Source organism: Choloepus didactylus, chromosome 6, assembly GCF_015220235.1.
Source record: "Choloepus didactylus isolate mChoDid1 chromosome 6, mChoDid1.pri, whole genome shotgun sequence".
In the NCBI taxonomy this organism is placed as follows: Eukaryota; Metazoa; Chordata; class Mammalia; order Pilosa; family Megalonychidae; genus Choloepus; species Choloepus didactylus.
The window spans coordinates 112,832,153-112,976,331 of NC_051312.1; positions in this window are offsets into that span (position 1 = coordinate 112,832,153).

A 144,179-nucleotide genomic window follows, 5' to 3' on the forward strand; every position below is an offset into this window, starting at 1 on the left:
TCTAAAGTGTGCATAAGAGTGCCCACCAGAGTGACCTCTCGGCTCCTTTTGGAATCTCTCTGCCACTGAAGCTTATTTCATTTCCTTTCACATCCCCCTTTTGGTCAAGAAGATGTTCTCCGTCCCACGGTGCCAGGTCTACATTCCTCCCTGGGAGTCATATTCCACGTTGCCAGGGAGATTCACTTCCCTGGGTGTCTGATCCCACGTAGGGGGGAGGGCAGTGATTTCACCTTTCAAGTTGGCTTAGCCAGAGAGAGAGGGCCACATCTGAGCAACAAAGAGGCATTCAGGAGGAGACTCTTAGGCACAAATACAGGGAGGCCTAGCCTCTCCTTTGCAGCAACCGTCTTCCCAAGGGTAAAACTTATGGTAGAGGGCTCAACCCATCAAACCACCAGTCCCCTATGTCTGTGGTCATGTTAGCAACCATGGAGGTGGGGTAGGCGAATACCCCTGCATTCTCCACAGGCTCCTCAAGGGGGCACTACATCTTTTTTTTTTTTTTTTTTTCCCCTTGTTTGTCTTTTTTCTTTTTTTTTTTTTTTTCTTTTTTTTTTTTTTTTTAACTTTCCCTTCTTTTTTCAAATCACCTGTATGAAAAAAAAAGTTAAAAAGAAAACAAACATACAATAAAAGAGCATTTCAAAGAGACCATAGCAAGGGAGTAAGAAAAAGACAACTAACCTAAGATAACTGCTTAACTTCCAACATGTTCCTACTTTACCCCAAGAAAGTTACATAATATAGCAACATTTCAGTGAACTTGTTCCTACTACAACCATCAGAAATTAACAGACCATAGTCATTTCTGGGCATCCCCAGAACGTTAAATAGCTTATCTGTTCTTCCTGGATTATTGTTCCCCCTTCCTTAATTGCTCTCTACTGCTAGTTCCCCTACATTCTACATTATAAACCATTTGTTTTACATTTTTCAAAGTTCACATTAGTGGTAGCATATAATATTTCTCTTTTTGTGCCTGGCTTATTTCGCTCAGCATTATGTCTTCAAGGTTCATCCATGTTGTCATATGTTTCACCAGATCGTTCCTTCTTACTGCCGCGTAGTATTCCATCGTGTGTATATACCACATTTTATTTATCCACTCATCTGTTGAAGGACATTTGGGTTGTTTCCATCTCTTGGCAATTGTGAATAATGCTGCTATGAACATTGGCGTGCAGATATCTGTTCGTGTCACTGCTTTCCGATCTTCCGGGTATATACCGAGGAGTGCAATCGCTGGATCGAATGGTAGCTCTATATCTAGTTTTCTAAGGAACTGCCAGACTGACTTCCAGAGTGGCTGAACCATTATACAGTCCCACCAACAATGAATAAGAGTTCCAATTTCTCCACATCCCCTCCAGCATTTGTAGTTTCCTGTTTGTTTAATGGCAGCCATTCTAACCGGTGTTAGATGGTATCTCATTGTGGTCTTAATTTGCATCTCTCTAATAGCTAGTGAAGCTGAACATTTTTTCATGTGTTTCTTGGTCATTTGTATTTCCTCTTCAGAGAACTGTCTTTTCATATCTTTTGCCCATTTTATAATTGGGCTGTCTGTACTATTGTCATTGAGTTGTAGGATTTCTTTGTATATGCAAGATATCAGTCTTTTGTCAGATACATGGTTTCCAAAAATTTTTTCCCATTGAGTTGGCTGCCTCTTTACCTTTTTGAGAAATTCCTTTGAGGTGCAGAAACTTCTAAGCTTGAGGAGTTCCCATTTATCTATTTTCTCTTTTGTTGCTTGTGCTTTGGGTGTAAAGTCTAGGAAGTGGCCTCCTAATACAAGGTCTTGAAGATGTTTTCCTACATTATCTTCTAGGAGTTTTATGGTACTTTCTTTTATATTGAGATCTTTGGTCCATTTTGAGTTAATTTTTGTGTAGGGGGTGAGGTAGGGGTCCTCTTTCATTCTTTTGGATATGGATATCCAACTCTCCCAGCCCCATTTGTTGAAAAGACCATTATGGCTCAGTTCGGTGACTTTGGGGGCCTTATCAAAGATCAGTCGGCCATAGATCTGAGGGTCTATCTCTGAATTCTCAATTCGATTCCATTGATCTATATGTCTATCTTTGTGCCAGTACCATGCTGTCTTGGCAACTGTGGCTTTATAATAAGCTTCAAAGTCAGGGAGTGTAAGTCCTCCCACTTCGTTTTTCTTTTTTAGAGTGTCTTTAGCAATTCGAGGCATCTTCCCTTTCCAAATAAATTTGATAACTAGCTTTTCCAAGTCTGCAAAGTAGGTTGTTGGAATTTTGATTGGGATTGCATTGAATCTGTAGATGAGTTTGGGTAGAATTGACATCTTAATGACATTTAGCCTTCCTATCCATGAACATGGAATATTTTTCCATCTTTTAAGGTCCCCTTCTATTTCTTTTAGTAGAGTTATGTAGTTTTCTTTGTATAGGTCTTTTACATCTTTGGTTAAGTTGATTCCTAGGTACTTGATTTTTTAGTTGCTATTGAAAATGGTATCTTTTTCTTGAGTGTCTCTTCAGTTTGTTCATTTCTAGCATATAGAAACATTACTGACTTATGTGCATTAATCTTGTATCCCGCTACTTTGCTAAATTTGTTTATTAGCTCTAGTAGGTGTATCGTTGATTTCTCAGGGTTTTCTAGATATAAGATCATATCATCTGCAAACAATGACAGTTTTACTTCTTCTTTTCCAATTTGGATGCCTTTTATTTCTTTGTCTTGCCGGATTGCCCTGGCTAGCACTTCCAGCACAATGTTGAATAACAGTGGTGACAGCGGGCATCCTTGTCTTGTTCCTGATCTTAGAGGGAAGGCTTTCAGTCTCTCACCATTGAGTACTATGCTGGCTGTGGGTTTTTCATATATGCTCTTTATCATGTTGAGGAAGTTTCCTTCAATTCCTACCTTTTGAAGTGTTTTTATCAAAAAGGGATGTTGGATTTTGTCAAATGCTTTTTCAGCATCTATTGAGATGATCAATTGATTTTTCCCTTTCGAGTTTTTAATGTGTTGTAATACATTGATTGTTTTTCTGATGTTGAACCATCCTTGCATGCCTGCAATGAACCCCACTTGGTCATGGTGTATGATTTTTTTAATGTGTCTTTGGATTCGATTTGCAAGTATTTTGTTGAGGATTTTTGCATCTATATTCATTAGGGAGATTGGCCGGTAGTTTTCCTTTTTTGTAGCATCTTTGCCTGGTTTTGGTATTAGATTGATGTTAGCTTCATAAAATGAGTTAGGTAGTGTTCCATTTTTTTCAATGTTTTGAAAGAGTTTGAGTAAGATTGGTGTCAGTTCTTTCTGGAAAGTTTGGTAGAATTCCCCTGTGAAGCCATCTGGCCCTGGGCATTTATTTGTGGGAAGATTTTTGATGACTGATTGGATCTCTTTGCTTGTGATGGGTTGGTTGAGGTCTTCTGTTTCTTCTCTGGTCAGTCTAGGTTGTTCATATGTTTCCAGGAAATTGTCCATTTCTTCTACATTATCCAGTTTGTTGCCATACAGTTGTTCATAATATCCTCTTATAATTTTTTTAATTTCTTCAGGATCTGCAGTTATGTCACCTTTTTCATTCATTATTTTGTTTATATGGGTCTTCTCTCTTTTTGATTTTGTCAGTCTAGCTAGGGGCTTGTCAATCTTGTTGATCTTCTCAAAGAACCAACTTTTGGTGATATTTATCCTTTCTATTGTTTTTTTGTTCTCTATGTCATTTATTTCTGCTTTAATCCTTGTTATTTCTTTTCTTGTACTTGGTTTAGGATTGGTTTGCTGTTCATTTTCTAGCTTCTTCAGTTGATCCATTAGTTCTTTGATTTTGGCTCTTTCTTCCTTTTTAATATATGCATTTAGTGCTATAAATTTCCCCCTTAGCACTGCTTTTGCTGCATCCCATAGGTTTTGGTATGTTGTGTTCTCATTTTCATTCGTCTCTATATATTTAGCAATTTCTCTTGCTATTTCTTCTTTAACCCACTGATTGTTTAGGAGTGTGTTGTTTAACCTCCAGGTATTTGTGAATTTTCTAAGTCTCTGATGGTTATTGACTTCTAATTGTATTCCATTGTGGTCAGAGAATGTGCTTTGAATAATTTCAATCTTTTTAAATTTATTGAGGCTTGTTTTATGTCCCAGCATATGATCTATTCTGGAGAAAGTTCCGTGAGCACTAGAAAAGTATGTGTATCCTGGTGATTTGGGATGTAATGTCCTGTAGATGTCTGTTAAATCTAATTCATTTATCAGATTGTTTAGGTTTTCAATTTCCTTATTGGTCTTCTGTCTGGTTGATCTATCTATAGGAGAGAGTGATGTGTTGAAGTCTCCCACAATTATTGTGGAAACATCAATTGCTTCCTTTAGTTTTGCCAATGTTTCTCTCATGTATTTTGTGGCACCTTGATTGGGTGCATAGACATTTACGATTGTTATTTCTTCTTGCTGAATTGCCCCTTTTATTAGTATGTAGTGGCCTTCTTTGTCTCTCAAAACATCCCTGCATTTGAAGTCTATTTTATCAGAGATTAATATTGCTACACCTGCTTTCTTTTGGCTGTAGCTTGCATGAAATATTTTTTTCCATCCTTTCACTTTCAATTTCTTTGTGTCCCTGTGTCTAAGATGAGTCTCTTGTATGCAACATATTGATGGTTCATTTTTTTTGATCCATTCTGCGAATCTATATCTTTTAATTGGGGAGTTTAATCCATTTACATTCAACGTTAAAACCGTGAAGGCATTTCTTGAATCGGCCATCTTATCCTTTGGATTATGTTTGCCATATTTTTCCCCTCTCTCTATTAATATCCTTTATTGTACCCATACCGAATCTCTTTAGTACTGAACCTTTCTCCAAGTCTCTCTGTCCTGTCTTTGTTTCTCTGTCTGTAGGGCTCCCTTTAGTATCTCCAGTAGGGCAGGTCTCTTGTTAGCAAATTCTCTCAGCATTTCTTTGTCTGTGAAAAATTTAAGCTCTCCCTCAAATTTGAAGGAGAGCTTTGCTGGATAAAGTATTCTTGGCTGGAAATTCCTCTCTCTCAGAATTTTAAATATATCGTGCCATTGCCTTCTCGCCTCCATGGTGGCTGCTGAGTAGTCACTACTTAGTCTTATGCTGTTTCCTTTGTATGTGGTGAATTGCTTTTCTCTTGCTGCTTTCAGAACTTGCTCCTTCTCTTCTATGTTTGACAGTGTGATCAGTATATGTCTCGGAGTGGGTTTTTTTGGATTTATTCTATTTGGAGTTCGCTGAGCATTTATGATTTGTGTATTTATGTTGTTTAGAAGATTTGGGAAGTTTTCCCCAACAATTTCTTTGAATACTCTTCCTAGACCTTTACCCTTTTCTTCCCCTTCTGGGACACCAATGAGTCTTATATTCGGACGCTTCATATTATCTATCATATCCCTGAGGTCCATTTCGAGTTTTTCAATTTTTTTCCCCATTCTTTCTTTTATGCTTTCATTTTCCATTCTGTCATCTTCCAGGTCACTGATTCGTTGTTCAACTTCCTCTAGTCTTGTACTATGAGTGTCCAGAATCTTTTTAATTTGGTCAACAGTTTCTTTAATTTCCATAAGATCATCCATTTTTTATTTAGTCTTGCAATGTCTTCTTTATGCTCTTCTAGGGTCTTCTTGATTTCCTTCATATCCCGTACTAGGGTCTCATTGTTCATCTTTAGTTCTTTGAGTAGCTGCTCTAGGTGTGTCTCTTCTGGTCTTTTGATTTGGGTGCTTGGGCTTGGGTTATCCATATCGTCTGTTTTTTTCATATGCTTTATAATTTTCTGTTGTTTTTGGCCTCGTGGCATTTGCTGTCCTTGATAGGGTTCTTTTAGGGTTTGTAGACCAGTTGAAGTCCTTATCTCTAATTTATCAGATCTACAGCTTCGTGGAGTACACTTTCTCTAACTAACCAGCAGGTGGCGTCCACGAGCCACCTGTTCTCCACAAGCCAGATCTCCCCTGCTTAGCCTTTTTGGTGAGTGGGGGAGTGAGTCTTGTGGGGCCCAATTGGTGTCCCAAGCTTGCGTGTGTAGTTGGTGTTGCCTGCCCTGTATGTGGGGCGTGTTTCTGGGCAGTCGGGGAGGGGGGGTGGCCCTAACAATCAAATCTCCCTGATGATCCTAGAGTTTTAAAGCTACTGCAATAGTCTAATCCTTCAGTTCAGTCCTGCCACAGTTTGTCTCTGCCACTGACCCACAAGTCTTTGGTATTGGCGTATGGCTCCTGAGACTTGCAAGTGGGCCCCTCTTCCAGGCTGTGCACCCCGGGTCCTCTGTTGAGGGATGACTGTGCTATGTCACAGGTGAGTGCCGTCCCCCCAGGGCAGTTCTGGGCTGCTGGGCTGTGTTGGGAGGCTCCCAGTCTGCTCAAATGATGGCTGAATGGGGCTCTGTTAATTCACACTGCTCCCCCTTCCCAGCTCTGGGACATTCAGCTGAGGTTGCAGGGAAGGCTAATGTCCACGCCCAGTTTTGTGGTGTGTGCCTGTTATTTGAAGCACTTCCGTCACACTGGGTTGTCTGGGGCAGCTCTGGGCTATGGGGCTGGCGATGGGCAGGAGTGTTTCCTGTCCACCAGGATGGTGGCTGTGAGCGGACACCCCCCTTTTCTTGGGAAGTTGTGTTGTTTAGTGAATTTTCTCAGCCACTGGATTATTGCCTTTTGTCTCAGAGCTCTCTTATTTCTGCTCTTGACTCTTGACTTGACGTGCCCAAATTTCAATTCTTTGAAGCTTTCTGTATTGAGCTTCTTAGAGTAATTGTTTTAGAAAAAGCAAAAAGGATTTAAAAAAAAAAAAAAAAAAAAAAAAAAACGGCCCTCCTCAGAGATCTAATGGGTTATTGAAATGCTAATAGACAAAGCAACCAGGGCCATTAAGGAAAGGTGCCCTGGGCAGAGAGATCAGCCTTGCTTCGGGATTTGCATATGCGCCTCAAGGCCTGATCTCCGCCCTTCCCCTTTCTGTGTTCACCAGAACTCCAAAAATCCTCTGCTTTTACTTTGGAGCTTCTCGTGTTGTTTTCCTTCTATGCCCGTCTCCTCTCTGCTGGGCTGGCTGCTCTCAGAGTCTCTGGTGTCTGGCCTCAGTCTATCTATGGTTGGAGTTTGAATCAGTAGAATGAGTTTCCGATGAGAGCAGCCACTGCAATTCTCCCTTCTCCTTCCTGGAGCTGACAGCCCCTCCTCCCCCGGGACTGAGCCTGGCAGGGAGGGGCGCGGGTCCCCTGGCCGCAAAAACTTACAGATTTCGCTGATCTCAGCAGTTCCACGTTTTCATGAGTGTTGTATGAAGTATGCCCAAAGACAGATTGCTCTGTGGTGTCCAGTCCACGCAGTTCCTGGCTTTTTACCTACTTTCCTGGAGGAGTAACTAAAACATACAGCTCACCAGTCTGCCATCTTGCCCCGCCTCTGTAGCTTGTATTTTAATCCTTTCCAGAGAGTCTTTCACAAAGCAATAATTTTACCATTTGATGCCATTCATTTTACCAATTTTCCTTTTTTGGATCATGCTTTTGGTGTCAAATCTAAGAATGTTGATTAGCTCTAGATTCCAAAGATTATTTCATATGTTCTTTTCTCAAAGTGTTATAATTTTATTTTTTACATGTAAATGCAGTATCTATTTTGAGGCAATTTTTGTATAAAGTGTAAGGTTTAGGTCCATATTTTTTTTTCTCTGATGAATGCCCAATTACCTCAGCACCATTTGTTGAAAAGTCTGTCCTTCCTCTATTGATTTGATTTTGCACCTTTGTCAAAAATCAGTTGGGCATATTTCTGGGTTATCTAGTGTGTTTCATTGATCTGTGTGTCTCTCCCTCCACCAGGCAGCACAGTTTTGACTGCTGTAGCTATGTAGTAAGCCTCAAATAAAGTAACATAGTTCCTTATAATTTATTATAATTTTTCAAGGTTATTTTAACTATCCTAGGTCTGATACCTTTTCATACAAGTTTTAGAGTAAGTTTGTGTATGTCTAAAAATAACCTTGGTAGAATTTGGTAGGATTATATTAGCATTAGGGCTCAATTTGGAGTGAATTGGTGTTTTTATGTGAGTTTTCCAAATTATGAACGTGGCATATCTTTCCATTATATAGGTCTTCTTTGATTTCTTTCATTACCATTTGCAATTGTCAGGATACAGATCCTGTATATGGTTAAGTATATAACTAAGTATTTTATATTCTTTAGAGTGATTAGAATTCCTATTGTTAGTTTAATTTTGGTATCCAGAAATGCATTGTTAGTATGTGATGATATTTGTGTTGCGCTTGTGCCCCATGACCTTGCTGAACTCATTTACTAGTTCTAGGAAGTTTTCTTGTTCCTCCTTCCCTCCCTCCCTCCCTCCCTTCCTTCCTTTCTGTATCTTTTTTTCTTTCTTTTCTTTTCTTTGCTGGATTCCAAGATTTTGTAGTATATAATTTATGTCATCTGCAATATGATAGTTTTATTTATTCCTTTTCAATCTCTATTTTTTTTTCTTGCCTTATTGCAGTGACTAGAACATCCAATACCATTTTGTATGAGAATGGTGAGAGCAGACATTCATGTCTTGTTCCTGATCTTAGAAGGAAACCATTCAGATTGATATTAGCTATAAGTTTTATTTTGTGGATGCTCCTTAACAAGTTGAGGAACTTCCTTTCTATTCCTAGTTTGCTGAAGGATATTTCATAAAATGTTTTTTCTGCATCATATGTTTTTCTCTTCTTTAGCCTGTTGATATGGTGGGATACATTGATTGCTTTTTTTTTTTTTAATTTTATTGAGATTGTTCACATACCATACAATTATCCAAAGATCCAAAGTGCACAATCAATTGCCCATGGTACCACTATATAGCTGTGCATACATCACCACAGTTAATTTTTTTTCCCAATTTTTAGAACATTTTCATTACTCCAGAAAAGAATAAAGACAAAAAAGAAAACTCAGTTCTTCCCATACCCCAAACCATCCCCCCTCCATTTTTGACTCATAGTATTGGTATAGTACATTTGTTTCAATTGATGAAAGAAGTTGAGATACTGTTAACTGTAGTACATAGTTTGCAATAGGTATATTTTTCCCTATATACCCCTCTATTATTAGCTTCTAGTTACAGTGTCATACATTTGTTCTAGTTCATGAAAGAGATTTCTAATATTTGTACAGTTAATCATGGACATTGTCCACCACAAGATTCACTGTTTTATACATTCCCATCTTTTAACTTCCAACTTTCCTTCTGGTGACATACATGACTCTAGGCTTCCTTTTCACCACATTCACACACCATTCAGCACTGTTAGTTATTCTCACAATAATGTGCTACCATCACCTCTGTCCACTTCCAAACTCTTAGGTTTAACCTACTTGAACATTCTGCTCAAATAAGCAACCATTCCCATTCTTTAGCCTCATTCTATATCCTGTTAACTTATATTTCTTGTCTATGTGTTTACATATTATAATTAGTTCATATCAGTGAGACCATGCAATATTTGTCCTTACGTGTCTGACTTATTTCACTCATGTAGTACCCTCAAGATTTCTTCATCAACCCGTTTTTTTTTTTTAGATAGTTTTGTTCACCAACCATACTTTCCGTCCTAAGTAAATAATCAATGATTCCCTGTATAGTTACACATTTATATATTCACCACCATCACCACTATCTATATAAGGACATCTCCATTTCTACTACAAAAAAGGAGGAAGTGTCAAAGAAGGTAGAGAGACAAAAGAAAAAGAAATAAAGAAAAAAATAACATGACAGGTAGAAAGCAACAAAAGGAAAGATAGCGTTAAACTAAAGTAGAATAAAGAGTCACACAACATCACCAATGCCAAGAGTCCCATACCCCTTCCTTATGTCCCCCTCTTACAGGCATTTAGCTTTGGTATACTGCCTTTGTTACATTAAAGGAAGCATAATACAAAGTTTCTGTTAACTAGTTTCTACTTTGCATTGATTGTATTTTTCCCCCCAATACCACCCTATTTTTAACACCTGGCAAGATTGACATTCATTTTTTCTCCCTTATGTAAAAACATATTTGTACACTTTATCACAATTGTTGAGCGCTCTAGGTTTCACAGTCCCAGTCTTTATCTTTCCTCTTTCCTTCTGGTGTCCCACATGCTCCTAACCTTCCTCTTTCAAGCATACTCACAGTCATCTTTGTTCAGTGTACTTACATTGCTGTGCTACTGTCACCCAAAATTGTGTTCTAAACCTCTCACTCCTGTCTTTTCCTATCTGTCTGTAGTGCCCTCTTTAGTATTTCCTGTAGGGCAGGTATCTTGTTCACAAACTGTCATTGTCTGTTTGTCAGAGTATATTTTAAACTCTCCCTCATATTTGAAGGACAGTTTTGCTGGCTATAGGATTCTTGGTTGGTGGTTTTCTCTTTCAGTATCTTAAATATGTCACACAACTTCTTCCTTGTCTCCCGGGTTTCTACTGAGAAATGCACACATAGTCTTATCAAACTTCCTTTGTATGTGATAGATCACTTTTCTCTTGCTGCTTTCAAGATTCTCTCTTTGTCTTCAATAGTTGATAATCTGATTATTAAGTGTCTTGGCATAGGTCTATTCAGAAATATTCTGTTTGGGGTTCGCTGTGCTTCTTGGATCTGTAATTTTATCTTTCATAAGAAATGGGAAATTTTCATTAATTATTTCCTCTGTTATTGCTTCTGCCCCTTTTCCCTTCTCTTCTCCTTTTGGAACACCCATGACACGTATATTCTTGCATTTCATGTTGTCATTCAATTCCCTGAGACATCCCTCATATTTTTCCATTCTTTTCCATATCTAGTCTTTTGTGTGTAGGATTTCAGGTGTCTTGTTCTCCAGTTCCTGCATGTTTTCTTCTGCCTCTTGAGATCTGCTGTTGTATGTCTCCATTGTGTTTTTCATCTCTTGTGTTGTGCCTTTCATTTCCAGAGCTTCTGCCAATTGTTTTTTCAAACTTTTGATTTCTACCTTATGTTTGCCCAGTGTTTTCTTTATACCCTTCATCTTTTTTCTTATATCTTCCCTGTACTCATTGATTTGATTTAGCGTATCTCTTTGAAAATCTTTTAATAGATTGTTTCATTAAAATGAAACAATATCTCAACTGTATCTTTATTGAGGTGTAAGTTTGTTGCTTTGACTGGGCCATATCTTCGTTTTTCGTAGTATAGATTGTAGTTTTTTGTTGTCTAGGCATCTGGTTTCCTTGGTTACCCCAGTCAGATTTTCCCAGGCCAGAATGGGTTCAGATCTCAGAATGGGGTTATATTCAGGGTGAATCTTAGAAGAATGACAGACTTTCCTGTGAGGTTTCCAGTTGCTGTGCTTTCCCTAACCTGCCCAGTAGGTGGTGCCTGTCAGCCTGTCCTCCCGACTGGTGTAAGGAGATGTGTTTGGGCTTCAATTTCTCTTTTGACTGTTTTCCCCCAGGGTCTGAGGTCTGGTTCTGGAGGAAAAGCTGGGCCCCCACCTCCTTACCATTAGGGAAGATAAACCCCATAGGGATTTATCATCTGCATTTGAATTATCTCTCTCTCTCTATTATCTCCACTCCTGTTTGGGTCAGAGCGCTGCAAACTGAAAATGGCTGCGGCTCTCTCTTCTGAGCCCCTCAGATTGAGAGAAAAAAAGCCCCCTTTCAGAGCAAGTACACAGCCTCCCAGTTTCACTCATCGGCCAGAGGTAACACCCAGTCTTCTGGGCTCCCCCTCCCGGTACAGATGAGTCTTCTGGTTCTTTAAGGTCATTCATCACTAAAAGCCTCTGTCTGCTTCTTGGGTATTTGTAGCTTGAATTCAGCAGTCTACATCTGTTAATTAAAACCCCGTTGGAGCTCAGCTGAGCTATATTCACTTGCTAAGAGGGTGTTGCTAGTTTCTACCACAGTGAGGTTTTGCAGCAAAGCCTGTCATGGACGGAGGGGACTCTTGGTGTGGTTCTGCAGTTTTTACTTACAGCTTCTATGTTGCAGTCTCAGGCACTCCTCCCAATCCAGGTTGGTGTACGAAGTGTGGACAGTCATGGTTGTACCCCAGCAGTTATTCCAGATTGTTTACTAGTTGTTCCTTGTTGTTTAGTAGTTGTTCCAGGAGACTGACTAAATTCCATTCCTCTCATGCCACCATCTTGCCCCTCTCTCACTGATTGATTTTTGAATATTGGCCAGACATGCATATATGGAATGAATTCATTTACTCATTATAGATTTTATACATTATTAGATTACCCTTTTATACATTATTAGACACAGTTTGCTAATATTCTGTTGAGGAATTTTGTATCTAAGATCATGAGAGATATTGGTCTTTTTGTTTGTTTTTTGGTTTTGAGGGTAATGCTTTGTACAATGAGTCATAAAGTACTACAACTTCTATTTTCTGTAACAGATTGGGTATTTCATATTATCTATACATATTATTTCAAGAGTAAAGATGGAATTTCAAAATATTTTTATTTTCTTAGAAGGACACTTGTTCTGAAACTTTGAGAGACACTTTATTACAAATATAAATATGAGTTTAAATGCTGAAAATTTATTTTGGAGCATTTTATTTGCAGATGATATTGAATGGGATATTTTCATATATTTACTAAAATATAAGTATTATTATCTTATAAAATGTATAGTTATTAGCAATAATATTTTGCTACCATCAGTAATTAAATGTACAATGGCACTACTGACCATGGTTTTGAACAATTTGACCATAAATTAAATCAAATAATATAAATCAAAACTTGGCATTGTTTTTCTCTCCCTCCACCAACAAACTTAAAATGAAATTGTAGCACTAGTTGATGTGTCATTTTATAAACAACGTAGAATAACTGAAAGGGGGACATTTTTCATTGTTGGTAATTATAACCATCACCAAAAGTGCCTGTAAACAGAAGAGAAAAAGACAAGGGCAGGTAATCTGAAGAAGGTTATGAAAAAGGCACAAACCTGGTCCATCTGGGAAAAAGTCAGGTGGAATCAGGTATAATTTACACCTAGAACAGCCCTGAAATTTGTCTAGAGCCACCTCTTGTCAATTAAATATTTTACTCATAATAGTTTTGCTATTTTCTAAGATAACATAAGGAGAAAGTGTGAGTGCAGTGGAGTGAAGAAGTGTTTGAAATCAGTTAATTATCTAACCAGTTTGAACCTCAGTTTTCTCCTAAGTGTTTGAAATCAGTTAATTATCTAACCAGTTTGAACCTCAGTTTTCTCCTACTTAAAAGGACATAATAATAGCTATCTTACTTTTTCCCCATGAGAATACATTGCTAAATTTCATGTAAAATTATAGCTGAATTTTTATCTAGAGAATTCCCTCAGGAATAATATCAGCAAATTGAGTGCCTAGGCTTTCAAGAGAATAGGATCTGCTAGCAAGGAATAAAGATAGATCGCTGAAATCTCTGTAACTTTCTCTAAGTCTACAGAGAGTCTCTGTAGCTATCTCTAAGTCTCTTAATCGCAAAGTTTATTTAAACTTTGAGAAATAAAGTAAAATTAAAAATTTTGGCATGTCTCCTAAAAGGAATGAAATGGGAAAAGACAATAATGCAAGTCAGCATGACCTGCTCACCCTGTGGTTCTCCTTGAGGTGCTCAGGAGAAGAATGTAAGGAAAAGAGAAGGCATTGCATGAATATGTATATGGAGAGGCTATTTTGAAGTGATTGGAGTTATATTTCAATTCTGTATTTAGAAGCTGATGAGAGCCATTTAAATGGAAGTATTAATGCATAGAGTCAAGTTGTGAAGGCTAGTGAGCATATGACTCACAACTTCCTTTGTGTAATAACAGAGTTGACACTTATTTGAACTAGTCTGTGATGTTAATGAAAAAATTGGACCTCTATGCTCATCTGAACTTGCCTGTGAGTTTTAGCATTACAGCTGAAAATACTGCCTGGCCTTTCTGTAAGTGTGAATTCAGGAACAACCATTTGGCCATTGCCAGTTGAGGTTGTGTCAACAGACCATTTTGTAACTGATGGGGAGCTGTGACTATGGCTGTGATGTGCGGATGCATGGGCACGTGAGGTGTTTTCCATCAGCACGGTACATCTGCCACTTGGCTCTGGGAAGGTAAAAATTGATAGGTATGTACATACAGTTCCAGACTGTATAGATTCTCCAAATAGCTTCACTTGCTATGTAACTTGGACATTACTCAATGTCTTTATTCCTCAGTTTCTAAATCTATAAAATGTGGGATAGGGTTTTTTATTTACATTTTATCACAAGGTCATGGTAAGAAAAAAAAAAGTTGAATAAACCTTCTAGCAGAAAACCTACAGAAATACTCATTAGTGCCAGATCAGGAAATCTGTTGGATCTTGTTTCTTTCATTGACTCTTATTTTTACCCCTAAGTCATATAGTGGGTAGGAAAGTTGCTTTAATATCCCTAATATTTTCACAGCTAAGTAGTATTTATTTTTACAATATTATTTTTGGTTGGTTACCAGTAAATCATAATTCTGCAACTCTGCCCTATTTTTAAAGCTGAGAAAGAATACAACTATTACATTGCTGAAGAGTAAATGGTTTACATAGTTACAATCTGCTTTGGCCTATGTTAGCATTTACAATTTTTCAAATATTTGCAATTTATTGAAAGCAGTATGATAAATGTTATGTATGTATTACCTCACTTAATCCTCCTGACAGCTATACGGGAGAGTGTACAGTACTAATTAGGAGCATAGGCTTGAAATTAGACTTATTGGCTTCACTGGTTATGTGACCTTGGACATTTACTCAATGTCTTTATTCCTCAGTTTCTAAATCTATAAATGTGAATAACATATGCATCAATGTAATGGAATCACTGTGTACAGTAAATGAAATTTGACACATATAAAACAGTCAGCATATTGCTTGGCATATAATAAATACTTAGTAAATGTTACTACGTTTTTCATATGACAAATTTTCTTTAGTCTTCCTTTCCTGTAACTCAAGATGTTATTGAATAAATTTTGGTGGCATGTGCTAGTGATAACTCATATTGAAATACAATAGGGTTTGAACCATAGGACAATAGGGTTTGCAACATAAGCAGTATATTTTGCAATACAATATAATGCATGGCAAATACATGCACAAACAAGCATGATTCAGTAATAAATGTTGAATGAGGAAAGGAGAAACCAAGAAGTGTGGTTTCATTTAATTCTCTTTTTTACCACTCTTTTTCTCTGACACCTTATGTATAATCTGTTGGCACATCCTGTAAGTTTTATCTTCAAAATAAATCCAGAATCTGACTTCCGTTATCCACCTCCACTAGTCCCAACCTCCCTAGCCTGGGATATGGCAGTGGGCTCCCAACTGACCTCCTGGCTTCTGCCCTTGATCTTCTCATTGCTCTGTCTCTCAAAATTTGTTCTCAACTCAACAGCCAGAATTTAAAAAGAACATGTTATTTTTCTGTTCAACATTCTCTAATGGATTCTATTCAGACTGTATTTCACAGTTCAGAAAGATTGGACTACTTGCTGTCCCTGAAATTCTCCATTCATGCTCCACATTCAGGGTCCCTGCATTTACTATTCTCTTTTACTGGGCTCTTTCCTAAGAATCTAGCAACATTGCTTGCTTCTTCTCGTCTTCAGATTCCTACTCAAATGTCACTCTGTCAGTGTGGACTTCCCTGATCACCCTGTAGAAGACAATACCCCCAGCACTCCCTAACTCCCTTCATCTTCTTCCTTTATATCCATAACACTTGGCAACATTTAATATATTTTATTTTTTTGAGTTTGTATGACCATTGTCTGTCTCTTTTCAATAGAATATTGAATAGAAAATTCCATGAGAACAAGGGCTTTAATTTGAGCTCCACTATACCTCTATCACCTAAAATTGTGTCTGACTAAATAGGCAAAAATGAAAACCTGGTGAAAAAAATGAATCCATTTTAACCCATCACTGACCACATCTATATAAATTAATTTATTTCTATTTTTCAATTATTGTACATTCTTAGAGTGTTATTTTAATTGGAGCTATAGACAGAAAGGATTTGGTAAGAATGAAAACACACTTATAAAATCCATAAGCATTCGAGTCAACTGGTATTCTATGAAGAAAAGTTATTCTGATTTTAATCTCAAAACCTTCCTATGTAGCACTTTGGTTCACAGTTGATTGTACTAGTGTTTCGGTTTTTTCTTGGTTCTTGTATCTTCAGATTTTCCTTGCAGGAAACTTGCACAAATCCACTTTTTAAATAATTTATTATTTCCGTGTAAAAGCAACTCTGCCCTCTCTGAAAACTGTTGCCTGAGTCTTCCTGCTGCTGCTGCTCCTTTGTCAGTGTTGTCCTCTACAAGGTATTTGCTGAACCCTGCTGATGACCCCTGTGTTTACATTCCTCCCTTTAAACTTTGAACCAATGTGAACTATAGTTCCAGAATCAGCTTTCTCATGTGTTTTCTATTCTGAATGTACTGCCATGTGCCATCATCTTCAATAAGCTGATATTTTTTCAGGGCATACTGTATGTCTGGTACAATAATAGAGAAACTTGTGTAAGATACATTGTGAAGTTTGTATTTCATTTATGTACAAAATCATAGGAATAAATGAATATTTAAACAAGTATGGGAGCACATTAGAGGAGGGATTAATTAATAATACCTGCGTACATTGATGGGAAGAGGTGTTGCACAGTGCAGAGTCACAAAATTCCAAATGATGACATTTGAGGTTTGAATCGTGGGGAACGTGTGTGAGTGAGAGAGTGAAAAGGTGAAACAGATAAAGGAGACAACATGTGCACAGTATGTTTAGAGAGGATGGATAATGGTCTTAACTATCCTAATATACTGCCCCACCCCCACCTACACTGTACTTACTGTTACCATAAACATTATTATTAGCATCCTTTTGCTACTAGAATCTTGATATATTTGGCAAGATCCTAACTGAACCTCGCCTTAATATCTTGGTATAACTGTTTAAAGGCGCTAACTTAGGACTTCATAGAGACAAGAAAAGGATGGGTTGAGAATGGCTGATACCATAAATGACACACTGACTTGGTGACACTATCAAAAATAGGGTTTTTTCCCTGATCCGAGCAACCCAGGCCTGTGCTCTCATTTGGTGGTGTGGCACCATGAGTAATGGAAAGGATATTTCAGTTACTTCTTTTAGGAAACTGTAACTTCCTGTTTGGCCCTGCTTAGTCTCAGAGAATTGAGTCGTTGATAAAGGAGGAAGTTTTGTTTTGTTTTGTTTTGCATGGGACAATTTAATCGGAGACAAGCAAAATTTCAGGTCACAGGTAGGCTTTACTCCTTCAGGACAAATGCAGCAGGGATGTATTGATTGCTTTCCATGGGAGGTGTTCACAGGACAAAATCAAGAAAGACAGCTGATCAGGGAGCTCTTCCAAGGTCTCTAGGTCTGTCGACTCCCGGAAGCTTCCTGGTCATTGAGAGTATCCACTGACATGGAATCTAGGCAGTCTAGCAAAGCTGTCTCCACGCCTAAATATGTGGCCTCTTCAAATTTGGGTTCTGCTGACCTCTCTCCCTTTAAAATTCTCTTATTATCTCCATTCCCCTAGCATACCAAAAATCCAAAATCAAAAGCAGTCATTTTATTAACATATCCAATGTAGCAGCATTAAGTAAGGAAAGGGAGGGAACAATGGCTTATTTTTTAATAGAAGATATATGGGTCTATAATTCTCTTCCCTCTTATTTTAATGGTCTTCAAATTATAATGTAAAATAGTTCATTTGTTTTTATTACCAATATAAATAAAGATCCAGTTAAAATATATATTTTTCTATATGTTATTTAAACAGATTGCTTTTCTTCTTTCTGGTCTCAAAGAATGATGAGGCAACTAAAGGTGAGGATTGGGAGAACAGTTAATATTGATCAGGGAAAATTAATGGAACAGTTATCTTCTGCAAGCCAGGGATGGGAGGGGAAAGAAAGAATAAAGTAAATGCATTTTTTTCTATTGTCCTTTCAGGTATTGTTCACTTATTTGCTTTTTTCCCCCCAATTGCTTTTGCTTTAATTTTGTTTTTATCAAGGAGTAAAATTTACATAGAACATTTTACTAATTCCTGCTCAACACATGTAGCTGTGTGGAGAGCAGTATACTCTGATTTTAAAATGATTATATATAGGAGATTTAGTATGTAAAAAGGGAAAAAAAGTTGAGAAAAGGAAGATAAAATCATTTCAACGAACTTGCTGAGGTACAACTGCACTTTAGTTCAAAGAAAAATAGAATGACAAGTTCTGAAATGCCCCAAATAGGAAAAAATGTAAAGGATTTGGCAGCAAATGAGCAAGAGTTGCAAATAAACGTGGGAGTTACTGTAAAAGTATTCCCCATGGTTTGAAATCCACTACATTTTATACTGAAAGAGGCAAACAGGATTCTGGAGAAATACAGTATAAATCAAAGAGATGATCTTATTGTATATAAAGTGTTAGACTTCACCTGGTGTACCATAAAATACCTCAGGAAAAATGTAATTGTCTGTAAAGGTATAATATAAGGTAGACTGAGAGGGTCCTAAAATGCCTTTGTGAGTATTTATAATGGTCAAGGGAGGAATTTGTGCTGATGCACAGGACATATTTCAATTTTACTTAGAAATTAGTTGAATTGAGTCCATCTAGTCATGTTTCTTTGATCTTGATACAGCAGCTAGTTTCTCAAGAGTTGAGTTTTATTGTTTTTTCTTCCTTCCTTCCTTCCTTCCTTCCTATCTTTCTACCTTCCTACCTTTTTACCTTTCCACCTTCCCACCATCCTACCATCCTTCCTTTCTGTCAGTAATAAAAGTGATTTGGTGGATTCTCCCACCAAGAGTTTTTTAAAAGTGCCTACCTTCATTTGCGTCAACATTTTCAGCTGTTTGGCTGATTTTTGCTGTGCATGCACCTATGCACAAGTCTATGAATCAGCCTATTATCTTGCAGGTCCTTTTGTAATCTGCCCACTTTAATCCAAATCCAATCCAAAACAAGACTCATAAGCATAAAAAATATTTGTGGTGCATTGTAAGGCTGTTAATATTGAACAAATTTTAGTAGATAATAAAAGAGAATGATAATGGAACAGAACACATTGCAATAAATCTTGGCTAGATTTAAGGCACCATCATTTGTCTTGATTTTGTTAAACCACTTTACCTGATGTAAATACAACAAAGTAATTTACATGTTAATTCCCCTCTCTGTCCCTGAATTCTTTCTGATAACTGCAGTTAACTCTGGTCATTAATACTTTTGTGTACAAATATTTCAGGACTGGATAAGACTTTAATATAATTTAATGGTTTGGGGGACTTTCCTGATTGCTTTCATTCACGTAGGTCACACCTCATTCTGTGGACCTACAGTTCTCTTCCAAGGCTGAGGTAGAAGCTTTAAAGGCAACCTTTGATTTCCAAAAGGCTGCATCCTTCTGAGAGAGGCAGTGAACATGTGCAATCTTTCTTCAGAAGTCTTTCTTTAAATTTGGGAATTTTTCTGCTATTATTTCTTTGAATATTCCTGCTGCCCCTTTCTCTTCATTCTCTTGTTGGGATTCCCATACAATGTATATTTGTATGGTTTATGGTGCCCTACAAGTCCCTTAGACTTTTTTTACTTTTCTTAATTATATTTTTATTTCTGCTACTCAGCTTGAGTCATTTCAATTATTTTTTCTTAAAGTTCCCTGATTCTTCCTGCAAGCTCCAACATGTGTTGAAATCCTGTAGGATTGTTTTTGTTTGTTTGTTTGTTTTTTCTTTTAAGTTGTTGTGGTCTTCAACTCCAGTAATTCTGTTTCTTTTTTAATGTCTCTCTTTATTAAGATTCTATTATTTTTATTCATTGTTTTACTGATTTTTAAAAAATATTTGTGTTTTTCTTTATCTCCTTGAACATACTGAGGATCATTTTTTTAATTAAATTTTATTGAGATATATTCATATACCATACAGTCATCCAAAGTGTACAATCAGTTGTTCACATTACCATCACATAGTTGTGCATTCATCACCCCAGTTTATTTTTGAACATTTTCATTGTACCAGAAAAAGTGAAAATAAGAATAAAAAATAAAAGTAAAGAAGAACACCCAAATCACCCCCCCTCCCACCCTATTTTTCATTTAGTTTTTTGTCCCTGTTTTTCTACTCATCCTTCCATACACTGGATAAAAGGAGTGTGATCCATAGGGCTTTCACAATCACACTGTCACCTCTTGTAAGCTACATTGCTTCAAGAGTCTTCAAGAGTCAAGGCTACTGGGTTTCAGTTCAACAATTTCAAGCTATTCCAGTGCATTAAAACCTAAAAAGGATTATCTATGTAGTGCGTAAGAGTGCCCACCAGAGTGACCTCTCAACTCCATTTGGAATCTCTTAGCCACTGAAACTTTATTTCCTGTCATTTCTCATCCCCCCTTTTGGTCAAGAAGATGTTCTCAATCCCATGATGCCAGGTCCAGATTGACCCCTGGGAGTGATATCCCATGTTGTCAGGAAGATAGACACCCCTGGGAGTCAGATCCCACGTAGGGGAGAGGGCATTGAGTTCACCTGCCGAGATGGCTTAGCTAGAGAGAGAGGGCCACATCTAAGCAACAAAGACTCTCAGGGGGAGACTCTTCGGCACAATTATATGCAGGTTTTGCCTCTCCTTTGTAGTAACGAACTTCAAAAGGGCAGGCCCCAAGATAGAGGGCTCGGCACACCAAGCCGTCAGTCCTCCGTGTTTGTGAGAACATCAGCAACAATCCAGGTGAGGAAGCCCAACACTTCCGCATTTTCCCCTAGCTCCTCAGGGGGGCCCTGCATATATATTTTTATTCTCTGCCAAAATTACTTTGGGATATGTCGCTATTTCACACTAACCTATGCAAACCTACCAGGTCTCATTTCCTATTAAAAGTTCCATGTAATTATGGTATTTGAACAAACTGTGTGAGCTAAATTTTTTAGGAAATAAAGATCTTGCACCAACTAAAGATCTCTTCCCTTGGTCTCACATGGAATTTGAAGTTTTAAAATGCAGTCAGTGTTGTCCTTTACCTTTTGGCCCAATTTGCTGTTATCGTAACCACTTCTGCTTCATTCATATCTCTAATTGGAATCTGGATTCTTTTTCACCTTTTTTAACAGTTGCTGTATGTGCTAATAACTGACATTTATATCTGCCAAGCTCTAGCTCTGAGTTTCATGTGTCCCACAGATATCGGTTACAGTTGACAAACATGGCCATTATATACAGATAAAAGGATCAATTCTACAAGATAACATAGCAATTATACACACACACACACACACACACACATTTGCATCTCATAGCAGAGCCCCAAAATGTCTAAAGCAAAAACTGAAAGATTTGAAGGGAGAAATTGATGGTTCTACATTAGTAGCAGGAGAATTTAATTCACCACTTTCAATAATGATAAAATGGGAAATATAGGACTTGAACAATACTCTAAACCAACTAGATCCAACAGACAAATGTAGAACACTTCACCCAACAACACAGAATACACATTCTTCTTGAGTGCACATGGATCATTCTCTGGGATAGACCATATCTTACGTCACAAAACAAGTACTGATAAATTAAAAAATATTGAAATGATACGATACATCATCTCTGATCACAGCAGGATGAATATAGAGATCAATAACAGAGGGAGAAATGGAAATTTCACAAATATATGGAAATTAAACAACATATTCTTAAACATCCAGTGTGTTAAAGATGAAATCAAAAGGGAAATTGGGAAGTATCTTTAGGTGAATGAAAATGAAAATACAACATACCAAACTTTTGGGATGCATCAAAGGCAGTGCTGAGAGTCAAATTTTTAGCTCTAAAGGCTGACACTAAAAAGTAAGAAAGACTTCAAAGAGAACTAACCTCAAAACTGGAACAAATAGAAAAACCTAAACCCAGAATGAGCGGAAGGAAGGAAACAGAAAAGATTGGAGTGGAGATAAATGAAGTAGAGAACAAACAATCCAAAAGACAATAGAGAGAATCAATAAAACCAACAGGTGTTTCTTTGAAAAGACCAATAAAATTTACAAGTTTTTTACTAGACTGACAAAGAAAAATAGAGAGAGGATACAAATAATGAAAATTCAAAATGAAAAGGAAGACATTACTACCGACTCCACTGAAATAAAAAAAATATATAAGAGGATACTATGGATCAACTATATGCCAATAAATTAGATAACCTAGATGAAATGGACAAATTCTTAGAAACATGCAAACTACTCACACTGACTCAAGAAGAAACAGATGTTCTCAACAAACCAATTACTAGTAAAGAGATTGAATCAGTAGTCAAAAACCTCCCAACAAATAAAGCTCAGGACAAAATGGCTTCACAGGGGAATTTTACAAAATATTCCAAGAAGAATTATCTACAATTATGCTCAAACTCTTCTGAAAAATTGAAGAGAGGGGAATATTCCTTAATTCATTCTACATGGCCATCATCACCCTCCTACCATAGCCAGATAAATACATCTCAACAAAAGAAAATCATAGACCAGTATCTCTTATGAGTATAGATGCAGAAGTCCTCAACAACATACTAGTAAACAGAATCCAATAGCACAAGAAAAGAATTATACACCATATTCAAGAGGGATTTATCCTGGGTATGCAAGGGAGGGTCAATATACAACAATTAATGTAATACACCACATTACTATAATGAAAGGAAAACTTGACATGATCATCTCAATTGATGCAGAAAAGCCATTTGACAAAGTCCAGCACCACTTGATAAAAACATTCAGAACACTAGAAATAGAAAGAAACTTCCTCAACATGATAAAGGGCATATATATATATATATAAAACTCACAGTTAACTTCCGACTTAATGCTGAAAGGTTGAAAGCTTTCCCTCTAATATCAGGAATAAGACAAGGATGCCCACTAGAACCACTGTTATTCAACATTGAACTGGAAGTTGTTGTCAGAACAATTAGGCAAGAAAAGGAAATAAAAAGCATCCAAGTTGGAAACGAAGAAGTAAAACTTTCCCTAGTTTCCATTGACTTGATCCTTTATTCAGGTCTTAGAGCTAATAAATGAATTCAGCAAAGTGGCAGGGTGCAAGATCAACATCCAAAAATCAGTAGTGTTTCTATACAGAAGCAATAAACAATCAGAAGAAATCAAGGAAAATTTCCATTTACAATAGTAGCTAAAAGAATCAAATATTTTGAAAAAAAGTATAGCCAAGGATATAACAGACTTGTACACAGAAAACTACAAAACATTGCTAAATGAAATCAAAGAGGACCTAAATAAATGGAAGGACATTCCATGTTCATGGATTGGATAACTAAATATCATTAAGATGCTAATCCTACCCAAAGCAATTATAGATTCAATGCAATACCAATCAAAATTCCAATAACCTTCTTTGCAAAAAATGGTAAAACAAATCATCAAATATTATGTGGACGTGTAAGGGTTCCTGAATAATCAAAGCTGTCTTGAAAAGAAAAATGAAGTTGGAGGACTGACAGTTCACAATATCAAAACTTCTTGCTATCTACAGTAATCAAAACAGCATGATACTGGCACAAGGAGAGACATATATAGACTAATGGAATCAAATTGAGAATTCAAAAGTCAACCCTCTCAATTATGGGCAACTGATTCTTGACAAGTGGGCAAAGACCACTCAGTTGGGAAAGAATGGTCTCTTCAACAAATGGTGCTGGAAAACTGGGTCTCCATTTACAAAAAAAAAAAAAAAAGGAGGATCCCTACCTCCCTCCTTATAAAAAAATCAACTCAAAATGGATCAAAGACCTAAATATGAGAGCCAAAATGATCAAATTCCTGGAAGAAAATGTAGGGAAGCCTCTTTAGGATCTTGTATTAGGGAATGGTTTCTCTTTTTATCTTTCAATTTTATTGAGATATGTAGACATACCAGGTAATCATCCAAAGTGTACAATCAGTGGTTCATGATATCATCATATAATTGTGCATTCACCACCAAGATCAATTTTTGAACATTTTCGTTACTCCATAAAAATAAAAATAAGAACGAACACCCAAAATATCCCATTCTCCTTATCCCTCCCCCATTATTGATTTATTTATTATCTTTATTTTCTTACTCATCTGTCCATACACTGGATAAACAGAGTGTCAGTCACAAGGTTTTTACAACCAAACAGTCACATCATAAAAGCTATATAGTTACACAGTCATCTTCAAGAGTCAAGGCTACTGGATGGCAGTCCAACAGTTTCAGATATTTCCTTCTAGCTATTCTAATACACTAAAAACTAGAGAGGGATATCTATATAATGCATAAGAATAACCTCCAGAATGTCCTCTCGATTCTGTTTGAAATCTCTCAGCCACTGAAACTTTATTTTGTTTCATTTCTCTTCCCCCTTTTGGTCCAAGAAGGCTTTCTCAGTCCCACAATGCCAAGCCCAGGCTCATCCTCGGTAGTCATGTCCCATGTAGCGGTGAGAGGCAGTGGTTTCTTAGACTTTAAATACAAAGCACAAGTGAAAGAAAAAATAGGTAAATGGGACCTCATGAAGATTAAAATTTGTGTACCTCAAAGGATTTTGTCATTAAAGTAAAATGACAGTCTAAAGAATGAGAGAAAATATTTGGAAAACACATATCCAATAAATCTTTAATATCCAGAATATTTAAAGAAATCCTTCAAATTAACTGTTAAAAATGGGCAAAAGATTTGAATAGATGTGTCTCCAAAGAAGGTATTCAAATGGCCAGAAAGGACAGGAAAAGATGCTCAACATCATTAGCCATCAGGAAAATGCAAATCAAAAACACAATGAGAGGGGAGAACCTAAGATAACGACTAGAAGAGACAGGGAAAAAAACCCACCTCTGTGAAAAATACTAGGTAAAAGCCAGAAAGTGACCCAGAACACCAGTTCCAGCGATGCACCAGCTGGACAAGGTCTGCTAAATCCACAGGGACCATGCACTTGGTGAAACCGGGAGTTTGCATTCTGAAATGAGTGAGTAAGCTGCTGAATATCTGGCAGCCATGGTGTGGTGTGGGAAAACTGAGGGTTGGCATTTGGAGGCAGACTAGTTCTTTTTTTAAAAAAACCCCAAAGTGGCTGCCAGTACAGCAGGGAGAACCACACAGTGAAGTGCAGCAGGAACAGGCTGTGTGAACGCCTCAATATCTGGTGTGGAAGATAGCCTTTCGTGCACCTGCTGAAAATTGTCTCAGAGCGAGGAAGGCAGAGGTTAGCCAAAAGGGGAAAAACCATGCCCCTTTCAGCCTTCTTCCCAGCAGTCTTGGAACGCTCTTGTCTGGTGCTGGGGCCACAGCCCAGAGCCGCGCCAAGAAACCCAGTGTGACTGGGGGTGTTTCCAGCAGCACACGCACACGCCACGGTGTTGGGCATGGACAGTAGCCTTTTGCACTCCCTTTCCTCTCCTTGAGCCAGCTCATTTATATGGCTCCACTGATCAAGGCCCACCCCGAACGGGTGGGGCCATGCCTCCATGGAAATATCCCATCAGTTATTGTCCACAGTTGGGTGGAGCGCATCTCCATGCAAACAACCTAATTCAAACGTTCAAACTTAATCCCCACTATTATGTCTGCCCCACGAGATTGCACCAAAGAATATGGCTTTTTCGGGGGGACATAATACATTCAAACCGGCACAACCTGGGAGGTTTGATTATTAAAGCTGCCCTCCCTCCCTAACCTCTCAGACACACACCCCACATTCATGGCAGACAGCACCAACAACACACCCAAACTTGGTGTGCCAATTGGACTCCACAAGAATCAGACCCCCGCACACCACAAAAACAAAGTTGGGGAGAACTGACTTGAGGGGAATAGGTGACTAGCGGACACTATCTGCTGGTTAGTTAGAGAAAGTGTACGCCACCAAGCTGTAGATCTGACAAATTAGAGATTCATCTTTAAATAATCCTACATATCCTAAAAGAACCCTATCAAGTAAAGCAAATGCCAAGAGGCCAAAAACAACAGAAAATTTTAAAGCATGTGATAAAACCAGACAATATGGATAACCCAAACCCCAAAACCCAAATCAAAAGATCAGAGGAGACATAGTGCTTGGAGCAATTAAGCAAAGAACTACAATCAAAGAATGAGAACATGGCACAGGCTATAAAGGACATGAAGAAGACCCTAGAAGATCATAAAGAAGAAATTGCAAGAGTAAATAAAAAAATAGATGATCTTATGGAAATAAAAGAAACTGTTGACCAAATTGAAAAGATTCTGGATACTCATAGTACAAGACTAGTGGAAGCTGAACAATGAATCAGCAACCTCAAGGACCACAGAATGGAAAATGAAGGAACAAAAGAAAGAATGGGGAAAAAATTGAAAAAATCAAAATGGACCTCAGGGATATAAGACTCATTGGTGTCCCAGAAGGGGAAGAGAAGAGTAAAGGTCTAGAAAGTGTATTCAAAGAAGTTGTTGGGGAAAACTTCCCAAACCTTCTACACAATATAAATACAAAAAGCATAAATGCCCAGCGAACTCCAGATAGAATAAATCCAAATAAAACCACTCCAAGACATATTCTGATCAGACTGTCAAATACTGAAGAGAAGGAGCAAGTTCTGAAAGCAGCAAGAGAAAAAAAATTCACCACATACAAAGGAAACAACATAAGACTAAGTAGTAACTACTCACTGGCCACCATGGAGATGAGAAGGCAGTGGCATGACATATTTAAAATTCTGAGAGACAAAAATTTCCAACCAAGAATACTTTATCCAGCAAAACTCTCCTTCAAATTTGAGGGAGAGCTCAAATTCTTCACAAACAAATGCTGAGAGATTTTGCTAATAAAAGACCTGCCCTACTTCAGATACTAAAGGGAGCCCTACCAACAGAGAAACAAAGAAAAGAGAGAGAGAGAGATGGAGAAAGGTTCAGTACTAAAGAGATTCAATATTCATTCAATAAAGGACATTAAGAGAGAGAGGGGAAAAATATATCTGACAAACATAAACCAAAGGATAGGATGGCTGATTCAAGAAATGCCTTCACAGTAATAACATTGAATGTAAATGGATTGAACTCCCCAATTAAAAGATATAGATTGGCAGAATGGATCAAAAAATATGAACCATCAACATGTTGTATACGAGAGACCCATCCTAGACACAGGGACACAAAGAAATTGAAAGTGAAAGAATGGAAAAAATATTTCATGCAAGCTACAGCCAAAAGAAAGCAGGAGTGGCAATGTTAATCTCAGATAAAATAGACTTTAAATGCAAGGATGTTAGGAGAGACAAAGAAGACCACTACATACTAATAAAAGGGGCAATTCAACAAGAAGAAATAACATTCATAAATGTTTATGCACCCAATCATGGTGCCACAAAATACATGAGACAAACACTGGCAAAAGTAAAGGAAGCAATGGATGTTTCCACAATAATTGTGTGAAACTTCAACACATCACTCTCTCCTATAGACAGATCAACCAGACAGAAGATCAATAAGGAAATTGAAAACCTAAACAATCTGATAAATGAATTTGATTTAATAGACATATATAGAACATCACATCCCAAATCACCAGGATACACATTCTTCTCTAGTGATCACAGAACTTTCTCCAGAATAGACCATATGCTGGGACATAAAACAAGCCTCAGTAAATTTAAAAAAATTAAATTATTCAAAGCACATTCTCTGACCACAATGGAATACAATTAGAAGTCAATAAACATCAGAAACTTAGAAAATTCACAAACACCTGGAGGTTAAACAACACCCTCCTAAAATAAATGGTTTATAATGTAGAATGTAGGGGAGCTAGCAATAGAGAGCAATCAATGAAGGGGGAATGATAACCCAGTAAGAACAGATAAGCTATCATGGGTAAATTTAAAGTTCTGGGAATGCCCAGGAATGACTATGGTTTGTTAATTTCTGATGGGTATGGTAGGAACAAATTCACAGAAATGTTGCTATATTAGGTTATTTTCTTGGGGTAGAGTAGGAACATGTTGGAAGTAAAGTAGTTATTTTAGGTTAGTTGTTTTTTTCTTATTCCCTTGTTATGGTTTGTTTGAAATGTTTTTAATTGTATGTCTTTAAAAAAATTGTTTTTGATATAGTTAATTTAAAAAAAGTTAATTAAGAGTTAATGACAATCAGTGCAATATATGATATTGGAGTGGATCTAAGAATGAAGGAGAAAAGCTCAAAGGAGGCATAAGGAAAAATTGGAACATAGAATTTAAGCTTTATATCCATGTTAATTTTCTTGAATTAACTGCAGTTAAGTTAATGACATAAGTGAATATCCTTGTTCACAGGAAATGTACATGCAAGTGTTATGAGTTCAAGGACTATGATATATGCAACCTGCTCTCAAATGTTCAGAAGATGATAAATGGGTAGATAGATAATTGATAGAAAGATAATATAGTTGAAAGAAAGAGAGGGGGGAGGGAGAGAGTTAGGAAGGAAGGGAGGGAGGGAGGGAGGAAGGAAGGAAGGAGAAAGAAAGGTACTGCAAAGGTAGCAAAATGTAAAATTGGTAGATACGGATATCTGGGGGTGGGGGGGTGTTGAAGTTCTCTATATGGGGTTTGTATTGTATTTGCAACTGTCTTATGTGTTTGAAATTATTTCAAAATAAAAATTAAAAAAAAAGGAAAGCTAGAGGAGAAAATATGGGGCTGTATAACAGTGAAAATTAGAGTGGATTATGACAGTGGTTAATTATACCAATATAAAAGTTCTTACATGAACTAGAACAAATGTATATCACTATTACAAGGTGTTAATAACAGGGTGGTATATGGAAATATATAATTGATGCAAACAAAGGTCTATAGTTAACAGAAATATTGTAATATTTTTTCACCAGTTGTAATAAAGACACTATGCCAAAGCTAAGCATCAATAATAGGGGTATATAAAGAGTATGGGATTATTGTTTCAGAAGAAATGAGAATGTTCTTATATTAATTGTGGTGTTGAATGCATAATTATGTTTTTTTACCGACAGCCATTGATTATACACTTAGGATGGATTGTATGGTGTGTGAATAAAACTGTTTTTTAAACAGGAGTGGAATTGCCAGTCCAGCCCTTTTTTACTCCATGTCACTCATCATTGGCTGTGTGCTGCCCCAATGAGGAGATGTGGAACCTCCTGGGTTCTGCTGAAACCAATTCTCTGGAGAAGGGGGTAGCTGGGGAATTGATGCACTGGCTTAATAAAGGAGATTATGATGAGGCACCAAAAATGTCTACCACTGTGTCCTATCCCCATGCCAATCAAATACTAAAAAAGGCTGTTGTATTAACCACTTGGATACTGGTTTGATGCTCATTGCATAGAGATTTTGAACTGCATTAAAACAAAATTTTATTTAAAAAAAAAACAGAGACACACACAATGAGATATCTTTTCACACCATTAGATGGCTGCTGTTAAAAAAATGGAAAATTACCAGTGTTGGAAAGGATGCAGAGAAATAGGAACACTCATTCATTGCTAGTGGTAATGTAAAAAGGTGGGGCTGCGGTGGAAGACAGTTTGGTGGGTTTCTCAGAAAGATAAATATAGAATTATTATATGACCCAGCAATCCCACTAGTAGGTATATTCCTAAATATTTTCAATCAGGGACTTGAACAGATATTTACACACCGATGTTTATAACTGCATTATTCACAATTGTCAAAAGATGGAATCAACCCAGGTGTCCATCAACTGATAAATGGATACACAAAATGTTCTATGTACATTCAGTCATAAAGAGGAATGAAGTCCTGATATATGAGAAAACATGGATGAACCTTGAAGATATCATCTTATTGAGTGAAATAAGCCAGGCACAAAAGGACAAATACTGTATGATCTCACTGTTATAAAATAATTAGAAATGCAAAATCATAGAATCAGAATCAAGAAAATAGTTTACCAGAGGATGGGCTAGGGATAGGGAATGGGAAGTTAGGGCTTAAAATATTTAGTGTTCCTATTTGCAGTGATGGAAGTGTTTTGGTAATGGATGATGTGATGATTGTGCAACATTGTGAATATAATTAAAAACACTGAAATATGTATCTTCATGTAGTTAAAATTTAGTTAGGTTAGTTATATATATGGTAACAGAATAAATTTTTTTTTAATATCTGTGAAACTGCACTATACAAATAGTGAACCCTAAGTTAAACTGTTGACTGTAGTTAATAGTACAATTATTAAAAAGTGCTTTCATAATTACAGTGAATGTTCCACACCAATGTAAGATTTTACTAATAGGGTGGCATATGGGAATCGTGTATTTTATGCATGATTGTTCTGTAAATCCACAACTTCTTTAATAAAGAAAATAAAATGCAATTAAAAAAAAAGATGATTGGCCTTAGACAAATGTAAAGCAAAGGGTCCTCTGTCTTTTCTGAGCCTCTGTCTTGTCTTAAGCTTGTGCTTCTTGCTCTTGGCCTTTAAAATTCCTGGTTTTATGGGAATTTGCATACCCCCTCTACTTCCTAAGAAATAGACTTTCTTCTCCTCCTGAGTGTTTTATTATATTCATCAACTCAGTAATGCTTTGCCCCAGGCCAATTTCACATAATTGTTTCTTATACTGCTTTAACTACTTGGATGCTTCTTCTGCCTGCAGGGCAGTTTCTGGGATGGTGAGTCTGAGGTGAGTTTTTATAGTCTTGCAGGCTGCCTCCTGGTAAATTGTTACCGGCATATTTGTACCCCAGTATGTCCATAGAGGTCACTCTGTTCCTATGATAAGGGCCAACAACCCACATCCGGGGCATAAGCTGGCCTCTCACCATGTCAAAGGAGCTCAAGATGGGGCTGGTAAGGGCACCATGAGTTTCTCCTATCATTTTAAAGCTGTGCTTTCTTCATTTGGCACTTGAACAGTACTGCAACCCTTTCACAGTTTTCTAGAGTTTTGAAGAAGATGGATCTGGCAGCTTTTGCTCGGTATTCAAATATTCTGTGGAGGAATGGCATCCTGGCATGTCTTATGCTGCCATCTTGGTCCTTACATTCTCTGCCTTTCCTCTTAGCTTCTATCCATACTCCCCTCTTCTGGTGGATGATTATATATGAATCTCAATATTGACTGAAAAACATAATTACCTCCTATGGTAGGAAGAATAATAACTCCCTAAGGATGTCTACAACCTAATTAATCCCCAGACCTTGTGAATATGTTAGGCTATATGGAAAAGGGGAATTAAAGTTGCAGTTGGAAATAAGATTGCTAACCAACAGACCTTAACATAGGGACATTATTCCCTGTTATTTAGGAGGGTCCAATGTAATTACAAGGATCATTAAAGGTGGAAGAGGATATCAGAAGAGAGAATCAGAGTGATGGCAGTGTGAGAAGGATTCGATCCAATATTGCTTGCTGGCTTTGAAGAGGAAGGAAGGCCACCATAGGTCAAGGAAAATGGGTGACCTCTAGGAGCAGAAAAAACAAGGAAACCAATTCTTCCCTAGACCCTCCAGAAAGGAACATGCCCTGACAACACTTGATCTTAGCCCAGTGAGATCTGTGTTGAAATTTTAACTTACAGAGATGTAAGATAATAAATTTACATTTTTAAGCCACTAAGTCTGTGGTAAATTGTTACAGCAGCAGTAGGAAACTACTCCATCTCTTTGGTTGCATAACCTCTTTCAGCTGGAATTTAATGGACAGTCATCTTGTTATATAAGTCATCAACCTATTTTCAGCTGGAGGGTCCTTTTGGAATTTTCATTGTTTTCTTCAAAACTTAATCCAAAAGAAATGTCAAATAAGCATAACCTATGGTGGGTTTTAAGGTTAATACTGATTTTTAAAATTTGTTTCGAAGTGCTAGAACTCTACTGTTATGATGATTATATTTTGCCGACATGTGAATAGTTTTCCCTAATTCACTTTATGCAAAGTACTATTCTAAGTCCTTTTACACAGATGAGCTTATTTAATTGATTTAAGTTCTACCTCCATGAAACTTTCTTAGTTTTCTCCATCAAAATTAATTATCTTCTTATTTGTTTATTTTCCTGATATATAGCTTTTCCAATTTGCCCTCATATTTTGGGGATAAACTTGCTCTCCATATATCCACTTATAATATTTATTACAACATAATGCAGAGAAAAAAGATGAATGTATTGATCAAGAGGTGCTTGGTTACACTGTGTAAAATCCTGATCCCAAATCCTAGTAGCTTACAACTGTAAAGGTCTGTTTCTTACTTGTGCTAAATGTCCATTGTGGGAACATTGTCCATAGTTGTGACAGAAGGAAAAGTGAACATGGATAACCACTCCACATGATGGGTCTAAAAATTGCTGCCTTAAAATGATACATTTCACACTGCTAATATTTCATTGGCCTAAGAAAGTCACTTGGTCAAGACCACGATCAACAGGGCAAATAAATATAATTTCCTATTTAGGATGGGAAGAAAATATTTAGAAAAATTAATCTTTCACAATGAACTAGATCTCCCCAGAGGACTGTATAAGGTGTGAATGTCTCTGAGCATGTGTTAGAAGTATGGCATGTCTGGGTAGCCTGACGATTGAAGATAAAGTAGGTGAAAGATCAGTATCACTGAGAGGCATTTGCTGTGTGATGTCACGTGTATGTCAATGGGGAATAGGTTAAGGGATGGGAAAACAAAGAGAGAAAGAATCAGACTGAGAATTTTTAGCAGGTTTGAGTATGTTATTTATGAAGAGATAGTTGTCTACAGGGGAATTTAGGAAGCTGTCCAGTGGGTTGTCTGTGAACTCACAGAAGTTCCCCCTTAAAGAAACAAGCAGTAAAGAGCCACATGATTTTCCAAGGCCTCTGGAGTTAGACTACTGTGGCTTTGAATGTGTACCCTGTGGATACTGGGCCAAAAATGGGACCAACATATTGGTTTATTTACTTTGGCATTAAATTGTGAATACGTGAAGAGTAGGGAAAACAAGAAAGTAATTATAATAATTGTACAATATGAAATAAAAATGGCAGAATAGACCCTAATACAGCAGTAATTATATATGAGATGAGAAACTAGCAGAATAAAAAAATAGGAATTCAGTATTCAAGTGTATTTATGAGCTATACAATAAGAGAAAAGGCACCGAAAAATTGAAAATAAAAGAATGGAAAAGAAATACCAAGCAAATAGGAACCAAATGTGAAGAAAAAGAAAGTGGAAGTACCCATATTCAAAACTAACAGAAGGCATTTGGGGAAACAGCTGGTTGTCTGGAGTACTGGGATGAATCATGTCCCCCCGAAAATTCATGTCTACCCAGAATCTCAGAATGTGACCTAATTTGGAAATAGGGTCTTTGCAGATGTAGTTAAGATAAGGTCTGGAGTCGGGTGGGTCTTAAATCCAACATGACTGGTGCCCTTACAAGAAGAGAGAAATTAGGTCACAGAAATGGAGACACAGAGGGAAGATGGCCCGTGAAGATGGAGCTGGAGACTGGAGCTATGGTGCCACAAGTCGAGGAGCACCTGCGGCTGCCAGAAGCTGGAAGAGGGATCCTGTCCTAGAGGCTTTATGGTGAGCATAGCTCTGCCAACATGTTGATTTTGGACTTCTGGCCTCCAGATTGTGAGAGAAGAAATTTCTGTTGATTTAGGCATGTGTGGTAAGTTATTATCGCAGCCCTTGGAAACCACTGCACCTGAATTTGTTGGAGAATTGAAAGTAAAGCATGGGGAGGAGTATGAATCTCTATTTTACCCTGGATGGATGAACATGTTAACAAGTATTACAATCCCACATACTGAACATACCTGTTTCCCAAAGCCCAGGTCCTTGAGATTGTGCTCTAACATTGATTTTTCACAAATCATGCACATAGTTATTTCATTGTTGTTAGGTTTTTCAATCGAGAAGAGAAGAGATGAAAACTTGATCAAAAGGAGTTTTATTGTCCGGCCGTGCACAGGCGGGCTGAAGCTTAAGAAAACGGCAACAGCCCAGAACCAGGGGAACAATAGGGCTTATAAGGGATGGTTGGCAGAAGTTCTTTATCCAGGGACAGGGAGGCTGGCAGGTATAGCTTGGCAATTCATCAGTGAGTACTTTGGGGAAGGGGATAGCTGGCAAGTTTCCACTAGCCAGTTTGAAAGTGGAAGCTTGGGGAGCAGGGACAGGGAGAGGGGACTTTGGAGTGGGAAGGTTTAACATTTTAATTGTTACAGCAAGCTTGAAGAATTCCTGAGGGTAGGTGCGATGGCTTATTGTGGACATGTAGGGTTCCTAGTGTGGGAAGTGGTGATGGCTTTATCTCAAATTTGCAGAATTCCTAAGGGCAGTGGTGGGTTGAGGGCCCAGGGCCTAAATGTAACAATTGTAATTTCATATTTTACTTCGTTTTAAGAACACATTGTTACAAGTTATGCCATATGGGGAGGTAGAATTTTAATCTATTTTATTTATAATTGCAAAGGGATATTCATAAATGGATCCTTCCAACTTGTCAGAAGCAAGATTAATGTAGCATTAAAAGTTAAGCATGTCTTACAGCAGTTAACTCTATCCCTGAATTGTAATGCCTATCTCTAAACTTTGAGATGCTGATCCCCTAGCATATAACCTGTTTGGTCTCTGGAACAATGCATATCTCTGAGACACCTGAAACTCAGAGCTAGAGCTCGGCAGATATGAATGTCAGTATTAGTGCATACAGCCACTGTCAAAAAAAAAAAAAAAAAGCTGAAAAAGAGCCCAGACTTCAATTAGTGATATGAATGAAGCAGGTCTGGTTAAGACCAGTGCAAGCCAAGCCAAAGGGTAAAGGTTGAAACTGACTGTGTTTTAAAACTTCAACTTCCGTGTGAGACCAAGGGAAGAGATATCTATTTGGTACAGGATCTAAATTTTCTAAACGGTACAACTCTGCAGTCGATTTGTTCAAACACCACAATTGCATGGAACTTGGAATAGGAAGTGAGATGCGGTAGGTTAGTATAGGCTGGAGTGAAATAGTGACACGTCCCAGAGTAATTTGGGCAGATAATAAAAAATATATTTACAGCCTCCCCCTCCCCAGCCCCAAGGATCTGGGAGAAGGTGTGGATGTGTTGGACACAAACATTGGGAATGGCAGTTTGATGTGCTGAGCCCTCGATCATGGGACTTGCCCTTATGAAGCTCGTTACCGCAAAGGAGAGTCTAAAGTTGTATCTAATGGTGCCTAAGAGTCTCCCCCTGAGTACCTCTTTGTTGCTCAGATGTGGCCCTCTCTCTCTCTGTAACTGAGCCATCTCAACAGGTGAACTCGCTGCCCTCCCCCCTACATGGGAACCGACTCCCAGGGTTGTAAATCTCCCTGGCAACGCAGAGTATGACTCCCGGGGATGAATGTGGACCCGGCATCGTGGGACTGAGAGTATCTTCTTGACCAAAAGGGGGATGCAAAATGAGACGAAATAGTTTCAGTGGCTGAGAGATTTCAAATGGAGTCGAGAGGTCACTCTGGTGGACATTCTTATGCACTATATAGATAACACCTCTTAGGTTTTAATGTATTGGAATGGCTAGAAGTAAATATCTGAAACTACCAATCTCCAACCCAGCAGTCTGGACTCCTGAAGACAATTATATAATAATGTAGATTACAAGGGGTGACAGTGTGATTGTGAAGACCTTGTGGATCACACCCCCTTTATCTAGTGTATGGATAAGTAGAAAAATGGGGATAAAAGCTAAATGACAAATGGGGTGGGATGGGGGGATGATTTGGGTGTTCTTTTTTCACTTTTATTTTTTATTCTTGTTCTGGTTCTTTCTGATGTAAGGAAAATGTTCAGAGATAGATTGTGGTGATGAACGCATAACTATGTTATCATACTGTGGACAGTGGATTGTATATCATGGATGATTGTATGGTGTGTGAATGTATTTCAATAAAACTGAATTTAAAAAAAAAAAAAAAAAGTTAAGCATGTAGTCAAAAGGCTGCTGTTGCAGTCAGGAAACCCTAATGTATGTGAATCCAAGGAAATATTCCACAATCAATAATTTGCAAAAGAGTTGCTTCAATCCCATCAAATTGAGAAACCTTTTGGTTCCATATAGGAAATTATTGGCCAAGGTCCATTCATAGGACTTGATTGAATTGAGAGATACCATCTGAAACAAAACATAAGGTTGGCAGATGTCTAAATAATTCAAATTAATAAAGCCTGGTTATATTTCTAGACCTAAATAATAGCATTTGGTTTTGGCCAGTTAATGTTTTTGTTTGTTTGTTAAAAGTTCTGAACAAATTCTATCCTTTATAATCATGAAGGATTAGAGTTAAATGCATCAAATATTTTATCTAAGAAAGAGAGTTTTGAAATGATTTAGATAAAACATTTTGATTACCTAACAAGGTAATAATACCATAATGTGAGAACCGTAATTGTGAGGTTTATAGACCCACTAAAAGCCCTTTGATGGACATTAAAGGATTTTGAACTCTTAAATATTTGTGCAAAATTGTGAATATCTGTTCATATCCACTTTTCAGCGGAGAGGGTTTCTAGATTTCATCCAATTCTCTAAGGGATATGAAAGCGAAAAGAACATTAAGATCAAGTGTTACTTGTAGTGTGAAAGGTAAAGGCCTTGGACGATAAAGGGAATGGGTGAAGCCTGCAGGCTGAGAGTACACACTTCACAAAATCTGGGTTATATTTTGTCTGGAATATTATTAGGGTTGGAAATCCAAAAATAAAATCCTAACAAGTTTAATAGGAAAGCTAGTACACACTGTAGAGTCAGGAAGTCTTCTAAGCAAGGGTATAATATAGGGAAAATGGTGGGAAGGAAAATTATTTTTCTCAATCCTATACAAGAGAAATGGAATATGGAGACAAGAATTTGAATCAATTACTGAGTTCTGTGTGGAAGGCAATAGGAACATGAAGAATGGTATTTGGAAATAGAAATAGAAAGGAAGAGATACATATAGGGAGAAGGCAAAGACTGGAAGTTGTATCAAAAATTAAGAGATGGGGAGTTGAGTCCTGGTATTTGGAAGAAAATGCTTAGAGTCAATAGATTACTACTAGAATATAAAATTAAACAGTGAAGCGCCCAAGTACAAATTTGACACTTACGGACAATGCAATACATTGCTTGGTTTCCAGTACTCCAAAGCAAGTATAGCAGCAACAACAGCAACAAAAACCAACAACCAAAAAAAAAAAAAAAAAAAAAACCTAAAAATTGTGGGACTACCCCAGAAGTATAGACATACTCCATACTTCCAGGTTTTGAGTACTTATTGGTTTGAATACTTATTGGTTTGAAAATCTCATTGGTAAGGAAAATGATTAAATTCTTCCATTTGCCCATCATGTCAAACTTGTATAGCTGAGGGCTCCTTCCCACTAGATCTTCCTAAAATTATCAGGGAGATGCAGGTGTTAAGAAGGTAAATTTAGGAAGGAAATTATCATGATAATAATTGAAAAAGAAACAATAAGTACATGCTCCGTAATTGCATTTTCTCTCTTACATTCTGGATGTTTAAGTTGGAGATTTACTTGTAAAGAAGGTGACTTATAGTAGACATTGAATTGCAGTATTCACATTTGCCATATCCAAATAATGATTTCTTCAAGGTGTTTTCCCATTATTTGCATTTAAGAGAAGCATTGAAAATTATTCTAAGCCTGTTTTGTGAATTTATTCTTTGTTCCTCTAGAGGATGGAATTCTGAGGAGGAATGTATTTTTCTTGAAGTTTAAACCCTTCTGAATAACTATCTCCTTGCATCTCTAAAACACCAAGATCATATTGCAACTTTCCTTACTTATACAAATGTTTTATTTTTATAAAAGCTTGGCTTCTGTCAAATTCATAGGAAACAAAGTAGAAAGACCTTGATGCTTTTCAATTACATTGATTCAAAAACAGCTCTGTGAGAACTGTTGAATGTAACAAAGTTGGTCTGAATTCTATGCTAACAGTTTGCTTTTCATTCTTTGGGGGGGTCTCATCATCACTGCTTGCTCACAAGGACTTAGAATAATACCACGAGTAAAATTCAAAACAGAAATATCCTTGACTTATTCACAAGTGGCAATGAAATAATCTATTCACAGTGAGGAAGTCCAAGGAAAGGACAATAAATAGATGCCCGAGTAGGTGTTGCCTTTTGTCCTTCCAGGGTCTTTTTATTCTGAGCTGCAAGTCTTCACATAACAGAATGTAATAAAAGTAGAAAAGAATTGACTGTGTGTGTAACTGAAGCAAATGGTTTCAGACAGGTTGTCTAATTTAAGAAAAGAGAAGGCTAAGTAGTAATGTGTAAAGTTAAGAAACCTAACTTTATTTAGATTTTTAAATGTGCCAGTAATTTTTATTCAATGTCTCTCTAAACAATTTATGCATGTGTAAAATGGGGATAAAAATAGGGCCTACCTCATAGGGTCATTACGATAATTAAGATAATGTTCTTAAAATATTATGCCTGTCACATAAGTGCTCAGTAGTATTAATTATTGTTTTCTTTTTGTTGTAATTTAATATTTTGAACATTTTTTTGGAAAATATTTCAACCTTTACAGGAAAGGTTCAAAAATAAGTATAGTGGAAACACTCCTCCTTTTATGCAGATTCACCTAATGTTGACATTGTACTCCTTTTGAATAACTTGAGTAAACGATGGCTCTTTACTACCAAATACCCCAGTGTATTTCATAAGCATAGGGATATTATCTCATTATAACCACAGAATAGTTAACTATAGTAAATTTAATATTTATCCAATATTTTTATTTAATCTAATGTCTGTATTTCAGTTTTTTAACTTTAATAATTATCTTCTTTTATAGCATTTTTTTTTTCTTGCACCAGGAAAAAATCTAGGTATTGAATCTAAGGGCTTGTCTGTTTTTACATTTCTAACGTTACCACAGCCTTTCTTTCTCTTTTATGACATTGACATTTTAAAAGAATACAGTTATCTCCTCATTTTTAATAAAACATAATAAATTGTGTTTTCATGATGTTTCCTAATGACTAGATTCATACTATATATTTTTAGTGGGAATAACATATAGGTGATGTTTCCTCGGAAAACCATGCCTGAAATACCCAATGTCCATCTGTCACAATTAGTGATATTAATTTTGAATACCCAGACAAGGTGATATCTGATTTCCCCACTGTATAATATACTATTTTTTTCCTTTGTAACTAATAAAATAATCTGTGGGTAGCACTTTATGATGTGCAAAATATTCTGTTGCTCATCAAAATTTCCCTTTAAACTTATCATACACTGGTGATCTTGATGTAATAGAACTTGACTGTGATGGTTACAAAATGATAAATTCCAGTACTTGCTCCACCTTCACTAGCTGGCACTTGCCCTTCTGTTGTAAGCAAGAGTCCCTCCTCCTATTTATGTATGTGTTCCGGCCCAGGCTGAGTTCATGCAAAGCACAGGCTGGTGCTGCTGCCAGACTGAAAAACATGCCAGGCACAGAAGTAGATATAGATTTATTAGGACTTAGAAATAGGAGAGATTCTCCAGTGCCAGCTGGTCTGGAGAGATAGTACTCTGCAAGGAATAGGAGTGCAGGGGCAGGTAATATGTATATGATTTTAGAACAAAGGCATTCAAGATAGTATGAGGATAGTGGGCCTCTAGTTTTCCATGTAGTATACACTGCATTCCATATACTATATTCCATATAGTCTTCCATATAGTATGAGGATATTGGGCTTAAGACCTGATGTTTTACTAAGATTAATGTTTAAGACTCAGGTACAGTCAATGCCATTTTACATCCATGGTTATAGTCTTCTTCTTCCGGGGAGATTGCTTACTTTCTTGACCCTTGTCCTTGGCTAAAGCAGGCTTGCTACATGCCATTTAAGAAGGGGCCTGGGCCCTGGGCTGCCACAGTATGCATGTATGTTATGTATTTATGTACTTATTTATCTACTAATTAGTTTTATGGAGTATTGGGTCCCTGTTTTTCAATTGTTTATACTTCATTTGTAGACGTAATTATTTTGTTGCTCAGATTATCCCAGATAATCCCAGTGGGCCACCTTCAAGCTAGTGCCTGTGTCCTTGTGAAATGTGCCATCATTTTATTTATTTATTTATTTGGAGGGAGAGATTCCTTGATTATGGCATAGCAGGATGTTTCAGGTTCACCATGCACCTATCCTCCCCGAGGCCTGGAATTTTTTTCTCCTTTTAGTGGGAAATAAGGTCTTAACATATGATTTCTGAGTTCTACTTGTGCTCATTTGTGCTATAATATCTTTGCTTTTCAGTCCTTTCAATGGTCAGAGCAAGGAAATACATGTAAATGTATATATATATATCCAGATATATTACTATATATATACACACACATACATAAATGTGTACATACACACGTATATACACATTAAAATACATATTCAGAAATCATGAGGGAACACCAATACCTTTAAATCTAATCCATCCCTAAAAGGTTCTTTCTTAACTCCCCCTATTTCATGTTTTTATGTCTCTCTTTTAATAGTGAAAACTCAAGTGCCCAACCTCAATATATTTGCTCATCTTCTCAATACTATAATAATTTCAGAATTGCTTTACTAGAAATGAAATATCCTAAAAAGAGTTCAGGATTTGTTTGTAGTTGTTCCTGCCCTTCACCATCTGATACTCCCCAAGACTGAGCATATATAGACAAATAAGGTATTTGTAAGTTACTTGGATTAGATTTTTTGTTTTTTTTTCTTTAGAGTGTTTATAATATTCATTTTAAAAAATAGATTCATTTGTTATAATTTTACTGCAATTTTAGCTCCTTTTATCATTGTTGCAGATTTAATGCTTTTATTTACTATATCTTCATGATTCCCAAAACACACAGTTATACAAAAAAAAGTATATTCATAGAAGTTTCTTTCTCTTCTATATTCCTTCCCACTACGTGGATCATCACCCCTTTGAGGTAATCAAATTCATTGTTTTTTGGTTTATCTTTAATGTATTTTTTTTTTGTAAAGATAAGCACATTTATGTGTGTTTTATTACTTTTTTTACATGAAACATGGCATGATATATATATATATGTATTTTCCCCTTGGCTTTTTAATTTCACAAAACCTTCTGGAATACCCTTATAACTTTTCATAGAACTCATTCTCATTTTATTTCTTTTAACTTTTATAGTATTACATTGTAGTAATACTATATGTAGTCAGTGGGTTGCCTATGCCTGAATATTTAGCTAGTTTTCAATATTTGCAATGATAAAATATGCTGCAGTGAATATCCTTGTGCATACAGGTTTTCTGTTTTTTTTTTTTTTTTTTTAAGTATATTTTCAGGATATATTCTTAGAAGTGGAATTGCTGAGTTGAGTGGTATGTGCATATATAGTTTGACAGATATTGTGAAACACCTATCCTTAGTACTTGTATCGATTTGCAATCCCACCAGCAGTATTTGAGAGTTGATGTTTTCCCATGATTTCACAAACAGTGTAGGGTCAAGGTTTTGAACCATTGCCAGTGGTTTTACAGGAAGCTTGTGAAGTAAGCATTATTATCTTCATAAGAAAAATAAAGAATTACAGGTGTAAAGTGGTTAAGTAACTTCCTAAAATCCGTAAGTAATTGGTGAAGCCTAGATTCAAACCCGTATCAGTTTTCCAAGCCATATTTTAATAAAGAAAACTGAAAATTTTTACTTTTTCAAAATGTCCCTTAAGGAAAGTGGACAACATCAAATTACGTGGTGGTAATTCATGTAACCTGAAAAATAGACACTAGTTGCTAAGAAAATGATAGGGGCTCATTTTCCTTATATAAAAGATTATTAAAAAATCATAATTTGAAAGGGAAGAAGCAGCTGCCTCGGGAGGATAATGGAATCTTAAAAATAATAAAAGTACATTGGATTGACAATATAATTAATAGTTCATACCATGATTCTTTTGAGAATAAAGGAAGGCTAGTATAATATTTAGAAAAATATTTTATAGTTTTAATATTTATTGACCAACAAATTTGTTTTTATTATCAATAGACATATAAAATAAATCTATTCAGCAACTATTTTCAAAAATATATTTCCAAAATATCAAAAATGACATAAATCCTATACATTGTAGCAAATGAAAAAAATCTTTAAATTGATTATTTGAACATTAAAATAACACAAGCACTATGTTCATATATTTTATTAGTATCAGCTTATAAAATGCCTCTAAGACCATGTCACTGGTATTTTTCTAAAGAATGTTGTTCTAACCTGACATTTTTATTTTATATTTTACAAAATTTCTTGCATTATTCTTATTGCATCATATGGTTAATAAATTTGAAATTGTTTGCACCTTCAATTGACCCCTTTCTGTACACCATGGTGTATCTAACTGAGAAAGTTTCTACAGTAAGCTCTGAGCAAATTTTTAGTTATAATTGTTTTTATTGAAACGTATAATTCTTCATGTTGAAAAGTATAATTCTTTGGATTGAAATGTATAATTCTTTATATTGAAATGTATATCATTTACATATGTAAATAATATGGTCAAAATATTTTCACAGGTATTTTCTTTGTCTTCATTTAGAGTAACTTTTTTAATGAACTTTTTATAAAACAAGACAAAACTCATGAAATGTATTGTTACTACCTATGATACTTTGAATATTTTACTCAGTGTAGATGTTTCAAAGTAATAGATACCAATTTCATTACATTCTTGTGCAGAATATAAAGGAAATATTCCAAAGCCTGCTGATGAAATTGAGCTCTCATTGTTTAAATTGTTTAGTTTTGCCCTTGCTTTTATAGAGTGTTGGTTGTAAAGAAAATACACTTGAAATATTGTTTAGCATGCATTAAGTACAAGTAATAATAATTCTATATAAAGCAATTTATAAGAAATGAATTATTGATAGTTAAGTTATGTGATTCCAGCCCTTTATGCTCTAAATGTTTCCCTTATATGCTTTTATAAGATTAGCACAGTTTAGCAAGCTGTTGCAGCATTGGGTGTTGTTAATCTCCAGGGGTCACTTTAGGTATGAATCTAGGTCTTAGTCCATTTGAGTAGTGTGTATCGACACATTCTCCCCAGTTCAGAATCAGACTTACTTGGCTTTTATTGGGGAATATAAATACATACACATCTAAGAGAAAAAATGCCTTGCTATCAAAGGCAAATAAATAAATAATATTATCAAGAGAAAAGTCCATATGACTGGAAAAATTAATAAAAATATAGACCATAGAAATAAATGCACAAGTGATCTAGGTATTTAAGCTATCTGATAAGAATATTAAATAATTATGATTAATATACCCAATGAAATAGAAGAAATTCTGGACAGAATAGATGAAAGTATGAAAAATTTAGACAGAATTGGACTCTGTGATAAAAAAATATAAACTTTACAAATGAAAAAATACAATTAGATATGTACTTAATCCATGAGGGTAATAGATACTAGTAAAAGACAGAAATAGTAAATTATGTGATTGGACAATAGAAAACATCCAAACTGTAACATAAAGAGTAAAAGAATGAAAAGTACAGAAAAAAAGAACCTACATTCTAACATACCAATAACTTGAGTTCCAAAAAGAGAAAAGAAGGGGACAGAAATAATATTTGAGAAGAAAACAGTGGCCAAGAATTTTTCAAAACGATAAAATAAAGCCTTTCCCCACATAGTTAGGAAACCCAAGTAATCCTCAGGAGGGATTAAAATAACAAAAACATGCCTTAGCACATCATTTTAAAATTGCTGAAAATGAAAGTCAAAAGCAAAATATTAAAAAGAGCCAATGGAAAAAAAGAGCAACAAAAATTCTGAGAAATAGATTACCTAAAGAAACAATGGAAACCAGAAACCATTCAAATGGTTTTTTTAAAAAGCTAAAAGAAGAAAATTAAACAAAATGAAATCAAACAAAGAAAAAAGTCAGCTTACAATTCTATATGCAGAGAAAAGTATTATTCAAATTTGAAGGGGGAAAATTCATTTTCAGGTAAGCAAAAAGTGAAAGCTTTATTGCCAGCAGATCACCGCCTTCCCCCCCCAGGAGTGTACCTTTGTTTGAATTACTATTAATTATTGATTAAAACATTTTAATCACTTTTTTATAAGATCACTTTTAAAAGAAACACAAAAGGGAGTTATTCAGATGTAAAGAAACCAAAATTATCACAGTCCAAAACATGGAAATTCAAGAACAATAAAGAACACTTAAAAGGATAAATATTTTCATAACTATACCAATGTTGGTTGTATACAACAATAATAGCTATGTATTGTCAGTTTAAAAATACATGTGGAATTACAATATACAACAATAATGGAAAGGATGGAAGGAGTAAATATAGCTTAAATGTTTTAAATGTTCTAGAAATAAAGTTCTAAGATGAAAGTAATGATTTGTATTGTATAAGTCAACATGATGTGCTGGAATGGATGTGTAGGATGACCACTGTGATACTATTTCTAGAATATATTACAAAAGGAAAATATATTACAAAAGGAAAATAAAATAATAAAATAAAATTTTTGCTGAAAGGAAAGCATTTAGGAAGGAAGAAAAAACTGTCATCATTTATAGTTAATGAAATGTGCATTAAAATCCAAAATAATCTATAAAATAAACTATTAAAATTAATACATTAATTTAGCAAAGTTGCTGGATTCATAACCAACATACCAAAATAAATTGCATTTCTGTATTCCAGTAACAAAAACTTTGAAAGTAATATTTGAAAAAAATTGGTAACATTTACATTAGCATAAAAATATCAAACAGCTAGGATTAAATCCAATGAAAATTTCAAACTGAACAACTGCAAAATATTAATGAGAGAAATTAAAAGTCAAAATAGGAGGGATATACTGTGTTAATGTACAGAAGATAGTTTTTCTCAGATCTATTGTTTCAATTCGATTTGAATTTAAAAGTCTTTCAAGTTGTATTTGTGGGTGTGTGTGCTAATTAGATATTTAGAATGCTAATCTATTCTAAATATTATTTGGAAGTGCAAAAGGTCAAGAAAACCCTTAGGAGGATATACTGGAGGACTTACAATATATAGTATAATATACAGTAATACACAGTATAATATCAGAACCTATTATAAAGCTATACTAATTAATACTGTGGTATTTGTGTAAGATGAAACAAATATACTAACTGAACAAATATTTTAAAGAGTTCAGAAACATAACCATATAGGGTCACCTGATTTATGAAATAAGCTTCACTATTATTCAGCGTGTATTGAAGGTATTTTTAATGAATTGTGCTCAGTCAATAAGATGTCCATATGGAAAATCTAAAAGAATGTTTGCTTTATCTCTCTCGAAAACAAAATAACTTTCTGATGGTTTGTAAACACAAATGTGAAAACAGAAAATAATGATTTTAGAAGAAGGCAAACTTTCTCCATGACATTGGGATAGGCAAATTACTTATTAAAAGAGAAACAGAAGCTTTAAACATAAAAGAGCAAAACTGATAAAATAGTAAATATTAAATGAAACAGATATTTTTAGTAGAAGATATCATTATGAGAATGAAAATGCAAGCCAAAAATGAAGGAATATTTCTAATATACATATCACACACACATATTTCTCAAATGATTGATACACAGACTACATAAACACTCCCACAAGTCTGTAAGAAAATGTCAGACAACCCAATAGAAGAAAAAAAAAAAAAATACAGTGGAACACTTTAAAAACTTTTAATTTTGAAATAATTTTAGACTTTTGAAAAGTTGCAAAAAATAGTATAGAGAGTTCCTATATACCCTGCATCCAGCTTCAAACTAATTTTAACATTTTTGGTGGATCTGGATGCAGCAATTTTTACTGTGGTATTCTACTGGTAATTTTCTATTCCTATCCTTTCTTCTACATGTGCTACTTGAGATATTCTTTCCCTTCCATTAATTACTTATTCAGTTATTTTTTCGTATCAGAAGAGACTCATAGTCGTCTATTTTAGTCTATGGATTATACTTCAGTGCTATCATTATTTGTTTTATTGTTCAAATTGTTCAGCTTTGGACATTAGGAATTCTTTCCTGTTGGGTCCTCTGCCCTTTCTATGTGCACCCATCCTTTTTTGAACACTTCCTTACTTTCTAGCATCACATATGCTCCAGCTTATCTTATATTTTCCTTACCCCAACCCTGGAATCAACCACTTCTTCAAGGAGTGCTGGTTCCTTTTACTGGAGAATGGTACTTAGAAATGAAGATCTGAATGTAAGTGTTGTCAAAATACAGGATACTGAGTTTCAAAGAAAAGTTAGTTTCTTCCCGACCCCATTCAGTGATATTATATCATTCAGTTGTAACAACACAGTTATGCTCATTTGTTCCAGTTGCATTCCATTTTGCATTTTCCCACATCACTCGTATGTGCAACTAATGGATTTTTAAAATTTTACATACGATAAATTTCACTCTGTTGTAGGCTCTTCTATTGATTTTGACAAATGCATGGAATCACATCATTACAGCCTTGGTAAGAAGAGTTTCATACCCCTCAAATTCCTTTGTATTGCCCCTTTGTGGTCAACTTAGAAAAGTGTGTCTAATATTTCTCCGTGTTGTTGCATGATTCGGTAGTTCATTTTATTCTTTTCCTGAATGGTATTCCATTGTATGGATGTGCCATAGTTTGCTTATCATTCCACCAATTGAAGGATTTGTGAGCTGTTCCCGGTTGTGTTTTGCGATTTTGAATGAAGCTTCTATATTTGTGTAAATATAGGTCTTGGGTGAACATAAATTTTCATTTTCCTTGGATTACTTAGGGGTTATTGATGGATGATACTGCAAATGTATGTTTACATTTATAAGGAATTGCCTAACTTTTTCTATTGTACCACTCCCCACCAGTAATGTGTGAGAGCTCCTCAGACTGTATTCTCACCAGCACTTGGTATTGTTAGGGTTTTTGTTTGATTGTTTTAATTGGAAGAGTGTGTGGTAGAATCCCATTGTGTTTTTAATTAGAAATTCTGTAATGATTAAGAATGCTGAGCTTATGCTCATTTGTCATCTTCATATTTTCTTTCATGAATTGTCTGTTTAGATACTTTGTCCATTTTAAACTGTTTTTTCTTTCTTTTTGTTTTGTTTTGAGAATTATTGATATGTATTAGTAAACATCCTTTGACAGAAATGTAATTTGCAAACATTTTGTAGCAGTGTGCAACTTGTCTTCTCATTCTCTTAACAATGTCTCACAGAACAAAATTTTAAATTTTGATAAAGTCCAAGTTATCTATTCTTCTTTTTTGGATTGTGTATTCAATAACTGTCTAAAATTTGTTTGCCTAGCATAAGGTTATGAAGATTTTTCTCCTACATTTTTTTAGAAGTTATGTAGTCTTACCTATAAAGTTTTTCATTTTTCTCTATGATTGATTCTGAGTAAATTATTTTATCAGATATAAGGTACAAGTTGTGTTTCAATTTTTTGCATATGGATGTCCAAGTTTTTCAACATCACTTGTTGAAAGCCCTACTCTTTCTCCATTGAATAGTCTTTGCACCTTTATCAAAAATAAATTGACTATGTGTGTGGTTTTATGTCTGGACGCTATTCTGTTCTATTATCAATAGCATCCCCTTGTCTTGAGACAACAAAATTTTGGGGCCACTGCCACACTTACGTACAATGTTTCTTCTATCTGGAACATTCAAGCTAATCTCTTTTCCTAGCTAAGTCTCACTTTCTTTAGTTTGCAGATTAAATACTATTCCTGCTGCATTGAAGGTGAACATGATTGAAAGGGGTTGTTTAAAGGCATACATTCCACAGATTAGCACCAAAAATATAAATAAGTGCTTGCATGATCTACTTCTAGGTATGACAGTGGTACAAAGAGTTAACAATAGACTGATATATGGGAAAAACTACTTATTGCATATTATAGACTATATTTAATAGGAATACCTTACCAATCTCACACTAATACTAGGGATAAATAATTAAGGGCTGATAAGAGCTTTGGGGTACTTTGGGTTTGATAATTGTTTAAAATTGAGAGTGATGATGATTGTACAACGAAGTGAAGATAATGTGAGATATTCATTGTTTAACTTGTACAGACATATGATATGTGAAATTAGGAACCCCCTACTTAATAAGTCAAGCCCTCGATCTTGAGGCTTGCTCTTGTGAAACTTATGGTTGTAAAGGGGAGGCTAAGCCTTCCTATAATTATGCCTAAGAGTCACCTCCTGGGAACCTCTTTTGTTGCTCAAATGTGGCCTCTCTTTCTCAGCCAACTCTGCAAGTAAACTCACTGCACTCCCCACTATGTGGAACATGACTCCCAGGGGAGTGAATCTCCTTGGTGACATGGGACACAACTCCCAGGAATGAGCCTGGCCTTGGCATGGAGGGATTGAAAATGCCTTCTTGACTAAAAGGGGGGAAAGAAAGGTAACAAATAAGGTTTCAGTGGCTGAGAGATTTCTAATAGAGCCAAGAGGCTATCCTGGAGATTACTCTTATGGAAGCTTCAGCTCGATATTCCAAATGGCCACATATGCCAAGCTCTAATCAACAGTAGTCCTGAAAATACTAAAGAATATCTAGGTCCCTATCTGAGACTCTATAAAAGTTTCACTCACTAAGTTTATTTTTCGGAAACTTAAATCCTCCAGAGTGTTCCTGTGCCAGATAAGACCCAAAACCCAGAAGCAACAGCCTTGTCAAGAAAATCAACCAGATGCATCCCCCTTCCCTGTAATCCAACACCCTTTTTCAATATGAACAAGTCAGGTTGGTCACTGCCCAGATATCCCTGAAGATTGAGAAAGTGATCAAATGAGAGAGAAGCGTAGTGACAGATAAGATAGGATTTAACAAAGGGTTATGAATACTGAATGTTTATATAAATATATATCTTTTTTAGTTCTTAGAGTACTAGACTAGCTAGAAGGTAATAACTGACATAGTGGAACTGTAACCCATAACATCATTTGATGTTTGCTCTATAGCTACTTGTTAAATTGTACTTTGAAAGTTATCACCTTTCTATATATATATATTTCTCAATAAGGAAATAACTGAAAATGTGGACCTGTAGCCCATAACCTTTGAAATTTGATCTATAACTACCTGTTAAATCATACTTAGAAAGTTACTACCTTTCTGTATTTATGTTATCCTTCACAATAAGGAAATAACTGAAATTGTGGAACTGTAGTCCATAACCGTCTTTGAAATTTGATCTATAACTACTTGTTAAATCATACTTAGAAAGCTTTCACTTTTCTGTATATATGCTATATTTTGCAATTAAAAATGTAAAATAGATAAATACATAAATACATACATACTCTTCCTCCCAGTCTGTCTTCTAGCTAGGAGCCTTTCCTATTTACCTTCATACAATAGTTCTAGGATCCAATGGAAAGTCTGATGCATGGTATGGACCTGATGAAACTTTTGAATAAATTAAAAATAATGACTCATCTTTTCTGAGTTTCCAAGTGTCTAGAACATTCTTTGACAGCAATTTTAAAAATTACATACAGCTCAAGTAGACAGAAAAAAAACACATTAGAAAGTAAGACTTTGCAAAGTACACAAAGCATGTTAAATTATTAACTATTAAAGGAACTTTTAGGATGAAAGAAAAGAAGTGAAGAATCTCTTCAGTGAAGGAAGCTAATTTCTAACTTGATATCTTCTGTGTGGATCTCAGAAAATACCATATCTATTCAGGGCACTTAAAAAAATCATGATATAAAAATCAAGAAATTGGAAAAAGACTTCATTCACATCTTACCTGTCTGAAAATTTTAGAATCAAGAAGAGGGCTGAAATGGATTGTGGGGGTTTAGCTTTGTAGTTGTTTTATAGAACCTGGCAATTTTGTAAGGGATTATTTTCTGTCATGAAAGAAAATTCTTAAAATGGGGCACTGCCCAGTGGGGAGACAATTACTAGTTTCAGCTAACAAGTAATATAATTAGTATGCCTACATGTTTTATTTACTTGGGAATTTAATTTTATTAATCAAATATAATCCATAATGGTGGCTACCTGGTGGTTTGTAAATGTACACACCGTGCTGAATAGTAATTTGAAGTCCATTAACTTGTAAAACTGTCAGGCAGAAGTTTCATGATGAGTTTTCAGGAATGCACTCAAAATGGAAACATCAGCTGATTAATGAAAGAGTTTGAAAGTAGTTGGCTTCAACTATGTTGAAGGTCATGGAGAAAGGGTGAAAAGCCCAGCATCGTTATCCCCAAACCACTTTAGTTCACTACTATTAAGAGGAAGTGATCAGTGTCAATTAATCTTGCACAGCCAGGGGAAAACAATCACACATGGCTATCAGAAGAAATGATCTTAAATCTATGTCTGCCTCTTGCTGCACTGGTTCCAAGTGGGAAGTGTCACTGCCTTAAGGATGAGGATAATTTGCATGGACTCTTTCAACTACCAGCAAGATTTTATTTTAAATGATGCTGAAGTTACTTTTAAAGAAACTTTTAGAGTGTGAATACATGAATATTAAATTTCTCATGTTTTTTATTTTTAGAATTCATAAAGCAAAGCCACATCATTTTCTCTTCTCTATTTAGTATCATTCGTGTTGCTAGGGTTTCAAACTGACACCCTCTAGCTTACTTTACTAGGAAGGTCTTTAAGATGAACAACTATGTCACAGGTGATAATAATAACAGCTATTATTTACTGAGCACTTAACCTGTGCCAGGCGTTCTTGTAAGGCTTTTAAATGTATTACATTATGTAAACCCTGAACAACCCTGTAAGTTTTGGTCCTCGGCCAACCTTAAAGCTAGGTGTGGCCTTACAAAAAATTCTTGTCTGTGGAGTATGAGAAAGAGGGGTGTGTGCTACACCTAGGACAAAGACTTTAAGAAGCTGGTATGCATTCTGCTCAATAACTTTCCCTTTTTTCCAACAGAAATTCCAAGGATAAGGCCCTGGGAGATAATACAGCTACATGTTGGAAGGAACAAGCTTCCTGAATCATCATCATAAGGACAGTGATCCATAGCTTCAATCCCTGCCCTGGATTATTATGTGAGTGAAAAATGAGCTCTTACATATTTAGGTCTACTTGGTATGGCATTTTAGACTATACTAATTACTACAAAAAGATATTATGATTATTTCCATTTTACCACAGAGGACTCTGAGTCATAGAGATTTTTAAGTAATTACTCAATTGCTGATTAGTAGAACAAGCTTTTGAATGTATACAATCTTACTTCAAATCCTGCTGTTTTAGTACTTTGCTATGCCACCCCATGTGCATTTATGAGTGGTGTCTGGCTATGTGATTGCAGGGTATAGTGCAACTTCAGCTGATCTAGAGTAGCTGAAAGCAGCACACTAAGCACATTGTATAGAACTGGTGGACTGACCAGTTGTTGCCTTTTGAAGCTCTCCTTGTTGACACAGAAGGGCAATTCATGGATAAGATGTAGCAGTCCATGGACAATGAAATTGCTCACCAAGGGCAGGACGTGAAACTAGACCTGATAAGTAAGGAGTTGTGTTTTATTTTCTTCTCGCCACTCCTCCCTGCTTGATTTACTACAGGAACTAGCCACTAAAAGGGGGAAACAAGAGGTTTGTAGAAAGTCCTCAAATGCGTCTCAATTTCTGGAGCCACACACAGCTCTACTGAAACTGTGGGAAAGGAGCAGAAGAACTTTGAATTAAGTTTGATATTAAGAGTTTTTAATTCTTTTATTTTGATGAATAAGACAATTTTACATGTTGAACTCAGTCTATTTCATTAACCAAACATGAAAGCAAATCTATGAAATATGAAATACCATTAAGAAGAATTTAATATAGTACAGATTACAACAGGGAATGAGAAAACAGCCTCCAAAGCAACTAAACAATTTTTTGTTTAGATTCTAGTTAGAATGACTAACTGACCAGCTCACTTTTTCTGGGTTTGTCCCTATTTTAGCACTGAAATCCTGTGTTTTGGAAGTCTTCCCATTCCAGGCAAGTCAGGATGGCTAGTTACCCTGATTCCAGTGGATTGACTTAGCGAACAATTTATATCTGTTCTCATCTTCAAACTCAACCTCATTTCTCTTTATTTTGCCTCCTTCTCTCCCAACTTCTTGATTTTTTATCATATTTTTTATTGTAGAATATAACGTATATACATGAAAGTGATAACTTTCCAAGTGCAATTTAACAAGTAGTTAGAAAATTTCAAAGAATAGCATAGGTTACAATTCCACAGTTTCAGTTATTTCCTTATTATGAAATATAACATTTATACAAAAAGGTAATATCTTTCCAGGTATGATTTAACAAGTAGATATATAGGAAATTTCCAAAGTTATTATGAGTTATAGTACCATAGTTTCAGTTATTTCCTTATTGTGAAATATAACATATATACAAAAAGGTATAGCTTTCAAATTATAATTTAACAAGTAGCTATAGAACAAATTTCAAAGGATGCTATGGGTTACAGTTCCATCATTTCAGTTCTTTCCTTCTAACTATTCTACTACCCTAGCAACTAAGAAAAAGAAAATTATATAAAGATTCAGTATTCCTAATACTTTGTTAAATTCCCTCTTGTCTGTTGCTACCCCTTCCTCTTGTTTATTCACTGTCCCGATCTTCAGGGATGTCTAGGCAGTGACCACCCTAACCTGTTCATGTTGAAAAGGGGTGTCAACTTTATGAGCAACTCTCCCAAATTCTTCCTTCCTGTTTTCTTGCCCAGAATCTATGATCAGCCAAACAGAAGCATTGAAAGTTCACTGAACATGCTGTTGCAGCTTTATGCCATTGCTGCATTGCTGCTTCCTCTCCCTAGAATGCCCCCGATCCAATATGTTGTTGGTTTACCACTAGTGCTTCATCTTTCAAAATTTAGCCTAAAACTTGTTTTCTCCATGAAACCTTTCCAGGTCTCCTCAACCCATGTAAGACTGACAGGTCTTTCCTTTGCACCTGTTAAGTCATTCATTGCAATATGTGTGACCTGCCTTTGGCCTTTCTGTTTTTACATCTCTAGATCTCCCACATCTAGTGTCTTGCAAGTAGGAATCTGGTATCTGAAAATGATTTTTTGAAATAGTCTTTTTTTTTTTTTTTTTTTTGCAAAATGGTGTGAAAGTATTTTCACCAGTTATAAGAACAAACCTCCCATTTGCTTTGATAATTTGTAATTGAAAGATATTTTCACAGAATAAAAATTTAATGTCTACGTTGAATTTCATAAGTTGTATCTTATGACCTACTTCATTGGTACAGAGGGCTTCTTTTTGTTTTAGAAAGGATCTGTAAGTCACTTACATGAGCTTGAATTCTGAATGTGCTGATCATGGTGTTACTTTCTATGTCTTTGTAAGTTTTCATGGAGCTGACATTTCCTTACTTCTTGCAAGAATTTGCCTTTTAATACTGGAGTATTATTTATCCCTGAGCTATTGCCATCAAATAGAAGAGATACACCCTGAAATAATCTAGTTGTAAGTTGGACAAGTCATTTAAGCTCACGTGATTCAGCTTCATTACCTTTCATTAAAGGTGCTAAGATAGATGGGCTTTAAAGTTCAGTCAAGCTCTAAATAGGTTGCTACAAACAGTGAACCCACAAGCCTACTTGCTTGAGTGGGATTGGGAGTTCACTAGAATAAAGATCTCACCTCTGTTTGTTGCCAAGGAAAAGATTTCATAGATAAGGTTACGGTGGGAATTTAAAATTCTGCAGGAGTGTTTATCTTTGGAATAGGGAGAAGAGAGGAAATTACAAATCTAAATAATTCCAAATAAACTAGCTAAGTAATTACTTGTGAAGAGCATAATAATTATTTACAAATATTTGAATAGTGTACATGCTAGGGGGAATTAGTGGTGTATGGGGACATACATGAAGGAAATAGGTTAAAAATAAGAAACATGATTTTTTAATATTCAGAATCAGTTTTATAAGAAGAATGATAGTTTAATGTGATAGGCAATAGGTATTTCAAGGAAAGATTTATATTAAAAGCAAAAATTATATGTCTTGGATATACTGAGGGAATTGTATGCAGATTCAAAACTTGATTGTTGCATTCAATTTTTAAAGTTGTTGACCATATGCTGAAAGTTAATTGGGAGTTTCCTCCTTGGGTTTTTTTTTTTTTTTTCTTTAACCTTATAGGACCCCTGTGATAACTTTTACAAGATACAGAAAATGAAAACAACCAACCAACCAACATCTTCTAGTGCACATAACAACTATGTGGACAGTCCCGAGCAACACTATTTTCTGGTGATTTATCGTAATACTGAGCAGCAAAACAACATGTCCCTCATAATGCCTGGAAGTCAGTACAAAATGATTCTTTTCCTAAGCCAGTAATTTGTTCTTTATAGATGCTTTTTAAATGACCTTAGTTTCTTTCATCCTTAGAAGCTTACTGTTCATCATTGCCATTCTTTTTCGTATGGCAACTGTCAAGAATTATGAAGAGTCTGAGATTTTACCCTACTTGCTAGCTAATAAGTTAGTGCATCACAATTAAAAGTTTTCTGCCAAAATCCATAAAATTATTTGGATCAAAGAAAGAGGCCTTTATTACTCACAACATAGGATCAGCATGAGATTAAAATTTACTTCTTATTCCCTTGTTTCCCACGTCCCACAGCAGTCAGGTGGAGAAGCCCAGGTGGATGCTGCATTTCAGCCGGCGAATGCCAACCTTAGGAAACCTAAATTTTTTTTAATGCCCTGTCAGCAGACTGCTGAACTTTGCCATTGAGGGTGGCTTTATTCTTATGACTCTGACTGTAAAATGAAAACAGAAACAAACAGACCCCAAACACCTGCCCTCTGCTGTGGAAGGAGATACTATCTTCCAAGGCTGCTCAATACACAGTCTTTAATTGATACCTCTTTTCACATGATGTACAGAAATGTGACAAACCCACTGTCTTAGTTTCCTAGGGCTGCTGTAACAAATACCATAACCTACTTGGCTTAAAACAACAGAAAATTTATTGCCTGACAGTTCTAGAGGCTAGAAATCTAAAATCAAAGTGTTGGCAGGGCTGTGACCTTTTGAAACCTGTAGAGAAGACTCTTCCCTTGCCTCTTCCTAACTTCTGGTGGTTACTGGTGATCCTTGGTATCCTTGGGAACGTGGCAGCATGGCTCCAATTTCTGCCTGTGTGTTTTCATGGTCTTCTCCATGTCTGTCTGCTCCCCCTTTCCTTTCTTATGAGTGCAACCAGTTTTATTGAATTTGGATGTACTATAACCCAGTTTGGCCTTTTTGTAACTAACCATATCTCCAAAGACCCTGTTTCCAACACGGTCACATTCACAGGACAGAGGTTAGTTCTTGAACATTTCGTTTTTTGGGGGGTGGAGGGAGGGGAGGTGGGTTGTGGAGTGCACAACTCAATCCATAACACCCTTGGAGAATTGTTTCCCAATACCAACATAAAAGAGGTAGCTCAACTAAAAAGGGAATGATTGTGTGTTTTTTTGTTTGTTTGTTTGTTTTAGAAAACTACTTTAAAATAATAAGCTATTTAAAACCACCTAAAATTCCATTTGATTGCTCTCCAAGCTCCAGTGAGGATTACTCAGATATTATCTTTTCAAGAAAAAGACCCCTCTTTAAAAGAAGAACTTCTTGTTTTTATTAGAAATAATGAAATCCTTGACACTAGTGGTATTTAAACTTGCTTTGACAAAATCTCTAGCTCATGAATTAGGCAGTAGATTGATGAAGTTATTTCTTTAGCATGTTCTTTCAAAAGCTAAAAATGTAGATTCTTAAAGCTGATAGGTATACATTATGATACATCCATATTATATGATGTGATTACTAAAAGATAAGTTTCCAAATGATGTTTAATGACCCAGAAAATGATCATGAAATATTATATCAATGCAGTATATGTTACAATTCTGTAGTAAATCTAAGTTCATACTTGCAGGCACACAAACAGGGTTAGAAGAATATGCACCAATAATTTAAAGTTAGTAATTTTAAGTGATGGTATTATGCATAGCCTTTATGTCCTTTTTTATATGTGTATTTTCTAAATTATATACAAGGAGTGCCTGTTACCTCTTTTATAAACATAAACAATAAAATTATTTTTAAAATCAAGTTGAAATGGACCACAAATTCTATTCAATCCATCTCTCTCATTTTATAGTTGAGGGAATTAATGTGAAGTGGCATGGCCATGATTGCACAGTGTATTCAGGTCACAGAGTGATTCCAATTCCCAACCCAGGGTTTTTCAATCAGTACTCTTTCACATCCTTTTACTGTACTCTGTTGTGTCTGTGTTCTAGGGACATGTCATCTTTCTCTTGGGAGTTAACTTTTACTCACAGGTTGAAAGCCCTTTCAAATGTGAACATTTATAAGGTTGATGGTAAATCTGTGGAAATGGGAGGATACCTGGTGCTAGACATCTCTGGCAGGTGATGATCAGTATTTGGAACGTCTGTGAATGGGGTTTCCAAGGCACCTGAGGAGGCCAGGGTAGAGAGGACAAAAAGACAGATTTAAAACTGGCTTCACAATAGATAGCAGATGGGAATCTTAAAGGGTGCTGATTCAAGTTTGGAAATTGATAGACTAGAAATAATGGATTTAATTTGGAGTAACATGAAAGTCAGTTTAAATCACAGTGGTGGTGGTGGGGGTGGGAGTGGGTTGACTTTTAAAGAAGAGGTTGTTTTAAGAACCACTGGGAAACAGAATAACTCAAAAGGCTGTAGAAAAAAAAAATTACTTCCACTTTTCATTAAACCAGAGATTAACAGATATGATTTTCAGGTGACTTAGCAGTATATAAATCATTGAAAATCCTGCTGAAAATAGAAAAAAAGAGCCAAATATGGATAGGTTGAACCACAAGCTAATCGGAGACAACTTTTATACCTTCATGAATTATATAGATATCAAATTATTTCCCTGGAAATTTTAGTTTTTTTAAAACAACAAGTAAAGATTTTAAAAAATAAAGGAAACAAAAGCATAGTGCACTTTATGTATATATCCACCAACCAGATTCAACAATTAGAAATATTTTGACATTTACTTGCTTTTTATTTGTTATTTTTAACTATTTGCAATAAGTTTCAGACATCTTGAGACTTCACTTCTAAGTACGTTATCATTCATATCCTAAGAATAAGCACAGCTAAGAAAATTAATAATAATACCACTAACCAAATTCAATCCCTCTGTTTAATTGGTTTTTAGCCAGAAAGTAAAAAGAATATTATAGTGAACAAAGACAGTCTTTGATAAGATTCCCAAGCGTTTACAATTTGTCACATTTGCTTTTCTCTTGACACACACTCATATGTATGTGTACTTACTTTTTGCAAGTTTATTTCAGATATTCTGACCCTTCATAAACTGGACATTTAATAACCCCTCATGACTCCATTATGATTGTAGATACCTTATCTTTTTACATATTTTGAAGGACAATTGTGCAATTGAGAAATAATTTTGATACAGAATTTACTATCTTGAAAGGTGACTTTTCTTGAATTTCTCAAAAGGAATATTTTTGTCTACATTTCACTAAATCTAGAGTAAAGAGTTAATGTTCAAAACTAGCAGGATAGCACATGTCAGAGTACAAGGGTAACATGCATTAGAGTATAAGACAGTACCTACAGCTGATATAATGTCCTTTGTAGCATTATTTCCAAATACGCTTTAAAAATCATACCTAAGATGACATTCCCCAGAACCAAAGCTGGGGCCAACTCATTGGCAGCAGCATAGTTGTTTATCAGGCTCTGACTTGTGAACCACTAATGGCTTCAGAACATTCACTGACCTTGCTTCTGACCCTTCATGTTTATTGATTGTGTTATGGAGTTTCTAGCCCTCTTGGGCCTTCAGGTCTCTTGGAACTAGACCAGCACATCAGATTTACCTCAACCTTATTTTCTCAGGATGGCTTGCAAAAATTTAGTGACTAATTGAAGCTGTTAGCTGTCTTTAAAGGGGACAAAACTGAAATGGGTGCTCCTAGGAAATACGAAGGGTAATTTCATCCTTGTGCTGATGGAGTTTAAAGAAGGACCTAGGGAATGGCAAAATATGGTTGGCAGGAATAGAAAAGAAATGAGAGGATCGTGAGAAACCACTTAGAAAAGATAGCAAAGCTACTGATGAGTTAAAATAAATGAGACACATAAAGAAGACTTGAGTGAAAATGAATTAGTCTAAGTAGGAGAAGGAAGAAGGAGATAAGGAGGAAGCATATGACAATAGTTTTTCTCCAGACGGCAGAGACTGAAGAGCTCAGTATCCATGAATATTGGGCAGTGGTTAGATGGCTGATTGCAAGGAAAAGAACTAAAAATATTTGATTTATATTTAGCATCAAGGGCTTTGCTATGAAATATTGAATGCTTGTGCATGGCTTTACTTCTGTCAGAGCTTGATATGAGCAGATTATAAATAAGGGTTCCAATGAGACTTTTTTTTTTAATTTTGGAATATTTCTCCATATGAAATAGATGTAAGGTAGGGGTGGGAATCTGTTTTGTTGGACTTGGTTAGTTTTTCCAATATTTTATATCTTCTGCTGCCTCTTGGATCTCTCCATGTCCTACAGATATTGGAGGAGTTGAGGGTTGGAAAGCATAGAGTACAGACTGGGTTTATTTGCTCTTGTCTCTGATTTGACATTTGTTTATTATAAACTATCTTGTGCCTAAATTTTCATTCCTGTAAGTCTTATTTTCCCATGTTGACATAAACTCATTGAGGTCAGTAAATAAATTGTGTACATCTTTATCTTTACATGATGCCCAGAATATTTCTTCAAAAAATGTTTCTGAAAGAATGAATTACAGTAGATTAAGGGGCTAAATATTCTCTAGGGAGTAAGGTAGAACCACATACAACTGGCACATTGAAATTTGGTGAATCCCCTGTTGCCTACAAGATGTGGGTCTTCACAACCTCATCTTAACCTATTTTTCTGGCATCACATCCTAGCATTCCCCACCACCATCCCACAATTCACCCTGTATTCTCAAAGACTGAACTATTTGTCATCCCAAAATATGCAATAGACTTTCGTGCTTTCATGAAATCCCCTCTGTCTGTAATATCTGTACTCTGTAATCTTCTGCCACCTGAATCCTACTTATCTATCAAGCCCCCACAAATGTCCAGTCCAATGTATATCCTTCATTGACACTCAACCAGCAAAATTCACTTCTCTCTGATAGATGTACCCAAATGCCTATAGATATTATTGCACTTAGAGTATAGATAAATTAGTTGTTTAATGTGTATTTCATATACTGGATGAAGGATACCATTCATTCTCTATATTTTAGTCATAATTTTATCTTCTGTGCATGCTGTCCCACCTGGCACTTAATAGAGAAGTCAGTCAGAACTTCACCTCTGTCTCACCTTCCTCCAGTTATATCTAGCACTTACTCTAGAAATTAGGGGAGAGGAGGCTGTTTGAGATGTGGAACAGGCATGTGCTTTCTTCAAATTATGCCTCTGATGGCTTTGACCTTGTCATAACTTTTCCCCTAGTTTACAATGGAATATAGCTCCAAAATCATCATTTGCTGTCTTTGGCAATAGGACTGTATATTCTTAATGAATGTCTGAAACTTCATGCAGCCTGAAGAGTCAATACCTTCCTTTAGTTTCAAGATCAGTTTAGGTTAAATACCAGTCTTCATGGAGCGGCACGAAGGAACTTGACTTGTACCAGTGGCAACTGTGACAAGTTTTAATTGATCTTGAAATTGTTATCTAGCTTCAAGGATGTGGATCTTCATATTTTATCTGTAGTTTTACTTTACTTATTCTCATTGATATTTGCCTTTGGCTATTTGAGTTCTTATTTGTATATATTTGTGTAAAATAAATGCAGGTCAGTAAAATTTATATTGAGAAATGTAAATGGCAAGTATTGTAGAATATTTATGTTGTCCTTTCAACACATACTTTTTGCCATTTGCACTGCCTATGTGGAAAAACAAAATTAAAATCAGAAAGTTTGTGATCTAAACTTAAGATTAAATGGATTTGGGTTGTTTCATTAGTACATTAATATTCCAGTGATCTCTTTCCTACTCTAAAGACATTTTATGATATCTTATTGGATTTTTTAACCTTTCATTGCCCAAGATTTGGGATTTCTGGTGGGAATGCTAATGCAAAATAAATTAATCATAATGATGAGTCTTTAGACATACAGGCGCTAAAAGGTTAATCAGGCAGTTTATAGAACTGTACCCATCAGTGTGACAAGGGGGATTGATGATTTACTTCCTTGCTCCTAGGGCCCTGATTTTGATTGATTTTTTTTTTTTTCAAACACAGTCATTATTTTTATGTTAAAGAAGTAAAGCATTGCTATTTGTTGCTTTTAAAGGGAAGGTCTAGTAACACTAAACAATAACATTTCTCTATGGAAGTAGAAGCTACAATTTATCTCTAGAAGAGACCAGCATATCAGTAACACTTTGTTTCATCCTTTAAAATTATTTGCCTATAGTGTGTATAGATAAACAACAACAACACCATTCTAGAATCAAAATCGTATCAGACAAGCTCTTTTCTCTCACCACTGGATTTTATAATCTTCCCTTCCCATATAAAATTACAGCACTATATTTTCTTATATATTTGTCTTACAGTGTTCTAAGTTATATGGGAACAAGCAAGGATATTAATTATTTGTTTAATGAGCACATAAAAGCTTTTGAATTCGATTATATGTTGTCTTGTATCTTGCCATGCCCAGTGGGGCTCTCATGGGTTATAAATGGGACAGGGCAATTATAAAATTCCTAAGGAAACTTATTTTACAATCCATGGAAGTGTGCAACCATAAAATCCATAAAGGCTTTATGCAGGGCTGAGCCTGTAAGGATACACCCCTGTGATGGAACATACCAATTAAAATGAATTTTTATCACTTTTATCTTCCTTCTCATCATCTAAAACATAATCCTACAATCTTCACCTTAGACTTGGAGGGTTGTTAATAATTATTATTCCTTTGTCTCATTTTACTGGTGAGGACTGAGGCAATGAAGCAAACTGGCTTTCCAAAACTCATATAGCTTTCTGGAGTATCTAGGAATATACTTCATTTCTCGTAACTCAACTGAGTCTTTTTCAAACATCACTCCACTTCAGTCTCCTTCTTGGAGGTTATGACTTGGAACCTTCTCACTAACTCCTGTCCATATTTAAAGCATCTAGGGATAGAAAGACAGTATACATAGAGCCTGAGAGCAAGGATTCCATCCAGACTACCTGGGTTTGAATATTGGCTCTTGGAAAATGCTATGATACTATGTTCCTCTCTGTAAAATAGAGATGGTGATAATTTTAAATATCTCATAGCATTTTCATTAGGATTAAATGAATTAATATTTGTAAAGCATTTGAAACAGCCTGGAACTTATTAAGCATTATATAATTACATAATATTAGGAATACATGAGTTTATTGAACATCCATTTGTGTCATATTGAAGATATTTTACTTAAGTGGTTCTGGAACTCTGTCTAATCCACCCCAGCCAGTGACTACTTGGACTCGTCAATTTTTGCATACTTCATTCAGAAGTCCACTTCTTTTTGTAGTTTTCACTTCATTTTTGACCTTTCAAAGGTAACCATCTTCAAACTCTTAATCATGCAGAAAACATGCTTAGTTCTTTAACTATTATGGCTCTAGTTTTGGTACAAATGTCCTCCAGGTCTGATTCTTTTGAAACTTTAAACTTCAGTTGTGTATTCAGTTTCCTCATTTCAACACATATCTGGAAATTGAGTCCAAAAGAAAAATAGTGAAAAACATTTCCATTCACACTATTGTTCCAATTAGGAAAACTGCAATTTCCTTTGTTACTGGTAGATGGCAGCCCTGTGCTACAGGTAAGAAAGAATGAGGAATGAGTCCAGTTTCTTGGACTCTTGGTCACTGATCAATGAGAGGATTAGTATAACGAAAGGCCAAAGTGTAGGACTTATGAGCTAGCTCAACATGAGTCCATTAGTGAAATGCATAATAATGAAAGACAAGGAGGCCTACATTACTGTGCTGGTTTGTATATATTATGTCCCCCAGAAAAAGCCACATTCTTTAGTGTAATCTTGTGGGGCAGACATATTAGTGTGGATTAGGTTGGAACTATTGGTTCAGTATTTCCATGGAGGCGCCCATTAAGCGTGGGCCTTGATTAGTTCACTGGAGTCTATAAAAGCTCAGACAGAAGGAGCTCACAGCTAACTGTAGCTAAGAAAGACATTTTGAAGACAGCCATTGGAAGCTGATGAAGACATTTTGGAGAATGCCATTTTGAAATGCAACCTGGGAGCAAGCAGACGCCAGCCACGTGCCTTCCAAGCTAACAGAGGTTTTCCAGACACCATTGGCCTTTCTCCAGCGAAGGTACCCAATTGTCGATGCATTACCTTGGACACTTTATGGTCTTAAAGACTATACTGTGTAACCAAATAAACCCCCTTTTATATAAGCCAATCCATTTATCATGTTTTGCATTCTGGCAGCATTAGCAAACCAGAACAATTACTGTCCAGATTTCACAAGAAATATTCAAAAAATGATAGAGATTGAGCTTATTACTTGTACCTTTCATCTAATGTCTGCAAGTCCTTGAGAGGAGTTGCTCTGAGCTTTACTTATGTGATCTGTAAAATGATGATGGGAAGACCTTTTTCACAAGGTTTTTGACAAGATCAAATTAGTTATTGCTACAAAGTATTGCTTTTAAACTTTTTCAACAAGGGTCCTTACTTTGAGGAGAGAATTAATTCTTATCTGTCAGGGTAGAAATGTAGTCCCAAATAGAGAATACCAAAACAAAATGCCAGTGAAGCTTTCCTGTGTAACTTTGAAAATGAATCCCTTCTACTCTATATTATAACTATACTTGTATAAAATGTAAAAGTAAAGGTTTAAGTTACTTAGGATTAAGTGAATTTCTAAATTTGTATAGTAATATATAAAGTCCTTAAGCACTTTCTTATATATAACAAGCATTCAATACTTAGAATTATTATTATTATTATTATTATTAATTTGCAAGGACCGGAGACTTTGCAAGCCTCATATTATTTCATTATCTCAATGCCCTTTTGAGATTATATCAGCTCTTTGATTCACACTTAAAGAAAATACTTTCAGCAGTTTTAAAGAACTTGCCCATGGTTTCATAACCTGCAGATGGAAGAGCAAGTATTTGAATTCAAAGCTTAATTTAGGTCTGGAGGGGCAAGATGGCGGCATAGAGAGGAGTGGAAGCTAAGTAGTCCCCCTGGAACAACTACAAAAAACCAGAAACAACTAGTAAATAATCCAGAATAACTGCGGGGGGACAAACGAGACCATCCACTCATCATACACCAACCTGAATTGGGAGGAATGCCCAAGATCACAGCATAAAATCTGTAAGTAAAACCTGCAGATCCAAGTCGTGAGACCCCCTCCCCCATAGCTGCAAAGCCTCCTGGTGCCAGAGAGAAGCTCTCTCCCAGCAAGCGAATACAGCTCAGCTGAGCTCCAACTGGGGTTTTAAGTAGCAAGTGTGAACTGCTCACTACAGGTACACAACCCCAAAAAACAGACAGAGGCTTTGGGTGACGACTGACCTGGGAGAGCCGGAGGGTCACCTTGGACTGGGTCTGAAGGGGACTATCTGTTTCTTTTTTGGCTCAGTGGAGAAAGCCCCAGTCATTTTCAGTTTCCAGGGCTGTGACTCCTGGAAGGGTGGAGACACCACAAGCAGAGAGCGAGACCATTGAAATGCTAATGACCTCCACCTGAGGGGTCTGTTTTCTCTAGGAGGAAAGGGGTGGGGCCCTTTCCATTCAGAACCAGACCCCAGAGCCTGGGGGAACACGGCCATACCTCCCACACCAGTCAAGAATTATAGGCTAACAGGCCTCACCTGCTGGGCAGAAAAGCACAGTGACCTGAGGCATCAAAGGGTGGAGCAATTTTCTAAGACATACCCACAGGGAAACCAGATACTGAATATTTCTTCCCTCTGGGACCTGAGCCTGTTCTGGTCTGGGAAAACCTGATTCGGATAACCAAGGAAACCATGCCTAGACAACAGAAAATTACAACCTACACTAAGAAAAACAAAGTTATGGCCCAGTCAAAGGAACAAACGTACACTTCAACTGAGATACAGGAATTTAAACAACTAATGCTAAATCAATTCAAAAAGTTTAGACAAGATATTGCAAAAGAGATAGAGGCTGTAAAGGAAGCACTGGGCATGTATACGGCAGAAATCAAAAGTTCAAAAAAACAACTAGTAGAATCTATGGAAATGAAAGGCACAACACAAGAGATGAAAGACACAATGAAAACATACAACAGCAGATCTCAAGAGGCAGAAGAAAACACTCAGGAACTGGAGAACAAAACACCTGAAAGCCTACACGCAAAGGAGCAGACAAAGGAGCAGATGGAGTAAAGAATGAAAAAATATGAGCAACGTCTCCGGGAACTCAAGGATGAAACAAAGTACAATAATGTACGTATCATTGGTGTCCCAGAAGGAGAAGAGAAGGGAAAGGGGGTAGAAGCAATAATAGAGGAAATAATTAATGAAAATTTCCCATCTCTTATGAAAGACATAAAATTATAGATCCAAGAAGCGCAGCGTACTCCAAACAGAAGAGATATGAATAGGCCTACACCAAGACACTTAATAATCAGATTATCAAATGTCAGAGACAAAGAGAGAATCCTGAAAGCAGCAAGAGAAAAGCGATCCATTACATACAAAGGAAGCTTCATAAGACTATGTGCGGATCTCTCAGCAGAAACCTTGGAGGCAAGAAGGAAGTGGTGTGATATATTTAAGATACTGAAAGAGAAAAACCACCAACCAAGAATCCTGTATCCAGCAAAGCTGTCCTTCAAATATGAGTGAGAGCTCAAAATATTTTCTGACAAACAGACAATGAGAGACTTTGTGAACAAGACACCTGTCCTACAGGAAATACTAAAGGGAGCACTACAGGGTGATAGAAGACAGGAGTGCGTGGTTTGGAACACAATTTTGGGAGATGGTAGCACAACAATGTAAGTACACTGAACAAAGGTAACTATGAATACGGTTGAGAGAGTGTCAGAAATAAAGCGGTTCCTGTAAGGGAATAAACGCTCACTCGGTTTTGGAGGAGAAAAGAATTTATTTACAATCTTGCAAGATAGGGCGTCCAGCCAAACACATGGAAGACTGGCGCGCCAGAGGAAGAGAATGGCGATCTTTAAATCTCCTACTCCTAATTCGCAAGTCCCTCCCCTGTTTCCCCATTGACTGGGTACTACAGAGGTTACAGCCTATCCGAGAACACTAACTAATTCATCTTTTGAGATTTTAATTTGTACAGCCAATCCTAGAGAGCCAACTAGCTCATTATTGAGATTTTGAACTGATCAGCCTATCCCCCTCAAATTTTTATTTTTTTTGCTGTGAGTTCCCGCCTCTGATATTACCTCATATCTCTTTACATTCCAGTAACTATGGTTACTTTTCCATATAAGGAGCAGGCAGATTCTCTCTTCTTTGTCTGGGGCTTGTTTAAACTGGTTTTGCCTCCATTTCCCTTATTCCATGCTGTCTCTATGTGAAAACTAAACTTATCCCTTTCTTACAGAGAGGAAGGTGGGGAGCATGTGAGACACCACAAGAAAGGAGGAAAGATAAAGACTGGGACTGTGTAACTTGGTGAAATCTAGAGTATTCAACAATTGTTATAAAATGGACAAATATTTTCTTTTACGAGGGAGAACAAGCAAATGTCAACCTTGCAAGGTGTTAAAAATGGGGAGGCATTGGGGGAGGGATGCAATCAGCATAAACTAGAGACTGTAACTAATAGAATCATTGTATTATGCTTCCTTTAATGTAACAAAGGTGATATACCAAGGTGAATGCAGATAAGAGGGGGGGATAGGGGAGGCATGTTAGATACTTGACATTGGTGGTATTGTCTGATTCTTTATTCTACTTTAATTTAAGGTTATTTTTCCTTTTGCTGCTTCCTAGCTGTCATTTTTTTTTTTCCTCTTTCTTTTGCCTCTCTACCTTCTTTGACTCTCCCTCCTGCCTTGTGGAAGAAATGTAGATGCTCTTATATAGATACTGGTGAAGGGGGTGAACACATAAATGTATGACCATGCAGAAAACCATCGATTATTTACTTGGGATGGAATGTATGGTGAGTGAACAAAACCATATTAAAAAAAAATGGGTTGATGACAAAACTTTGAGGGCAATATACTGAGTGAAATAAGCCAGACACATTAGGACAATTATTGCAGGGTCTCACTGATAGGAACTAATTATAATATGTAAACTCATAGACATGAAATATAAGGTACCAAGATATAGGACGAGGCTTAAAAATGGGGAGTAGTTGCTTAGTATGAGCAGAATGTTCAATTAGGATGAACTTAAATGTTTGGAAATGAGCAGGGGTGTTGGTAGCAAGATGTGAAAATAACTAACAGCGCCTAATGGTGTATGAATGAGGTGGAAAGGGGAAGCTCAGAGTCATATATGTCACCAGAAGGAAAGCTGGAGGTCAAAAGATGGGAATGTATAAAACTGAATCCTATGGTGGGCAATGTCCATGATCAACTGTACAAATATTAGAAAACTCTTCCATGAACCAGAACAAATGTATGACAATACAACTACAAGTTAACAATAGAGGGACATATAGGGAAGAACTATATACCTATTACAAACTATATACTACAGTTAGTAGTATTTCAACATTTTTTCATAAACAGTAACAAATGTACTATATCAACACTAGGAGTCAACAATTGAGGGGGGTTGGTTAGGGATGAGGAGGATTAGAGTTTCCTCTTCTTTTTTTCTTTTTTCATCTTTCACTTTATTTCTTGTCTGGAGTAATGAAAAGTTTCTAAAAATTGAACAAAAATTAAGTGTGATGGATGCACAGCTGTATGAGGGTATCCAGGGGCAAGTGATTGTACACTTTGGATCTTTGGATAATTGTATGGTATCTGAACAATCCCAATAAAAATGAAAAAAAAAAAACTTAATTTAACTGTGTTACAAATGAATTGTGACTTAAGGTAAATCATTTAATGTCTCTAAACTTAAGGTTGTTAACCAGTTACTTTGGGAGGTTGCCTTGCCTGGAAAACTATAAAGTTATTCTCTATGTAGAAATTTAGATAAAATATGTGTACTCTGGTCTTTTTTAACAATAAGATACTTCCTATAGACGTATTATTACTGGTGAAGGATGTTGAATAGAAATTATCTGTTGGCCAATGCCCAAAGCATAAAACAAAGGGCAGTTAAGTACTCCTACATTCTAGACAGTATCTGGATTCTTCTCTATAGGAGTGGCCAAGCTGATCTTTTGAGCTTCACCACTAATACCCTTTTATATTCTTTAAGTGGAGGCTATAGAATAAGGGAGTCCTGGAAGAGAGGCTCAGAAGCACAGAAGGAAAGTTCTTTGGCTGTTTTCTTCCTTTCTCAAGCAAATGGAATAGCTTGTAGAGATCAGCACTGCTTGTCAGAAAGAGAGACCAAAAACATATTCTCTGGCTGGATACTTGCTAAGGTGAAGAAACTCAGGGTGGAATTCAGTAAAAAGAACTCTGCATGTCCCGGGCACACATGGAAATTTGCAAGATAGGGCATAGATAAAAATACAGACTGATGTCTTTATTGCCTGAAGAGTTTTGGAAGTATAAATTGACTGTAGTGGTTTGAGCCAATCATATAGCTCGTTATATGCCAAAGTAAGAATTTTGATTTCATTTAAGGAAGATGGAGAGCTATAGAAGGTTTTTGTTTTGTTTTGTTTTCTAGAGAGGTGGCATGGTTTAACATGAGATTCTTTTGGCCACTTCATGGAGATGAGGCTATCAGGTAGAGAATAAGCAGAGATACCTTCAGGTGAACATTGCAATGAATGGTGTGGTTTGATCTCTAGTTGTAGCAGGGCAAATTTACTTTTCTTTACTTTCTCTTGCCATCTTTTACCATTCCCTTAGGAATCAGAAAAACATAGTCACACTTTTTGAATTAAAGTAGTCATTCTAAAGGATGGATACTGAATAGACGTAACAGAGTTGGGATAGGAAAATGAACTGTTTGCTTTTATTCCTAATGAGTTAGCTGCTTTTCACTTGAGGGACATTGATACTGCACATAACTTCCTTCACTCCCTCCCAACAGAAGAGCAGCCATTTGTCATATCCTTAGCATTCCATACTTGCTATCAGGGACAGGAAGAGACCTATGGCTGTCCTAAGCTGTCTAACAATTTCCCCCTCTCCCAACTTGAACCATAATCTTTAAATATTTGTTTGGGACAGGATGACAACTTTATGAGGAAAGCATAGAGGATGAAGATGCTTTTGGCAATAGCAGTCATCCTACTCTCCAGGATTCAGTTCTGTTGCCAAACTTATATCTCCAGTGCAGGAAAACAAAAGCCTATAGTTTCAGAAGAACATTTTTCTTAGAAGAAAGTTTAGCCAATTCTGCTGTTTTGCTAGCAGGTCACTTACAGGTCTCATCTCCCTCCCCAAGTGCCTACTGATATTTTCTTCCTAACCATACAGTGTACTCCCTATTCTTACACCTCTTTTTCCCTCACAGCTTGTTACAGGTGCTGTTTTCAGGCTCCTTATAGGTTGGTACCTAGGGAACTCTTTAATCTAGTTCTTCAAGTAAGATGATGTCTGTTGGATATTTGCTTAATAGTCTTTGCTTAGGAAAGATAAACCTGGAACGATTTGACCAATTGATAAACATAGACTATGATGATCCAAGTTTTCAGTGAGATGGTGGACCTGCAGAAAGTCATCCCTTCTGGCATTTTCAAGAGCTATGCAAAAATATTACAAATCTCAATTACGTCTGAGAACATTGAATCAGCAAGAGGGATTTTACCAACAGAACCAAGATTTACAGCAAATAATTCACAAAATCCACCATAAAATCAGGAATAGGGCATGAGGGAAATTTTTGTGAATGAAGAAATAATGTTATTTGGTGCTGAGTGTGTGTTATATATATAGGGGACTGAGCGAATGATATTCAGGTAGAGAAATTAAACATCAAGGTACCTTTTACAACTGAAAATTCACCTCACCAGTCTCCTCATTTGAGACTTCTTGCCAATTTCAAAACAGTACAGGCATTAAAGAAGCCAAGGAGGGTCTGGCAAATTAGTCTCTAATATGTGATAAAAATGAAAGAACTGAAGGAAAGAGGGAGCTCATTAATCTTTGAATTTGTCTGCAAGTCACCTCTGCAGGAGGTGGGAACTCAGACAGGAAGTGAGAAGTCTGGGTAAATTCACAAATAGATTTGGTAATGCAGAAACTGATGGAACAAGGAATGTCACATCATCCGTCACTGACTGTCTGGGTATTACTGAATTTTATAATGGAGAAAGCTTTATCTTTCCTTTTATATACCTAGCCTTTAAATAGAAGAAAAATAGCTTTGTCCTCTTACTCCCTGGATGAAACAATTTATGTCATGTTTCTATAAAAAGAGAAAAGGGAGTGGTTACCACCATGTGCTTTGGAGTCAGCCAGATGTGGCTATGCTTCTTACTCCATTGCTTATTTCATGGAAAAGATACTTCACGTTACTCAGCCTCATGTTTTTTCATCTACAAAATTAGGATAAAATATGTGTCAACAATGTTGTTTTGAAGATTAACTGAGATAATATTTATAAGGTGCTCAGTATAGTGAGTGACTGCTACCTGGTAAAATTGGTAGGCTCTTCCTTCAGCCATGCATCTCTCTCTCTCTTTTTTAACAGTTTTATTCACACACCATACAATCCATCCTAAGTGTACAATCACTGGATGTTGGTATAATCGAATAGTTATGTATTTCACCACTAAAGTCAATATGAGAATGTTCTCATTTCTACTGAAGAAAAATATCCCATACCCTTTATATCCCCCTATTGTTGACATTTAACTTTGGTATATAATACCTCGTTACAATTTAGACTATTACAGTGTCACTGTTAACTATAGACCTTAGTTTATGTTAATTATATTTTTCCCAGGTAACACCCTATTATTAACACCTTTTAATAGTGGCATACATATGTTCTATTTCATGTAAGAACTCTCTTAGATTTATACAAGTAACCACCATCATTGTCCAGTCTGTGTTTCACTAAGTTATACAGTCCCAGTTTTTATCCTCTAACTTTCCTTCTGGTGATGTATACGACTCTAGCCTTCCTCTTTCAACCATACTCACACTCCGCTTTGTTAATTACACCTACAGTACTGTGCTACCATCAGGCGGTATTGTGCTATTCATTTCTGAATCTTTACAATCAACCTTACTGAACATTCTGTACTCTTCAGTCATTGGTTGCCCAATCTCTGCCCTCTTTCTATCTCCTGAAAATCTATGTGCTCAAAATTAACTCTCAGAGTTTGCTCATTATAATTAGTTCATATTAGTGAGGCCATACAATATTTGTCCTTTTGTTTCTGGCTTTTTTCATTCAACGTAATGTCCTCAAGGTTCATTCACATCATTGCATGTCTCACGACTTCATTCCTTTCCTCAGACACACAATATTCCATTGCATGTGTACATGACAGTTCACCCTTCCATCATCAGTCAGTGGACCCTTGGGCCACCTCCATCCATAAGCAATCATGAAGAGTGCCATCATCAACATCGGTGTGCAAATGTCTATCCGTGTTCCTGCCTTCAGTTCTTCCAAGTATATACCTAGTAATGGGATTGCTAGATCATATGGCAATTTTATGCTTAGCTTCCTGAGGAACTGCCACACTGTGCTCTCTAGAGGGGCTGCACAATTTGACTTCCCTACCAGCAGTAGGGAAGTCAACATCTTTTCCAGCACTTGTAGTTTTCTGTTTATTTTTTTAAACAGTTTTATTCACACACCATACAATTCATCATTAGTGTACAAACAGTGGCTCCTGTTATAATCACATAGTTATGTGTTTTTTTTTGTTTGTTTTGTTTTGTTTTTCATGCATGTCTCTCTGCTGGTTATGAAAACTTTGAATCACAAAATTGAAGAAGATAAAGTGGATAGTTTGAACATGACATTTTTGGCTGTAATTTTGTTTACTAAAGGCATCCTTCCCATTCAGTGGTTATCAATCTCTCATATATAGTATAATCACTTGGGGAGCTCTTAGAAAGTACAGATTACTTGATCTTCTTCAGACCAATTAAACCTGAACCCCAAGGTGATTATATTGTACAGAAATGTTTAAGAATCCCTACTTAAACTTACCAGACTGCTTTCTGCTTGGCATTTGAAGACTCACTGAATTTCAACAGAAGCAAGTGTCTTTCCTGTGTAGAGAGCACTCTCAGCATGGTTGAGAGTTTACGCAGAACAATTAAAATTTTGGAGGTTAAATATTTAAACTAGATCTGAAGAGCAAATGCATGTTTTGCTTCTGTGGCTTATGTACTAAGTGCCACCGTAATGATAACTTCTGATTCTTCTCCATCTTCACTCATTGTTTTTGGAAATATTAATGATCACACACTACTTATCAACATTTAGTCAATGAAATAGACAAATGCATAAGTACAATGCCATAGATTATGGAAAAAGGAAGGGGCATGGAGTAGGCTTTTTAGAGGAGATTATGCTCAAATTAATTTATTCATATGATTATTTTTTAAAGTTCTGGTAGGCTATAATGGTAGAGCAATCTAGAAGACAAACATGGTCCTTGACATCATGGTATCCATAGTTTACCAATGTTGAATGATGTGTGGACTTAAATAAAAAGTAAGATAAAGATTTCTAAGCAGAAAGAGCAGCATGTGGATAAGCACAGATATGCAAATGCAAAGCTTTTAAAGGGGAGACAGTACAATAAAATGGGGAAAACAAGTCTAAAGGAGGGATTAGTTTTCATTGTTACTCTGTGGGTTTTAAACTTAATCCTAAAGGCTTGAGCCTATAAGTCATCAAGGTCTTTATTTCTGCAAAAAAGAGGTGGTAGACCTTTTGAAGAGTAGGCAGTAATTGAGGTAGGATGAGGTAAATGCATCAAGTAAGACAATGGCTGAAAGGTTGGGGATGATGGAGATTGATTTAAGAGATATTCAAAAGTTAAAATATAAAAGACTTGATAAATTCCTGGAACTGATGGGTGAATGAGAGAATGGGTAGCTCTTAGGTTTCTGTTGAGGACATCTGAGTAATGGTTTGTATTAATGAACTCCCAATTAGGAACTGCATTGAGGCAATTGATGAATTGAGTGTGAGATGCCTGAGGGGCTGTAATGATGTTATATCTGACCAAGTTACTCTAAAAAGTTTCATTTAGAGGCAACATTGTATAATATGTACCAAATATTAAACAATTAAGCTGCATATGGACACAGGCAATTCCTGAGTAATCTTAAATTATACACGTCCATTTGCTTTCCTAATTATCAAAGATGAGGTATTTTATTCTGGCTTCACGTGAAACTCTTGATGATGCTACCTCTCGTTTACTCTTAGCTTGCAATTTTCCTAGAATGGGATTGAACTGCGGCCCCTCTAAGAACCACACTGGTTTAATGGTATCTGGATGGTTCTTTCTTTCCCTTAGGGCTTTCTTTCATTATCATAATAAATTCAGTTGTGGAGATAATAAAAAGACCCTCAGAGTCATATCAAGGAACTATCATTTCTCAATAGCAGATGATGATCCTATATTCTTGTTTTTCTCTTAATCCGGGTAGCAATTTGCAATGAAAAACTTATTGCAGAAGAATTAAATATGACTAGCACTACTCATTAGGACAGATTAAGTGAATACATTCACATTTCACCCTGATTGCCTATCCATTGGGTATATCCATAGGTAGAGTTACTCTTCACTTTTGCAAACACAGAATGGTTGGGCACTGTATGTATATATCTATAAACATGAATCTTGTGTATGAATGTGTATATGTCCCAGTTTATATCATTGCAATAGTGATATTGATTCCATATTGACTTCATTTATTGATTTTTTATTATCTACGTAACCAATTAGTTCCCGTTGATCAGAGAGATGGTATCACAATAATATGAAGGCCTTTTTCTATACATCTTTCTATGCATTATAGATTTTCAGTATATTTGTTGGTAAGGAAAAAAGTCTGTGAACATGTACAACTGCTATCGATTAATTGCATATCTTCTTTGGCTCAGTGGTGAGAAGACCAGGATTTAATTGAGAATTTGGTCAAAATTCTCTGGAGTTGTAAAGCTCTTTCCAGGGGGGAAAAAAAGCCTAGTGCAAATGTCATAAATTTCAGTGAGACAGGTGATACCTCAGAATATTGTTTATTGTTTCTTGGCATCTTACTGAAAAACAATTTTAATGAAAGTACAGATAACTTGGACAGTCTATTGTCAAAAATCATTAAGTTGTACTAGTATATAATAAAGTTGCTGTTTTCTCTTTTTTGCGTATTTTTAGAGATTCGAGGTTCATATTTGAAATTCATAGCAGAAACAGAGGAAGGTCTGGTGCCAGTCTAAAAAGGATCCTACAAAATGATATTTATACTTATAAGTTAACTGAGAATCAAGGTGTGCTTCTCAGATTTTCATGTTCAAAAACCTGATTTTGCTTATTTACTGAGAGTGGATGTGAGTGGATGCCTGTCTGTAAGCACTGTCAGTTAAGGAAGCTCTGGGAATTTTCTACTTCTTTAACTTGTCTTCTTAACCTGACCCATAAATGGAATTTAGGGGCCATAACAGCTCTGAAACAGTGGATATTTATGGAGAGGGTAGCCAGAGTCTCAAAGGCAACTGTCAAAATAAAAAAAAAAATAGATTGATCAGGTTAGAAATAGCCAAGCCAAGGAAACTGAACTACCTCAGTTAAGAATCTCCACTCCAGGCAGAAGCTTGATAATGTTCATTCTGTCTCTGTTTGCCTCTCCATGTCTGCTGCTTTCTCACTCCCTCTTTCTCTTTCTTTAAAAAACAAAACAAAACAAAAAAACCACATTCTTATTCACACCATTTTGTCCCTAGCAGCATATAATACAATTGATTATGATTCCTCTTATCAAATTATCGTACTTCAATTACCCAACTCTGAGATTACTCCCGGATTACCTTGATGGTTATTTTGAGTGTTCCTAAACTTTTTAGTCTGTTTACAGACTATCTTAGTTTACTAAAACAGATGATTTACTATATCTATTACATGCCAATTTCACTATTTTAAATGTAAGGGTAACCTTGTTTCTAAGAATTCCTGATGTATCTCAGTTGTTATTTTTAGTAAAATCTGATTTTGCCACACAGATGATTCTTCTCCAATTTAACATACAGTGAATTATGACACTATAGCAGAGAAGTTATAGCATTTGTACTAACTTCAAAGATTAACATTTTCATACTGAATCACATTTTTGTTTGGCTCTAGATGAGGATGCCATGATTGATTTCTTTATATTAAACATAAAATTAGGAAAAATGTAAGGAATTAGAAAGTACATCTTCCATAATCTAATTGGAAACTTTTTTATTAGTAATTTATAGATGCTGTTCTGAGAACCAGCCAACTTCGTGTATTTTGTTCTGATATATCTTTGGTGGGGTAAGCAACATCTAAAATTTATTAATCATTGATAATTTTCCAACAGAAGTTATGCATTCTATTTATTCTTGCAGCATACATCTATGGCTCAGAACCAGAAGTCATTTAGCAAACCTGGAAAAATATTAAACCTATAAAAATTCAGGTGAGCTTTGATATATCATAGTTTCATGGATGAAATAGCAAAATTTCTGGAATCAACATGTCAGAGGCATCTGCAGTTTTAATATCAAATTGAGTGGGAGCATACTTTGATAGCAATGGGAAGGATCTTTTACCTTGTCCTCATTGAAGATATGATCAGAATATCTTGTTCTTATAGCGTCAACCACTGTCACCTTCTGTATTTATGTTGTGTATACATTTTCTACTAGATTATAAACTCCTAGGGGGCCATGTCAGTGTATCTGTATCTTCACAGCACTGAGCAAAATGATGTCATATTGTTGCTACTCTTTAAATGTGTGTCGAATGGAATGAAGTTGATTGCAACTTTCATACAGGGCTAACCTTTTTCATGCCATGAAGAATAGGTAAAACTAGTAAACTATTTAGAATTATAATTTCACAGTTGCGCATTTTTTGAAAGGCAATATAGAACAATGGTTAAGAATCAAAAAGGCATAGGTTAAAACACAGGCTCTGACAGATTTTCTATATGGCATTGGAAAAATTAGTAAAGACCCCAGAGTTTCAATATCTTTTGAATGGGGACAGTGATGACAGATGGCTCTTCATGGGCTGTGACCTTATTTCATTCTTTCTCTGAAGTCTTCATTGCGTAATGTACTTTGAAGTGCCCTCAAGGATCACTTGTCTACAAAAGAAACATAGCTACTCATAATTGTTTTTAAACTTGGGTTAACTCCATAATTGCATCTTTGGGTAAATTTCACCTACAGAAAGAGGTTTCATCCTTACATTTACAAAGTTAAGTTTACATGCTTAATTCTAGCTCAGTTCTCTCCAAGAGAAATGACCAGGCAGGATCTCTGTATGAGCATAGAAACCATGATAATCACCATTTGTCCTTCTTCCTATAACATCTTGGAGAAGAGACAACCTGCACACATTAGCATTTAGGTTTAGTAAATGTATGTATGTGATAATAAAGTTACATGCTGGCTTTCACCTTCACAATGCCCTAATAAAGCAATTAATACCTCCTAAGACTGCTTTAAGAATTAAATTTGACAATATATATACAGCATTTTGCACAGTGCCTGGTATGAGTAGACAACTAACAATGGCAGTTAATATGGTTATATTTCATAAAAATAATACCTAATAGTGAAAATCTTTCTTGATGATAGTTTATTCTGTTGGTAGTGATAATACTATTAGAAGTAATAGTTAAGATTAGGGTACTTATATGCAATGCATAGTACAGAACACTATCAAACTTTTGAGCAAATAGGGGCACCAAAAGTTTCAATATCTCATTCACAATCACACTGATGGTAAGCAGCAGATCCAGAGTTGGAATGCAGAGAGGCTGACCCCGGAGCCCATACCATCTTTTTCTATATAGGGCCAAATAGTACATTTTTAAGGTTTGTGGGCCATAGATATCTCTGTCACATCTGCTCCACTCTGTTTCTGTAGTGTGAAAGCAGCTGTAAACAATACATAAATGAATGTACATGGCTGTAGTCCAAGAAAATTTTATTTCCAAAACATGCAGCAGGTCAGAATTGGCCCATGAGCCACAGTTTGCTGATCCCTGCTCTAAGTCAATAAATCTAAAAATTTTTGGAATGTCATTAAATATTCTCCACAGAATAAAAGGGAAATAATTATTGAAGAATTCAGGATTGCCTAGGGACTTATACCTCTAGACTACCTGATTTATAGAAATTGATCCTTCTCCTTTTTGGTCCCAGGAATGCTAAAATGTTGCTGGAAAGAGCCAAATGGGTACATAGTTAGGATGACTAAAAAAACTGATAATTAAATTTTACATCCGCAGGATGCACTAAGACCTAGAAGGTAAGAAGAGGGTGTTTGGTTACCATCCCACAAGGGTTTCCTTGCTGAAGCTGAATGAACATTAATTCAATCCTATAACACACAAAAAAGATGGCCCTCTTGTAGACTTGAGGAATTGTCTTATGACTTTTGAAGGGTCAGGTCTTGGATCTGCAACTCACACATCAACCAGTGTATTCAGTATATTTGTAGTTGGGTTAAAACCAGCAATAGCTAGCTGAGTTTGAAAACAAAAAGCGAAAAATAGACTGATAAATGATCCCTCTTCAGGAATCACAGCTTTTAGCTGAGTCTTTTGAAGAGATTCTATCATAAAAGTGAGATGCAATTCTGAGCAAACTCATGGCAATTAAAAGGTCAATGAGAGAAGTCCCATTGCCAGGGACCCTAGATGGTGAAGTTGTATCGGCATCAGGTTTAACCTATACTCCAAGGGGAGGGAATTATACAAGGGTGAGAGTCATTGGGAGTCATTATTAGAATTCTGCCTAGAGCGGCCAAAATGTCTTTCACTATAAGGTGGGGCTCAAAAACTATATCCTCTATGTCTAATCCAGCCCATTTATGTAAATAAAGTTTTATTGGAAAACAGCCACATCTATTTGCTCAGACAGAGTTGAGTAATTGCAGTAACCTAAAATTTTTACTATCTTGCCCTTCAAAGAACGAGTTTGCCAGCCCATGGCCTAGAATATACCAAATTAAGTGGCAGTCAACTATATATGTCTTATGTTTTCCCTGTTAAAAATAACAATAGCAAATCCTAATAGCCTAGGATATTGCTTTATTATTTTTTTAATTTTAAAATTAGTTTATCAAATTAAAAAAAAAAAACAAAAAACAAAATAACACACTTCCAAACAAAACAAAGCAAAGCAATGGGAAAAACAAATATCCTGAAACAACTTCATTCCCTCCAACATACTCCCACTATACCAAGAGAAAATTAACAAATCACAGTCACACCTGAGCATTCCTCTGTCATTAAGATCTGTCTTTAGTATCTCCAGGACATTAATTGAATTGCTATCCCTCTCTTCCTCATCATTTTGAATCCCAGTACTGTTTTCTTTGACATTCCAGCTAATGCTATTTATTTCATCATGGCTGACTGGGGCTTAGCATTCTTTAGTATCCTGTTCACCCTGATAGCCAATATGTTTGCTTTCATATAGGAGGATCAACAATAACCCTAGACAGTTATGCCTCAAGGCTTTGGTGAAGCCCCCTCATACTTCTCATGAATATTAAATCAAGATCTAAAGAAAAGTCCTGGACACTTGTCCCTTACACAGAATGCTGATGTTCACTATCATGTTTGATGAAACTAGCCCCCAGACAGACTTGCTGTTTCTGCTATAAAACTTAGCATAAAAAGGCTTTAGAAATGGCAACCAGGCTCAGAGAGTAGCAGAAAGACATATGCCCCATGTATAGGTAATACTCTATTTATATTTGACAAGCTTAAAACTGTATCAGAAACAGTTAAAGATGTCGGGATTAATTTAGATAAATCGGTCACTCGAAAAAGTTGGATTGCAGCCTTTTGCTCCAGTGCCCCTGTGATGAGTGGTTTTATGGAGGCCTGATTTGTTGGTTAAATCTGCCATACCATGGTTAAAAGAAAATCAGCCAGACAGACAATGTCACAGGAATCAGAAAAACGTCAAGTGGTAGTACACAAAAGCAGCACCTTTCAATATTTTAGCCTCCAGATTTTGAAACCCTAGCAGTCCTAAGAGACGATTCCTTTTCTTATGTGCCTAAGGATTTGTCCTGGATCTTCAACATCACCAAAATGATCTGGGAAATTAGTGCAAAAATTAGCAAGCTTAACACATTGCTGGAAAACCTTACCTCAGGAAAGGGAGTTGGAGAATCTTCTGGCAGGGAAAGGACTGCTTTTCCTGGCTAAGTCCTGGATGTCTCAGAATAAGGTTAAGAGGAATTGTGCAAGGACTGCCAATAATTATTTCCTTTGTTCATCATTTCATCCCCTTCATCCATGCCCAGAGTCTTAAATTCTGTTGTGTATCTGCTCAAAAGAACATAGAGAAAATGATTCTGCAACCTAATACATTCGAAGAACATTTCACACAGAAACTACAAGCATAGTGGTTTGTAAGAATTCTGAATTTCATAAGCCTGGATGTGGCCAATAATGGAAAGGCTTCCTTTTGTCAAAAAGGAAGGATTACAAAGGGTTTTGATTTCTGCAACCACACGTGACTTGGGGTGACTCTTTGCAACCCTTACTTTTCAAAGAATAAGACATTTTGATCCCAAACCACCCATTTTACTTCCTGAAACAAAGTAGAATGTGGTTTCCCAGACCTGGTTACCCTTAGGCCACTGACTTGTGAAAACTGAGAATGTTTACTGATTTTTAGAGAGCATCAGCCTCTCCCATCCCCATTCACATTCCAACTGATACTCCTGTTACAGTGGAAAATAAAGTTTTTCTCTGTTTTAACCTGTGTTTTTGGTGGTTATATTTAGGATTCCAGAAACTTTTATGTACCCTTTCTCTTTTTAGCAAAAGTCCAGGGATTTTTGAAGTCACTGCCCAAATATAGACCGTCTGTGTAGGCTTATCTCACCACAGTATGAGATTCACAACTCCATCCTCCATTACCACACTTAGCATGTTGCAGTATTTTATTCTGTTTCCGTTTTTCCTTTCTGGGTTGTGAGCTAATCAGGTAAATAAAGAGTGTGTTTCTTGTTTTATTTCCCTGTCACCTAATACAGTACCTGGCATTAAGTAGACTTTCAATAAACCTAGCATGACAAAGTGGTTAAAAACATGGGTTTTTTAATCAGTCTGACCTGTGTTCCAGTCCTGGCTCCAAAATATATAAGCTATAAGATCTTGACCAAGTGGCTTTATGTCTTTAAATCTCAGTTTGATCAACTGTAAAGTGGGGAAAATAATTACACCCACCTCTGCAATGAGTTGTGGCACGTAAGGCAATCTGCACAATTCCTAACATGCGATAAACACTCAGTACCTTGGCTATTAATAAAAATTGTAATAACTAATAAGAGTTAAAATCATGAATTGCAAATTATAGCAAATTATCTACAGTCTATTTCAAGCATATTTTATGTTCTAACTGTAAATTTTTTTGTTTTTAATTAATCAGATGTGGGGCATGAGAAGTCCTTGATTCATATGGTTTGAAGATTTCTTCAGGATGCATGGATAGTAATACCAATATTTATGAATTCTAGTAATATATAGAAATTATAAACTACAATATCACATCAGAATAGTGGTCAAAATTTTCAGTAGTGTTTAATTTGGTTCTAGACGTATGCAATTTCTATTTTGATTCCTTAGAGTCCTATATTTCAATCTACTCTGATCTGCCCTTCCAAAAATGGTGAGTACTCTCCTTCTCTTCCTCCACCCTGCCACGTGTGTGTGTGTGTGTCTCTCTCTCCTCCCCCCCTTTCCCCCATCTCTCTCGCTGTCTATCTCTCTTTCTCTCTCTTCTCCCCACTCTCTCCCCAACCCTCTCCCTTTCATTTCCCCTTTCATTAAGAACAATGTATATATGTATGAAGATAATAGTGCTCATAATATGAAACTGCATAAAAGTGAATTTTTTTACTTTTATACATTTGCTGAAAAGTGGAATAAGACTCATCTCCTGGTGCTTTCTGACACATTCTTGCCCAGGAAGAATGTCTGAATATGTGAGAAGTGGGACTCAGAGGTAATTCAATGAGTATACATAAATGAAGACAAACATCAGGATCCACTCTGAAAGGCTGCAGATTCTATGACTTGCCTCTGCTCGGGTGGCTAAAGGTGAAAAGTTACCTGGTGTCACTAATATTATATCTGTATTTGATGATTCTTTTGGCCGTTTCCATTCTTCTGGAGTGTGGAGAACAATTTTTATTGAATTTTTGAGTCCCTTGGCAATAGGTTTTAGTTGCAGCCATGCATAGAAATATGCATTAAGCATATTACAGGCTCATAGAAGTCTATCTCAGTTGATCTGAAAACAAAGTAAAATATAAGCCTTGCTGCTGTGGCCCCAAATCCTTCTTAAGTGCTTATGATATGAAGGCAGAGGATTTATTAGAGTTTGGGGTAATGATCTGTTATGGATTATTGTTGAGCATTTTAATCTCAAGTGAAAAATGCACTGCAATTCAAAAGATTTGTTTCCCTTACATCTCATTTGTAAGTCTCCTATTTGTTATACAGAATTTCAATATTTATTTATGATATATGCTGCTACAGATATACTGCAACACTGAAATAGGATTCTTTGTATAAACTTTTCTTTTTCCCCCTTTAATGAGAGTTTTAAAGTATTTATGAGGAGCAATGCATATAATATACTATTTTAAGTGTGCACCAGCTGTTCTCACACCAAGTGCTTATAAGTATATATTTTTAGTCCATATTCAAACACTTTATTATGTCTGCTAACAATTAAGAAGATAATTTGGGAAGTTGCTTTAGAGAAGAAAGATGTAGACTGGGTATGGAATTGGGTATAATATGTAACATTCAGTGATCCCTACAATTTACTCTCATGACATTCTCCAGTAAATAAGCAATACTTTAAAATCTTAAAATTAATTGTAATTTGGTGGCTGTGTGGTTTTTCACACCTTTTAACTACATAGAAATTTAAAGTTTGTAAAGTGTTTTCACAGATCTCATATAATGTCCATGATGACCTGAGAATTACCCAGGTCTGGTATATCTCTAGTATGTGGTTGCCCTTCTCCACAAAGTCTTTTGACTCCTATGCTAGTTCTCCTTACCATATACTTTAAGTGTACTCTGTATAAATTTAACTTAAATATAAATTATTTATAATTGTAAATAAAATATAAACAAAATTAAAATGGAAGTTTCCTATAGACATAAACATAAACACAAATACAAGCAAGTAGTACCCAAATATTGGTTTCTAATCATTCTCTAATAATAGGAACCATGGATCTTTGAAGAAATGACTAATTCTAGGACTGGGGTAGGAAATATACAAGATGAACCTGGAGCATCATGTAGTGCCATAAAGGAAGTGCTCAAACAAACAAGTGAAGCAAAACAAAAAAACTAGAAATAAAACAAAGCGAAAAAGTACCTCCACAATGATGGGAGTGTGTCAAGGATGCCAAAGGGACACGGGAACCAGCGGAAAAGTTTCCCAGTGGCCAAACCTGAAACAGCTTGAGAATCACAATAAATAAAATGGTATTTGATTAATAACAAAAAGTATAAAATAAATATGCATGAGTTCATTCTGATGTATAAATGATTGAATAAGTAAATAAATAGGGGGAGAATAGACAAATCTCCCATGCAGTAAAATTCCAAATAATTTATATACTATACCTTCAGTGAGGTAGAGCATAACTCTCCACTCCTTCCTTGTGGGTATATATAATGTCTGCATTCCAAAGAGTACAGTTTGGAAGGGGGGAAATAACTTTACAGTGGGTAAACCCGACAAACACTACTCAAGCTTGGTGATCAAGGTCAGCATCAACAGTGATAAGTCACTTGATATGGTATGATGAAAATGGCACTTTGCTTCTGTGGTCTTCTTTTCAAAAACCCATTAACCCACTTTAATCATGAGGAAAATATTATAGAAATCCCAGTTGATGGAATGTTCCATAAAATACTGTAATAGTATTTATCAAAACTGTCAAGATCATCAAAAACAAGAAAAATTTGAGAAACTGTCCCAGGCAAGAGGAGCCTAAGACAACATGACAACTAATTATAATGTGATATCCTAAATGAGATCATGGAACAGAAAAAGAATATTAGGGGGAAATGAGGACATATGAATAAATTATGAATTTTTGTTAATAAAGTATAAATATTGTTTGACTAATTGTGATAAATTTACAGTACTAATGTAAGATATTAGTAATAGGTAGTAATAGGATAAACTGGGATAAACAGGAACTATCTGTATTATATTCACATTTTACTGTAAATCTAAATGTATTAAAAAACAAATTTATTAAAGACACAGGCTTTACTTGTTATCAAGGGAAATGTCATCATTATACTGTTTTTATATACTGAAGAACTTACTGAGGAAAGGAAGCCTGTGCAGATTGGGTTTGACTCAACAAGAGTTATATGAAACATAACCATTTACATGGACCATTTTCAATATTACCTAATTTATACCAGCATAACAGCCATTATAAAACTATTATGACTCATATAATCTTAGTTATAAATTTTATCTGTTTAGTTTGATGTTTCCAGTATGGTTATCTCTTAAAAACACATAAATTTAGAGAGATCGTGTCCACAAATACTGTTTTTTCCCTCCTTGACAGAAACTATTTGCACCTAATTAATATTTATATCTAATTATTATTTGTTTTCAATATTATCACAATATCAAAACATTGTCTAAATTTTTCCAACTGAATATAAGTTTACAGCTTAACAGTTAATCAAAAGAAGACAGGAAAACAGCTAGATGTATCTTTACTCAACAGGTGTGAGAACAAAAATTGACTTCCCCCCAAAAAAAAACATCAAAAAATGAGAGATTAGTACTTATTAGGAGCATACATTTTAATGATAAATCATTCATCCACATAATAAACACTTTTTGAGTGCCTTTACTATGCCAGGTACTCTCATACACACTGGAAAATATCCATAACAAAGCAAATATAAATACTTGCTTGTGTGTAGCTTACATTTTTAGTAGGGGAGTGGAGCAAACAATAAGTAATTAAGTAAATCACTAGGATGTGATAAATGCTTTAGAGAACAATAAATTGGGAATAGGATGCTAGGAGTTACATCCGTAAATGGGATAGTCCCGGGAGGCCTTACAGAGGAGGTGAGATTTGCACAAAACATGAATGAGGTGATGAAATTTCTCCTGGATATCTGGAACAAGTTGGGCATGAAAGCAGAGAGCAAAACATGCAAAGGTCTTGAAACAGGAGGATAGATGGTGTAGTGAGTTGGCCCCAGTAGTGTGGTGAAGTGGAGGTAGAAATTGGGATACAGTGGGAGATAAGTTCAGAGATGTAACAGTGGAGATGATATCAGGGGCTGTGGAGCACATAAGTCTTTTTAAGTTCTTTGGATTTTACTATTTGTAAAATAAAAAGGGTTTTGAGCAGAAAGGTATTAGGGAAAGGGTTGAAGCAGAAAAGCCAGAGAGAAGCAGTTGTGTTCATCCAGGCATGACATTATGGTGGCTTGGATGAGGGTGTGACAATGGACTTGCTGGAAGTGGTCATACACTATATATGTTTTGAAGGCAGAAACAGTATAATCTTCTGATGGATATACTGTTGGATGTCGGGTATGAGAGAAAGGATGATTTCCAAGTTTGGGGGCTCAGGACCTGGAAGAATCATGCCTTTGTTTGGCAGGGCTCCTATAAAAATACCACAAGCCAGTTGGTGTAAACTGTGGTTTTGGAGCCTAGAAGTCCAAAATCAAGGCGTCAGCAGGATCATGCTTTCTCTGGTCTGTGGCAAGCTGGCAGTGGCTTGTTGGCAATCTGTAACGCAAGCTCTGCCTCTGTCACATGGCCAGCTGTCGTCTTCTGCCTCCCACTCCCTGCTTCCAAATCTCCTCAGCTTATGAAGACCGAGTCATGTTTGATTAAGACCCACCCTTTTAGTTCTGTCTGATCTTAACTAATAGGATCTTTACAATGAGTTCAAACCCTCCAGAATGGGGGTTAGGACTTGAAAATGTCTTTGTGGGGGACATGATTCAATCTCTAACAAGTGGAGTTGCCATTAACTAAGGTTGAAAAGCCACAAGGTAGAGCAGATTGTAGGCATACCAGGAGTTGAATTGTGCAGATGTTAAGTTTGCTATGGCCTTTAAGTATCCCAGTCGAGATGCCTACAAGGCAGATACATGAGCCTGAGTTCAATGGAGGGTTCTGGGCTGGAAATACAGCTTTAGGAATTTTTAACATTCTGATAAATTTAAAGTCACAAAACTAGATGAGATCACTCCAAGTAAGTGTAGATGGAGAGGAGTAGTGTTGCAAGGACTGAATCTGGGACTCCATCATTAAGAGGTTAAGGATATGAGGAGACAACAAGAGTGGCTGAGAAAAAAGAGCCCAACATGTATGGAGAAAACTAAGCCAAGTATTTCAACAAGAGAAGGATCATTTGTCCTAAATGTTGTCAGTAGATCAAGCAAGAGAAAACTGGAGGTTTGGCAGCAGTAACAATAGTAAAAGTCATGAGGAGAATAGCTTATATTTGTGTTGTACATTGCAGTTCACAATCTTTGTAAAATAATTTTTCTAATTTTATTTTCATAGTGACCTGAGGCTGTAGACATTGTTATCCCGGTATTGTTCAGCTGAGGAAACTGACAGAAAGGTGAAATTACTTTCCACAAATTATTCTGTACCAAATGGCAGTCTAGGCTTAAGTTCACATGGGTTAAATCTACTGAGAGAACATTTTTTCTAACATTTTATGCTGCATGATTGGTACTCAGTAAGTTATTGTGTTTTTTCTTCCAATTTCTTTTTTCATTTAGAGAATATCATTCTTTTAGCATCTACCAAATGATGTCAAACACAAAATTATTTATAATTAATATACCCATTCTCTTTTACTCATTTTTTATATGGAAGTAGGCTTGGAGCAACGGAAACAAGAGTAAGATGTCATTCAACTCTTTGAGGAGATCACACTAGAGTAGGAGAGACAGTTAAATATTTGGACTACAATAGAAGTAATTGGTAAGGATTATGGGAACAAAAAAGGGAAATAACTAACTTAGCTCTAGTGGTTGGACTGAAATGGCACATCGTAGGAGAAAGACAAGATGATTGAGAACAGAAGGATAAATATACTGTTCTCAGTTTGAGCACTCTGGGCTCTTCCAGCCTTGAAGTAGTTATGACTGCTCACATATCCATCACAGGCTTTATCTGGGCACCAGACACACCAAGGTCAAGACAACAAGGAAACATCGCATTCAAGCAAGAATCAACATTGATGGATGTCTTAATTATCTTTGTCTCCTGACAAATGAATAGTATAGCCATTCCCAGGAGATATTTTGTAGTCTCCAAGCTGACAATGACTTAGTTAAGTGGGATGTTGCAACCATGATCTGATAAGATAAAAACATTTCAAAAACGACAGCACTTCAGTGATTTACCCTTAGATAGCTGTACTGCGGGCTTGCCGGCATACTTGTGACACAAGATAGCCGGCTTATGAATGGATATCACTGGTATCTGTTTGAATATGCTTTCACAGACAGACATATTTATCATTGTCTGTAGCAGATGTCTTGCTAGACAAGTTCAGCAGAGGACTGACTAATGGAATGCCTAGTTTAAAATGCACACACGCACACACACATACATACATATGTACATGACTAGTTAATAGGCAAAGTGAAGAAACACTTCTATTAAACTGATGGATTTAAAAAGTATTCAAAAGACAGACATACCAATTAGCTTTCAATAAGAAGGCAAATGCATTGTCTAGAAATTGACAAATGCTTATGTCAGGGGAGCCTCCCTTTAACTGGATCTTGGCCATCAGCCTGGATACCAGCGCCTCAGTGGAACGCACTATGTTAGCTTCACACTGGCTTCCCTATTCACATGTGAAATTTTGACTTTACTATAAATCCTAACCCTACTCCTCTTCTTTTTTTGGGGGGGGATGTGGGGGGGTGGGGCAGGGTGGGGAGAGGATGGGAACCATCCTAACCTTTAGACAATTGGACAATGTTCATATCTTGGTTACAAATCTTATGAGCTATAATTTAATGTACTTAACTTTCTGAATTTTACTTTTCTTATCAGTAAAATGGGTTTAAGAATAATTTCTCTCAGACTTCTTGAAAAGATTGAATTAAAAATGATTAATGCATGTAAACCACTTAGCAGAGTGATTGGTATATAACAATCAATAGCTAATTTTATTATTACCTGCTGTGACTCCAGTCTCAATTCTATTTCCTTCATGAAGTTTGTTTCATCTCCTCTATTACATACCGCTATCTCTGTTCTCTGGGCTCATGGTTTAAGAATTTATTATTGACAATGGTTTGAAGAAGTACGCCTTTGAAAATACAAATTTACAAAAAGTAATGAGAAACAACATAGTCTAAAATCTCATTACCCAGGGATAATATTATTAAAAAGATTGGTGTATATTTTACAGAGTTTTCCTGACACAATTATATAAATAAAAATACAAATAAAGTCTAAATACATGAATTACAGAAATGGAATGAAACTATATTTACTGTTTTTAAATGCATTTTCCCATTTAAAGTACATAATAAACACTCTTCCAGTCAATACACATAGATCCCCGCCCTCCCGTCATTTTAAATGACTTCGTAGTATTACATTGTACGACCAAGTCAGAATTCATTATCAGTTCTCTGTTGTGGATTATTTAGGTAATTCTCTTGATTGGATATTATAAGCAATGCTTCAATAGACATTTTGTTCTGAAGTGTGTTTGCTAATTCCTTAGGATAACTTTCTAAATGTTAAATTGCTGAAAGCTTATGGGGCCTTTGATATGTGCTGTTTCCAAAAGTGCATGAAAATGCCTATTTCTTAAGGGACTTGCCAGCACTAAATATTAAAAGAATCTTTGCCTATCTCAAGGTGGATGTGTAATGTTTCCTTTTGTTTTTATTTCCACTCACATAAGTACTAGTACAATGTAATATTGATAAAAGAAAATTATTATAATTGCATTATTAACTGTAGTCCATGGTTTATGTGAGGGTTCACTGTATTGTACAGTTATAGCTTTTTTTAAAAAATTTATTCTAGTAACATAGATACAACCTAAAATTTCCCTTTGAACCACATTCAAATATTTAACTCAGTGCTGTTAATTATGTTCACCACATTTTGCTCTATCACCACCATCCATTACTAAAACTTTTCCATTGTCCCAAATAGAAACTGTAAAATTTAAAGTATTTTTGTGTACTTATTAAGTGGTGGGTGCTATTCTTGATAATCAAGATACATTACTAAAAAGAACATGGAAAAATACTATCTCAGAATGTATATTTTAGTGATGGTGTGGGGGTAGGGGAAGAGAATAAATGATAAACATAATAAATCAATTACACCGTATGTTAGAAATTGGTAACTGCTGGGGATGAAAAATAGCAGCGTAAAGTTGTGGATGTCCGGGGTGCACATCACAATTTTAGATTTAATATTAACCTTTGTCTGGTATACATATTGCCCTTTCCTTAGAAGGAGGTTTTCAGGTCACCACAGAGACCTTCTTATCAGTGTTCCATCACTTTCTTTCTTATTCCTCGTGGACCAGGTCTGCCATTACTCCCTTATTATTTTCCTTACCTAATTATGAAGCGAGAACCATGATAAGCATTTATCAACAGTTTCCAAATTAGGAGGCTGTTTTTCATAAATTTGCTTATAATTTGAGAGTGTGGAATATAAAATGAATTTTCCCCTGGAAACTCTGTATGTTTTAATGCTTCCCCCTCCCCCCAACAGTCAATAAAAAAAGCAACCATATTTGTTTTGCTAATTTCATATTGTTCTAGTTTGCTAATGCTGCCAGAATGCAAAACACTAGAGATGGATTGGCTTTTGTAAAAAGGGGTTTATTTTGGTTACACAGTTACAGTCTTAAGGCCATAAAGTGTACAAGATAACACATCAACAATCGGGTACCTTCACTGGAGGATGGCTGATGGCGTCCGGAAAACTTCTGTTAGCTGGGAAGGCAAGTGGCCAGCGTCTGCTCCAAGTTCTGGTTTCAAAATGGCTTTCTCCCAGGACATTCCTCTCTAGGCTTCAGTTCCTCAAAAACGTCACTCTTAGTTGTTCTTGGGGCGTCTATCCTCTCTTAGCCTCTCCAGAGCAAAAGTCTGCTTTCAAAGGCCTTCTCCAAAATATCTCTGTAAGCTGAAGCTCCTCTCTCAGTTCCAGTGTGTTCTTCAAAGTGTCCTCTTGCTGTAGCACCTCTTCAAAAGTTCACTTGCAGCTGCACTGAGTTCCCTCTGCCCATCAGCTCATTTATATGGCTCCACTGATCAAGGCCCACCCTGAATGGGTGGGGCCATGCCTCTATGGAAATATCTCATCAGAGTTATCACCTACAGTTGGGTGGGGCGCATTTCCATGCAAATCTAATCAGCACCAAAATATCTGCCCGACAAGACTGCATCAAAGAATATGTCTTTTTCTGGGGGATATAATACATTCAGACCGGCACACATTATCAGTCTCTGGAGAGCAAAGACCCTAATGGCTTGTTGAATAAAAATATTATACTGTGCTTAAGATAAAATCTCTGGTTTTATATTTTCTAATGTAGGAGATACAATTATCAGTAAATACAAAAATATTTCCAAGAACTGAAGGATTGACTCTTCAGATTGGTCTAGGAAATACGTGGGCCTGTTGAAATCTGGAGAAAACACACACACACATATGTGTATGTGTGTGTGTGTGTGTGTGTGTGTATCACATTTTATATTTGCATGTGTGTATATATATGGCAATAAGGTCCATCTTTGTAAAATTTCTAAACACTGAGGATAAATAGAAAAAAACTTCAAGGAAAAGTCAAAATGTCTTATAAAATAAGAAGAATCAAGATGTCACGTTCTTCTAAACAACAATAGGAGCTGGAGGAAAATACCTTGAAAATCAGAGAGAAAATTATTAATGTACCAATATTCTATGCCTATTAAAACTACCATTTAATTTTGAAGGAAGTATAGAAGTGTTGGTGACAGGCAAAAACTTAAAATATATGTACCTTACACTATTACTTAAGAAGATATTGGAGATGGACACTGTTAAAAGAAAAATCAAACCAGAAAGGAGGAAGTTACCAACTGCAGGAAATTGTGGCTCTGACAAAGAACATTCTCTCAATGGCAGCTCTGCTGCAGGCTGGGAGGGTAAATAGTACGGTGGGCCCCAGGAATTGTCCCTTTGGGAAGGCAATCTCCAAGAAAATAATAGCATTTATAAGACTTTCTGATATATTTGAACTGTTGAAAATTATATTTATAGGGACAGATTAATACCTATACATACTATTATATGTATGTGTCTTCCAAAGTATAAATCAAATGTAAAGATTTTTGTAATTCAGGTTGTACACATTACACATTCAGGCTTTTTTTCCCCACATCACCCCCACAATTCCAAATACCATGGTGATCATTATTTGTTGTCAAAAATAGACTTCATTTGTATGTATTGTATTTTTTCAATATGGTAATTATTGAGTTACTTCAAATAAATTCTTAGGTGTTGTAATGATAGATTTTAATACACAAGAACCAAGTAAAATAATAACTATATAAGGAGGTTATGGATGTTTTAAAATGGTAGCTATACAAGATTGAGCTAATTCCTTAAGGAAAACAAGTAATAGAAAACTTTCTTTATAAAAAGTGAATCTTTCAGCAATTCCTCCACATCACTAAGAAGGTCCAGTGGAGCCTGGAAGCCATGCTGGTGACTGCAGTCGAATGGATTCAGGCTTCCCCAAGGTCTCTTCCTATTTTCCCATCTATTAAAATAAGTTTAATGCCTCTCTTTTATCACATAGGCACATCACTAGGTTTTTTTTTTTTTTTTTTTTTTTCAGAACGAATATATACTTCTTGAAGAGGTTATGTTATCAATCAATAGTCAATAAATACTTTTTTTTGAATAAATGATATCCACATATAACTTATCACATGTAATTTCTGGGCAGGTGAAAAATATTTTTTTTCTTCGTAGATAATGCTGTTATGATAACATTAAAATGGGTGGTAGGTCAAACAATGTACAACAAGAATAAATGCCATTCAGGGAACTTTCAATGTTCAGATTACCAGATGCAAATGTGTTCACAGTAAGGTGAGTGATTCTGTTTTCACCATGAAATAGGCCACTTATTAAAAAATCAGGAAGAATAATCCAGAAGTTCTTATGAGTAATAATAGCAATCTACTTTTCTGGCCAAGTGCCTTATTTTGTTTTTATTTTAATTCCTTTCTACAAAGACATATAAATTAGTTTTTACCATAAGTTATATGGTCATGATATGAAGAGATTGTTTTCTATTTGTTTTCCTTTCTGTTTCCTTGTATATTTCATACTGTAAGTTTTTCTCTTTCTTAATGTTTTTTAATCTATACCTTTGATGTGATTGAACAACTTAGAATGTATTTCTTCCAGCCAATTTCAATCTCCATCCCTCCCTCTCTCTCTCTCTCTCTCTCTCTCTCTCTCACACACACACACACACACACACACGCACATACACACACACACACACTCCAAATATTTTTGCTTTGAGTTCAATACCTTCCATCATGAGGTCTGTCACATTAATAATTTTTATTCATAATTGTTTTATATTATATTGGCATTTGTTTTCATTAATATGACAAAAACCTCATTAGCAGAGGCTCATTAGCATTTTGTCACGGAAAACGGTTTCTTCATTTTATATTATGACAATAACATGAGATAACAAATGACTACTTGAAATATTTTCATCCCCTTGACTTGAGCAACGGAACACATCCAGCTCAGGGAGTAGGAGGGTGCTGTTGACGTCTTATCTGCCTTTGTTCCAAGAGTCATATTAGGTAACAGCAACAGCAATTAAACACTGTAATTGGGTACTTGATAATGTATTTTTTTCACTATTTTGTAAAGGACCTATCTTGGACCCTAATAATATGTTCCTGGCTATGACAAGAGCATGATAAAGGATATTTGTACATTGGCACTAAAGCTAATTAGGCCTTCAGAAAGTTTGCTGCTTGTCCCTGCTGCACAGTGAACAAAACAGGTATTGAAATGCATTTCCACCATTCTTTATTGTCTAGAACAGTGACATTGAGAGGAGAATCAGAGGAGAATCAGCTCTGTGTTCAGGGCATGGGTCCTAGTTTCACTGGCAAACTTCACCCATTAATAAAAAATACTTTTACATGAGTTATTTAAATAATTATCTCATGTCTTCAGGAGGGAAAATTATATTTAGAAAACTAAAAAAAAAAAAAAAAAGAGAGAACAAGGAAATTGAATTTAAAAGAGGAAAGGTATGATAGAGACATAAATCCAGAAAAAAGCAGTAAAAAGATTTAAAACATTGGAACTAGATACATCTAGATTGAAATCCCATTTTAATTGGCTTCTCAGTTCCACCATGGCCTTGGTCAAGTCTCTTTATCTTTCTGCATTCCTATTTGTCCATTGTCTTAAAGTTATTGTTAGAATTAAATAAAATTGGAAATGTAACACCTGCTATAAAAAAATTGCTGAATAAATAGTTTTTAAAATTTCTTTATGATCTTTTCAGTTGCTAAATCAAAGCATTCTAGAGCAGAAATGGTCCCTGGAGATCATTCAGTCCTATGCCCCAAAATCCATTACAATGATTTATTCTTTTTGGTAGTATACTGAGTAAAAATTATCTACTAGGGAAGAGGATAACTTAGATCACACCTGAACTCCAATTATATTTTAAAATATTGCTTTAAGGATTTTTTTTCCTCAAAATTCATAGTTTATGTAAATACATATAAGCAAATATCTTCCAAATATCGTTCTTCCCTGAGTATCACTTTATAGGCAAGATAAATGGTAATTTAAAAATTGGCATATATAAAAAGAGAGGGAACTTTAGGTCAGGTAACTTCATACACAAAACCAACATGCATAAAATACAATCTTTAAAGAAGACCTCATAATCAATCATGTACAATGCTCATCATATACAAGAAAAATACTAGACCCAGAAACCAGCAGAAAAGTAGGATCTATCATCTAAAGAAAAAAGTCAATGGAACCAAAATTTCATTCTTTGAAAAGATTAATAATATTTACAAAAATTCAGTGATACCGATCAAGAAAACAAGAGAAAAACACAAATTGCCAATATCAAGTATGGAAATGGGATTATGGCTATAAAACCCATTATATTAAAGTACAATGAGGAAATAATATAAACAATTCTGTGTCAATTAATTCAACCCTAGATGAAATACACAGATACCACACAGACATAACTTACAAAAATCCGTAGAAAATTAGAATAGCCATGTATTAATTAAAGAAATTAAATATGAAGTTAAATTTGCCAGTATTATTATATTGTATTTTTGTTAAGCAACTCCACATTTTACTTCTTACAGGTACTAAAATGCAAATGCATAAAATGTAATGATAAATCAATGGTTTGGACAATACAATGTGTACAGACATAATTTGTAATAAGTACAAAAGAAGTTGGGAGACATAGTATATAGGAAAAATGTATGTGTATGCTATTGAAGATCAAATATCATTATTATAGATTTAGGATGTTAACTTTTACCCCATGGTAACCACAAAGAAAACACATGAGAAAAAAAATATATGCATAAAGAAATGAGAAGCGACACAAAATGGCACAATACAAGAAAAATATGGAAGTAGGCATTAAGAGAAGAGTTAAGGCTCAAAAACAGGTAAAAGACTTAAAAAGACAAAATAGAAAAATGGCAGAAAATGGTACTGCATGATCAGTAGATATGTAAAATGTAAATGGATTAAACTGTCCAGTCAAAAGGCAGAGATTGGCAGATTGGATAAAAAGCATGACCCAACTATATGATGTTTTTTTTTTAAATGCAATTTTATTGAGATATATTCGCACACCATACAACCATCCAAAGTGTACAATCAGTTGTTCACAGCAGCATCATATAGTTGTGCATTCATCACCACAATTTTTTGAATATTTTCATTATTCCTAAAAATAAAAATAAGAATAAAAATGAAAGTCAAAAAGAACACCCAAAACATTTCAAACTCATTTTCCCCCCATTATGCATTTATTTTTTATCCCCCTCTTTTTCTACTCATCCATCCACACACTGGATAAAGGGAGTGTGAGCCACAAGGTTTTCACAATCACACAGTCAAACCATGTAAGATATAAAGTTATACAATCATCTTCAACAATCAAGGATACTGGGTTGCAGTTCAACAGTTTCAGGTATTTCCTTCTAGCTATTTAAATACACTAAAAGCTAAAAAGAGATATCAATATAAAGCACAAGAATAATCTGCAGAATGACCTCTCAACTCCATTTGGGATCTCTCAGCCACTGAAACTTAATTTTGTTTCATTGATCTTCCCCCTTTTGGTCAAGACGGCTTTCTCAATCCCATGATGCCAGGTCCAGGCTCATTACCAGGAATCATGTCCCAGGTTGCCAGAGAGGTTTACACCCCCGGGAATCATGTCCCATGTAGAGGAGAGGGCAGTGAGTTCACCTGCCCCATTGACTTAGAGAGAGAAAGGCCACAGTGGGCTTAGAGAGAGAGAGAGGCCACATCTGAGCAACAAGAGAGGTTCTCTGGGGGTGACTTTTAGGCACAAGAATAAGTAGGCTTAGCCTCTCCTTTGCAGTAACAAGCTTCATAATTGCCCCAAGATCAAGGACTTGGCCTCATACAATGGTAGTCCCCATTGCTTGCAAGAATATCAGGACTTCCCCAGGTGAGAAAGTTTAATGTTTCCACATTTTTCCCCAGGCCCTCAAGGAGGTTTTGCAAATACTTTTTATTCTCTGCCCAAATTACTCTGGGATGTATTGGGGTTTCATGCTAACCTGTACAAATCAACCAGATCTCACCCCCTATTCAAGGTTCCATGTAATTATGGTGTTTGAATAAACTGACCCTTCAAGTTAGTTACCTTATGTAGCAAGCTACAGAAAATAATAGATTTTGCACCAAATAAACATCTCTTCCTTTGGTCTCACACAGAAGTTGAGATTTTAAAACACACCCAGTGTCAGCAAAAACAGATTTATTCACACACCATGCAATCCACCCTAAGTAAACAATCCGTGATTCCCCATATAATCACACAGTTATGCATTCACCACTACAATCTATATGAGGACATTTCTGTTTCTTCCCCAAAGAAAGGAAAAAAATGAAGAATAAAAATACTAAGAAGAAAAATAAAAATAAAATCCAATTCTCAACACCTTAAAATATTGACATTCATTTGTTCTCCCTCATTTAAAAATATTCTTATATTTGTACATTTAATCATCATCATTGTTCACTCTAGGTTTCACTAAGTTCTATAATCCCAGGCTTTATTTGCTATCTTTCTTTGTGGTGTCATACATGTCCTCAGCCTTCCTCTTTCAACTGTACTCACACTCATCTTTGTTCAGAGTACTTACAATATTGTGTTACCATCACACACTATTATACTATCCATTCCATTTCTGGATCTATACAATCACTCCTGTTCAACCTTCTGTACTCCTTCAGCATCAAATGCCCACTTTCTAACCATTCTATTTCCTCATAACCTGTGTTCTCAACTCTCAAATTTCACTCATCAATGTTAGTTCATATTGGTGAGACCATACAGTACCCTTACTGATAGTCTTCATTTCTACACTCTTCTCCAAACCTCTCCTGTCTTTTCCTATCTGCCTGTAGTGCTCCCTTTAGTATTTCTTGTAGAGCAGGTATCTTGTTACAAACTCTCTCAGTGTCTGTTTCTCTGAAAATATTTTAAACTCTCCCTCATTTTTGAAGGACGTTTTTGCCAGATATAGAATTTTTGGTTGGCAGTTTTTCTCTTTCAGTATCTTAAAAATATCATACCACTGCCTTCTTGCCTCCATGGTTTCTACTGAGAAATCCACAATCCTTTTTATGTGATGAGTCACTTTTCTCCTGCTGCTTTCAGAATTCTCTCTTTGTCTTTGACATTTGATAATCTGATTTTTAGGTGTCTTGGAGTCAGTCTACTTGGATCTATTCTGTTTGGGATACATTGCTCTTCTTGGATCTGTAATTTTATGTCTTTCCTAAGAGATGGGAAGTTTTCAGTGATTATTTCCTCCATTATTCTTTCTGCCCCCTTTCCCTTTCCCTTCTCCTCTCCTTTGGGACACCCAAGACACATATATTCATGTGCTTCATGTTGTTATGCAATTCCCTGAGATCCTGCTCATATTTTTCTATTCTTTTCCCTCTCTATTCTTTTGTGTGTAGGATTTCTGGTGTCCTGTCCTCTAGTTCCTGAATCCTTTCTTCTGCATCTTCATATCTGCTGTGTGTGTCTCCATTGTGTTATTAATCTCTTTTATTGTGCCTCTCTTTCCCATAAGTTCTGTCAATTGTTTTTCCAAACTTTTGAGTTCTTCCTTATGTTTGCCCAATATCTTTTTTTTGTATCCTTCATCTCTTGCCATATCTTCCCTGAACTCATTGATTTGATTTTTGAATTGATTTACCATATTTGTTTGAAGATCTTTAATTAGTTGTTTCAACTCCTGTATCTCATTAGAAGTGTAAGTCTGTTCCTTTGACTGGGCCACATCTTCATTTTCCCTTGTGTGATTCATAATTTTTTGTTGTGTAGGCATCTGGTTTCTTTGATTACCCCAATCAGATTTTCCTGGACAAGACAGGCCTGGGTTTTAGGAGGAGGCCGTATTCAGTATCATTTTCCCCTGAGGGTAAGACCCAGCAGATTGTCAGACTTTTCTTTGAGGCCTCTAGACTCTATGCTTTTCAACTCCTGCCCAGCAGTTGGAGCTTGTCAGTCCCAAGGTCCCCACTGGCATAAAGAGGTGTGGTGCATTTAATTCTCAGTAGACCCTGTCCTGGCCATGGCTGAGGGTGTCAGAAAACAAGCTTAAGCTGTTTTTGTTCCCCCCCACAACCCCCAGCCCTGGTGTCTGAGTTCTCTGAGGGAGGGCTGCCACTTGAGTTGCCCCTCCCTTTTCTTAGGGAAGAGATTCCCTTTATGGAAATATTTTCTACACTTGAGTTTTTCCTTTGACTCTCTATCTTAACTACACCCTCGCCTGTGTCAGTGCTGACAATTGAATATAACTGAGGCTTTCCCTAATGAACTACTTAGAATGAGAGAAAAAAAAAGGAAAAAGAAGTCCCCTTTTCAGAGCCAGTCCTCAGCCCTCCAGTTCACCAGGCAAGAACCAGAGTTGGTATGTCATTCTGTGTGCCCCTTTTCTTGCAACATAGCCCTTTTCCAGTATTATGAGCTCAGCAGACTCCAAAAGCCTGTTTTTATTTATGTATTTTTGTCAGTCCCCACCCCCCCCCCCCACACACACCCATAAGGAGAAAGCTCCAGGTTCCTTTCCTGCTTGCTCTGGGTTTATCTGTGCTCATAGCACGTAGTCAGTAGTCCAGATTTGTTAATTAAAACTGCAGTTGGAGCTTGGTTAAGCTATATTTCCTTGCTCCTGTCAGGGACTGCTTCTTTTTCCTACAGTGATGTTTTCCAACACAGCCTGCCATGCTGGTGGGGGAGGAGTGCCAGCTCTGCAGTTTGAGGAGCTTTACTTACAGTTCTATGGTATAGTCTCAGCCATTCCACCCATTCCAGACTGGTGTATGATGTGTGTTTGGTCATGGATGACCCTTCATCAGTGGTTTCATACTATTTTCTAGTTATTCCTTGCTATTTACTAGTTGCTTCAGGTGACTAACTAAATTCCACACCTCCCCATGCTACCATCCTGCCCCACCCTCTATATGCTGTTTTGAAGTAACTCACCTTAAATTCAAAGACACAAATAGGTTAAAAGTGAAAAGATGGAAAAATATACCACGAAAATAGTAATCCAAAGAGATATCAGATAAAATGAAATTTAAGTAAAAAACTGTTACAAGGGACAAAGAAAGTCAAGATATGCTGATATAGGGGTCAATTTAATAAGACATAACAATTATAAATATATATGCACTTAATAGCAGAGCCCCAAAATACATGAAGCAAGTATTCACAGAGTTGAAGGGGGAAATAGACTGTGCTACATTCAAGGTAGGATATTTTAATAATATATAGAGCCATCTAGACAGGAGATTAATAAGGAAATACTTGCTACTCAAAACCAGCTACACCTAATAGACATATATAGAACACATCAGCCAATAGCAAAGGAATACACATTTTTCTCTAGTGCAGATATATGATTTTCTGGGTTATATAATATATTATGTCACAAAACAAGTCTCAGTAAATTAAAAAATATTGAAATCATACATTGTATCTTCTCTGACCACAGTGGAATGAAGCTAGAAATCAAAAACAATAAATGGCAAATCCACAAATTTGTGGAAATTAAACAACATAACAAACCAATAGGTTAAAGAGGAAATCAAAAGGGAAATTAGGAAATATCGTGGAGCAAGTGAAAATGAAAACAAAGCATACCAAAATGTTTGGGTTTAAGCAAAGGCAGTATTGAGGGGGAAATTTACAGCTCTGAATGCTTACATTAGGAAAAAACAGAAACAATTTTTTAAATGGGCAAAAGACTTGAATACACATCTCTCCAAAGAAGATACACAAATGGTCAGAAAGCACATGAAAAGATGCTCAACTTCTTTTGCCATCATGGAAATGCAAATCAAAACTACAATGAAATACCATTTCACATCCACAAGAATGGCTGCTGTTTAAAAAAATGGAAATTTACAAGTGTTGGAGAGATGTGGAGAAATGGGAACACTCATTCTTTGTTGGTAGGAATGTAAAATGGTGCGGCTGCTGTAGAATACAAGTTAAAAGTTCCTCGGAAAGTTAAGTATAGAATTACCATATGACCTGGCAATCCCACTTCTAGGTGTATACCCAAAAGAATTGAATGCATGGTCTCAAACAAGTATTTGCACACAAATGTTCATAGCAGCATTATTCATAACTACAAAAGGGTAAAAGCAACACAAGTGTCCATCAACTGATGAATGGATAAATAAAATCGATATATATATATAATGGATGTTATTCAGCCGTGAAAAGGAATGAATTTCTGACACATGCAATAACATGGATGAACCTTGAAGACATTATGTTGAGTGAAGTAAGCCAGATATAAAAAGAACAAATATTGTATGATCTCACTGATATGAAATAATTAGAATAAACAAATTCTTGAAGTCAGAAATTAGAATACAGTTTACCTGGGGCCAGGGCTGGGGTAAGGAATGGGGAGTTAATGCTTAAATTGTAAATTCTGTTTGGGTCCATGGAAAATTTTAGGTAATGAATGGTGGTGATGGTATTAACATTGTGAATAAAATTAACAGCACTGAATTATATATTTGAATATGGTTAAAGGGGGAAATTTTACACTGTATAGGTGTTAATAGAATAAAAATTAAAAACAAAAACAAAATACATAGAACTATACAACACAAAGAGTAGACCGCAATATAAATAATGGCTTATAGCCAATAGTACAATAATAAAAAATGTCCTTTCATGAGTTGTAGCAAAGGCACAACACTAATGCAAGTTGTTAAGAATAGGGTGGTATATGGGAACTCTGTACTTTATATATGACTTTTCCTCAAATCCACCACTTTTCTTAAAAAAAAAAATCCTTTCCAAGAAGAAAACTTCAGTAGATGGTTTCACTAGTAAATTCTAACAACAATTTCAGGAAAAAAAAAAATGTCAATCATATAAACACTCTTTCAGAAATTGTAGGAGGGAACCCCTCACAATTCATTTTAGGAGGCCAGGCTAACATGATATACTAACCATGAAGAATACTATTTTAGAGTGAAAGTAAGAATTAGTACATAGAAACAAGTACTTTAGAGGAGAAAACTTATTCAAAATGAAGGCTAAGAACAAAATTCTGGGGATCGGAAAGGGCTTGGTTCACTCGAGTGCATGTAATAAAACTGTGAATTCAATGCACAAACTGAATTGAAATTACAAATTTCATGCCTTGTAGAAACCTATTCTAAGAATAGGATTCTATTTTATTAGAATGTATTAGAGAGGTAAGAGGAACACCATGTTGTTCCAGAGAAGTAGATGTGATTTTCCAGAGTATGTCAGATTTATTCTAATGGCCTGATACCAATTATGTTTGACTCTATGGGATCCATTTTCCTTCTTGCAGGAGATATACTCTTTATATAACACTCAACTTCATGATTGCAGGAAAGGCAACAGTCATTTCCCTTTTTAATAAATTCAAGAAACTAGAGAAATGCACTTATAACCCTAATCGAGGATGGGTAGCAGATGTAAGAATAAGAGCAAAATGAATTTGAGCTTAGAATCATCTTCATGCAGAATGTCACACACCATCTAAATTAAATATAAGAGCAGTCTGGGATAAATATCAGCATGTGTCAACTTTAGCTAAATAGGGTAGCAGTTAAAGTTACCTTAACATCAAGTTTTGCATTGACTGTGTATTTCAAAATAAGTTCATTTTAATTATAAATACATGCATGGAATTTGATAATTGTGTAAGTGTTGCTTAAAACCTGATATGGTATGCAAATATAAATGTCATATTGTCTCATTAGCCATGTGTGAATCTTTATTACAATAAAATCCAAATCTAATTTGTGGCTTTTACATAATATATTTTCATTCATGGATACTAGATCTGCATTGTAATTACAAAACTTAATTTAATTAAGTCATCCATCTGATAAGAGCTTTTATGCAGATTTATGCATATCCAACCAATATCAAAGTTGATGTGACAATTAAGCTAAGGTTTTGAATGGTTTCCAAAATCTGAGCTCTCAAAATATAATTTTGATATGTAATAGTGAAGATAAATAGTGATGCTCTGGTCCATGAGTTACATAGTAGAGAGAATTCCTCAAATGATCTCGCCATTTCTCAATGTTGTTTAAATTCTACATCTTCTGTGATGTTCCTAAAGACAGTAATATTAAGTTGCAATAGAACTTTCCAGTTGAAGACACTTGCACTTCACACTAAAATGGGAGGAAGACACAGATAAATGCACTCAATTTAAAGATGAGAAACTTTAGAAAACTGAAACTGATTTCTCCTGAAAGCACTCAATGGGAAATGAAGCTCAGATTTCAGTCTCTCTCTCTTCCTTAAATGCCCAGAAAACTTACTTTCTGTATCATTTACATTGACTTTTAAGGATATGATGCCTTACATTTTCTAAAATAATATCCTTAAAGCTAAATCACATGCATTTCTTAAAAAGAAATATTGGAAAAATCCCCCCCATCATCTGTTATTACACTGGAACACCAAATTTCCATGTTGCGTTTACTATGTATGATGCAAAAATTTAAGCATTTCATTTAATCTTCATGACAACCCTGTGAGGTAGACATTATGTTTTTATCTTTTTTTTTCAAATAAGAAAACTAAGACAAAAAAATTAAGAAAATTTCTCAAAGTTTTCCTAGTAGCAGATGGTAAGCTAGGATTCAAACATACATGATTTAAGGCTAAAACCACTGTATTTAACCACTATGCTGATCCTGCCTCCATGTAGCCTCAGTATCCCAATTTAACAACCTTTCAAAATAGGAGAGAAAAAGAGAACAGTGCACCTAGACTAATCTGTGGCATTCAGTATAATTGAGGGAAAATTAAAGTAGGAATTGTAATTTTAAGGGTTAAATAACAGTCATAGTGCTATGTTTCCATGTTGATTTCATATGAATGTGCTATCTTTCCTACATTGCAGCATTTGAATAGAATGTGCTGCTTTAAAAAGCTATTTGTTGATTAAAATGATTTAATAAGGTAAATATAAACATATGCCCATCCCATATCTGATCTTATATAATAGATTAAAAATAAGTTTGATTTTTATTTAAAACAAAAACTGTACTTGACAGTTAAACTGTGTTTTCATTTCTTAGAACTTTTTGGAGGTGAGAATTCAATAGAAATAACTGGATAAAATTCTACAAAAGTGCTCTTGATATACCAGAGGCATGAAATTCAGAGATAAGTGTTCTAAATTTCAAGCTAAATGCTCTAAAGTCTTGCAAAATGTCTCAGTGTGAAAACAGGTCATTTGCATTGAACTACTACCAACATAGCAGAGTAAAACATATTTCTTGTTGAAATGTAAATGATTAGAGTCTGTACTCTTTCATGATATGTTTTGCTTTATAGGGGATTTGGGGTCACTACAACTGAAATTTGCATCAAATTATATATTTTTATATTGAATCTCTGCAGTTACTCATTTTAAGTAAATGTTACTTCTTTCCATTAACACTCACAGATTGAGGATTGAGAATATCATTTATGTGTTCAGGCAACAAGCACTTGCTTACAGATATTTAGAAGGGTATTAGTTTTCTCCGCTCCTACTGAATGCCCTCACCCCAACTCCTGTTATTCCCATGGAGAAGACTATTCTAATCGGTCTGATTCCTTGATGCTGACTTGGCCATATTAACTACTGCTCAGAGTTGCTGCATGTTAAACACTACCCTGATCAAAATGGCAGAGTGAGAAGCTTCAGAACTCCATCCCTCCACAGAAACTGAACCAGTAGAAACAAATGGCAGAAGCATCTTTCTCAAAACTATAGAAAACAGTTAAAGGATTGCCGGGCGAGCACCAAATCAAGAAAAAAGCAACTTAAAAGCAGTGGCTGGCCCCTCCCTTATCTCCTCATCAGCTCAGTGTGGAACCACCTGCGCCTCCTGTGTGGGTTCCTGGTCCCAGATCTGGAGGGAGCATATTAACCCTTATACACATACTGGTTAGCATGCATGTCTGGGTCAGTGCGTCTGGTGGCAGCCTAAGAAACGAACCAGGACGCTTGTCTCAGGCTCACTGTCCCGAATTTGCCCTGCATGTAGAAGACAGTTCACAGAGCTCTCCTACAGAATTTTGTGGGCAAGCCGTCTAGTTGTGGCTTCCTGGGGCAGAGAATTATTGGCTATAGTACATACAGTGCAGTGCCTGGGACCATGCTGAAATTGTTTCCTGGTGAAGAGGGGTCATTCAGGTCTGGGTAAATGGGGTAATTCCTAGGGCCATGTATACATGCCCAAGATAAGACACATGCACAGAAAGGATCAGGAAGATGTCCTACATTCTGGGTTTGAGCTATTCTCTAAACTCATTGTATGGATAAGCTCTGAAGGAGAGCATGCACTGTGGTCAACATGCAAAGACTGGGAACAGTGTTTACTTTTTTCCTTTTTTTTTTTTTATTGTTTTCTCCTGGCATTCAAGGAAAACTCTGTCATAACACTAGCTTAAGGAATAGATGCCTTAGAGTATAAATTTCAACAAAAAACACTTTAAACTATCAAAATGTCCAGGTTTCAACAAAAGATTACAAAGCATACAAAGAAATAGGAAGTGATGGCACAGGCAATGGAGAAGATTGAAGCATTAGAAACTGTCAGTGGGATGGATTAGACCTAGGACATACCAGACAAAGATTTTAAAAATGCATATACACTTTCTTTTCTTCTTTTCATAGAGACAAGGTCGAGCTTTTTTCTGCCTGCTTACAGTCAGTCATCTTTTAGTTTCTCTTTCATGGACAGGAGGACAAGAATATGGATTCTGCTGGAATGGTAAAGGTGACCTAGCCAGCCTTCTGGACCTTTTTTTTCTTTTTTTTTAATCTTTCCATTGGGCCAGTTGGGGGGTGGCTAAATCCCTAAATTCAGAAATAGGCTTAGGGATCAGAACAAAGTCTCATAGGCCTAAGTGATCTCTTCGGTCTAGAAAACGAAATAGAAATTTGAGGTATAAGTCCAGATAAAATAATGATTTTTTATCCTGTTATCATGTCTCTTATGCATTTATTTCTTTCACAAAACTCACAGATCAAAGGTTTACTGGATCTAGACAGGATTTGTGTGTTTCTGGGCTTGATGCCATATAACAGCTCTTCCCTCTCATAATCACTTGTACTTTTGTCTACTATTAATAGCACCCTGCTGAACACTGCAGGAGATGGAAACGTACTCAACTCAGTCAATCCCCAACTTCGTACTACCTCACTCATATCCATATGTGGGATACTCCCATGGAGAGACACAGATTTTGATACCTGGCTTGGCTTTCTGCAGGATGCCCTAAATATAATTTATTACATTCTCACAAATAATCATAACCCACCAGTGTGTTGAAACTTCTGGGTAGAAAATAGGTTAATTAAAGCTCTGGTTTGGACAAAAGTGAAGCGTCTAAGCAGGAGAAGCAGCGAGATCCAAACTAGAACTCAGCCTTATTCATGTAAATAATCCCTTAAAATACCATGAGCCAATTCTGCACTAAGCAGTCATTTGAACTTTTGCCAGCCACTTAACCTCTCTGTAAGTTAGTTTCTTCATTTGTGTTTTCAGATTTTTAGATGAGCAGATGATTAACAGCCATTCCTACCCTATTTTTCATGATCCTAAATGTAAAATCTATAAGGTGAATAATTTTTATTTCTCCTCCTGAAGTAGGGGTGAGAAGTTAGTAGAAACTTAGAGAAGAGATAAAGATTCAAGAAAGAAGAATTCTACCAAAGAATCTTTGAACCGATGGCTGGATTAGAGTTCATCCACTTCAAGTACATGTCAAGCCCTGGCTTACAATGCAGTTAAAATGTTATCAGAACAGGCAAAGAAGCTCTAGGTAGAACATAAGAGATGGTATACAAAGGATATTTGGAAGCACCGAGTTGTTCTTGTCCCTTTCTGCATTGTTACTTTTAATATTCAAGGTCAGCCTGTTTTCTGGGTTCCACGTAAAAAGACATTAGTCTTCAAGAAATTCAGACTCTTAACCTTATTATTTCTATTCTCACTTTCTTCCATGGGAAAAGTAAAGCAAAAGGCTTCCTTAGCAAAATTCTTTCAAGAGGCTAATTGGGACATTTGACATGCTTGAAATTCCACCTAGGCCCTTGATCCTTTTAACTTAAGACTTTGATTTTGGTAACAATGGAATCCCCTATGGGAGAAGCATGGCTTTAGTTGGAGTGTTTTCAATAATAGGTTTCAATATGGAGCCACAGTGAAGCTCAGGAGCCCTAAAAGAGGAAGCAGGAGTAAAAGAACCAAGAAAGGAGAGCTGTGGTAAGGGCAGCCCTATTTGGATTTCCCTGTCAGAAACCTCCTCTTGATTATTCCTTAAAATAGAAGCAACTGTGTGAAAGCATCACTTCACTCATCAAACTCTAAAAAGCTTTTTAATTTTTCTCTCCAAAGAAAAATTACAACCTTAGTGTCAGCTCAATAAATAGTATGCATGGCTATAAAGCCATCTTATATGACAAGGATAAATCTTTCAAGCAAAACCTGCTTCCTATTGAAGAAAAAAGTTACAGCTGCAATAACATTCACAGGATTTAGGAGTAGAACTGTGGAAGAAAAAGACTTCTCAAGGGAAGCATTCTACCTCTCTACTGGCTCAACCTGAGTATCCTAAAAGCCCAACTGGGGATTGTGACTGTAGCTGGTAGTTGGTGCAAGGTTCAAAGAGGGTAAAAAGTGTATTTGGATTACTAATGTGAAAATATGTGTAGTGGGTGTTGTATAGCAGAGAATTTACTAAAATAGGAATCAATTTATTGTCTTATTTTTCTGTATATTTCAAGCATAACAGATCAGTCAGTCATCATGAATTTATTGGGATCATGCCATGTCCCTTGCACAGTTTGCCCCAACCTTCTTTCTGGTATAACATATGTGACAGTAATGTACTCATGCATGAGACTCTCAAGACAGATTCAGTTATAGGCTTATTTAAGTAAGAGAGCTATGTGCTATGTGAAATTCAGCAAGAGCCAGCTATGTCTTGAGCTCATGTGGCAAACTGTCGATATTGTGTGTGCAGAGGTAGTGGTTGAGTTACCACTGGCATGGTGGATGGCAGAGACTTAGTGAATACTTACTGACTCAGTAAATGGACAGATATCTAGAATGGCACAAACTGAATCAAATTATCAGTGCCCTCAAAGAACATGGTTTTGTGTAGCAAGCTGGGGCAAGAGAAATAGTAAAAGAGAGAAGCTTTTCAGTGTACATGTGTATTTCAAGAGAGAAATTGGGGCTATATATTTGGAGCTTCTTTGTTCAAGATTATTTTCACTCATTCTTTCAATAAATACTTATTGAACACGTAGTATAAAGTTAGAGTATATGCTAGGCATCGGCAATACAAAGATAAGTATGGCAGAGCTCTGTGTTTGAGGCTCCCATTCCCTTGGGAGTAACTGTCATGTAAACAAACAATTATTTAATCTATCATATCCTTAAAAGACAGAAGAGGGAGTATGGCAGAGTAAATTCAAAATTTGAAGATCAATTCTCCATAATTAATAATCCTGTAATTGGATGGGGAAATATTTCTGAGTTCCTTCCTTGTTCTGTAATCACATAACCTATCATTAATATGTACTAAGTAAAAATGGATTTTGAGAATTAAAAATATGTGTACATTTAATTAGGCTTATGTGAAGAGATTGTTGTGGACTGTTTTCTTCAGAATTCTTTCAAAACCACAAATTAAATATAATCTTGCCACTGAATATTCTGCATTCTTTACCATTTCAATGAGATTTGAAAATGCTGCTGGGAAACAGACATATTTCATATCCTCACTCTCTGAACTCTGAATGACATGACTTTTTTTCCCCCCCATGTGGGACCCAAGATGAATTCTTGAATGTCAGTATGGCATTTAATATTTGAGAACCACATCTGATGAGTCTATTAGACCTTTATACATCCACTTCCTGGGGCCTTTTTCAAAGAAAAGCCATGGATATTTTGTGCCAGGTAAGGAGGAAGCATGAACTCTTTAAAAATAGGGAGTGGTTATATTAAAGGCATTAAATTGGATAGGACAAGGACAGTTATACAGTGAAAATGACTTCTTGTATTAGTTACATGTGCTAACGGGAAAGCTCTGTTGGAGATTCTGGTGGAAGCTCAGTATAATTTACCAAAATGGAAGAAATAAGAGCTTTTTAAATGAGAGAGATTTGATCTAAATGCTTGTTTTCCTTATTGTTCTTCTTCACACACAATTCCCCAAAGTGCAAAGACTAGGAAAAGAAACACAACATTCCTTCAGTCTGTCTTTTATGTATTTTTATAGTAAGGGTGTTTATAGAGAAATAACAAAAGCCTCTGCAAACTTCATTCTTTCTAAATAGCCACATATCCCCCAAGCTTTATTTTAAAAATCACTGAAAAGATTTTTTTAAAAATAGAGTGTATTTCATTCCTTTCCATGAGAGCCATCACTGTCATAGGGGGGAATTCACCAGGATATAAATGAACAAGAAAAGGGACCAGTGCCTGAATAAAATGCATCAAACAGGTGGAAAAGAAGCTGTGGATGCTGACCTAACCACAGGAGTAGACAATGAGATTTATTTAGTCTGGTGGGTAAGCATAATGCATCACGTTTATTTCAGTCTCTGGCTTTTGGCAGCCAGAATGTTGTCAATTAAAAGTTCAAAATAAAATTCTGCCTTATGTACCAAGAGTGGTTAGGATCCCAGGGTGCATAAAATCAAACATCCAGGAAGGCTGGAGAGTGTAACAGGTGATAGAGCTCCAGCTGTGATGATGTTCAGGGATAGACTCCAACACCTGCAGCTGGAACGGGCAAAACTGTGTTCAAGTTTACTCCTAGGTGGGAACAGATATTTAAGCTGGTTAACAGAGTAGCAATTTAGAAGCAGGGGACAAAGGCCTTGCTAGAACAGTAATAACAATAATAATACAGCTCTTTAAAAATTGAAGTAGTGTCAGAAGGAGAAATGTGACTAAGTTCTAAATGAGAGGTATAAACACAGACGGCTGTAATTGTCTGGGGTTGGGGGTGGGTTTTTAGCCACTGCGGTTTTGGTGCAATTTGAATTTTACTTTCCTTAGAGACCTATAATTATAACATAATGGCAAATGCTACCACTGAGGCATAAAGAGAGTCTGTGAGGGCACAGAGAAATTAACCAACTCTACATGCAATTCAGAGGAGGTGATATGTGTATCTTGAAGAATAAATAATTAGGGTTTCTGGAGTAAGGAGATGTACTCCAGGACAAGAAACAAGGTGCTCAAAGATTAATTGTGAATGGGAGGTATTTGGTGGAGCTTTGATCTTCAGTTGACCCCTGGTGGGTGGAAAGAAAAGAGAGGAGAAAGAGAGTAGATCCTTAAAGTCTATACTAAAGAGCATGGCCAGGATTATGAAAGTACTGGAAACTCTAAAAGATTTTAAGATGGTAACAGTCATGATCAGAATGTATTATAGGAAAATAATTCAGTCACAGTGTTTCAGAGCCTCCAAGGTCAAGCGTGCCATTCTGTAAAATTTATTGAATTAAAATACAGAGGTGAAGAGGACTGTAGAGAATTTTCTAGGTATGTTCAATGACAAATGAAGGCATAGAAATGGGGAGAGTGGATGAAAAGGATAGCCCAGTAAGTCTGATGGATTGAACTGGGTTAGAGTGAGTAACAGGGAACATACTGGGATAATAAAGGTGAAAGTAAATTATAATGATTAATTCTCATTAATGTCTGTTTAGTATTTTCTTCATGCCAAGCATATGCTGTGTTCCTTATGTTCATTGTCTCATGTCATTCACACAGCTACCTTATGAGTTAAAATTTATCTCTAATTTTAGGACAAGGAAACTAACCGGAAGTAAAAAAAAAAAAAGTAAATATTAGAACTAGTATTCAGTCTAAATTTGACTCCTAATCCAGGGTTAGTAACAACTAAACCTCATGAATAGAGTAACGATACAAGGTAGCTGTTGTTGCTAAAAGAGGAGGTGTTAGTCTAAAGGGATCATTACCCATTTGTTAAAATTGTTTATCTGACACAGATTAGAGGAAAATAGGATCAATTTGCTTTATTGAAGCCTCATTCACAGATTGAATTATAGGATCTAGATCTTTTTCTTTTGAGAAAGAACACCCTAAAAGAATGACCAAAAGACACAGAGTGATTGCATTTTGTTTGTTTGTTTAGATAGAAGCACAGACAAGTGTTAAGTTTGAAACTGTTATAAAGTTGTAGGATAGATGAAACTAAGACAAAGGGAAGAAACTGATGGAAATCTCCCACTATTGGACCATATGATCAAAGTCATCCTTTGAGAGAGATTTATCGAAATGAGTCCTAAGTTTGTGAGGTGGTAAAAATGGTAAGTGACAGTCAAATGATTATCTGGCTATTATTTCTGAATATAATTTTAAATGGAGTCTGGGGTGAGGAGTTTGGGTGGGCAGAGACTGACACTTCCACAATTTAGTTGTCTATTTCAGCCTCACACCTCTAGAGAATTAGTAGAGACTCCTGCATCTGAGCTTGATAAATGTTTGCCCAAATTTCAAATATCTATACAAACCTGGCCTCACTGGCTTCTACCTGTAACAGCTTCTATTGTAATACATAACCTCTTAGAATAGTGCCATATCAAGTCAGAAATCCTAGACACCACTGTATGTTCAAAAATACCTAATCAACACCCAATTTTTGTTGTTTTTATTGTTGTTATTCTCTTTATAACTGTTCTGTGCCATGATATTATAGTCTTAAAGTAGTGTAGTAGTTAGGAATCCAAACTTAGCAGCCAAAATACCCAGGTTCATATCCTAGGTCCAACATGTTACTGTCTCACATTCCTCATCTGGTAATTCTAATAACTCTCTTTTAGGGTTGTTACATGGAATAGGTAAGTTACTTTAATTTAGGCAAAATAGTAATAGTAAGTACTAAAAAATTTTAGCTATTACTAATTTGCTCATCATCATATATCATTTGGATTTTTATATAGTTTTCTCCCTAGTTTCTCTAAGCTCTGACTATCCTTACCGTCTAATATATTTTCTACACTTCTGTTCCGGTTTGCTAAAGCTGCCAAGATGCAAAATATCAGAAATGGACTGGCTTTTACCAAGGGGGTTTATTAGTTCACAAATTTACAGTTCCAAGGCCATGAAAATGTCCCAGTTAAGGCATCCAGAGAAAGATACCTTCACTGAAGAAAGGCTGATGGTATCCGAGGCTCCTCTGTCACATAAGAAGGCACATGGCCAGAGTCTGCTGAACCTTCTCTCCTGGGTTTAGCTTCTGGTTTCCATTGCTTTCTTCAAAATGTCTCTGGTCTTCTGTCTTAGCATCTCTCTTTCAGCTCCTGCTGTCCTTGATTATTTCTCCCAGGGCATTTCTCTCTAAGCTTCTGGGGGTCCTCTTTTTTTTTTTTTTTTTTATTAAATTTAGTTTTATTGAAATACATTCACACACCATACAATCATCCATGATATACAATCCACTGTCCACAGTATGATAACATAGTTATGCGTTCATCACCACAATCTATCTCTGAACATTTTCCTTACATCAGAAAGAACCAGAACAAGAATAAAAAATGAAAGTGAAAAAAGAACACCCAAATCATCCCCCCATCCCACCCCATTTGTCCTTTAGTTTTTATCCCCATTCCTCCACTCATCCATACACTAGATAAAGGGGGTGTGATCCACAAGGTCTTCACAATCACACTGTCACCCCTTGTAATCTACATTATTATATAATTGTCTTCAGGAGTCCAGACTGCTGGGTTGGATTTTGGTAGTTTCAGGTATTTACTTCTAGCTATTCCAATACATTAAAGCCTAAGAGGTGTTCTCTATATAGTGCATAAGAATGTCCACCAGAGTGACCTCTCGACTCCATTTGGAATCTCTCAGCCACTGAAACTATTTCATCTCATTTTGCATCCCCCTTTTGGTCAAGAAGATACTCTCAGTCCCACGATGCCGGGTCCACATTCATCCCCGGGAGTCATACTCTGCGTTGCCAGGGAGATTTACACCCCTGGGAGTTGGGTCCCATGTGGGGGGGAGGGCAGCGAGTTCACCTGTCGAGATGGCTCAGTTAGAGAGAGAGAGGGCCACATCTGAGCAACAAAGAGGTACTCAGGGGGAGACTCTTAGGCACCATTACATACAACTTTAGACTCTTCTTTGTGGTAATGAGCTTCATAAGGGCAAGTCCCATGCTCGAGGGCTCAGCACATCAAACCACCAGTCCCAATGTTTGTGACAACAATACCAGTCCAGGTGAGGATGTCCAACACATCTGCACCTTCTGGGAGTCCTCTCTTAAGCTTCTTTGGGTCAAATTCTGGATTTCATCTCTTAGCTTCTCTCCTAGTTTTGGTTTCAACAACTGTCTCCAAAATGTCTCTGGGCATTTTCTCTCTAAGCATGTCTCTGAACTTTCTTCAAAATGTCTCTGCCTTTTATCCTCTCATAGAGTAAACTAATTAAGACCCACCTTGAATGCACAGGGTCATAACTCCATGGAAATAATCTAATCAGAAGGTCCCACCCACAGTGGGGTGGGTCACATCTCCACGGAAACAACCTAATCAAAAGATCCCACCCACAATAGGTCTGTCCCCACAAGATTGGATTAAAGAGCATGGCCTTTTCTGAAGTACATAACAGTTTCAAACTGGCACAACTTCTCCCAGGGGAATTTTTATTTTGCAGGTGTTTCCTTGTGGTCTTCTCATTCAAAATTCGTGAGAAACTTGCATTGTTCAAATAAATTACATGAATTCTAGATGTATTTGAAGACAGATATATAGCTATATTTGTTCCTTCCTTCCTTCCTTCCTTCCTTCCTTCCTTCTCTTCTCTTTCTTTCTTTCCTTCCTTTATCCTCCCTCCCTCCTTCCTTCCCTCCTTTTCTCCATCTATTCCTTTCTTCCATTTTCTTTCCTTCTTTCCTTCCTTTAACTTTCTGTTTGCTTGGCAAATCATTCATCCTTAAGCCACAATGAAATAGTTTTCTCAGCTCCTCCCCATTGATTTTATAGAACTTTTAAACTACCTGGCTTATACCATTCATCCTACTGACATAAATATTTTTGTTTGCATATCTGTGCATGAACTAGATTCCAGACAACATTATTTTCTATCCTCAGCTGTTAGCGCAATGTCTGACACATAAGAGACAATAAATAAATATTTTTTGAATGAATGAATTATTATTATAATCAATATTCTTCAATTTGGGATGAGAAGACTGAAGTCAAATGGTTAGGTAACACCTGTTTAGTGGAAGATTGGGGCTATTACTGCATCTTTAGGTATAGCATCTCATGTCTTACCTGTGAGTTCTTGTCAAGAGCTCCTAGATAATAGAGCAGTTGCTGTAATGCTGTAAAGTTATTCATGGCATTCTTGTATGATTTACTGCCTGCAGTAGATTAGATGAAAGTCATCCAGGCTTACCCAGAAGCACCAGGTGATGTGTTCAGACAATTTATTATGAAAATTTAAAATAAAGTAGCATAATACAACCAGTGGTTTAGTAGTTAATATACATTGTGCCAGTTTGAATGTATTATGTCCTGCCAAACACCATTATCTTTGATGTACTCTTGTGTGGGCAGACCTATCAGTATTAAATAGATTGTAATTCTTTGAGTATTTCCATGGAGATGCGTCCCACCCAACTGTGTTTGATGACTCTGATTGGATAATTTCCCTGGAGGTGTTGGCCCGCCCATTCAGGGTGGGTCTGAATTAAATTACTGAAGCACTATATAAGATCAGACAGAAGGAGCAAGCTGCTACAGCCAAGAGGGACACTTTGAAGAAAGCACAGGAGCTGCAGATGAGAGACAGTTTGAAGATGGCCATTGAAAGCAGACTCTTGCTCTGGAGAAGCTAAGAGAGGACAAATACCCCAAGTGCAACTAAGAGTGACATTTTTGAGGAACTGCAGCCTAGAGAGGAACGTCCTGGGAGAAAGCCATCATGAAACCAGAACTTTGGAGCAGACGCCAGCCATGTGCCTTCCCAGCTAACAGAGGTTTTCCAGACACCATTGGACATCCTCTAGTGAACGTACCTGATTGCTGATGTGTTACCTTGGACACTTTATGGCCTTAGGACTGTAACTGTGTAACTAAATAAACCCTCTTTCATAAAAGCCAATCCATTTCTGGTGTTTTGCATTCCAGCAGCATTAGCAAACTAGAACATAACATCAAATTGCAAAGTTTGCATTAAACAAATCATTAAGGTAACTGTGTCAATTTTTAGCAAACCTCTTTTCCCAACTGTACCTGAGAGCTGTTTTTCTTTTGCTGTTTTTTATTTTAATATTGTACAAGATCATAGACAAAATAAACTTCGAATATTTGAGCTCAAATTTGCATATTCTCAGCATTTGGGGAACGTTTTCATGACTTTCATCAGGAAAACACTGAAATTATTTTTATAATTGTATCTGGAAATACACTGAATGAAGTGAAAAACTTTGGCCTCCATCGTACATGGCCAGAATTTAACAATCATCCCATCAGAACAGCCATTAGTTACAGAATGTGTTCTATTCATTAGGCTCTGTGCTATGTGCTTTGTACTTATTAACTCATTAACAGATTATAAGATTTCTCAGAGCCTAAGGCAATCTCTTCTCCCAAATCATCAGTATCCAGAACATATATTATTCTGCCCACCGTATGTTCAGTTAACTCTAAATAATATTCTTTGCTGTTATAAAAATGTGTGCAGGGAAAAAGATAAATGCCTTACATGGAATAGTTGAATATGTGGCTCTACATAAATAAAACCTAGAAATATGGTAAATTCTTAAATTGCAAAATTAATGTACAAAAGAAAGGGAGATAGATAAAAACAAACAAACAAACAAACAAACAAAAACCAGTGGACACTAACCACACTGAAAGTTTAATACTTGGCTCTAGATTCAATTTGGAGAAAAAAATTTTAAGAAGATCCACACATTCTCAGGTACTGAATTTTCCCCCAGATCAGTGTTGCCGTCATCAGTCATGCCACAGCTCTGTAGCAGAGAGATGAAGCCACAAGGTCTTAGAAGATAAATTAATTTCCACAAGCATAGACAAATTTAATTTATAACTAAAACTTGTGTATCTGAGGATGTAAGTATTGTAATGTGACCTGATTTCTGTGATGTAAACTCAAATAATCAAAGAGAAAATATTTTGTTTTGGGAACTCTGCCCACTTAAAATTTTCAGGTTTTATGTAACCATTAAAAGCCATTAAAAACATTTTTCAAAACAAATATTCATCCTATTTTGAGAATACTTATTCTAGAAATTGACACAGGTAACAAATTTAGATTATGGGTTGTCATTTGTTTTCATTTTCAAAGTGTGAAATCTGAGAGAAGGGATGCAAAATCATAAGGTAAAAATACTAGAGAAATGTAAATGCTACTAAGCTGTAAATTATCTGTTTTTAATTTTTTCCTTCTGTGCTGACTAGGACTAAATTCTTTAAATAAAATAGGTGAAGTAACTCATTAATTATAGATATATCCTAGTTTTCTAACATATGGGATCTTACCTAAAGCCACATCATGTATAGTCACTGGGATAAAGGAACTAAATTCTTTTCCTAAGTAACTGAAAGAAAACTGGGGAGTTTGTGCATCTCAAATATTTACAGGAGAATCGAGATGAGAATCCATTTTGGTTCCAAGTGACATAATATCCATTTATCCCTCTTTCCAAAGCCTTTATCCCACATGCTGTCATATAAGCAAGAAAACCAGTATTATTCTGTTTTCCTAAACACCTTTCCTTTATTCCATTTTAAAAATCTATTTTCTTTTACATTAACAGTCCTGCAAAGAAACTACCAAATAAAGACTCTTGCAGAATTTTTTGTAGACATGCTGTTAAAATTAACAATTTGTAATTGAGAACCTAAGATGGTGGCTACGTGAGACAGGGCAAAAAAACACCTCCGTGAAAAATACTAGATGAAAACCAGAAAGTGACTCAGAATACCACTTCCAGCGATACACCAGCTGGACAAGGTCTGCTAAATCCACAGGGGCTGTGCACTTGGTGAAACCGGAAGTCTGCATCCTGAAAGGAGTGAGTAAGCCAGCTGAAAGTCCTGTGGCCACGCTGCGGTGTGGGGAAACCACGGGTTGGCATTTGAAGACAGACTAGTTCTTTTTAAAAAAAATGAAACAAAACAAAAAACCTGGGAGCAGCTGCAGATACAGCAGTGAGACCTGCGCAGTGAAACACTGCAGGAGTGGGCTGTAGCCAACACCTCAGTGTCTGGCGTGGAGGATAGCCCTCCCCACACCCTGTGCTGATTTTCTTGGGGCTAGGGGGACAGAGGGGAGCCAAAAGGAGAAAGAAACCACACCCCATGAAGCTGGCTTCCCGATATGCTGGTGACGCTCCTGCCCGGGGCATACCCACAGCCCAGAGCCACACCAGGAAACCCAGTCTGACAGGGAGTATATCCCACAGCACCCCGCACATGCCACAATATCGGCTGTGCACAGTGGCCTTGGGTGCAACCACAGCTAGTTGTCCTGGAGGTGGGAAGGCAGAGCTGTGCGAAAAGCGGGGGGGGGGGGGGGGGGTTGAGACACCCCATTCAGCCATTTTTGCATCCAGCTAGGAGCGCCCCTGCACGGCCCGGCAGCTTGGGGCTTCCCTTGAGGGAAGGCGCACACTTGTGACGTAGCACAGCCTTCCCTCAGCAGAGGTCCTGGAAGATCACAGCTATCAAGCAAAGCAAATGCCAAGAGACCAAAAACAACAGAATATCTTAAAGCATTTGCTAAAACCAGATGATATGGAGAACCCAATCCCAAACACCCAAATCAAACGATTGGAGGAGACACAGTACTTGGCACAATTAATCAAAGGACTACAGTCAAAGAATGAGAGCATGGCACAGGATATAAAGGACATGAAGAAGAACATGGCACAGGATATAAAGGACATAAAGAAGACCCTAGAAGAGCATAAAAAAGAAATTACAGGAGTAAATAAAAAAATAGAAGAATCTTATGGAAATAAAAGAAACTGCTGACCAAATTAAAAAGACTCTGGATACTCATAGTACAAGATTAGAGGAACTTGAACAACAACTCTGCATCCTAGAAGATCACAGAACAGAAAATGAAAGAACAAAAGAAAGAATGGAGAAAAAAATTGAAATGATCTCAGGGATATGATAGATAAAATAAAATGTCAAAATTTAAGACTCATTGGTGTCCCAGAAGGGGAAGAGAAAGGTAAAGGTCTAGAAAGAGTATTCAAAGAAATTGTTGGGGAAAACTTCCCAAACCTTCTACACAATATAAATACACAAAGCATAAATGCCCAGCGAACTCCAAATAGAATAAAACCAAATAAACCCACTCCAAGACATATTCTGATCAGACTCTCAAATACTGAAGAGAAGGAGCAAGTTCTGAAAGCAGCAAGAGAAAAGCAATTCACCACATACAAAGGAAACAACATAAGGCTAAATTGTGACTACTCAGTGGCTACCATGGAGGCGAGAAGGCAGTGGCATGACATATTTAAAATTCTGAGAGACAAAAATTTCCAACCAAGAATACTTTATCCAGCAAAACTCTTCTTCAAAATTGAGGGAGAGCTTAAATTCTTCACAGATAAACAAATGCTGAGAGATTTTGCCAATAAAAGACCTGCCCTACTTCAGATACTAAAGGGTGCCCTACTGACAGAGAAACAAAGAAAGGAGAGAGAGATATAGAGAAATTTAACAGACATATATAGAACCTTACATCCCAAATCACCAGGACACACATTTTTCTCTAGTGATCATGGATCTTTCTCCAGAATACACCATATGCTGGGACATAAAACAAGCCTCAATAAATTAAAAAAAAACAACAAAAAACATTTGAATATATTCAAAGCACATTCTCTGACCACAATGGAATACAAATAGTAGTCAATAATTTTTGATTTGTAACTCCACTATTTACTTCCTACAGGATATAAAATACATAAACTCTAATGACAAATCAGTGGTTTTGGATCAATGTAAAATATGTAATATTTGACAAGAACTATATAAAGGCAGGGGAATGGAGGAGTATAGGAACATAGTTTACGGGTCCTATTGAAGTTAAGTTGGTATCAAAGAAAAACAAGATTGTTATGGATTTAAGAGGTTAAATTTAAGCCCCACAGTAAACAGAAAGAAATTATCAGAGAATATGACCATAGAGATGAAAAGTAGAGTATGGGTTGTGAGAAGTGGGGGAGGGGGCAATGGGGAGTTAAGAAATGAGTGTAGGGTTGCTGTGTGAGGTTAACGGAAATTTCTAGTAATGGATGGTGGGAAGGTGATAGCATTACAACATTCTAAATGTGATTAATCCCACTAATGGAATGCTAGGGAGGGGGTGGAATGGGAAGATTTAGGCTGTATATATGTTTCCACAATTGAAGAAAAAAAAAATCTAAATAGATGACAATTGAATGTCAAGGATGATCCTGGATGGGTTCTGAGGATGGAAGACAGGAGGCTCAAAGGGACACAGTTGGGACATAAGGAAAAAAAAAAAGGAAATACAGAATGTCAGCTTTGTATCAATGTTGAATTTCTTGAACTTCTTAGCTGCGCTTAACGAGATTGCATAAAAGAATGTTCTTGTTCATGGGAATTGTATATGTGAATTATAGTGTTTGTTCAAGGATGTGTGTAGCTTGCTCTCATATGTTCAGATGACAGCAATAGATGATGGATGACAGGGAGGGAGGGAGGGAGGGAGGGAAAGGAATGGCGGTGTGACAGCATGTTAAAGTTGATGGATCAGAGTTATTGGGGGAGAGGGGTCAGGGTATGCTGTGTATGGGGTTTGTATTGTTTTTGCAACTGTTCCTGTAACTTTGAATTTATTTCAAAATAAAATTAATTAAAAAAAGAAAACCTTATTATACAAGGAATATGAAACAATGTTAAATTGGTGATAAAATAAATTAATTAAAGACACTTCACATGTGTTGGTTTCCCTCCACATGAAATCACCGGTTCAGATCAGGGTGAGATTACAGTGACCTGCTTTCATGGGATATGAGAAGAAAGGTCACAGTCGGTGCCACTTGGGCCTACTCCCTTGGCCTTCAGCAAATATGGGAATGGACAGGTTGGGGAAGTCTTCTTCCTTTGCTATTAAACTTGCTTTCGGATCTGGAGCAACAACAACAAAAAAATTAACAATTTGTGCCATTAGGTTTAAGTCTAGACTTGACCCTACAAGAAACAAAACAGAAAAACATCCGTGACCTCATCAAGCTTACATTCTAGCAATAGGAAATAGTTAATAAACAAGATAGTAAGTAAAAATATATCGTGAGTTCAGTGGTGTGAAGTGTTATGGGAGATCCTTGGAGGGGTTGTATTTGATTGTGTCTTTAATGAAGACCTCAGTGAGAAAGGGATATTTGAGTAAAGACTGGAAAGAGATTAGAGAACAAATTATGTAGATATTTGAAAGAAGAGTGTTTCTGGCAAGAGGCATAGCAAGTTTAAAGGTCCTGGGTAGAAATGTTGTTGGGATAGTTTAGACAGTTGCTGGAGTGGAATAAGAAAGGGATGAGGGTTAGGAGATGGGGTAAAAGAGGTGGCAGGGGCCAGATCATCTAGAGACATACAGATTATTTTAAGACCTTTGGCTATTATTTTAAGGAAGTGAGGAGCCTCCCCAGTTTCAAGTAGAAAAAATGACACAACATTAGTCCTCTTTTAGCAATTACTCTGACCTATATTGAGAATAATATGTGTGAGTGTATATGGGGAGCTGTGTCTAATTAGGAGGGTACAGCAATGTATCAGATGGGAAATAACAAGGGCCAACAGGTTGGTAAAATTAGAGATGGTTAAAGTTGCTGGATTTTTGGATATGATTTAAAAGAAAAGACAACGATACCTTTGGCAAAAATAGAACCTGAATTGAAAGAAAAGATTCCAATATTTTTTGACTAGACAATTAGAGAAATGGAATTAGCTTTTATTGAGATGAGATGAGGAGGCCGGGAAGGTTTGAGGCACAAATAGGGGTAGAGATTAAGAGCTCAGTTTTTAAACATGCTATGATAGATGCTTGTCAGAAATCTATGGGGAGGTGTTGAGTGAGCAGTTGGATTTTTGATTCTGGAACCCAGGGGAGTGGTCCAGGCTAGAAGTAGACATTCGAGAATAGTAGACGTTTTTGTAAGCATTGATTATCTTCTGTATAGCTTAAATTCTTTCTTATTTTTTCATCAGTTGGTAGAAAATACTGCAGTACTTTCCCCTGGAAAAGTGTTCTCATAACACTCATTTCCAAATTCTCTTTGTTTTGCTGCATCTACTAATTTTAACTGAAGAATATGATCAAGTCTGATTTAGGCAGTTTGAGAAAAGGATTTGCACAACAACCCAGGTAAAATCCTTTCTGGCACTTCTGCAGCTCACTTTAGAAAATGTATGCATGTCAATGAAGAGGGCTATGCCTGACAGCTTTTCATCACTCATTGACATTAGTTCCCAAGTAAAACCTGACCAATCAAAAAGTAAAAATTTTGACTTTTATTTTTCAAGTAGAAATTTAGTTATTTGCCTCATTCAGTTGATCTCTTCCAAAAGGGGAGCAGCTCCACATGGTGTCTGGGAGTCCACACTGTTGCCACTAGTTTGTGGTTCTCCTGCAAGACAAGTGGATTGCAGATCTGGTTGCCACTGTTGCTCGCTAACCTCACTTTTATATAAAACCATTTATTGACTTTCCAGTATAACAATAGGTTCTTATAATTGTATACACATATATGTGCACATGTGCAACACATTCATATGTTACAGAGACACTGGCTTCCATAACCAGGAAAAAATATTAAGGTTCCAATGGAATGTGAACTGGTCTGCAAATCTACCACATCCTGTTGGTGGTACCGAGGTGAGAGGAATCCATTATTTTAAGACGTGCTTCTTTTATAAACAGAAGAAAATACTCTAAAAAGTAACAGTCTGGTTTAAAAAAAGAAGATGAGTCAATAAGGGGAAGTATATGTTTTTGAATAGGCAAAACCAAAGGACCTTGGACAGAGGGAACAGAGAACTTGAGATGAGGTGATGCTTTTATACAAAAGATTGTAGAAAACAAATACTGTTTTTAGGAGTAAACTGAATAACAATAAGCCCAAAATTTGGATGTTTCAAGGAGACAACAGCAAAAATGTGTAATATATTTATAGCAATCAAAACAGCTAATATTTGCATAGTCCTTTATACTTTACAAAAACATCACATTTCTTACTTCATTTACTCCTATAATGTAAGTCTCAGAGAGGGGCAGAGTTATAAACTTTTCATGAAGATGAGGAAACAAACCCAGAGAGGACACTTTAATGGCTGGGGATTCAATAGGAAGTGTCATTACATCTGGTATTCAGTTCTTCTTACTCCCTGTTCTGGGTGTTTTTAGAGGCATCGCTATTACAGACACTTTTTAAGTTCAGTTTGAATGTTTTCTATGGCAGACACATCTGAGTGTGCTTTCCACAGTTAGTGATTATAAATGTATAAAAAGAATTATGTTTGTTGTTATGGTTTACTTTGGTTTTTGCACCAAATTGTTTGGATTAAGAACATTCTATTATTGACTTCTTACAACAGTCCACACATCCATATAATTTCATTCATTTGCCTGTTTTTCACTCTACAGTATCTCAAAATCAAAGCAAAGTAATGTTTGGAAAATATTGTCACCTAAGCAAAAGGATTAATGAATGGCTAACTTGACTTGTTACATTATTTAGTGAATTAATCTTTGAAATCTTTTCCAGAATTACTGGTATTTTTTTTAATTAAGTAAAATCAGAGTCCATGCAAGATTTAGGGAAGAAATTTGTGGATTCTAACTGGTATTGGAATAAATATGCTGGATTATTTAGAGAACTATCTTAAATAAACAAATACTCATAATTTGGGAGACCAGGGGCCAGATTCTAAGTCAAATACCTGGATCAAAGCACAGGAAATTTTGTAGTAGAGTTATTTATAAAATATTTCCCAGGTCATTTGGTGTTTTATGGACAAGGCAATGCTTCATAGAAAACAAACAAAAAATTTTAGATTAAGGCCAGCAATTCCTGAGTCACATAATGATGCTGCAACCCAGACTATGCTTTGAGAAATTTAAAACTACTCAGAAGATTTCATGACCCCCTCTGCTCTTTTAAAGTACCAGTAATATCAATGTTCGGCTTCTGTACCCATGACAGATGTACAGTTATATAATTTTAAGTGCTTGCTTCTTGCTATAGATGGGCACATATTTATAAAGAAAAACAATATACACGATTGGCATTTAATGAACAAATAAATTATGCTGATCTTCCAAAGGTGAGGGAGTTGAATAAGCTCATTTCATAAACTCCAAATGTAAAGGTAAAAAGAGAATGTTGAAGAGCTGATTTAATGAAGTTTTCTGCTTAATGCATAACCATGACTAACCACAGCATGGGGGAGCCTTCTGTTAATGAAGCAAACTTTCCTTGATACAAGTAAACAACTAATAATGTCTACCTCTAGGGCAGATGAAACTATTATTTCAGTCCTGGTGAACAACAAAGAGGTGGAATAGAGCAGGAAATGTAATATAATTGCCTCTCTTAAAGGAAAATCCACTCTCCTTTGAGATTCAGAATTTCTTCTCTGGCTTCAAAGCAATGCTTTGTTGTGCAGCATGAGGTCAGGTATGCTATAAAATAAAATCAGCTTTTTCTCTTCTTTTTGGGTTATATTAACTGAATTAATAAACCAGGTAAGTATTCTGACTACATCTCATTCTTAATACTAATTAATTCAACTTGTGAAAAAAACATGCATGTTACTTGGAGTTGCCTATTTATGTGTGATCTAATCTGAACACAGAAAGAATATAAAATTGAATTTGTTTATCATCTCAAAAAACAAACAGTAAGACAAAAGAATAGAGCAAAATGGTGGTTAAACCAGTGGAAGGGGGTAATTTGTGTGAGATGTGTACCCAAAAAATACTGTATTGTGGCCAGTAGAAATTAATGGGCCTTAAAGTAGAAAGATCAAGATTTCAACTCCCTACTCTGCTGTTCTTTAGATAAGTCATTTAGTCAAGTTCATTAACCATCAGGGATAGTAATACTCATTTTATAGTACAGTTATAAAGATTAATAAAGTCTATAAATAGCATCATTTTCTTTTCTATTTTCCATTTTAGTACCTAAGTTAAGGTTGTGCTTTAACTTCATTGTATGTATCTGACAATTCTCGTCTTGTGTCCTTTGTGTCCTTGGGAAGAAAGTGGCATCTCACATTTTTAAAGTTGATGACATCCCACTAATTTTGTTGAGAACTGTGACAGGCTGCCATTGCTGTGCAGTGTTTATAATACAAGAGAAAATTAACCTAGATGTCAAGACATTTTGAGTTCCTATGGACTCATTTATTTATGCTTATTTGAGCTGAAATGACAAGAGAAGCTGAGATTTACCCCAATCCTGGATGATTCACCTCCAAAATCCTCTCCCTACATTTACTATTGACTCTTAAAGACATGCCAACAGTCAATTTATGATGAGAGCAAATGGAAATCAGATAGTCTCTCTGAGTTCCACTTAATCTTTATTATCATTACAGAGGACCATATGATGAGTCCTTACTCAACAGGGCTGATTCCAATATGAGATGGTACTGTGTTGGTTTTATTTGGCTATTTTCTCGTACTAAATTTTTAATTAAAAATAGATGAAAAGTTAATAGAAATGGTAAGGCTCAGCTGCTATAGTCAAAACCCAATGTAATTCACATTATTGAGTATGGTAATTTAAAATAATTTGAAAATTTTATGAATACTAATGAGCCATAGAACAAGTTAGAAGATATAGCACCACATGTCCATGATAACTACATCTATGTTAAAGCTTGGTGTTCTCAACCTTAGTTCCAAACTTTGTAGCCCAAATTTGTTGACCTCTTCACTAAGTTATTATACCTACAAAATGATCACCATATCAGCCTTAGGATAGCAATTGATTGAAACCATGATATACATTAATTCAGGTTTTCAAAGTGAAATTTGAGTAATGATTACTTCAAATTTCAGTATAGCAACCCTTGTACCATTTTATCTTCAGTACAAGGAAACTCTTTATACTGTTTCTTGTATTGTATAGTATTGTGGGATTGCAAACCTTGATGCACCAATTAGGCCCAGCTGATGACTGCAACATAAGGTACAACAAATCATTAACATGCAAGCTCCAAGCTTAGCTCCATTAAATTACTATTTTATGAGTCCCTTATACAGGTGTCTCTAGGAATCCATGAGGAATGCTAATATATTTCAGGAATACATTCTGGCTGTTGGTTGCCACCTCAGTAAGCTATCTTTCTAGTCAGACTCCTAGACCACTGCTCTATTTATCCTGTGGGTCTCATTTTGCTGACTATAAACCTTAGAAAACTTCTACCATGCTAACTTATGCATATATAGATGCAAGACTCATAAGTTTTCTCCAGTGTGATTACTGATTAGACACTTGACCATTTAGCAGATTTACTTGAAGACTTGGACAAAACTGAAGGTAATTAAAAGAGCAAACTTTAAATTGGTGATAATTAGTCCAGTCCAAGTTTTTTCATAGGGATTTGCTCCTGGGTTCTCTTTCTCCTTCTTTCAGTCCATTTCCATCTTGCAGGGGCCAGTCTATAACCTTACTGCCTCAAGGGAATGGGCTTGAGCTTGCCTCTCCTTCTTAAAGCCCTAGTCTCAACTTCTGGGTGGCAAAGGTGGTGGGAGGGGAGGAGAGGAGTTAGGAGATTGTTTCCCTAAAAGAAAAGTTAATATGCTGAAAAACAACACTACAATAATCATGCCGAATATTTTCGTTGTTATGCCAAATTTGGACTTTTATTGGCTTAACACTCTCCATTTCAGAATAGAATCTTGCTTTATCATTGTATAACAAAATACTTTTATGCAAATCAAAGGAAAATTACATTCCCCCCCAAAAAAAATCCCTCTGGAGGGACTGAAAAACATTGAACAGAAATTATTCAGCTGTTTCCCTCCCTTTTAACCACTGAGAATTCACAAAAATAACTTATGGTCTAGATCATCTTGATCACCCCATCACTTACTGGATAAATATTTAACATCAATTGTTTCCATAATACCCTCTCTACATTTATAAGAAGTTAACTTTTTTTTGGCTAATAGTCAATATAGTCCATAGTAAACCTTCAATATATAGCTATTATATAGGCAAACTAAATGACTTTGGAAACAATCACACTTTAAAAGTTTACAGAAGCAGTTTCCTTTTATGTAGAAATAATAATGCCTGCACTTTCAAACTGATCATTGGCCATATAATCCCAATGCCTTTTTAGCCCATTTATGTGGTGGTGTGGAGGCTTCTGGCTTTGACTTACGGTGCCCTGGATCTGATCAGTCATACCATTGTCCTCTACACAGCATTTTAAGTTTTATTTCTTCCCTGCACCCCAACCCTGCTTACCTACACACATTCACATGCACAATCTTCTATGAAACTAGCAGATTCAGAATATCTGAAATGTTTTACTCTAAACCAGACTTCTGTTTATACTCCACTGACAGGTGATTTCTTCCTCAGGAACAATATTATGATGATGAGTTTTTACCTCTTTAAAATACTAAAAAAATAATAATAACCAAAGAAAAGATATAGAACTTAAAATTAGACCTGGAAGCCATAGATATAAATATATATATTTATATATAAATATATATATTTGTAGCTCTATTTAGTTAAGTGGTTTTAGTTTAAAATAAAGGTAGGTTGTTGTTGGCATTTATTATTCATAAATATGTAATGTTCTTCTAGCTTTTGTTTTTAAATATGAAAGGAAAAATGTGACAATGGTAAATGTTCACAAATGGCAAATCTGCCTATACATATGTAGCATATGTAGTGCACAAACACACAAAGTATAAAAAATAAAACTCAACAAAAAAGAGTAAATCTGATAGCCTTCTTGTGGTGGTAGTAATATAATTCAAAATGATAATGATTCTGTTTACAGTACTTTAATAGCTGCATTGATTACATTTGGAATAATGAATTGCTTACATTAGTAGTAATTGGAATTTGCTTATCTAAACACCCATCATTGCCAATTTTAGTTGCCCAATAATGGGAGGTTGAGATTGCACAGTTAAATAGATTTTATTGAGCTTTCTTTGGGGAAAAACACACATTTCTTCTGATATGAAGGCCAATTTAATATTGGCTTTGTTTTAAGCTAACAAGTTTATTTTAAATTAAAACACAGAGTTGTAATTATGGAAAAATGCCTTTTAAGCAGATGTGCCTAGTTCTAATATGGGCCCAATACAATGGGGAATATTATATGAGTTTTTTCCCTCCCCAGTATTTCATGGTTTTGTTAAATGCTTTTAAATTGTTTTTTAAGCATTTTATTACAATAATCCTATGAGATGAGTTAACTTAACATTTCCCAGTTCATAGATGAATATAGAGGAATATTAATGATCAAGTCAGTTCCTCAAAGTAACAAATGTACAGGGGTAGTTGTTGCTCAGCACAATATTTTATACAGAATAGGGGGTCCCAAAATACCTTTGTATATACTCTAGAATGAGGAAATGCATAAATGAAGGAATGAATTAAGCCTGAGCCTGCTACTTACTTGAAGGGCTAGTCTTTTGGCCTTTTAGTTAATAAGATGGTTCTCTGTTCATAACTGATTGGAGACACTTTGTATAAGAATTATGTCATAGTCTAGGTTAATGGTCCTCACATGACTCTACAATTGTTATATAGGATAGGGTTTGGATATTGTTCCAATCCTCAATTTCTTCATATATAAGATTTGAAGTAAATTGTTTTTTGGAGAATTGTGAGAATTAAATAAAATGAATAATTAGACCGGCATCTACACTTAGACTACACTAAATAAACCATAGGTACTATGGCTTTCAGATTAAAATAAATGATTTATGAGGATAAGTTATTTATTTACTCAACATTTAAAAATCATTCAATAGACCTAGCTATGACTCCAGCATCTGTAGGGTTATATAATATTCTAAACCCTTTAACAGACATCATAACTCTCTTTTAAGGCCTTAGCTATTTTTTTCTCTGCTATTTCTTTCCCTCTAAGTCTATATTAAAAGATTTATCTGCTTCTAAAGATTCCTATCAATATCATCACTCTGCTATTTTCTAACCTACAAATCCTTCTTTTCATATTTTATTGCTTAAATATACTTTTGTGAACCCATTGCATGTAAATTACTATGCTACTTATTTTGGGAAAAATGTTTCACCCAAATATGAAGTCTGATTTAAAGAGATATTAACCTAATATCTGAGGGAAATATTAAATAGATAACTATAATGCCAGATAGAATTTGGTATGTATAAAACTGGTTACATAACTGCTTTAGGATTTCGGGGAAGTTATACTATCTTTATTGCTGTTAGTACATTTGACCAGGTGAACATAGAGTTTTAAAATAAAGACAGAAATTCAGTAATGACCAACTGTGTTTTGCAAAATTGCGAATTTCTAATCTTTATTTTAAAAAAATGCTCCCCAGGTACTTCTGATGATTAATCAAGTTTGGAAATTGCTACTAACCTAATTCCTTATTTTTTGTCCTTGACCAGAGGTATTTTATGACTCTGAAATGACTTAAGAGAGAAGCAGTGAGAAAAGTCTTACGAAGGAATAAAAATAAGTACTTCCAGATTTGGCATTTGCTACCTAGATGACTTTGGATAAATTAATTTGTAGCTCTAAGAGTCTCCTCCCCCCTCCCCCTTTAAAATGGGACTAATACTGCCTGTTGTCCATGGCTGTTGTTGGGATTGAGATAATGCTTGAGTAATCAGTTCATTACCTAGCAATGATTTATACTTTCCCTCTACTGCTTGTTCAAACATGTTTTCCGGGATGGGTTATTCTCTGCTGTATGAAATATAGTTGAAGCCTCAAGATTCTCTTCTCCTAAACATTTTATAATGTTGGACCTTTATTAGATATGGAATAGTTATAAATATATGAATAATAGGAGAGTAAGGTATAATGAATAATAATAAAATGAATAACATTTGCCTACCAACCATTCTCCCTCAGTTTCCATTCTAGTCCTTTTTTTCCAGATATAACAATGATCTTGATTTTAGTGATTATAATTCCCTTTCTTTTCCTTACCATTTTATCAAATGTTTAGGTGCATCAAAAGAACATATTGTTTAAACTTGAAAGATAATCTACTTTTTATAAATGTGCCATTATAAAATTATTCTTCTGTGATTTTTATGTGAATATTATACTCCTGAGATTTGATGAGTGAGCTATAGCTTGTTCACTTTTTTAAGAGACTATATTACACATTATCCATTTTATATTTGATGGATATTTGGGTTGAATTTGGTTTTATTATTAAAAATATGCTGCAGTGAAGTTCCTTTTTATGTTTCCTGGTGCACAAGGACAAGACATACTTCAGGATATATACCTAAGAATGGATTTGCAGAATCAGAAATTGCGTACGTCATCCGTGTCAGTTAGGGTTCAATCAGGGAATCAGAACTCTGATTGTATTATGTATTGTGGAATAAGGAATTTATTTTGGGTATAAATATTACGCATTGTGGGAAAAGCTGGAGAAATGAAAATCTGGAAAGGTTCAGAGAAAATTTACTCTTTTTTTTTTTTCATTTTTATTGAGATTGTTCAGATACCATACAATTATCCAAAGATCCAAAGTGTACAATCACTTGCCCCTGGGTACCCTCATACAATTGTGCATCCATCACCACACTTAATTTTTGTTCAATTTTTAGAAACTTTTCATTACTCCAGACAAGAAATAAAGTGAAAGATGAAAAAAGAAAAAAAGAAAAGGAAACTCTAGTCCTCCCCTATCCCTAACCAACCCCCCTCAATTGTTGACTCGTAGTGTTGGTATAGTACATTTGTTACTGTTTATGAAAAAATGTTGAAATACTACTAACTGTAGTATATAGTTTGCAATAGGTATATATTTCTTCCCTATATGCCCCTCTATTATTAACTTCTAATTGTATTGCATACATTTGTTCTGGTTTGTGGAAGCGATTTCTAGTATTTGTACAGTTGATCATGGACATTGCCCACCATAGGATTCAGTTTTATACATTCCCATCTTTTGACCTCCAACTTTCCTTCTGGTGACATATGAGACTCTGATCCCTTTCCACCTCATTCACACACCATTCAGTGCTGTTAGTTATTCTCACATCTTGCTACCGACACCCCTGCTCATTTCCAAACATTTAAGTTCATCCTAATTGAACATTCTGCTCATACTAAGCAACCACTCCCCATTCTTAAGCCTCGTGCTATATCTTGGTACCTTATTTCATGTCTATGAGTTTGCATATTATAATTAGTTTCTATCAGTGAGACCCTGCAATAATTATCCTTATGTGTCTGGCTTATTTCACTCCATATATTGCCCTCGAGGTTTTGTCATCAACCCATTTTTTTTTTTTTTATAATATAGTTTTGTTCACTCACCATACATTCCATCCCAAGTAAATAATTGATGGTTTTCTGCATGGTCATACATTTATGTGTTCACCACCTTCACCACTATCTATATAAGAGCATCTACATTTCTTCCACAAGGCAGGAGGGAGAGTCAAAGAAGGTAGAGAGGCAAAAGGAAGAGGAAAAAAAAATGACAGCTAGGAAGCAGCAAAAGGAAAAATAACCCCAAATCAAAGTAGAATAAAGAATCAGACAATACCACCAATGTCAAGTGTCCAACATGCCTCCCCCATTCCCCCCTCCATCTGCATTTACCTTGGTATATCACTTTGTTACATTAAAGGAAGCATAATACAATGATTCTATTAGTTACAGTCTCTAGTTTATGCTGATTGCATCCCTCCCCCAATGCCTCCCCATTTTTAATACCTTGCAAGGTTGACATTTGCTTGTTCTCCCTCGTAAAAGAACATATTTGTACATTTTATCACAATTGTTGAATACTCTAGATTTCACCAAGTTACACAGTCCCAGTCTTTATCTTTCCTCCTTTCTTGTGGTGTCTCACATGCTCTCCACCTTCCTCTCTCAACCATACTCATAGTTATCTTTGTTCAGTGTACTTACATTGTTGTGCTACCATCTCCCAAAATGGTGTTCCAAACCACACACTCCTGTCTTCTATCACCCTGTAGTGCTCCCTTTAGTATTTCCTGTAGGGCGGGTGTCTTGTTCACAAAGTCTCTCATTGTCTGTTTGTGAGAAAATATTTTGAGCTCTCTCTCATATTTGAAGGACAGCTTTGCTGGATACAGGATTCTTGGTTGGTGGTTTTTCTCTTTCAGTATCTTAAATATATCACACCACTTCCTTCTTGCCTCCAAGGTTTCTGCTGAGAGATCCGCACATAGTCTTATTAAGCTTCCTTTGTATGTAATGGATCGCTTTTCTCTTGCTGCTTTCAGGATTCTCTCTTTGTCTTTAACATTTGATAATCTGATTATTAAGTGTCTTGGCATAGGCCTAGTCGTCTCTCTTCTGTTTGGGGTATGCTGTGCTTCTTGGATCTGTAATTTTATGTCTTTCATAAGAGATGGGAAATTTTCATTAATTATTTCCTCTATTATTGCTTCTGCCCCTTTTCCCTTCTCTTCTCCTTCTGGGACACCAATGATATGTACATTATTGTACTTTGTTTCATCCTTGAGTTCCCGGAGACATTGCTCATATTTTTTCATTCTTTACTCCATCTGCTCTTTTGCTTGTAGGCTTTTAGGTGTTTTGTTCTCCAGTTCCTGACTGTTTTCTTCTGCCTCTTGAGGTCTGCTGTTGTATCTTTCCATTGTGTCTTTCATCTCTTGTGTTGTGCCTTTCATTTCCATAGATTCTACTAGCTGTTTTTTTGAACTTTTGATTTCTGCCGTATACATGCCCAGTGATTCCTTTACAGCCTCTATCTCTTTTGTAATATCTTGTCTAAACTTTTTGAATTGATTTAGCATTAGTTGTTTAAATTCCTGTATCTCAGTTGAAGTGTACGTTTGTTCCTTTGACTGGGCCATAACTTTGTTTTTCTTAGTGTAGGTTGTAATTTTCTGTTGTCTAGGCATGGTTTCCTTGGTTATCCAAATCAGGTTTTCCCAGATCAGAACAGGCTCAGGTCCCAGAGGGAAGAAATATTCAGTATCTGGTTTCCCTGAGAGTGTGTCTTAGAAAATTGCTCCACCCTGTGATGCCTCAGGTCACTGTGCTTTTCTGCCCAGCAGGTGATGCCTGTTAGCCTATAGTTCTTGACTGGTGTGAGGAGGTATGGCCGTGGTCCCCCAGGTTCTGGGGTCTGGTTCTGAATGGAAAGGGCCCCACACCTTTCCTCCTAGAGAAAACAGACCCCTCAGGTGGAGGTCATTAGCATTTCAATGGTCTCGCTCTCTGCTTGTGGTGTCTCCACCCTTCCAGGAGTCACAGCCCTGCAAACTGAAAATGATTGGGGCTTTCTCCTCTGAGCCGAAAAAGAAGCAGATAGTCCCCTTCAGACCCAGTCCAAGGCGACCCTCCGGCTCTCCAAGGTCAGTCGTCACCCAAAGCCTCTGTCAGTTTTTTGGGGATTCGTACCTGTAGTGAGCAGTTCACACTTGCTACTTAACACCTCAGTTGGAGCTCAGCTGAGCTATATTCGCTTGCTGGGAGAGAGCTTCTCTCTGGCACCACGAGGCTTTGCAGCTCGGGCTATGGGGGAGGGGGTCTTGCGACTTGGATCCGCAGGTTTTACTTACAGATTTTATGCTGTGTTCTCGGGCATTCCTCCCAATTCAGGTTGGTGTATGATGAGTGGATGGTCTTGTTTGTCCCCCCGCAGTTATTCTGGATTATTTACTAGTTGTTTCTGGTGTTTTGTAGTTGTTCCAGGGGGACTACTTAGCTTTCACTCCTCTCTATGCTGCCATCTTGCCCCTCCTCCCGAAAATTTACTCTTGATGTGGGTGAGAAAATTGGAGCTTGCAGAAAGTTAGGCATGTCCCGCTGCTGAAATGGAATTACAAATAGGTTTAGAATATAAGCTTGTAGAAGTTTGTTTGGGTCTTCATGGATACTGTCTCTGTGTGCTCACAGAAAAACATCCAGCGTGACTGAAAGAGAAAAAGAACAGCTGGAGGGATGAGGAGTGAAGTAAAGGGAGGACAAACGAACCTGCTGGCCCCACTGAGTTTGTCACTCACCAACTCTGACCAAAATACAGATTTCTTATGTAATTTGAAATGCTAACTTGAATCCAAACAGGAAAGTGAATTCTGAGATACACAGTTCCAGATTAATTAAATTGAAACAATGTGATCCTCTCACCCGAATTTTATTAGTTGGTACCAGTTTGCACCCCATCATCCGAGTATGTTTCTCCTGCTCTACATTTTCACTAGCCCTTGATTTCCTAGGCTTTTATTTTGCATATCTGGTATCTGTAAAATAGTATTTCATTTAATTTTTAATTTATAGTTCTATGCTTATTATAGGGGCTGGAAATCTTTCAAATATTTATTGTGTGTTCATATTTCCTTTTCTGTGAAATGTCTATTTGTGACATTTACTTAGTTTTTGATTTAGCTAATTCTCTTTGTACTTCTCATTTTATAGGAGTTCTTTTAAAATTAAAACAATTGCATGTTGTTACGATTTGCTAATGCTGCTGTTAACCAAAACACCAAAAATGGATTGCTTTTATAAAGGGGGTTTATTTGGTTACAAAGTTACAGTCTTAAGGCCATAAAAGTGTCCAAGCTATGGCGTCAACAAGTATACGTTCACTGAAGGAAGGCCAGTGGTGTCTGGAAAACCTCTGTTAACTGAGAAGGCATGTGGCTGGCGTCCACTGATCCCAGGTTGTGTTTCAGCTTTTCTCAGCTCCTGTGCATTCTTCAAAGTGTCCCTCTTGGCTGGCTGGCTGCTTCTTCTGTCTGTGAATTCCTTTATTGGACTCCAGTGATCCAATTAACACCCACCCTGAATGGAAATTATCCAATCAAACATTTCACTCACAGTTAATTGAGTCACATCTCCATGGAAACACTCAATCAAAGGATTCCAATCTAATCAACACTAATATGTCTGCCCCCACAAGATTGCATCAAAGATAATGGCCTTTTAGGGGACTTAATACATCCAAACTGGCACGCATGTGTTTCAATCATCATTTCTTAATTTCCTAATAATACTGTAGTTAAATTTATCTTTCTTTTACTTTTCTGGTTTGTGCTTTTTGTGTTTCTGTAATTTCTCTAGTTATCCTCAGATACTTAAAAGACTTAAAATCACTTCTAGTCAAAAAATATTCTTATTTTGGAAGTTAAAATATTTTTCTCAAATGATCGTAAAAACTTCAAACTTTCTCTCCCAATTTTAGTTTACTTTATGTTTGAGAAGACTATAGAGGGAAAGGAGGATAGCTGGCTTCTATACTTTCTCTCCTTTCATTTCTTTTCCTCCAACAAGTTGACCAGTCATGGTTTCTGACCACTCCAGTGCTGGAGCAAAGTAGGAATAATTAAGGAACAGAAATTATTTTACTTTCCAGTTCTGGTCCTAAGTTAACATCAGGGCATTCTAAGATTTGTGGATAGTCAATGTTGACTCTCTCAGTGTGTTTTTGTAGCCTTGAACAGCTCCTCCCAAGATGCAAGTGACTATACACACACACACACACACAAAGTATTAGGATAATTAGCCTGGGGCCCTTTTAAATCCTGCCCAAGGAAGCAAAGTGAGGGGTGATGTGATCTCAACAGACAAAATGAACTGACACATACCCAAGGACTAATAGAAGAAATGTAAGCGGCCAGAATAGGGAAAAAACTATATATATACACACAAACATACACACACACATACACATATATACACATATATATGTGTGTATATATATGTGTGTGTATATGTATATACATATATATTGTATATATATGTGTGTGTATATATATATATACACACTGTATATATGTGTATATATATGTGTATATATATATGTATATATGTGTGTATATATGTATATAAATTGTATATATGTGTATATATACATATACACATATGTGTATATATACATATATATATATATATACGTATATACATATATACATATATGTTGTATATATATGTGTGTATATATATATTGTTCTAGTTTGCTAATGGTGCCAGAATGCAAAACACCAGAAATGGATTGGCATTTATAAAAGGGGGTTTATTTGGTTACACGGTTACAGTCTTTTTTTTTTTTTTGAAATAAATTCAAAGTTACATGAATAGCTGCAAAAACAATACTAGCCCCATACACAGAATTCCATCATACCCTGACCCCCCTCCCCCGATAGCTCAATCCACCAACTTTAACATGCTGTCACATCATTATTTCTTTCCCTCCCTCCCTTACTCCCTCCCTATCTATCATCCATCATATATTTCTGTCTTCTGAACATATGAGAGTTAGCTGCACATATCCTTGGACATACACTATAATTCACGTATGTACTTCCCATGAACAAGAACATTGTTTTATGTAATTCCATTAAGCACAGCTAATAAGTATAAGAGATTCAACAATGATACAATGCTTACATTCTATATTTCCTTTTCCTTATGTCTCAACTGTGTCCCTACGAGCCACCTGTCCTCCACCCTCCAATCCCATCCAAGTTCATCCTTAGCATTCAATTGTCGTCTAGTTAGACTGTCTCTTTTTTTTTTTTTTTTTCGTTTTTTCAATTGTGGAAACATATATACAGCCTAAATCTTCCCATTCCACTCCCTCCCTAGCCTTCCATTAGTGGGATTAATCACATTTAGAATGATGTTATGCTCTTTCCCACCATCCATTGCTATAAATTTCCCTTCACCTCAAACAGCAACCTTACACTCCTTTCTTAACTTCCCATTGCCCCTTCCCCCATTTCTCTTAACCCAAATTCTAATTTCATCTCTATGGTTATATTCTCTGATAATTTCTTTGTGTTTACTGTGGGGCTTAAAATTAACCTCTTAAATCCCTATCAGTCTTGTTTTTCTTTGATACCACCTTCACTTCAATAGGACACATAAACTATTTTCCTATACTCCTTCATTCCCCCACCTCTATATAGTTGTCTAAAATTACATATTTTACATTGAGTTCAAAACCACTGATTTGGCCTTAGAGTTTGCTTATTTTTTATCATGTAGGAAGTAAATAGTGGAGTTACAGTTCAAAAATTATTGACTTCTATTTGTATTCCATTGTGTTTGGAGAATGTTCTTTGAGTATATTCAAGTTTTTTTTTTTTTTTTTAATTTCTTGAGGCTTGTTTTATGTCCCAGCTTACGGTCCCTTCTGGAGAAAAATCTGTGATCACTAGAGAAAAATGAGTGTCCTGGTGATTTGGGATGTACGGTACTATATGTGTCTGTTAAAATTCTCTATATCTCTTTCTCCTTTCTTTGTCTCTCTGTTGGCAGGGCTTCCTTTAGAATCTGAAGTAGGGCAGGCCTCTTATTGGCAAAGTCTCTCAGCATTTGTTTGTCTGTGAAAAATTTAAGCTCTCCCTCAAATTTGAAGGAGAATTTTGCTGGATAAAGTATTCTTGGCTGGAAATTTTTCTCTCTCAGAATTTTAAATATGTCATGCCACTGCCTTCTCGCCTCCATAGTGGCCACTGAGTAGTCACTACTTAGTCTTATATTGTTTCCTTTGTATGTGGTGAATTGCTTTTCTCTTGCTGCTTTCAGAACTTGCTCCTTCTGTTCAGTATTTGAGAGTCTGATCAGAATATGTCTTGGGGTGGGTTTATTTGGATTTATTCTATTTGGAGTTCGCTGGGCATTTATGCTTTGTGTGTTTATATTGTGTAGAAGGTTGGGGAAGTTTCCCCCCACAATTTCTTTGAATACTCTTTCTAGACCTTTACCCTTCTCTTCCCCTTCTGGGACACCAATGAGTCTTAAGTTTGGATGTTTTATTTTATCTATCATACCCCTGAGATCCATTGTGATTTTTTCAATTTTTTTCTCCATTCTTTCTTTTGTTCTTTCATTTTCTGTTCTGTGGATTTCTAGGACACTGAGATGTTGTTCAGCTTCCTCTAGTCTTGTATTGTGAATATCCAGAATCTTTTTAATTTGGCCAACAGTTTCTTTTATTTCCATAAGATCTTCTATTTTTTTTATTTACTCTTGCAATGTCTTCTTTATGCTCTTCTAGGGTCTTTTTTATGGTGCTTATATCCTGGGCCATGGTCCTCTTGATGTCCTTTAAATCCTTTGCCATGTTTTCATTCTTTGATTGTAGTTCTTTAATTAAATTTGTGAGGAATAACGTTTCTTCCGAAATCTTGATTTGTGTGTTTGGAGCTGGATTCTCCATATCATCTGTTTTTATATTATGCATTAAGATTTTCTGTTGTTTTTGGCCTCTTGGCATTTGTTTTGCTTGATAGGGTTCTTTCAAGTTGTATCCAAAAAAAAGGGATATCGATCTAATTTCTCAGAGATACAGTTTGGTGACGTACACTTTCTCTAAGTAACCAGCAGATGGCGTCTGTGAGCCACCTATATCCCTCCAGACGGTTCTCGCGTAGTGTGGGGAAATGATTCTTGTGTGTTCAGTTGGAGAGCTCAGCCTGGGCGTGCTGCTGGAGTCGCCTGCCCTGAATGTGGGGCGCGCGCACAGGTGGCCAGGGAGGAAGGGCAGCTCTCTCTTGGTGTCCCGTAAACCACCGGACTTGGCATAGCGCCCCTGGGTTCTCCGAGCGGATGCCCCCTCCCAGCCGCGATCCTCCCTCAGCCGAGGGGGATGCCGTGCTACATCATTAATGTGCGCCGTTCCTCTAGGGAAGCCCTGGGCCTCTTGGCTGTGCCGCGGGGCTCTCAGCTCATTTCAGAATGCAGAATGTGTGAGGCTGTCTTTACTGCAGTGCCTTGTTGGCTGAGAACAGCTGAGGTTTTCTCCACAGAGAGAGAGTGAGAGACAGAATATTTCCCGATTCTCCCAAGGTCAGTTGTCGCCAAAAGCCTCTGTCTGCTTGTTGAGGATTTGCTCTCTGTATTGAGCAGTTATTATTAAAAGCTCACTTGGAGCTGGGCTGAGAAAGTGCACGGCGCGGCTTCTGTGAGGGAGGGGCTCCTGGCTCTAGGTTCTCGGCTCTCAGCGCGGGTCCGCAATTTTACTTACAGATTTTATGCTGTGATCTCGGGCATTCCTCCCAATTCATGTCAGTGGAAGTTGAGTGTACTGTCACGTTTGTCTCCCCGCTACCATTCCAGGTTATTTACTGGTTTTTTCTTCATTTATGAATTGTTCTGGGGGAGACTAAGTGTTCCACTTCTTTCTATGCTGCCATCTTCCCAGAATCCACGGTTACAGTCTTAACACCATAAAGTGTCCAAGGTAATGCATCAACAATCGAGTACCTTCACTGGAGGATGGCCAATGGTGTCCGGAAAACCTCTGTTAGCTTGGAAGGCATGTGGCTGGCGTCTGCTCCAGAGTTCTGGTTTCAAAATGGCTTTTTCCCAGAACATTCTTCTCTAGGCTTCAGCTTTTCTCCAAAATGTCACTCTCAGTTGCTCTTGGGTCGTTTGTCCTCTCTTAGCTTCTCCGGAGCAAAAGTCTGCTTTCAAAGGCTGTCTCCAAAATGTCTCTGTAAGCTGAAGCTCCTCTTTCAGTTCCAGTGTGTTCTTCAAAGTGTCTCTCTTGGCTATAGCTCCTCTTCAAAAGTTCACTCTCAGCTGCACTGAGTTTCTTCTGTTATGTCAACTCATTTATATGGCTCCACTGATTAACTTAGACCCACCCTGAATGGGCCGAGCAACATCTCCATGGAAATTATACAATCAGAGTCATCACCCACAGCTGGGTAGGGCTAATTCCAAAGAAACTCTCAAAGAATTACAATCTAATCAACACTGATAACGTGTGCCCACACAAGATTACATCAAAGGTAATGGCTTTTGGGGGACACAATCTATTCAAACTGGCACATATATATACACACATATACACATATATATGTGTATGGATGTATGTGTATATATATTGTATATATATGTGTGTGTGTATATATATATTGTTTTTTCCCTATTCTGGCCGCTTACATTTCTTCTGTTAGTCCTTGGGTATGTGTCAGTTCATTTTCTCTGTTGAGATCACATCACCCCTCACTTTGCTTCCTTGGGCAGGATTTAATAGGGCCCCAGGCTAATTATACCAATACTTTCTCTGACTTATGAGTAACGGTCATGCATCCTTACCCCCACTGTTGGAGATAAAGCTAGCTCCTGTTGCCATCCATCTCTCTCCCTGCTAGATCCATTCCGGCCTCTTTAGAGTACTCACGAATTTTCAAACTTATTCCTGTATGCCCCCTCCCCCTCAAAACCCCAAGAAAGTCACAGAAGATTATTTGTATAGCTCCCTTGAAACCCCTATCACTCGAGTGAGGTCAGGGGGGAACTACTTCTGTAAGCACTTCTTCCTAAAGAAATCCACTTTCTCAGCTTCTCCAAATTCAACCCTATTTTTTCCCCCAATAAAGTACTAGGCTAAAGGTCTCAAAACCAATTTAAGTCCTAATGTTTTGCAAATATTGAAAATCCTCATGTTTTAGTTTGCCTGAGCTGCTATCACAGATACCACAATGGGTTGGCTTAAACAATGGGAGTTTATCGCCTCATGGTTTTGAGGCTTGAAGAGGTCCAAAAGCAAAATATCGGCAAAACTTGTCTTATCCTGTAGACTAGTGTTCTCATGCTGTCTGCCGGTAATCCCTGTGTTTCCTTGGTTCATCTCTCTGCTTCTTGTTACATGGTGATGTCCTCTCCTTTCTCACTCCTGTGATTTCCAGGTCCTCTTTATAAAGCCTCTGGTAATCCAGATTAAGACCCACCCTGCTTCATTTGGCTACCGTTTAACTAAAATACTATCTTTAAGAGGTCCTATTTACAATGGATTCACACCCACGGCAATGCAGATTAAGATTAAGAACACGTGTGTGTATTGGGGTACATAAATCAACCTATCCCACCTAATTTTCTAATTTGGGAACACGTCACAAATTGGTTTCTTCTTGGCACGCCACATCCTCAATCAAATCTGAGACAGAAAAAGTCCAATATTAACTGCCTGTTACATATTAAAAATAAAAAGTACTTGACACGTGGTCAACTTTCAATAAATGAAATTTTTTGACTTACATTATCATTTCATAGAAAAAAATAAAATTATATTTGGGAGAGGATTCAAGATCATCAACTCTCAATTTGAAAAGAGATCTCAAAAGTACTTAATTATAAACTTCTACCATATGGTTACTTAAATATCATCTTCAAAAGCTCTGTCAAAGAGATTACTTAAAAAGAACTGACTTTTCCCCATGGGTCTCTGAACAAACATTCCAAAAGAAGAAAGGCCAACTCCTCTCTCCTACCAATAAAATCCTACTGAAGTGTATCCCTATTACTCCACCCTGTTTCAAAAAGTCAAAGATGAAAAGGCTCAGTTTCTAAGCCTAGAAATGTATTTTCTCTTTGCAAACCCATCCGGAAGCTAAACTCCCAACTAAGTAGCTTTTCATCTCTGAATCTTTGCTTCAAATTAGGCTTGGACCAAAGTTTTTCCTTATGGAATTGGTGGCTACATGTTTAATAGAGCTATTCTTTCTTAGCCAGGAAAGAGCTAGAGCAATGTAGGAAATAAAGTCCTTCACTTATATAAGAAGAACTAAATTGAATTCCGGCTGGGCGAATTATGAGGAAATTTTGAGCAATTCACTTGCCTTTCAACTGTGCCGTCTCTCTTTGATCATATCCTCTGCCCACTACAACACACAAACTCCATTCTCCACCAGGCTTGTCTTGCTCTAAATTCCCAGCATAATGCATCACCTTGTTTTCTTGATGACCAGTTCTTGTTTGCGCTTAGCCCAGTGGTATGCTGGAGCCAGCTAACACCAGCTTGCACAAGCCGATTGTGCGCAATTCTTTGCTACCCCACGTTCAGTGACATTACGTTATTGCATTGAAATCAGCCATGGTGAGAGTGATTACAGCATAGGTATTGGAAAAACTCTAAAATCAAGATATTTTGTTCTGTTTTAATTGTGAAAGCCAGTTGTTAAACATGTCACTTATCAGTCCACCTCTGATTTGCCCAATGGGAGGTACTGGTGGGATATCAGAAGCCAAGAAGAAAGACCATTTTCCTGCTCCCTCCTTGCAGGGAGCATGTTTGGAGGTGGCCCCTCAGTTCTCCTCCAAGCTCCTATCAAGCAGGCCCACCTCTATAGATCCAGCTTCACAGAGGATATGGTGACATTATTTCATCCCTGCCTTTTCAGTCCTAAGGCTTCTCTCTGTTGCTTGTTTCCAGGATCCTCCTCACCCTTTACAAGTCCCCTTAACCTGCCCAGATTCATTATTTAGTCCCTTCATTGAATCTCATTTGAACCATCTGGTACAAATTCTGTTTCCTGCCAGGATCCTGACTGATGTATCAGTCATGGCACTTTTTTCTGCAGTGACCCAAATGCAGTCACAGAATTTTGATAAATGTAATAATCCAGGCAGTTCCTACCATTGTTTTGGATTTGGCAGTCAGGGTGAAGCACCATTAGAAACCACACCCTGGATCATGGGATGGAGATAGCAGTTAGCCCATTCACCGATGATAAAGAGATTTTTAAAGTTATGCATTTTCTCATTTTTCTCTTTGACTAATTGAAAGTTAAAAGGCCAGATATTTAGCTTTGGGCTGCTGGTGTTCTCCCTAGCCCAGACACATGTAACATTGTTTTGCTTTTCTTAAATCACAATGCTTTTCACGTTACTTTGAGGATCTGAAAAACTTCATAGTCATTACTCTGCTTAATGTGCTGCCAAACAGCTCACATACTGACATTTTTTTTTTTCCACTAGGGGCACAAAAAGGGTTTGTTTTGACTTTTTAAAAATCTAGCTCTGATGAGGGAAAACATAAGGAATGCTAATGTTTGCTCTCCCTTCTTCAACCAATTAGTCACTGAGAACCACTGTGGGCCAAATAAAATGCAAGGTCTAACCCAGTTTGATTCTCTCCTTTTTTCCATTTTTTAACAACAGAGTTTTAGACAGTGGAAATGGCATTCTTTAACAACAGATTTCCTTTTAAGGCTGGTTAACTTGGCAGATGTTAAAGTGTACAAAATTTATTTCTGAGATTAAAAAAAAAAAGAAAAAAAATAATTTTCCTATCCAAAGACCATATGTCAAGGGGAAATATTTTATTCGCTGATTACCTCAGGAGACTTGTTTATTTTGATTTTTACTGCCACTTTTATTTGATTGATTTTCTGATCAACATAATTATTTTTAACATCTTATCCTTTATAATGCCTGTGTCTCCAGTTATCTTCATAACAATTAAACTCAGTTATTTCCAGATTTAGATGTGGAAAAGGTCCCCTTTCCCCCACCAGGCACCATGGCCATGTACAGAACACCTTGCAAGTTTCTACTATTTTCTGAATAGCTGCATTGGAGAGATAAATAGCAAATGGGTTTATCAGATTCAAAGCCAAGTCCAATGTCAAGGCTGTACCTGTGATTCTAGTTGGCCACTTTGCAAATGCATATCAATTTATATCAATAATAAGAAGAACCTTGTCTATTGTCATTGTTACAGGTAAATATTCAAAGTAAAGACTCTACATTAATTATAGTGACTTAAAATCCCCATATTCAAAACTTAGGAGCAGCAGTTTTTAACTCTGTTAAATGTTCTATCAGTTACTCCTGAAGTATGATTAGTTTCATGGGCATAGAGGCTGGGCACTTTGATAGTTAAACACACAGCTGTGAGACTTTGCTCATAGCTGCTTGATTTGCTTCTGATTGTATCCTTTAATGCTTTATGTAATTGTGATAAAATCAGTGAATGAAGGTTGATGAATAAATACAAAAAATTTATGAAAAAGAGAGAACTACAACTGATTGTTCTGAATTCCTTGAGGTGACAGTTGCTTGGTATGGTGCCATGGTAATGCAGTTCCCACTTTGGAATACAGTTCTAGAATGAAATATATAGGAAAGTATCTTTTATCATGTGGGTGCTCCAAAAGCATTTTTGAATCGAAAGTCTTAGAATTCTATGGACTAAGTGTTTGACATTGATATAGTCTTATACAGAGCAAAATTATTTAAAAACCAGTGGCATTTACATTACTTTTTAAAGCTACCTAAAACGCAAAACCAGGTTTCCTGTTAATATTAGATCACCACGTATTTTGGGAAAAAGTGTTAAAAGTATGTTAACAAGTATAAAACATAACACAAAATTATTAAACTGGATCTGAGACTTATGGTCTTATATATTTACTAAGAAAGTGTGATAAATTTAATTACTGATCTGAATATTCTCCTCTGATAATAACATACATCCATACTATAGCCTTGTCTTTAGGATGCTCAAAATGAATGTCTCCATCACTTGATGTGGTGCTTGTCACATGATTTGCTTTAGCCATTGGGGTAATAGGCAAGACAACATAAGCAGAGGCACGAAATGAGCTTATATATGGAGCTGGTTTGCTGTTATACTGCTTTTTCTCGTAAGAAGAACATACCAAGATGGCAATAATTCCATAAAGGTTGAGAACTATTTGGAGCCAACCAGAACCCACTCACAGCCTAGGTGCAAGACTGGCCAAGCCCATATTAGTTGAACTGTAATTGAATGCGCAACGTTATATGCCACTGAGATTTTGAGATTGTTAATTGGATAGCAAAAGCTGATTAATACAGGCAGTTCAGCATGGAATGCAATAGAGAATTTCTTCAATCAGTGAAGAAGCCATGGAACCATTTTGTGTATCTGGTAGCAAAACATAAGAGGTTTAAAAACCGAAACAAACAAGAAACAAAAGAAATGGTGGTCAATGGAAAATATTCAGTAGGCTGGATCAAAAAATTCATTCAGTGCAAAATTATATCACCACATCCACTTTGTGTAAGGTGCTACTTTATGTGTTAAACAATAAATTACTCTGGGAAGGGTTAATAAGTTCCATTATATACCTCTTAATTTGTTCAGCATACCAAAATTCCAGGTTGGAGGAACTCTAAAAAGAACTATCTATTTCAACATCTACATCTATATAGATCAGTAATACATACTCTATATGATTATATTATATTATATTATATTATGTTATGTTATGTTATGTTATATATATTGCTTTACACAATTCTTTAAATTAATGTTTTCTTAATGTTAGCTGGGATTAGGAAGCTCCAATTTATAAAAAGGAATACTGTGTCTAGTGTGTCTAGCCAGTTTGGCCAAATTACTAATTAATATTAATACTAAGGCCCAATTAGTATTCCAAACAGTTTTACCATTCATGAGCAACTGAGTCCCTTTGACTCCAAAGAAAGTCATCCAGGAGGCATTAATAGCTACAAGATACCAAGTTTTTCATATTTTATTTCTGAAAATTTTGTGTATTTACTCATCCAGAAATTGATATACATTAGTTTCTCTGTCAGAAAATTTTTCTCATCCTATTTTTGTTTTCTACTTGCCTTCAAGATCTAGCTTTAAAATAAAAGTTCCATTTACATTCTTAGTCCTTCGGGTTGAATTATTCCTCTGACTTTTCATAGCACTCTAAAATAGTGCTATTATAACATCACATCATACTGTGATTTTTCACCTATCTTTTCTGCAAATGAGGTTATTATCTCTACAGGGTAAGATGTTGTGGTATTCATTTTTGCTTATCTGATAACTAATACAGTGTCTACAATGTAGTAGGTGTTCAGTAAATGTGAGCTGAATATGTTATTGACTGCATGAACTTCTTTCTAGCTATTGGAATTGATATTCATGTGCTCTCTCAAGAGAGCAGTCAATGATTCCTCTCTAAATGTTGCTAATCAGAGAGCCATGGGCATTTAACCACATGAGGTCCAACAAAAAGTATATTCTTTGCTTGCGGGGCATATAGATTAAGTAAGAGTTAAGTCATAACAGCTAAATGTACTTCTGCAGGTTAAATTCTAACACATTATTAATAAGATCCAAAACTCATTATGAAATAGGGATTCAGAAAGAATTTGCTAGTGTATAGTTCATCTTATGTGTGTTTCTCTGAACAGAAAAGCTAGAAAAGGTAATTAGGCATCAGATTTCAAAATAATATTAGCATAGAAGTGGCTGTTTATTATCTATTCTATACAAGATAGAAACCACGGTTTCCTTCATATCACTATTGTTTTATAAAACAATTTTCATCACTCCTTTAAAATGGCCACAGACAAAGGGAAGCGAGTAGCTTTGATTCTCTGAACTTGTGAAGTCAAGGTATCAGGTCCTTTGGGATGTTAAAGACAGTAGGAAAACATAACATCCATGGCCAAGTTAGTAAAGTGGCAACTCAAAAAACTTTTGTAAGAAACAAACATATACTTGGTAAATTAAAATTGTTTGTAAGCCATATATATTTCCTCAAACTGAAAAGTTTAATTCCCTTAACTGTCAACAGGAAACCTTACACTCAGTTGTTGTAATTAACTAGTCAGGTAAGATTATGTAGATTGAGTGAGGCAGGTCCACTGTCACACTTACCACAACCAACCAACCAACAAAACAAAACAGAAGGCATCAAAGAAATGGGAAGCAATGAGGATTAGATTAAAATTTGAGAGAAGGGAAATCCTTTCAGAAGTGAGCTGAAAATCAACAGATGGCTTCCTCTGGGACCACTTTTCAAGTCTGAGTGCTGATTAAGCGCTTGTTCATCAGGGTTGGCAGCAGAAGGTTGCCACAAGGAAAAAGAATGAGCAATGCTTTGAAAAGTTGTACATGGCTGAAATGACAAAACTAGAGAATGAAGGGATTTCAGATATGGCCTGTCTTCTCACAAAACATTTACTGAAATTTGAGCTCTGATGCCACCAAAGAACTAGCCAAAGGTGGCTACCACATGTGACTAGTGAGCAGCCAGTTTAAAATTAGATGTGCTGGAAGTAAAATATACATCAGATTTCAAAGACTTAGTTAAAAAATAATGTAGGGGGTAGAGTAGGTACATGTTGGAAGTATAGTAGTTATTTTAGGTTAGTTGTCTTTTTCTTATTCCCTTGTTTTGGTTTGTTTGAAATTTTTGTTGATTATATATATATTTTTTGATACAGTTAATAGTTAATTAAAAAAAATGAAAAAAAATATGCAGAGCCCCCCTGAGGAGCTGGGGGAGAATGCGGGGGTATTGGGCTTCCCCACCTCAATGGTTGCTGATGTGCTCGCAGACATTGGGGACAGCTGGTTTGATATGCTGAGCTCTCTATGACAGGACTTGCCCTTGAGAAGACTTTTACTGCAAAGGAGAGGCTAGGCCTACTTATAAGTGTGCCTAAGAGCCTCCCCCTGAATGCCTCGTTGTTGCTCAGATGTGGCCCTCTCTCTAGCCAAGCCAACTTGGCAGGTGAAATCACTGCCCTCCCTGCTACGTAGGATGTGACATCCAGGGGTGTAACTCTCCCTGGCAATGTGGAATATGACTCTCAGGGAGGAATCTAGACCTGGCACCGTGGGATGGAGAACATCTTCTTGACCAAAAGGGGGATGTGCAATGAAGTGAAATAAGTTTCAGTGGCTGAGAGATTTCAAAAGGAGCCAAGAGTTCGTTCTGGTGGGCACTCTTATGTGCAATATAGATAACCCTTTTT